Genomic DNA, 115,416 nt, shown 5'->3' with positions numbered 1-115,416 from the left:
CAAAAATTACAATTCTAAACTGTAAAATTTGCAGTAATATACTGTTTTATAACAGACTTTTACTGTGAAATTTACAGCGATAAACTGTAAAATTAGCAGTAATATACTGCTTTTTAATAGAACTGCCCTGTAAAACTTACAGTATCAAACTGTAAAATTAGCAGTAATATACTGCTTTTTAATAGAACTGCCCTGTAAAACTTACAGTATCAAACTGTAAAATTAGCAGTAATATACTGCTTTTTAATAGAACTGCCCTGTAAAACTTACAGTATCAAACTGTAAAATCAGCAGTAATATACTGTTTTAGGAATGACTTGACCTGTAAATTTAACAGAGATAATATGTAAAATTAACAGTTATATACTGTTTTGTAACGGAATTGCGCTGCAAAATTAACAGTATCAAACTGTAAAGTTCGCAGTATTATGCTGCGGAATCAACTGAATTGTGCCATAAAAGCAGTTACTGCTTACATGCCGGTATACTTAGCACGGCAGTATTACTGCCGTGCTAAGCGCAAAAGTCGTATCTGCAGCTGAGGTCAAACCGAAAAACTACTATTTAAAGTTTTACTCCTCCATGTATTTGATCCAGATTTCACTTTTTTAGCTTTTTTTAAAAAATAGTTCCAGTTCACAAATGACAATAAAACATTGCATAGGGGTAAAACATGTTATAAAGAACCACCTCGTGACAATAACTCAATTTTGACAAAAAGTGTAGATACCACTTTTGTGCTTAGCACGGCAGAGTAGTAGTATACGGTTTTATAAATGATTTGTACAGTAAAATTAACAGCAGTAAACCATAAAATGAAGTTATCAATTTTTATGCAAAAGGGTTTTTTCACCCTATCGTTTCTTTTCATAGCCGAAATCACTGCTTTTACAGCTGAAGAACAATATCGAAAAGTAAAGCAATTGAGTCAGTATGTACGTTGTATAAATCAGCCTACATACGAAATCTGTTCCTTTTCTTAAGTTTTTCAACAACAAAAATAATGTTTTAGGCTATGAAAAGCGACAAATAAAGAAATATAAAACACTTTTACATAAAAATAGTTAACTGCTGCTAAATATATGTTTTATTGATATTAATTTCCTTTTACACAAAATAAATCAATGCCCCATCTCAATATTTTATAAACACATGTTAAAGAAGAAAAAGTGGTGCATTTTCATTTCTACAAAAAACTTTCAGCTCTATTGCAGACTTAAAAATTTACAAATTGAAGGAATTTGCAAAATATGGTCTGAAGCTTTATTTTAAGAAGTTATAGCTTTTTCATAATACAAAACTTTTTGATCCATGGAGGTAGTAAAAATGAGAAAGGTTTTTTATATATAACTGAAAATACTAAAATCGTATCTTCACTAAAAGTAATTTTTTCACTTCCAGCATTATTGTAATGCTAAAATGTGCAGCATAACGTGAGAAATGTTTTGCAATATGCAATCCATTAAACCTTTAAGTTTATTTTAACTTGATGCATGCAATTATATGCATTTATTTTTCTTTTATGGTAAAACAGAATATTTTCATGGTTTTCTTCTTTTTTTAATGTTATAAGTTGCATTTGGATCTACTTTATTTGAGAAATACTAGTAACAAACTAATTTTATTTCACACCATATGTGCAATATACAGCATTTAGACTGCACAGAATGGTTTTTATTCTAAACTGATTATTATAGATTAGATAATACTTTATCCTATTAACCTTTTAAAATTTACATAGATGAAAACTATAAATATGTGACGATTTAAAATTCCAGAGTTCTTAAACAGAAACAATTTTTCACTCGGTATAATAAAATCTGCAGGTTTATGAGTACCAGTATTAAAGTTAAAAATTGGTTTTACTACTCCAAAAATTATATAACTTTATATTATGTTATACTGTTTTCATGAGAAAAAATAAAACATTCACACCATTAAAAATTGCCAAATTATTTTATTTCGTATACATCACCTATAAATATCGATTAGTAGTTTTTACAGTGAAATTGCAGAAATTCATTTAAAACCGAAATCTAATTTTTTCAAGGCCAATATTTTTACATTACAAACTTGATTCTTCTTTGTGACATCTTTGCCGACTTAGGTGCCATCATTAGGCCTTATATCATGAAAGCATCTGTCAAAATAAAAATTGTTAGAATCTCATAAAACTTGTGGACACCAAAAAACATTCATGGAAAAATCAAATTACGTAGGTATAAAAATACGCCCTAAAATAATTAAAATTATGACTCTGAATGATCTGAAATTAAGATTGCCTTGGGAGTTGCTTTTATCTTGAAACCGCTTAACATATACCTAAATTGTAATTGAATCGTTTATTTCAGGAACCAGTTAAGCGCTAAATATGTTGTTTTAAGGAGAAAAAAAACTGCTGTGCAGCAATTTGGAAACTACGCAATTGAAACGGTGGTTTATTAGTGTCTAATTGAAATAGACCTAATCTGAATACTTTACATAAGAACTCAAAAAAGAAAAAAGAAAGAACATAATCTTACATTTTATCTTCCATGTCAAGAAATGCACTTATACTGGTTTCTGAAATACAATTTAAAAAAATCCTTCTAACTTTCGGTAGTTTTGAAGGATTTTGTAATACATAGGAGACCGTTGATTAAGAGTAATATTTATTTTTTTCGATCGGATAACTGAAGTGATTGGTGATCGGGAGAATATATATCTTAAGGATAATAAATTTTGAAACTAGTTTCTTCTTATAATAGGCTCCAGATTATTGGATTGCAATATGTTTACTTCAAAGCAATAATTAGGATGCGGTAGAGAATTATTTTTTTGAAAATGGAGCAAGGTCGACGTTTAGGACAACCAATTGGGAAATATTGAGGTATTCATTTAAAATAATGAATACTGCATCTAGCCTCTTTTAGCCCCCCCCCCCCCCTCCCCGAGTTGCTATAGTAGCACTGAAAACCGTAGATATTTTTTCTTTATTTTTCTTTAACTCATATTCCATCCCAACACTTGTTAACAGCTCGAGCTATGTTCAACTGATACCAGCTTCATATTCTTTTTCTTCGACAGCTGCCCATTATTAGAAATCTGAATATGAAACAATGTGTGATGTAAAATAATTTAGATTTCTGTACTTAATATGAAATATTTAACTTGTAATTTTTTAAAATATTTTTTTTCATATATTTTATTCCACAATTGTGTTATTATATTGTTTAAATTAAATTTTTTGGAGCTTTTTTTCTAAGTACTAAGGAACTGCATAAAAAAATCATTTGAGTTGAAATAAAATAATACCGTAAGAGCATTCTATCTTATATCTGTCTTAATATGTAAGCATAATTTAAGATGTTTCATTTATATTTAATGTCTTTTAAAATGTGGACGCCCCCCCCCCCCCCCCGTTTTGAACAGCTATCGATATCCCCATTTAATCCGCCAGCGGCTTTTTTTTTGCTAAGTGCTACTTCTTTTGATAGGATTTAGACAATTTATCTTTAAGTTTTTCAGAATTTACCTGAAACTCGGAAGAAACAATTCTATATTCCCAAAATCAAGATGACTTAGTTAAAGTCAATTCAGTAAAAAATGAAATTCGATCAGAAAAATTGAAAGTTTTTAACAAAAGAATAAATCGACAAACATGTCAAGAAATAGATTAAATCTGATACTGCCAGTTCTAATCATTAAGAAATTGTAAGTCCACATTTGGCCCGCCGTCCTTGCTGTAAACAATGCTACCCTTCTTGGAAATGCTTGCCAGAAGACCGCACCTCTTTTAACTGTAAATTTAAATATGCTCACATTTGCAAAATAACTACTTTTTATTTACATTACAATAAAAATAATCTATAATTTTGTTTGATATGTGTCACAAGTCTGAATATACGAAGAAAGTTTCATACGCTGTAATACATCGTACTTTTAGCATGCTGTTTTGGTTCCTTCGATTTTAATAACATGTAAAAACAAAGAATCAGTGTTTCAAAATTTACTGGAAAATTTTTAAAAAAAAATGAAAGAAATGTACGTCTAATTTAGCTCTAGCAACAGAAATTTCTGTATTCCGGTGATTCTTGAAGTGATAATATTCAACTACCCGTAAAATCTAATATTAAATTACAAATTAAAAAAATTCAGCCTTAAATGAATTGTATGACCGATCACATTTCAATCAAAACAAAATACAATTTAGTTTATCTTGTTCCAATATATAGTTCTTGATTGTAACATAGAACCTGGCAACGGGCCACAAAAATCAGCTTCAGGGGACCAATACGGCACGCAGAATGTAGGATAGGCTTCAGTGGCTAAGAACGCTCTAAAACTCAAAAGCATTGGTGATTACAAATTACATCCGAAAACACAAAAATATAAATGAAAAGACATACTTAAAAACTTCCGTTTTCCGTTGCCGGCATTCATATCACAAAGTGAATCATAGCAACATCGTTCAGATTAGAGGCTTCTTTGAAATTCCAAGCGGAACACAAATGCGAACTGCCATCTTGATAAAGACTGCCATTCTCTGGTCACAACTTACATAGTTCTTTACATTTGCACACCACTAAACTAAAATAAATGATATTGCATTAGTGAATAAATTTCAATGAAGTAAGTTCAGGCGGCTAGAATGAAATTTATAGTTTAAATTTTTCCGAAATACCAAACCGCAACCATATCACCGGGCATAAATTCAAAATGAAATCAACTACAATTTTTTTTTCCGTGCGCTGGAGTGACAGGAACAAAATATTTGCTAGCAAATACCCCCCTTCTTGGCAAGCCAGCACACGCAAAAAATGAAATACTACAAGAAATGAATAAAAAATATATTATAGGCTATCCGATTGTGTGCACAAATTATAGCTTAAACATAATGGAATAATTGAAACATTTCAGAAAAAAAAATGTAGAAAAATATGTCATTGCAATTCAAGCTTTACGTAAATTTTCCCTACAGAAGGTTTTGTGAAACAATCAGCTAAATTATTTTTTACTTTCTCAACAAATTTTATTTCAAATTCATTTTTGTCAACCGAATTCCTTAGGAAATGGTACCCCACATTAATCTGCTTAGTTCTACAATTCTCTATTGCAGAACTGGAAAAATCGATCGCAACTAGATTGATTAATAGTACTCTGCACTGTGGCAATCTAAAATTCTGAACTCTTTTTGTGGCCAATTAATTCATTTAAAAATTTTTTGATCCACATAACTTCCATAGATTGTTCACTAATTGAAATATACTCCGCTTCCATCGTTGACAGTGCTACGCATTTTTGTTTGAATGTACACCATATTATTCGTACCCTATCCAAAAACACTTCAAGCGCCACCCCCCCCCCCCCCCCGGCATTGGAATCCGGTCGTCGTGATTTGAGGCGTAATCTGTATCAGAATAACAATGATTTATTCAATTTACAGACAAAATTTAGATTTCAGGGATCGTCAAACCCTTCGGTTGTCTCACAAATCTCCTCCTTTAAATCCGCATTGCAAACATCTGCTTGGAAATGGACCCAATGTAGCTTCTACACAAAAATTGAAAAGAAAGCCTCAACCAAAGGAAAAGAAATTACTGGAGAGAACACTTGAGAAAAGTACCCCCCCCCCCCCCCCCCCATAGCTGGTAGTTACCTAAAATTACCAGTCAGGCCCTGAAGCGCATTATTTCGTTCTTCTCATCTGTTCTGTTTGCGTTTTGCCAATCTTCACTTTCTGGCGTTCTCAAACTTTGTTTCAAATTTGAAAGAATTACATCTTCGGAAATGTTAGCTTCTAGCCTACTTGAATTATCCCCCCTATCTTCATCAGAATCTGATACTTTTCTTGAATTATCATCACAAGTGTAATCAAAATATTTTGGGTCATATTCAATGTTATTTTCAGAACAATAAACCTCGACTTCGCGATTCGGACTTTAGAACCGTCGTGTCACTTTATACTTTGCCTTGGTATTTCTTTAACCCATTTAATTCTCACAAACATGCTATTTTATGATTTTCAGGATATTCATCTTCTACTTCAGATTTACTCAGAAGTGAAATAAAACTATATCTCTGTTTCCCGTTCCTGTTTTTTCCCCCGCCCAGAATTTATTTTCATCGAATTAAACATTCAGAGTTTCTGTCACTTCGCTATTTTCGGGATCCCAAATTCTATAAACCTTTCGTATGAAACGCATATCCTACCCATGACTACCTGTTTAGCTTTCATATCCAATTTGTTTATTTTCTGTTTTGGAATTAAAATGTACGAAATACAGCCAAAAAACACGAGAGTGTTTAATAGATGGCTTTCTTCCCTCAAATAGCTCAAAAAAGGTTTTTGGTTTTTCTTTTTAAAACCGCTCTAGTCCGTAAGTAGTGGAAGCAACTAGCTGCTTCGGCTCAAAACTGCTTAAGCAAACCCGATTTATTTGAAAGTGTCCTAATTCCATTCATTAATGTTGAGTTATAGTGTTCTATGACGCTACTTTGTTAACTGGAGGATTTGTTGTATTTTCCGATTCTTATGCTTTGGTCGCTAAGGTAAATATCAAACCGGGAGTTCAGAATTTCCTTTCCGTAATCGGATCTTTCCCGCAAATCTCTCTGTTCTTTTTTTTTTTTTGAAACCTGACAAAATATTCGAAAACCTCACTTTTTTGAAAAATTGTCTATTATTGTGAAAATAATCCCCCTCCCCCTAAAGAACTCAACTGCTAAGGAACCCATCGTATTTAAATGCAAAAGATCTTACCCGGCTTTGGCTTGAATCTCCGTTACAGGTTTAAAACGAAATTCCCCGATTTTTCCATTTTACACGGATAACACTCTGAACATATTTTTACTTTTTATATGGAGTGAAAGACAGTGAAGTACAGAATCACACTTTTCAGTATTTATAATATAGTTTTTTTCTTCAGAATAAACACGTTGACGCCAAACTTTAAGACTCAAAGGGTTCTTAAAGTTAAAATGTAAGGAAACTGACGAGTTCAAGGTTACAAGAGTTTCAAATTCTACTGTAGTTCTCGAGAATCTACTTTTCTGAATGATCATGTTCTTCATGCTCATTCAGAAAAGTAGATGATGTCAAACTATGACAAACAATGCATAATAATGTAAATTTTCTACTTTAAATTGAAAAACTGTAATTTTTGACGAGAACGCAACACTGCCAGATCAGAAATGAAAAGCTGAAAGTTATAAAATATAGCCAGGCACGGCCTGAACTGAAATATATTGGAAGGCGTATAATCTCAATTTGTCGAACGGAACTAACATACTTGCCGATTAATAAAATACTGGTGCATGCACACATTAAGTTACGCAGAATTAAGTACAATATCTAATAAATTTTGGACATTCGAGAATTCAAAAATTGCAACATTACAATTGTCCCCAAATTTGCCGAATCGCCAGACAGAATTTTCCCAATATGGCAATTTTGGGGAGGTCATAGAGACTTCCCGTGACCACCCATCGAGTGCCTTTGAATCTAGTTTCTAAAATTATTTTTAGGTTCACAAGTTTCAATGATACAAGTGCATTTTTCCTGAAGTAAAACTTTAATTTCCTACTAACGCAAATATAAAACTTTTAAAACACAAGGGTTTCGTGTTTGCATCTAAAAATGCTTATTTTTATTAGTTTTTTTTTTTTTTTTTTTTTTTTTTTTTTTTTTTTTGAGTGCTTCATTGATGATTTTTTTAATTATTGTTATTTTAGTTTTGTTTGATAAGTATGAAAACTGGCTCGAGATTTCAGAGAATTTTGAGTCGTTCAGACATCAGAGTATTGTATTTCCAGAGGGGCAAATTCTTCAACAAAAAATATCAGTAAACTTGATACTGTTTGCATGTCTCTCGGTTACGTTGTTATTTTATTTATTTACATTTTATTCATCGAATTATGTACAGGATATAAAAGCTACTTACGCTATAGCGTAAAGTTTATCAGTAAATTATTTAAATGCAAACTGTTAAAGAATTTAAAACTGAACATAAGAGAGAAAAAGAAAAAAAAAGAAAGAAGTCAATCGCGATACGCTAAAAATTTACTAGAAAACATAAGAATTTAAATTTTAAGTACTCACATCCTATATAACACAAAATATAATTGTAAACAAAGTCTAAAACTATCATACGTGCAGTAAAATATTCAAGATCACAACAACTACTCGGACTTTTGCTATAAAGCATTCGCTACAACTTAGCAACTAAAAGAAACTGCAAAGTCAACATCAACGAATATTGGAATACGAATTATGATTTCAAAATACACACTATTATTTTACATACATTATCGATGATAAAGAAAACTACATTTTGAGGGAAAAGGAATGAATAATATAACTATTACTTACCTTTAACTTGAATTACATCTGATCAGTCCTGTCTCAGCACACCCCCGAAAAATTACTAACATGGCTATCGATACCTCGAATTCATTCGTTTATCTTCCCGTATGAAAGGAAACACCTTTTGCGCATCGTTTTGCGCAATTTAAAACAGTTTTACAGTTTTTCTCTGTTATTTAGCAAAGCAGTATTAAACTGTAGGAAAATACAGTATATTACTTTAAAAACAACAATTATTTTTTGCAGTGTGCAGGATCTCTTGAACGTAACGTTGGCCGGTCAAAGCACCGTTAATGAACACTAGAGGTGATTTTGCATCATATGCAATTGCGCCCCACACCATGACACCAGGTCTCGTGGACGTATGACGCTGTACAATAAACCGTAAATCTTGGCGCTGACCACGCTGCCTCCACACGCGGATTCTATTGTCGTCTCCACCAAGACAGAAGCGGGACTCGTCAGTGAAGACTACGCGATACCATTCGACGCTCCATGTCCGTCTTGTACGGCACCATTCCAATCTTTTCCGACGATGCAATGCTGTTAATGGCAGTCGTCGTAACGGTCTACGTGAGCGCAGTCCCACGTCGTGCAGCCGTCGGCAAATGGTGTGACCACTTATTGGCTGATTGATGGAAGGTCCCACAGCCCGTTGGATGTCTGCAACTGTGCTGGTTGGATCGTTACGAGCTTGCCTTACGAGCCTCCCGTCCTCCCTCGGTACGGTTTGTCTCGGCCTCCCTGAGCCTGGTTGACGCTGATATGTGCCTTGTTGAGTCCACTGCCGCCAAATGCGTGCAACAGTAACATCAGTGTAACCAACGTGCTGTGCTATCCGTCGAAATGACCATCCAGCTTCTCGGAGGCCAATTATGCGACCCCTTTCGAACACTCCTGGTTGCGTAAATTGCTTGCGAACTTTATTTCGAGGCATAATCCAATGTTAAACGACGTAACTAACAAATCAGATTGAGTTAAATTAAAATTGCTGCTCTACTGGACGCCCTTATATAGCTGGTCTTGCGCTGTGCTTAGGGCCACCCTGCGCGCGTTGCATGCGCAACCCTAACCTGGAAATTTAATCATTTGCATATCTTAGGCAGAAGAACCATCCCTCCAAATTTCATTCACATCGGTCCACACCTTCCTGGTGCAACTTTTTTTTTGTCTTAGAGTGTATATTTCATCAAAAAGTAATAATTTTAAAAGGAATCGGACAAATTGTTGTCTAAAGAAATCATACATACGTTTGTGATTTCTCGAGCAACAAAATTGTGTTCATTACCATTTTAAATTGCTATTTATAATGAAATACATGAGCAGTGGCGGAGCTAGGATGGGGCGGAGGGGGCGGTCCGCCCCAGGCGGCACTTTTCGAGGGGCGGAGCCCTTTGCCCTTTGATGCCCATTAGCCCTTTTGATGTGGAAACAATAAACATATTTTTCAAATAAGGAAATTATGGTTTTAATATGTGTTACTGCAAGCAAAAAGAAAATCTTTGAATTGTAAGACGGTTGTGTCACTACCAGATTAAAATTACATTTATACAATATTTTCTGCATTTTTTTTCAAAAACATTCAAAAGTCTTTCTTAATAGCATATCAGTACAATTCCTTGTTTTTTCTGAGGGGGTGGCTGTGGACAGTCATGGAGCCAATGTTTTTTAGACTGTAGAAGTAAACTCCAAGAGGAGCGGAATAATGAAGTTTTTCTATTTTCGTTAAAAGAAAGAGTTAACACTGTATTTTATGAGAGTTTCTCGAAAACCTCCTAGTGAAACAAAAACTTTTTTTTTTAACATTAAGAAAATGGTGACAAGAATAAGAAAGGGAGGCGGAGGTGAAAAATGGTACACGAAACAATTTATTGGGGCTTCTCTCAAGGGTGGCTTTATATGTTGAATGGGTTACTTACATTTCTCATTCATTACAAGAGCTCTCTATTTCAAAAGTAGTATAAGGGACTTGTGTTTTCTTGCTTTTGAGAGGAGAAAATCTATCCGACAACTTTGGATCACATGTTAGTCATTTCCTTATGGAAAGTAAGCGAATTTCATTTTGCAACATTTGGTTTGGTTCCTCAACTTGGCCAAGCATAGTCAAAAATTGTTTCTCAGCGAATTCAGTTTATAATAATTCCGGTTGAGAACCTCGCTCACCTCCACTCTGTAGTCTAACAGCGTTAAAGATAGCTTCAAAATGTTGCTAGGAGGGAGAGCTCTTAAGTCTTTCACCTCTTTTCCTGATATCACCAAAGATAGCTTAGAAACACGGTTTTAGACCTCAATGTTTAAAAATTTCTGGGTAGAACCCTGAAACCTGTCTTTTCCTCTAACGTAGCAAACACAGCCAAAAAGTACATGTTTAGGACTTTAATTCTGAAACATTTCCTGCAGATAACTCATACCCTCTCTTCTATAATCTCAACATATAGCCTAAAATTACCTTTTGAAAACTTCGATGCTTCAATATCAATTTTGCAAACAGCATTTGAACTTTGACTATGCTTTATCTCCTAACGTGATCAAAGAAAGGTTAAAATACGTTTTTAGAACTGTAATTTTGAAATTTTTTCGAGAAAGATGCCTTAAACTGCCCCTCCCCCCACCCTCTAACGTCTCCAAAGACTAAAACTGCGTTTTGGAAACTTCAATTTTGAAAAAATTCCGAGGAAGGAAAGCCGAATTTCTCAGACCATTTCCTAACGTCCCCAAAGTCGGGCGTCAATTACTGAAATTTTCCATGAAAGATCCGTCTGGCTTCACAACATTTTTGGTGCCATTAGGTTTTAGCGAACCCTTTAACGTCACCAAAGATAGCCTAGAACTGCGTTGTTGAGACTTTGGTGCTGAACAATTTTCAAAGAAAGAAGCCGAACCTTTCCCATTCCTGTAAATCACCAAAGATACCCTTAAAATTGATTTCAATTTTAAAGAATTCAGTAAGAAACCTCAGCGCCCCTCCCTCCCCTAACGCTTACAACAACTGCCTTAGAATACAAATGCAACTGCGTTACCAAAGATAGCCTAAAATTGTATATTTCAGATCTGAAAAATTTCGAATTGAGTATCCGACCATTCCCGATTTTCTTAACCTCTTCACAGTAGTAGTAAGTCTTCAAAGTAGCCTAAGCTACATCTTAAAACTTTGATTTCGGAATATTTAATGTCGGTGCCCACAGATCCCTTAACGTCAACAAAGAAACACTAAAAGAGACTTTAGTTTTGAAAAAAAATCGGAAGCAAACCCTCAACCCGTCCTTTCCCTTCACTTTACCGAAAACTGCCTACTTTTTTTTTTTTTTTTTTTTTGCGTAAATTTAGCAATTTTCTCCAAGTGTGGGCCAGCCCCTCTCTTCTTTATTTTCTTTTGTAAGTATGTAGAAAATGATTACGTCTTTTTTTTTCTTTAGTTAAGTTTCTAGTTTTAATTTAAACACCCTTGACAGTTTAATGTTATTGCACAAAGAAAAGGTGGCAAATTCAGAACCGCCCGGGCGGCAAACACTGCAACTATGACACTGTTATGAGGCGTCACGTGAGGGACAAAATGAACGTTTTCCGTGGAATGGTCCTCCATCATTTTATTCTTTTTTTAATTAAAAAAAACTCCATCATCAGAAATGTACTATATTTTTTAATCTCCAAAATCGTCGAGAATTCAGAGTGCAGTAGACCCCCGTGTTACGCGGGTTTCTTTTACGCTGATTTTATTATACGCGGTTTAAGATTTGACACCTTTATTTTATTTTACGCGGATCAGTTTTGATTTTACGCGAATGCAAACAGATTAACTTTTCATATCTTTCATAATCTAAACTCCTGAAGTTGCAGATAACACGTAATAAAATGTATTTTGGAGTGCTAATAAGCGATCTTAGGCGACCGGAGACATTTTTTGCGATTGATTCCAGAGCTGTTTCCAAAAGTAAAGTTATTAAACTCACACAATGCAGAGCTCACTAGAAGAAGAACTTTAAGAAGTGACAAAAGAAAACGAAAGCAACGAGAATACCTGCATCGATGACACATAACCAAAAGTTTTCACCCTGAGAATTTTGAGCCATTTCTTGGGACAATAAAAATGAACTTTCCGATTTGTTAGTGAAGGAAGATCCCGTCATGGAAATGATGGAAGTGATCATGGAAGCGTTAATGCCCCACAACACAAAGAACTATATAGAAAAATAATTAATGGCTACCAAAAGAATATCTCTACCAGCTCTTTTTTTATAAACAGTAAGTTAATTCATGTTTTCTGTATGCATGTTGTGCATATGTATCAGAATAAATACACCTTAAACTTATTATAAATATTTATCTATCACTACCAATGAAGTCCCCCCCCCCATCTATGGAACCTAATTCCTATTTTAACAGTACTATGAAGTCTTAATTTACGCGGCATTTTTGTGACGCGTAATTCCGACATAAAACGAGCGACTACTGCAGTGTAAAAAATAAACAGATAAAAATATTTTATCTTTTACGCTTGCGTTGTCTTGCATAAGCAGCAGAAAGGGGCTTCGGAAGTGAGGGTGCTGGGAGTGTTCAACGCCACTGTAGTTTCAGTCAAATTTTATTTTTAAATTTTCAATAAAAACAATGTTTTCACGAATCAGTGAATTCCGAAATGCTCAAGCAGAAAGCAAGCGCTCCATTTTAAAACACATAGACGTTCTTTCATTTCGGTAGGATCTTGTGGTGTTATTTTCGACTCATGATACTTCCTTTTTGAGACTATAAAGCACCTTAAGTAACCAAGAGATGTAACTGAACTCAGAAAAATTTCTTATTTGGCAATTTTGTCTGACGATTTGCGAATTTTGAGACAATTTTTTGCTTTTTAAAAATATCTTACGTCACTTTTCTTAATGTTTAGGTATGTGTGCAACGTTTATCCTCCCTGTACAAATCCACAGTTTTCGACGGATCTCAGCCAAAGTTGGTAGAGAAGTACTTATGCACCTGAGAAGGGTCATAGGAGAGGGTTTCGAACACTAAGACTTTAAAATTGTGTTCAAAAGTTGAAATTTGAAACACAAATCACAGGGGGGGATTCAGTTTTTGCTACTTAATCACTCCCAACGATTCAGATTTTAAGCTTAAAATTTAAGTTAAAATCTAAGCTTCTGAAATCATTTAATGAGATACAAAAAATAACAGTAAAAAATAGTTGATCGTTTATTCCTAAGTCTAAAGAGCATTCTAATGCATTTTATGCACTTAATCTTCAAAGTTTATTTTTGAGAAGTAAAGAAATAAAGAATAATTTTAGCGAAAACCGTAAACGAATCAACCAAATTTTTATAATCTTTTTTTTTTTAATAATCATTTGAAATTTCAAGCCCTAAACTATAATGGCGTCTATCTCCTTCGGAAGACGTTTGGGACCCTTTGTTTTATTTAATATTGTTTGTCTTTTACCACCCTTTAAAGTTTGGCCCAAGACTTTAGGTTCAGCCTGTATAAAAAAAATTCATACACAAACTAATTTTTTTGAGCAATCACGATTGCTAATTGCTTTCACTTGACCGTCTTTGGTGTTTGGTTCCTTTTTCAACCCCACCGTCCTCTGCAGGCGCGACTGTCCCCCGGTAGCTGCTTCTCCTGGTCATTGGTGGTCATGTCCTACACACACTCATACACATACACACTCACACACATATACACTCACTCACATACAGTCACACACACGCGCGCTTTTACACACATACACGCCAACGTGCATTCAAACAGGTCTACGCACCCACACAAGCCTACACATACACATACACAACTATACACACATAACCGCCCAAGAGGAGGGGCAGGCTTGGGGGGACAGGAGCCGTTTCTGGAAACAATAACTCCAATGAGTAGGATCCTGTCGCAGCTCGTGATTGCGAAAAACATAATTTGAATTCAGAATTTGAGAATTCAAATTAATTATTTTTTACTTCTTCTTTTTTTTTTTTTTTTCTCTCTCAATTTTTTTAATAACCCAAACTGTTGGTTTATAATCAAGGAATCTAGCTCATTCTCACTCGTATCATAGTTTTGAAAAACTTCGATACTTAATTATAATATTAATAATTGCTACTAATAAATATAAAATTAATTTTGCTCCAAAATGAAATTTGGGAGAAACTTTGAAATTTTGCTTTTTTACAAACATTCCATCGCTAGCTCTCCATACTTTAATTTCTGCCAACTCGATGTCCTCATAGCCACTAAAATTTGCTGTCTGAATGTTCATTGCTAATTGTTGCAACTTCATAGCTTTGTGGTGTAATAACATGCCACCTTTTCAGTCGTCTTCGACGAGTTTTAGTGCGAAAACCTCTGCATTAAATAAATAATCAGCAGCTAAATAAACAACTCATTATAATGAAAGAGTGCATCTGTCAGAACGTGGAAAAATGTCTCGAATCTTCTACGCATGCAGGAAAGGAGTTTTGTAATGAGAGAGAAAGCGTTTCATATATATAGAACATGATTTTACGGACCTTAATTCTTCAAAATTGCAGCCGGCGATTTTCTGGATTGAGGAATATAGCAGAACTTCGTTTATTCAGCCCTCGTTGATCCGGAACGTAGGCAAATCCGGAACAAATTTCTTACTTATAAAAGAAGTTTTACGCTCACAAAAATACAATTTAAAATTTTAAGCAGTCCACCGCTTAAAACCTAAAAAGTATATAAAAGCCCAATGAGGCATATTAATAGAATCGTCTGAAAAAAAAAACTTTTTTTTCTAATTCCGACGATTGGGAAGTGCAAAACACGTGCAACTGGTAATTTCACATGAAAAAACTTTTGAAATTTTTTGGGTAATTTCTTGATCTCCACCAATTGCTCCGAAGTTTCGATCAAATGCTGATTTTTGTTTTTAGCAAAAATTTTTTAAATTTCTATTTTCGATTATGGGTATTGCGGGAAAAATGCCATTGGTGGCACTAAACTCCCATAAAAAAAATTGGGGTTGGGGGAGGTATTACATTTTCTTTCTTTGCAACAAATGCGCAGAAGGTGTGGCAAATTTCTGTTTTTTTACGTTTTTAATAAATTTTGTCAAAATGTTAAAATTTTGTTTTCACCGTATTTTTCCGAAATTGTGTGTGTCACAAATGATGCATTTTTAGATGCCTGGTGAGTTATAAACTAACTACTAGTTATTGCACATAAATTTTAATATTTGAAGCAGGCTATTAGAAAACCGGTTGAAGCTCCGTTTGTTTTGCGTTCAAAACCATAAGTAACCCAGAACTCACCCCTAATCACTGGTAAATCTGTTTGAATAACAACAAAGTTACTTCTTCTTAACTAATAACAGTCGGATGAAACGATACTCCCGTAAGAACAGAAGAAAAAAAAAAAGAAAAAAAGGTGTCATTGCCAGTGTTATAATAATAATAATAATAATAATAATAATAATAATAATAATAATAATAATAATAATAATAATAATAATAATAATAGAAATATAACCGCAACATTTGATGCGCATTTTTCATACAAACGAGCACCCAAACTGACACCTGATGAACAAGAAACTACTGCTCCTAAGGACATTCGGGCTAGGGTTGGCCATTTTGCGGCAAAATGGTATATTTCCCGGCGACAGTGGCAAGAACTGGAAAAAACCTGATCAAAACCGGCAAAACTAGGAAAATTGGCTAGACTTCAAGAAATGTACTAAAAACAGTACTCTCTCTCTCACTGTTTTTTTTTTTTTTTTTTTTAAACGTTTTGTTCACAATTGTTTTCATTTGTTTACTACTTGTTGAAAACAAAATAATTTCAACTTATTTTATCGTTTCTTCGATGCCACGTGTTCTTGCGCAATGTTTGCGTTTTGCTGCAATCGTGCAGCAATCTTTTAGCATACGCTTCAGTGTTGCCAGATGGTCAAACCCAGATTTCCCCAATTCCCTTCCAACTTTTCCCCAAAAAGCGATGTTTTCTATCAAAATTCCCCAAATTCAAAAATTATTTTTCCACTAATATTTTCATAAAATAAATCGACTTCCTCTGATATTTTTGTCTCTTGAAAAAAAAAAAAAATTTCCCCAAATAACATAATTTTCTTATAAAATTCCCCAACTTTTTTTGTCTTCTTTATCTTTATCTTTTTTTTTCTTTACTAATAATAAAGCTGAAAGTCTCTCTGTCCGGATCTCTGTGACGCGCATAGCAGCTAGACCGTTCGACCGATTTTCATGAAATTTGGCAAAGAATTAGTTGGTAGCTTGGGGTTGTGCACCTTTAAGCGATTTTTCGAAAATTCGATTTTGTTCTTTTTTTATTCCAATTTTTAACGTGGGCAAGCCAATTGGCGAGAAATTCATCATGCATTATTTGTTAATATACAGAGGAATCAAAATAACTTTTAATTTTCTACTCCCTACTAGCAAAATTTCTTGCATCAACCTTGACAGATCTTGATATTATACTGAGGCGTCAATATTGACATGTTTCATACTGCATAAAGCTTGCATAAAGATTAAAAAGCAATATTACAATAACAACACGTATGCAACATTGCATTCATCTTAAAGTATCAATATTGATATTACCTTACAATAACAACATTGCATACATGTTGACGCCGTCAAGATGATATTGATTTCATGCTATCGCCGTCAAGGTAATTAGTACACAATAGAACAGGTGGACCTTCGTTGATACTTGCGCATGCGCACAGTTCTTTCTACCCAGCGTCCCTCGCATTGCTGGCACATCTTTCTCCTTCGACCTTCGATTTAGTCGGTTCAGAGGAGCTGCACGTGGCGCTGCATTTCTTTAAGCTTCGTTAAGTTGGTTGCTTAGTTATTAGTTTGGAATAGTATTGTTTTAGGAATAACTTATGAATGACTGATAAATGCATTTGTTTATTAATATAGTATTAAACAAGTCATATCGCAGGCGATGAGCGATCAATGTTAGAAATGGCCGAAAATAGCTTTTTTCGTCCCTAGACTATGAAACAAAGGACATGAAGCCCAGAATTTCGTATTATCACTCCAATCTCATGAGTAAGATTAATTTTATTCAACGGTTATTTATGTTATTCTTTAAGATAAATTCATGTGTTTTGTCCATGGGATATTTTCAATGCTGACATCCATTAAATGTGTTATAAAAACTTCCGCAATTATTCCTAACTAGGCATTTTATGTCTTTATAATACAATTAGCAGCATGAATTTAAAAAATAAGTCAAGTATTACGCAAAACGAAGAAACTTTCATTTTTTAAATTAAATTGCGAGTACTATTAATACCTTTATATGAATTTCCGATCAGATGTCAGTTTTAAGAAAATATTCTTAGGCTAGAAAACTATCTTGAAGAATAACAGAAATAATTAAAGAATGAAATTTAATTCCCGAGTTTAAAGTGAAAATAATACAAATAAATAAATAGATAAAGCACCTTGCACACGTGCTGATTTCATACTGTCATGTCAATGTATCCTGACATTTTCCTGTCATATCAATACGTATGCAAGATTACAAAAGCAAGATCATCTTGCCTAGACCTTGATTTCATGCTGTCATGACAACATCTTGATATTATCCTGTCATATCAATACGTATGCAATGTTACAAAAGCAGCCTATCTTGATATTTTCCTGATATTATGCTGCATACACCTTGTCAGTCAATATTGTGGCAGCCTGCTGACAGCATAAATGGAGTAACATAACAACATTGAGGCAACATTAATGCAAGATGATTTTTCTTGCATGTCAACCTTTATGCAATACTGAGGCAAGATATTTTGCTTACGGGAAAAGCCGTGCGGGTGCCACTAGTCATAAATACAAGTGCCTGACCGAGAGATAAGAAATAACCGAATATTTTTTTTCTTCTCGCATTTGCTACCGTATGTACATTTAAACTATGATTTTTGTATATATTTATCCAAGAACATTCTTCATCACACTTATTTTTGCCGGTTTCTCGTATCAACTAGTTACTCATGCAGAATCATTAATGTGAATTCCGTAGCATAATATTCCACATAATGCGAAATGCAAATTCCATAAAGTTGAGCAAAGCTAAGCCAACACTGTTAGATACAAACAATATCACTACCAGATGTCAAAACGCGAATTTAAATACAAAAAAAAAGAAATTTCCCGAGGTTTTTTTTTTCCCCCCAAGTTTTCCCCAAGAAAACAAATTTTCCCCAAAGAATTCCCCTCAAAACCCGTTTTTCCAAAATTTCCCCAGAGAACACCAAATTTTCCCAAAATCGAGAAATTTCCCCCAATCTGGTAACATTGATACGCTTTACTTCCTTTTAACCCCCGACACACAAAGGAAGGGGGGTTATAAGTTTGACGTGTCTGTGTATCTGTCTGTGGCACTCTAGCGCCTAAACGGATGGACCGATTTTGAAAAACTTTGTTTTGTTCGAAAGGAGAGTTGATCAAGAGTGTTCTTAGCTAGGTTGCATCTTTGGATGACATTAATTAACGAATATATTAAATAAAAACCTCTAAAAGGTTTTTCGCGATTTTTACAGTGAAAAGCTAAGTGAAGTGGTTGCTTGGTGAGCAAAAAGCTTCCCGCCTAACAAGATAAACAATTTAAAGGATCTATCCGTATTTCTGAGAAGTTGAAGGTGGGAGGAGGTTCTAATGGAAGTAGGTGTGATGAAAGAGGAGAAGAGGGAGGATGATAGTTTGGCAGATACTTAGCGAGTAAACTAGATATCATAACTTTTAAAGGCTGAGGGTTTTGGGGTTTAGAATGTGTGTGTGAAGGCCTTCTTTTTTGTGCGGAAAAGTTAAAGGGTTTCTTGGCGGGGAAATTTTTACAACACGGTTGTTTTTGATGAGATATCACATCTTCTTGCATTGATATTATTACTTAGTCTGTATTTTTAAAACTGAGAACTTCAAGTCAGAAAATATTCAACTGAAACAACGCTGTTTTGTGATTTTAAGGAACAATAATGGCAAGCCTAATTTTACTTCAAGTTATTTTCTGATCATTAAGATTCCTATCAAATATTCCAATTTTAACTATTGCACAATGTTGACAGGCCTACAAAACACAAAAATTCACTATGGCCGGATTTTTAAAACCAACGATTGATTTTTTATGAATTTTTTAAAGAGCGATGCGCAAAAAAGAGGTGTGGCCTAAAACGTCAGCAGCTGACGTCATTTCCCTGTTCCGATCAGAGCTCCATTTCCATGCCGTGTTGCGCCTACCAAGAGGTGAATAGCACTGTCTTTTTCAGCCTTTTTAAAGCCTTTAACCAGCATTTTTTCCATCATGGAGCTAGGATTCACGAAAGGTCAATCCAATAACCTTCCTCAAGTAAAGTCATTCATGGTGTTTGACTTTTTTCGAAAGGACGAGAGATTTAATGTCCTAGAACAGCGGTTCCCAACCGGTGGTTCGCGAACCCCTGGGGGTTCGCGAGAGGTTTTCAGGGGGTTCGCGAAAAAAATATTGTAATGGCAGAGTTTTAACATGCCTGTTTCGGATGTTCAAGTGGTTTCAGGCAAATTTTGTTCCTTTTTTATTCATTTGTCTCTCGCACATTCGATACTCTTAACATGAAAATATTTGCATACTTCCTGACACATTTTACATTTAAATGGTTTACTCTGTCATTGCAAAGTGCCAGTTTTAGCGCTTCCATTGACAATGATAGCCCTGAAGTCATGCTGAAAAAACTCTTTTTGTGAATACAGTGTCCTCAGATGAAAGAATTTGAAAGCTTTCGTCTCTTCACAAGCTTTTGACAGAAAAGTTTGATTAAACTTGATAAAAACATTACATGGAGCACATACGAGTGTCTAAAATATTTTGTTGTTTGGTTTCTTTACCATTTGAGTCCGACGAAGAGCTATGGCTCTTCTTTTGTGTTGAGTCAAAAATGCATAGAAGTGAGATTACGCTGTTGTTAGTTGCTATTATTTTCACACTACATCGACTAGAATTTACTTCGAGCTTTATTGTCGAAAATGGGAAAGAATGGCTAGCAATCCAAGAATACCACGGGAAGTATGAAAAATTAATTACTATAGAAAATTTTCGTGGTTGAAATTTTGGCAGTGTGAGGTTTACCCAGTAAAAAAAATCAACGGAATTTAACCATGCAACTTAATTTGCGCTATATGTAAATAAGGAATTTATGAAATTTGTGTAGAAAATTTCTCTTGTAGTAAGTGAGCTTAAAACTATTTGTCTTGGTAAAAATTATGTAAGAATTGGAGTAAATGCGTATATTGGAAATAGACGCTTCTATTATTTTTTAATATACGCCGTTTATTCACGCAGTATATCTTTATCAAACAGTTAGGCTCGTAGTCCTTTTCAAGAAGACTTAGACCTAGAGATCTGTCTCATTTTATTTTAAGAAAAAAAGTTCATTTAGTTAATCTGAGAGTTCCCTGAAAGGTATTTTAAAGATCATTCTTTAATTGATTTCTGATTTAGTTGTTGGAGATAAATGTATCCTAGATCAGAAAAATGTCAGTCAAACTTTATTTTTGAGCCTCTTTGTTCCACAAATATCCCATTTTCAAAATTTTTTCATAGTCGATGGAAGCTCAAAACAGAATAATCACTGTGTTTATTTTTCGGTGAATTTGTTTTGTATTCATTTTTTAGCAATCATTTTAGTTCGTAGCAATATTTGTAATTCTATATTTTGCAATTGTGTTTTCATTCTTGTTATGAATTACGGAGCAGCATCAAAGTAAAAAAAATCTCCCAATATTATTGTCAATGCGTGTGTGTGTGCGCGCGCACGCGTCCCCCCCCCCCCCTCGTTTGTTATTTATTACCTAGTACCCAAGGGATTCGCCAACTTCTTTCGGAGTTTGGAAGGGGTTCGCAAGGGGGAAAAGGTTGGGAACCGCTGTCCTAGAAGAACAGGGAATGAAACAACAAAAATTCACCATTGTTATTCTTTAAAATTGTACGTACATATCCGTCTATGTTTGCAGTTCATATTATTCGCATTAGTTTCCCTTATCAAGATTGATCATTTCCATTTGTGTGTCGATGGTTTTTTTATCTGAATATATAAATTACAATGTAAGAGCGCTATTCCAGTTCTTACTTGGCGGCTTTTAATGAGGCGCGCATTTTGTAACAACCCTACTGCAAGTGATTCCAGTACTACGTTTTAGAGCAGTTTTTGCATGAAAATTTTTCGCTTTGTTGGCAATAAAAGTTGATCTGCTTTTTTTTTTTTGTGGAAAATTGTTTTAAATCCATTAATACATGTTAATTATCCTTGAGGTTTTGTGCAACTTAGCAAAAAAAGGAAAAATATATTTTTTTGCTCTTTTGATAAAAATAATAAATTTGAAAATGGTGTTCATTTCATAAAATAAGTACCTTTTTGCATGTGAGAAAGGTCTTGTATATATAGAAACGCTTCTGGTGATAAACTGAAAATGTATTTTTAAATTATCAATTTGTAATAGTTAAAATTTGAAGATAGTTTGAATGTTAAAAAGAAAGTATTAATAGTTTTTGCATTGTTATTAAAATGAAAATAGTAATGCATCTATTACTTTCTATTTAAGTTTATTGTGCAGGGTTTAAATTCCTTTGTTTACTTGCATTTTTTTAAAAATATCTCATATGCTTATTAAACATTTATTTATGAACAGTTGTGAACATATATTTCAAACTGTATTTCTCACTTGACATAGTTTTTAATTAAAATGAAGTGCAAATTTTCATTTTCAAATTTTAATTAATAAACACACTTGAAAACACTTCTTTCGAAGATCCTGCTGGGACGGAACAATAACAAATCGCTTGTGAGGAGTTTTTTTAGATGTAGATACGCATCCTGGAATGAAGCAATACTTGTAATTGATTCTAATAGCCGTGACAAAGAAAATCAAATTAAAAACAATCGCAGAATGCATTAAACCCTACAGACAGCAAAGGATTTTCACTAGCCTTTTATGCGCGCTGCTGTTAGAAGGCTCTTGTTTTCCCGCGCCTTCCCCCAAAGTCCGCGCCTTCGCCAAGCACTTCTTTGTCCTAGCCAACCCCGCCGCCTCGCAGCGCGGCAGTGACGTCAGTCAAAGGACTTACAAGCAAATGACGTCACTCGCGCGTGAACTTTAAAAAATTATTTAAAAAAAAAGTATTAGTCGTATCGTAAAATTTTTTTCGCAGATGATGTTCATGTATGTTACTCTATCATATAAAAATAAAATTAGAAAATCGAATACTTCCCTATTGGGCCGTTTAAATTTTATTGCAATGCTTGTATCTTCTCTGTTGCAAAGAAAACTTCTTGGATAATAAAATACTATTCTTTAAATTATATTGTTTTCGAATAATTTACAACTGCGTAATGAATTCTATTAGTTTCTTTATTTTTACGCGTTATTCAACATTTTCATGAAGGTTTTTTAAAATGTTTTACAGCTTTAGGGTTATTTTAATCTAGCTTTCACTTTTTATTTAATGACTTTTTCTTAATTCGTGGATTATCTTACGTTTTATGGAATAATTTTAATTGTTTGGTGATTTATCTTTCTTTTGATGGAAGTCTTTGTCTTGTTTAATACCTAGTTTTGTTTAAAAAGCTCATTAAAAAGACAAAATAACGCATTATCACCAAGCAAAAAAAAAAAAAAACTAAGCCATTAAATATTTTAAATTTGAATGTGTCAGAAGATCTATACAACTGTATTCGACGACAAATCGCGGATATCCCAAACTTGCCACAGTGACTACGCATGATGTGCGCGGACTTAGCTCATTAAAAGTCTTGCTTAAATTAACTGCAAAAATTTTGTCTGTTAAACGCGCAAAACACGGATATCCACATGTATTTCATATACTATTTTCAATTTATAATGTGTTATGTTTGTGAAAATGCATCAATTTAGAAAACAAACAAACCAATTAAAAAAGTGCTATTTTTCGCATTCAATTATAAAGTTGGATGTTTCATATAATATGTCACGCAAAATATTCTAATGGTTTAACCCAGTTTCGCGCCGACATTTAAAACTTCTTCCCCCCTTAAATATATCAAAACTGAAAAACAGGGGGAAGGAACTTTCGTATCGGCGAAACTTGGGGGGGGGGGGGGGAACATTCTAATCTCATTCATTAATTTGTTTCTCTGCTTAAATATAAACAAATAACATGGAATCTTAGAATGCACAGAATAGAACAGAAAGCCCAATGAGCTAGTTGCAAGTGTTGGATCTGTTTTAGTCTTGATTGAATTTCATTTCCTAAGACAACTATTAAATAGCTGTTAGATCTGTTCTAACCTTGCAATTGCAGTTAGAGATTAACAAACCCTGTGAACTGAGAATAAGTACATAAAAATTTAGGGGAAATTAGTGATTTTCAAACTTTAAGTACTCCGGCTCATGATGTCCCTGGGAGTTGAATTTTTGTATATGTACTAGTGATGTTCCGGATATCCGAGGGAAAATAAAGATCTGTATCCGTATCCGTTACTTTTTTGATGGATCTTAAACGGATCATTTCTATTCTAAACAGTTTTAAATACTTGAATAAAAGACTCTTAAATACCATTTAAATTAGGTTTTATTCCCTATTTGAATTACAAGGTATCATTTCAGAACCCAATTTGTCCCCCCCCCCCCCGTTGCAAAAAAGAAGGGGAAATAAGTTTTAAAAGTGTGTATCAGTGTCTTTTTGTGGCATTGTAGCTCCTAAACAGATGAACTGATTTTGATAGTTCATTTTTCGTTCAAAGGTCAACGCTGCATTTATGCTGAAATAAAATGCGAAAAATTATTTCTAGCCTGTCCAGTAGCAGCTTGACACTCTTGCTCCTGTATCCTACATCTATACAGTAAGCAAGAAATAATTTTTCACATTCCAGCTAAGCATTAACGCAGCGCTGGCCCATTCCTTCCAACTCTCCCTTAATTTTAAGGGAGGTTTCTTTAAAGAGTAAATCATAGTCTTGATTATATTTTTGCCGCAGTTGACATTTTTTGAAGAAACTGCCATTATTCTGACGGGAATACCTTCCATAACAAATTTTACACTTGGATAGTTGAATTGGGTTCAAAAAAAAATTGAGATCCGTATCCATATAGGGGATCTTGACACTAATGATCCATATCCCTATCCGCGGATCTACTTTTTTAAATATCCGGCACATCACTAATATGTACTCAATAGTCCCCCAAGAATATACACAAAAAATCATTATCATAGCTCTCCGGGGACTGTGACAGAACCCCAGGAAAGTACAATTTGGGGGGTAAAAACGAGGGGGAGGGGGGGGGCCAAATGGCGCATCAGTAGGGCACAAGGAATGTGTGTGTGAAATTTCATCTTGAGCCCTGTCAAAGAAAGCGAAAACTTTTTTGAACAGCGATTTTCTAACTTAAATTCCTCCTCCCCCTGATGGTCCAGGGGATTATATTTTGGTTTATGTTGGCAGGGGCCACTAGAGATTGAGTATACCAAAAATCAACTCCTGGGTTCTTCATAATGCTGAAATACAGAGGGGTGAAAAACCCAGAAAACCCCAACTTGTTCTGTCTTGTAAACTGTACTTAGTCGCGTTTATTTGCTTTCGTCTTTCTTGGCGGTGGATTTGCTTTTGTTGGCTGCTGAAGTTTGGTTTCCTTGGCGGCCGGGATGCTCCCGCGTCCCATGATAAGTGTGGAGTAAAATGCGTACATTGAAAAATAATAGAAGCTCCTATTTTTAAATACAGTCGAGTCCCGACTTACGCGAGGGATGCGTTCCAAGACCCCTCGCGTAAGTCGAAATTTCGCATTGTAGAAAAGGGTATGTGTAAAAACTTTTATAAACGGACCCAATTATTTTAGACACTTGTAAACACTCCCTCAACTGTTAAAAACCATTTCTTAACTTTTTACATTGCTGTTTCTTACATAAAAAACTGAATGTTTACTTATATTTTTTTTTTAAACCGTTTCATTCAACATAAAATACTGCTACGATGCACAAAATCAATGATCAATGGGAAAGAAAGACATAAATTAAACCAGCATACGGTACCTACAATATACAGTAAGAAAAGCAAATGCACTATCGTTGTACTGTACAATAGATCCAGTAATGATATTTGTAACTTTAAAAAGTGAAGATGATAATTATTTATCTGTGTGATCAAACCGTTATACTTATTTTTGAATACAGTTGCTTCACTAGTTCTTTTATAACATTTCCATTAATGGCAATACCCTCTGTCCTGGTTTTTTTAATTCAAAATACAAGAGTAGGTTCCCTTTTAATAAATTTTTGCATTTTACTAAGATATTACTCGATGGACTTTTATGGATTTCCTTTTCTTGACTTTTAATTGCACGTATGGAAGATTCCCTCATTCGTGCTGCCTGTGCATTTGAGAAAGATCTATTCACAAAGAGAAAAATTATAGTAGCCAATAACAAAGTCAATACTTACACAGCACGATCCCCCTCCGAAAATTTGCGCGTTGCCGATGAGGAATTCGCGTTAGGCCTAAAATTCTTTACTGGGGAAAAAATCGCGTTATAGCCATTTTGCGTAAGTCGGATCGCGTTGTAGCGGGAGTCGACTGTATACGCATTTAGTCAACTTTTTACTCAAAGCTAATTTTTAACAAAACAAATTATTTTTAAGCTTACTTACTACAAGCGAAATTTTCTACACAAATTTCATAAATTCCTTCTTTACATATAGCGCAAGTAGACTTGCATGGTTAAATTCCGTTGATTTTTTTTTTTTTTTTTTTTTACTGTGTAAACCTCACACTGCCAAACTTTCACTCACAGAAATTTTCTAAAGTATTTAATTTTTCATACTTCCTGTGGTATTTTTCGGTTGCTAGACAATCATTCTCTCTATCGACAATAAAGCTGGAAGTAAATTGTAGTCTATGTAGTGTGATAGTTATAGCAAGAAGCAACAGTGCAATCTCACTTCTATGAATTTTTGACTCAACACAAGAGAAGAGCGAAAGCTCTTCGTCGCACTCAAATGGTTAAAGAAACTAAACAACAAAATATTAAGAGATATATGCTCCGAGAAATTTTTTCATCAAGTTTAATCAATCTTTCAAACAAAAGCTTCTGAGGAAACGAACGCTTTCAAATTCTTTCATCTGAAGACATTGCATTCATAAGTAGAGTGTTTTCAGCATGGCTTCATGGCTATCATTCTCAATGAAAGCACGAAAACCGGCGCTTTGGAATAACAGACTAATTTCTTTAAACGTAAAATGCTTCAGCAAGTATGCAAATATTTTCATGCTAAAAGTATCGATTGTGCAAGAGATAAACGAAAAAAACCCAGCAAAATTACTTGAAATCGCTTGAACATGAGACATCATCAGAAACAGGCATGTTAAAACTCCGCCGTTACAATATTTTTTTCACGAACCCCCTGAAAACCTCTCGCGAACCACTGGTTGAAAACCGCTGGACTATTCTAAGTGATAACTGAAAAAAAAAAAAAAAAACACCACCAAAGCAATGTATTATTATTGCCAAAGTTAAACTTGGTAAAAGTAAAAATAGTTACATTCCACCGAAAGTAGATAATTTCCATTTTTACCGCTTTGGCAAAAAGGTATTTTTGCCGGGACGGTTTTTTTCACCTATGGTAAAAACGTCCCAACCCTAATTCTTGCCCAATCAAAATCAAGCTGGTGAATGAGAAAACCTACTTATGCAACAGTTCTAAGCTGCACAAGTAAACAGGGTTATATGACAGGAGTATGTTCTTTATTTCTGTTGACCATATGTTATATATATGGACAGCAGAAAGGGAAAATACTAAAAATTTCTGCAACAGACAGGGTTGCCAACCTTGGAGAAACAGTTTGATGAGCATCTGTGGTGAATTTGAGGAGCATTTTGAAATTTTGCGGAGGAGCTCGGTATTTTGCATAAAATTCAATGAAACAACTAAAACCACTTCTCTAAAATTGTTTTTGTGCTTTGATAACCATTTTAAGCACTAGCAGAAAAATAAAAAACAGCTTTAAACACTGTCATGCTTGAAAACACTCGGCCGGGAAATGTGGAGCAAAATAACACTTTTGCGGAGCTGCAGAGTTTCGCTATTTTTGAGGAGCAACTCCGCAAAATGTGGAGCAGTTGGCAACCCTGCACAGATTAAAAATGCATGCTTGAAAGTTGTGTTGTTTGAACTGGACTGCACCCTTCAGACTTTCAAGACAGCATACCATGGCATGTTAAATAGTCCAGATGGCTCACAGCTGCATACAAAACTTTGCACTTTAATAGCTTGAAACCTAAAGAAGCCCTAAGATATCTTGCACTCTCACTGTTTGTAATATGACTTGATTTGTCCATATGATTCGCAAACTGCAGTCTATGCTAAAGGGATCTAAATAAATAATATGACCATCCTGAAAATTAACAACAGTGCACATGCACAGAATTGGAAACTGATAAAACCCACAATATCAAAGTATTTTGAAAATTCAGGGTTCGAAAATATCTGATACTTTCATATATATCGGATATTTTGATATATATCCGATATTTTCAATTAGCACAAACTAAAATCTTCAAAATAGTAAATGCATCATCAAATCACTATTTTGTTATATTATAATTACAATATGTAGACTTAAAATTAAAAATTCTTTCATTATTTATATCATTTATATCTAAAATTTCATTTTGCATTTCTATCAATTTTAATGGATTTAATTTAGCATTAGCTGTTTTACTCATTTTTCTTCTGTTAGCTACTTTTACAGTTATATGACTCAGAAATAAATAATATAAATTAGTCAGTTGCACAGTCATTAGACATTTTCATTTTTTCTGGCCGTTGTGTAATAACTAATTCAGCACATTTTATATGAATAAAAATTGTTATATTACTAATAATTTTATTAATATAAAATACAAGTAAAAAAGGAATATTATATTACTTTGTTATATTAATGATGTAATATACATCATAAAAATATAGTACATAACTTTTTGGTTATTTTTAATAAAAAATGAACAATATTACTACGATTAATACGCTTTTTTATATTGAAAATACCATAGTTGAAAAAATAAATATCAAAATATCATGATACTTTCAAAATAAATATCGGAAATATATCGTGATATGTATAGACTGATATATATCGGCGAACCCTGTGAAAATTAACTCAAAAAATATGCTGCAATCAAAGAAGAAATAAGTTTCAACTAATTTGAGAGCTTAAGGTTTGAAAACAAAAATTCAGGGTTACAAAAAACTACCATCAGATCGATTGAGTTCTCAACCAATGTCAGCGAACCTCCAATCACGAGTGCCTTTTGTCATAAGGAACTGAAATCAAGTTTCTGAAATGATTTCAGAATCTCTTGCCTGCTTTTCAAGTCCTATGCCTACTCTGAATAGAAATGGACATAAAGAAATAAAGGCTTTTATAGCACAAAGGCTGCAAAGGAAGTAAAGGCGCTGAAATGCCAAAATTCAACTCAAAAAAGGCTTTTTGTTGCGAAATACCTGTTGGAAGACCTGGCAGAAGGTTTCTGTACCTCTTCTTTGGCGAGCTTGGGCTGTTTTAGCTTATTTTTGAACGCAAACAGAGCCTGCACAAAGTTTTAATTTTAAGCTGCAATAGTCAATTTATAACACAACATGCTTCGACAAATGCATTATGTGTGACCAAATATATAATTATTTCAAATAAATATGGCGAAAACAGTGTTTTAACGTTTAGACAAAATTTATTAAAAACGTTAAAAGGACAGGACATTGCTAAAACTTCTACGCATTTGTGGCAAAGGAACGAATTATACCACACACCTCAAACTTCTTATGGGAATTTAGTGCCACTAATGGCACCATCCCTGCACTAAATATCATCAAAAATAGAATGCTTTTTTTACTAATTTTGCTTAAATTTAAAAAAACATTTGATTGAAACTACAACGCAATTGAGGCAAATCAAATTTAAGAGTCAACATCAGGTTATAAATCCATTTAATAACCTAGTTCTATTAAGGTAAAATTTTGAAAATGTTTCTAACAATAGCAGCACATAAATATGGCATTTGGTAAAGCTATGTGCATAGTTTAACAATTGGCTTAAAATTTCAAAACAATTCTTTACGTCTTCATGTTTATCATTATGAAATTATCTCTACCAATAAGTTCAGTAAATTGATATTAAGCGGTCCCAAAAACCAACAAAAGCAAGGGAGGGGGGGGGGGAATCTAATGGGAACTTAATAACGAACATTTTACGAGGGTAACCTTTTACTTTTTGTGTTTCTCCGAGAAATTATTTCTGCCTTCTATCAATAGAACTTAACGCTAAAAATGCAACTTGATTTATATTTTTAACTTTGTCTGGAACATGTAACAAAAAATAATAAAAATTAACACACAAAACTCAATAAATATAACAACAATTTAATTTAAAAATAAAAATATATTGTACAAAATAAATATCATTGATCCACATCAGGCAAATGATTTGCATAAAACTGCTGTATGATCAACACCACAGCTCACTTTAACCACTTCAGCTGGAACAGCCACCTACATATCATCAAAATAACCACAGTTAATATGGAATTATTCTAAAATACACGGATTATAATGCTTGGCTAATTCCGTGTAACTATATACCAAAAGTGAATTTAAAAAACATTTTTTACGGAGTTCATATTTTGAACATATTTTTCTGTTATAAGGATATCTGAAGTTATTAAATTTTGTATTTAGTAACAATTTTGAAGTTATTTAGTGGGAATACTACTGTTTCAAAATGGCTGCTGTGTTTGGTTGCTTATTTTTGATCCATTTTGAATAGCTGATACAAAAGGCAAGTTAATTTTTTTTTTTTTTTTTTTTTTGAGATTTTTGAGCATGAATTATTGAAATATCCTATCTATACTATTATAAATGCAGTTTTTAAAAGATAATTTTAATTCAATTATGGCTTAGCATGCATATGAAATTACACGTTTTAGCTTGTAGTGTAAGTCACGAAAAAGTACTAAAGTTTGCCTAAATTTTGTAAATTAAATTAGATTTTCAAAATTTTCAAATTTCTCTTTCTCTATCCTATCCCCCTCCTTATAACCACAAGTTTAAGTTTAATACAAGAAATATTTTCCTTGAATTTTAATCATCTCAGTTTTGTAGTGTAAGTAACAATGTAATTAAGTCACAATGTAGTGTAAGTCACTGCCACTTTTTTGTTGTTTAAAGCAATTTTGCTACCAAAATTGTGATGTTTGCTCTTTTTTTTTTTTCTTGTAGATGGCAGAAACAGCAACCGAAGGGAAAAAAGAACAAAGAAGATTAAAAGCAAGTGGAAATTTTCAAGCTTTTAAAGATAATGAATCACAAAAATCAAAAGAATTGACACAGAGAAAAGAAGAAAACAATGACCATTGAAAAGAAATATTTTTAAAAAGAAAAGAAAAGAGGGGGGGGAGGACATTGTATAGAGCAATGAAAGCTTTAAAAGTTGTTACCAGTGAAGCAAATAAGTCTTTTGGATTATCCTAGAAAAGCATTTAAAAGTGCAAGTTAATTTGGAAAAGTCATTGCTAAAGTTAAGAGAAGCTTGGACTAAAGAACAAATGAAAGCAAAGCTCTTAAATAGCTCACCAGTTAGTACCAGACACTTTGTCATCACCACCTCCTCAACAATCAAGAGTCACAAAAATAAGTGAAGAAATAAAAGTGTAAATGTTTTTTTTTTTAAAAAAAGATAACATAACCTATTAAGAACTTGGAGTAAAAGATTCAGTAACCATCAGACATAAAGATGGCAAGAACGCAAAAGTACAGAAAATATATCTATTCATGACTCTAGGAGAAAAATATGCAAGTTTCAAAAATGAAAAATGCTGATGTCAACATTGGTCTGTCTAAATTTTGTGAACTGGGATCAATTCATGTTTTCTTACGTAATGAAACACCACCTAAGTTATGCTTATGTATTTACCATTAGTCCCATTTGCCCGAAAAAAGGTTGTTAATCATTTCACTGCACAAATTGTCAGGAAAGAAAATGTCTGCAATAGAAAGAGGTTTATTTTTCATTTGGCCTGAGAAGGAAGACGTTTCAGGTATTGATTTGGATGAAGACATAATAACTGTACTTGAACTCGATTTTGATCGTCAATTTCACTATACTTTTCCTAATTTTTTTTTTTTTAATATGTGACAGGTGAGTTTCATTTAGTTTCATTTTAACTGAACATTTTATGTATAATGTAGTGTAAGTCACATTACAGTGGTAGTGTAAGTCACGCAGAATAATATTCATTAAAAAAAAACTATACAATCTAGAATATTTTTGTTTTTACCAGTTGATATTCAAAACCTTAGCTATAAAACTGCAATAATAAATAAAAAATTTGACAACGTATGAGGAAGAAAATGTAAGTTGAAATGATAGCCAAGTAACAACTTCCTTTCCAGTAGTGTAAGTCAGAATGGCAATTTAATTTGTAAATATTAAAGTAAAATGTATGAACAAACTTTATGCCCTGCTAAAAAATTTCGATATGTCTAGGCATAAATAGGCCAAAGGCATAAATAATATTTTTTTAAATGTTACTTTTTTTTTTTTAGTGTTTGAAAATTTTTCAAATGTAGTGTAAATCATGCCTGGAAATATTTAAGTTTTGGTTTAAAATCAAATTGAAAGAGTTAATGAAAAAAATTCCAGCTCTGCTTTGTGTTTTCCACATAAACTTTAGCATTCTATAGGACTTTTTTTCTAAGTGAACAGAATATTTACTGAAATCCAAGGCTGACGAGAGACTTGGGGTTTGTTCACATGCCGCTATGACTTAACTGGTTGGAAGTCATTCTAATAGCTTGTAGATCCATCCATTGATCGCAATTTTAGCTGGTTGATTGAACCCCATGACATTTTTGGCCAGTAATATTTTTCACCTGTGCGTTATTCATCTGCCCTAGTAAACGGGGATCAACTGAAAGCTTTCAATGAAGCATTGGTTGCTGAACAACCGATGAATAACCGCTGACGTCAATAGCTGTCATGTGATCAACCGACCAGTAGCAGTATACGAACAAAGCCCATGTCTGCCTAAGTCAAAAATAAGGGGCCTGGACAGGGGAGCCCACCTACGCCCATACTGCGCTAATGAAATGTTTAGGGAGAGTTGTTTTAAGGCATGTTTTTCTTTTTTGGGGGGGGGGGCTTTCGATTTGGGAGGTCCTTGTGGTTTGAGGGAATGTGCCCTTGCACTTAGGGGGGTGGGCACCCTTGGGCCTGGACATAGCAAGATAACAGAAACACACCCATGAATGGATATATTTTGCTGCAGATATGTGCATTGCCCTATAATCGCTAATTATAATATCAATATTAAGCATCGGTTATCTTTAAAATTTGCAGATAAACTAATGAAAAAAGTTCATATCTTGCTTTTATGGATACATGATTGAAAGCAAAAGGTACTATTTTACTACAAATGTTATCTACTCACTGTATATTGTTTTCATACTTGCAGAATGTTTAGAATTGTGTAAGAGGAAAGTTTATATTTTTAACTGCCCTGGGAAGACCCGGCTTGGAATAGGAGCAGTATAATCTTTATGGGGGGGGGGGAGGAGTCAGTGACTAAATAGACCTTGGCTCTCAGTGACCCTGCTTAATTCTTAGGATTTTTTAAGGTTTTAAGTCTTGTAAAAGCTTTGAATATGTAACAAGCATTATAGAACAATATTTAATGAGCAAATTTGAAAAATTGGTTTTGTGCTTTTTTTAGTATTTTTTGCAAGCTTAGCCTGCTTTATGCTACTGTTCCTTAAAAAACTCATTTTATCCAAAGAAGATTTAATGGCTGGTAAGATATTCTGCCACCAGTAGGGTTACTGTATTAAATGATGCTTAAATACTGATCTGAAAGGATCGAAATATTTTTACAATTTATAGAGCTCATTAGATTTTCTAGGAATCTTCTGGTCTCATAAAAATTATATCAGCTTGTTGTATGCAAAATTAATTGCATAAACAATACCTACCTTTAAAGGAAAAAACTGATCTGTTTCTCTTCCTAACCCTAAACAATTGGAACGATTTTTCCCCCACATGTATAAGTGTCCTTGACCTGCAGGAAAGAAATTGAAAAGATATTCAGCAATAAAATTGTTATAAAGCTTTTTTAAAGGGGATAGTTCAATCATGAAAAAATAATCCTATTTAACAGTAAATGCAAGGTATTTTACAATTCTTTAAAGCAAGAGTAGTAAAATTGGTTGCAGTAGATTTTGCAAATGCATTAGAAGGTTTTTATTTCATTTTTCTCAGTTTATTTATTTTTTAATTTTATTTATTTCTTTATTTTATTTTTATTATTATTATTCAATCATTTATTTTTTGAAGTGCAATTTTGATTTAGTTTTTGAAAAAAAAATTTGTAATGGATTTGATTGCAGTCCCCCCAACAATAAAAATGCTATATATGGTTTTGCAATAAATGGGCCTGATTACACTTAATTGCTTAAATCAATTGCTTTAAGTTCTTATGTACCAGTTAATTCATGTCTCCATTCACAGTGTCCAGTTCAGTCTCAGCAGGCATGATATTAAACAATACATTCCCTCACATAAAAGCAACTTTGAGATTTTTGCATTAAAGAACAATTGAAAAACAACTATTAAGTATTACTTGAGTAAATGAGGAATACGAGGTGTGGCTAGAAAAAAACCGAACTGATGCTATAAAAAAATTTTATTTTCCATTATTTACAATTTGATGTTATCTCCTTCAATGTACTCTCCTCCTCGGTCTATACACCGCTCCATACGAATTTTCCACTATTCATAGCAATGCTGCAGATCATTTTCGGTAAGTCCATACATTACTTCTGTCGCTTTTTCTTTTACTGCTTCAACACTCTCAAATCTAGTTCCTTTCAAAGCTGACTTGACTTTAGGGAAAAGAAAAAAATCACAGGGGGCCTAGGATGTCAGAACAAATCATTCTTCGGCGTTCCTTCTGTTCAATTGTGAGACACTTTGGAACCATTTTTGCACACACTTTGTTCATGTTGAAACTTTCATGAAGAATCTGCCTAACACTTTCCTTTTCAATTCCTGTCAACTCAGACATTGCTCTGATTGTTAAACGGCGATCTTCTCGAACGAGTTTACCGATTTTTTCAATGTTTGCATCAGTTTTTGCTGACAATGGTCTGCCAGTGCGAGCGTCATCACTTGTGTCTTCGCGGCCATCTTTAAATCGTTTAAACCACTCAAACACTTGTGTTCGTGATAAACAATCATCGCCGTAAACTTGTTGCAACATTACAAACGTTTCACTTGCAGATTTTCCAAGTTTGAAAAGAAATTTGATGTTAACACGCTGTTCTTTCTGTACACTCAACATTTTTCCGACGCACAGACAAAACGTCAACTACTTAGAACAGACGCCACGGGCAGACTGAGTGCAGGAGGCAGATGAAACTTGAGCAGTAGGCGGAGCAAGAGTCACGTGACAGGCCAGGCGACTTTCAGCCTTATTGCATTCGTTTTATTGTTTCACCTGTGCTAGTTCGGTTTTTTTCTAGCCGCACCTCGTATAATGTTTCTTTTAATAGCATTCTAATCTAAACTCTTTTTGCCTACTTTAGATTTTCCAACTGCAAGAGAATGAATGTTTGCAAGCTCCATTACAGTTATTAGAGATCTGCTGAGAAATGTGTCCATTGTTTATGAGTTTTCATTTTTTTCTTCTTTTCTTTTTTATGATGAGGCACATAATTTTGTAAAATTTCTTAGTCTTAATTTTAAAAAAAAATGAATGAATGAACACAAAGAGTCAAGTATTGGTTCATAATAAAATGTCAATATATATAGATATACATATATATATTTTTTAATGTCATAAAAGAAATGGATAGAAATGATTTTCAAGCTACGAAGTAGAGATAATTTTGTGAAGGTTCACTTTTATGTAATCTACACTTTGCACAAATGATTTATTTTAATTATTTTAATACTCTTGATTTGGAATGAAAGAAAAGTTATTCTCAATGATAGCTTAAAAACTACTGAATTCCAGGCGCAAAAAGTTACAATTATAAATATACATATACTATAAAATTCACATTAATGCTAAACGACTAATCCTTTTTTACACATCAGAAAAAATTGCTCAGGTTTTAAAATTCAAACTTATTTACATCATGTTTGTGCATCATTGCCTTTTTCCACTACTCAAGTTTCAAGGGTATATGAAAAAAACATACTAGTTACGGCAGCAAAGTGACTTAAACCACAGGCTATCTGTTGCAATCTAACATCAGGATTGAACTCGTTTACTCCAAATAAAGGAAGTGGAAGAAGTGTGGGCACAAAGGAAGAAGCTACATTTGGCCCCTGTCCCAGAATTCCATAGCCCCAGACATAGATTGCACCTTGTTCTATGAAAAATTTAAAACACTCCATTTTAAGGATGAAGAAATGGCATTTATAGTTGCAACCACAATAAAGTAAAATATTTCCTTAAAATAAAATGGATGTATATAAAATTACCATTTAAAACAGCACACATTGTTCCACCAGAAGCAATTTGCTTGACTTTGCCAACACTTCCTAAATTCAGATGCTTGGAAATGTTAATCTGTGAAAATAGTTAATGAATTTGGTCATTTAACGATGCAGATTAATTCAAAATATAAAACTAAAGCCTTAATTTTTCAACACACTTGCTGTTTATCTGTTGCCAAATTTAGCTGCTTGTATTCGGAATTACCCCAGCCAAACACATCACCTTTATCTAGAATGAAAGCAGAAAAAGTTCAGTTCAAAAACTTTTCATAAAAAAACGTTTTATCTGAATAAATATTGAATATTTTTTATCTATCTATCAACTACTTGTTTATTTTGCTATTAAAGCACTTAATTATCTACAAATGCATTATGTAAAACAAAAATTAAACAAGGTAAACAAATTATTTTCTTTATATTATCAAACTAAAATCATAAAATGTAGTAGAACTAGCAATTAATTTAAATAAATTGTTGGATTAGTACCATCAAAATAAATAATAACTGAATATCTATGCATTAACCGTTCTCCCTCATATTAAAGTGAGATAAAGGTGTGTGCAAAAATTTACATCACACCTCAATAATACGCAAGAAACAATTTGAAAAATCAATCAACTTGAAAGCAAACCCAAAATAATATGAAATTTTAACTGCGAAAATCCAACTTAAACAGTAAATAAAAAAAACAAAATTGAAAAACAATAATGATGCTACTTCAAAAGATAGAACTTCTAAACTAGAAACATCCTGAACATATTTGATTTGCTAACAGATTTAAAAAAAGATGGAAGATGTGTGACGTTTAGATATTTGTGGAGGACTTATTATTTCTGCATATTCAGTCGAATTTGCATGTAATTTTTCTTTATCCTGAAAAGTTTAGCCACCGAGTGAGTGGCAACAGCAAAAACATTTATTTATAAGCGAGTCGCTTATTTGCTAGATTCTGTCTCCTACTTGCATTCCTGCTGGTTGCAGGATGTACGACGTCTATGTTTTTAAATTGTAAATAAAAGAATTTTATTTTATATCCAAGCATTCCTCATATGTTCTCATGTTCGCGGTCAATCGACCTCGCGACAGTGGTGACCCGGACGTGATTTGAACACGCAACCTTCGGATCTGGAGTCAGACAACCAACGTGAGTGATTTTACATTTTGTTTGTCTTGGTTACTAGTAGTAAAATGACTGAATCCAAAGTAGAGATTAGCGTTGATAGGATTGGCATGAAAATGCCTATTTTTTCACCTGTGAATGTGAAACTGTATTTTGCTCAATTAGAAGCAAATTTTTCGATAGCAAATATAACGATTAAGGAAACGAAATATAGCCATTTAATTACTTCTATTGATTCTGAATATTTAACTTATGTTTCGGAAATAGTTTATTCGCCGCCAGCAGAAAATCCGTACACTAAGTTAAAAGAAAAATTAATTGAACAGTTTGAGCATTCTGAAAATAAGAAAATTAAAACCTTGTTACAAGACTTAACTCTAGGGGATAAAAAACCTTCACAGCTTTTGCATGATATGCGGGAATTAAGTAACCATAAACTAAATGATAGTTTTTTGAAAAATTTATGGTTAAGTCACCTTTCTTCAAATATGCAGGCTATTCTCGCAATTAGTGCTGAACGTTTATTGCAGTTAGCTCTTATGGCTGATAAAATTTCTGAGCTAGTGACTCTTCCGTCAGTATCGGTAGTTATAACCAGAAAAAAAACAAGTAAGGCTGTCAGTTGATGCGGCGTCAACCGTACAGAAATATTTAAATCGCCAACTTTTCATAAATGACGTAAATACATGTTCAAGTTTTCTAATTGATACGGGTAGTGATGTCAGCTGCGTGCCTCGATTTCATTTTAAAAGTCATAAAGTAAGCAATCTTGTTCTTTCCGCTGCGAATAACACAAATATTAAGACTTATGGCACAAAATTGCTAGCGGTAGATTTTGGGTTACGAAGGAAATTCACATGGCATTTTATAGTTGCAGATGTCAGTAAACCGATAATTGGTGCTGATTTTTTGGAAAACTATGGTCTAATTGTTGACATTAAACGAAAATCTCTTATTGACCCACTTACATCACTAACCTCAAATGGTCGTACTTTAAAATCTTCGATACCGGCAATAAAAACTATTTCTGGGAGTTCTAAATTTCATAAATTGTTGAATGAATTTAAAATTATTACTCAGCCCTCCGCAGGGTTGCAAAGTGAAATAAAGCATAATACATTGCATTATATTCAAACAACTGGTCCCCCGGTGTAAGCACGAGCGCGTCGTTTACACCCAGTTCAACTAAAAATTGCGCAAAAGGAATTTGAGTACATGCTAGAGCGCGGCATTTGCAGACCTTCTCGTAGCAATTGGTCCAGCCCTCTACATATGGTTCCAAAACAGTCCGGGGACTGGCGTCCAACTGGGGATTATAGGCTGTTGAATAAAATAACGCGTCAGGATTGATACCTTGTTCCGTATTTAAAAGATTTTGCACAACAACTTCATGGTGCGTACCACCATATCCCGGTAAATCCGGAAGACGTATGCAAAACTGCTATTATAACTCCTTTCGGATTGTTTGAATTTCCGTACATGAATTTCGGATTATCGGGGGCCAGTCAGACATTTATGCGATTTATGCACGAAGTGGTGTGTGGCCTTAATTTCTGCTTTGTATATTTGGATGATGTTTTGGTGGCTAGTGCAGATCAAAAAGAACATGAAAAACTCCTCAGAATTCTTTTTCAACGCTTCAAAGATTACGGTATTAAAATTAATGTTGCAAAATGTGTATTTGGGGTATCACAGGTAGATTTTCTTGGGCATTCAATAAATGAATCTGGTTTCAAACCTTTGCCGGATCGCGTCAAAGCAATTTCAGAATTTAAATTGCCAAAAACAGTAAAGAGTTTACGAGAAGGGATAATTGGATCGCTTCTTCTGATCCCAGCGTCACGACGTGGTATTCCTAGCTTTTTCATCCCTAAGGATTTGGACTCGTTTACCCACGTCTTTTTGCGACATGACGCTGTGCGACGACCTCTGCAGCCGCAGTATGATGGACCTTTCCTAGTGGTGAAACGGATGGTCAAGGACTTTGTAATATCTGTGAAAGGTTCGGCTAAGACTGTTTCTATCGACAGGTTAAAGCCGGCATATTTACTTAACCAGGATTTGTGCCCAGATATTTCAACTCCGACCCCTGTTCCAGTGACGACGCGTTCTGGACGACAAGTTCGCTTTCCGGATAGATTCGTCTCTCCCTGACTGTTCGAGACTCAGAGGGGAGTATTGTGGAGGACTTATTATTTTTGCATATTCAGTCGAATTTGCATGTAATTTTACTTTATCTTGAAAAGTTTAGCCACCGAGTGAGTGGCAACAGCAAAAACATTTATTTATAAGCGAGTCGCTTATTTGCTAGATTCTGTCTCCTACTTGCATTCCTGCTGGTTGCAGGATGTACGACGTCTGTGTTTTTAAATTGTAAATAAAAGAATTTCATTTTATATCCAAGCATTCCTCATATGTTCTCATGTTCGCGGTCAATCGACCTCGCGACATATCATAAAAATGGGTAAATAAAAATAAATGAAAGCTACTTTGAAAATAAAAATAAAAAAGGTTTTTGAAAAGCCAAACAATCCTGCAAGGACAAATAACATGATATGCACCAGGCAGAAACAAATCATGGAAAGAAGAAATAGAAAGTTACTTATAGATACAAAGAGAAACTTTAAACTTATGAAAAAGATAAAGAATTTAAATTGAAAACAATAGAAAAATTGCTTTCAATGAAAATGGAGCATAATATTGAGGACATATGCCTCTAAAGTAAATTTTACAAAAAATGGGTTCTAAATTTATATTTGTCTTTTCAAGTATATTAACTAACTTAAACTTTTGAGAGACATTCGTGATAGGAACACTAGCAGTATAATGCATATACAGTCATACCTCCTTAAGGGGACACCCTGATTTTAGAGACATTTTTTCTGGTGCCAGTGCTTCTGAATTAAGACATCCATCTATATTTGCCTCTGGTTAAGGTACAGTTGGTTTAAGGGATAGTCACAAAGGAAAATTATCAAAGTGAAAAAGATAAATCAATAAGAAATATTGTATTTACAGCAACTCAAGGTTCACTTTTCATCAAAAAAATTAAGTGGTTAAACATTACGATGTGCGATGTGTAGAATATATTATAAAGTTCCAGATGAAATTTACATGCATGCTTTTCCTCTCAGCATTTATTTTAAGTTGGCTCAATGCCTTGTACAGCCTATGACCAGCTTTGTACAGAAAACTTGAAAAGTGAATATTAATTGTAATTTACATTGCATTGCATTGCAAATTACGCAACATAAAACAGATAAATATGAGGAATTACTTAAAAACAATTTCTGTATGTTACAAAACCTCGCCATTGCAAAATTTTTAATTAAATGTGAACTATTCAAAGAATAAACTTTGAAATTTGAATAATTATAAATTTTTTTAGCATATGTAAAAACATTCAGTATTTAATCTTTAGTGTTTCTCATTTCTTACAAAATATTACTGAGTTAATGCATTGTATTCATATATCTCTGAAGACGAGACAACACAGTCCCTCGTGTCCCATTTGTCGGGGCAACTCCCCGACATCTAAATCAGATGAACCGTGAAAATGGTAAGTGCAGGGGACTTCGTGGTGTCAAGTCAAGAATGGAACAACTCCATTCAAGGGATAAAATGTCCAGTCCCTTTAGTGTACCTTATTAGTTTCAGATTTTTGAAAATAATGTACCTTGTGAAAATACCCTTACCAGAAACAGCTAATACACAATCAGCTGAACAAGACAGTTGTACAATTCTTTCACCTTCAATATCACCCTTTACTAATGCAGGTTTAAACTGGTTATTATAATGTCCCAAACCTGGAAAGTAAATTTCAGAATTATTTAGCAAACTACAGTAAACAGTGATAATAATGGTACATACCAGATGCAGAAAAGGATTGTTTTATTTTGAATGTTACCCATTACTTTAAAAAGAGATAAAATTTTGCTTGAACAGTGATTTCCAGTCAATAGTTATAAAGATATTTCAGCACTGAGGACATTTGAGCCTTAGATGAGCTTGATTTCTTACAGACTTAATCAGGGGCATGCACAAGGGGAGGGGGGTAGAAGGGACACCTGTTGGCCTCGATCCGAATATGAGGAGGGTCTGATATTTCTTAAATAATTGGTGAAGTACATGTAGGGACGTAGGGATAAATAATATGGAGGTGGGCCTTAAAAGTCATTTGTGACGGGCCCCAAAATTTCTGTGCTTGCCCCAGGACATAATAAACTAATTGCAATTATTTTTTATTATTATTATCCGTTGGCACTCCTCTTGATTTAGCAGCAGAGAGAAGCAATTGTGGATTCATATGCCATTTTTACTTTTATATGCATAGTACATAATTTATTAACTTTTTGAGCACTCCAGTTTTAGTGCCTTACGATTCCAATTTACTGGACTATACTGGTTTCATGCCAAATCAAACTCATTACATACCATCAAATTAAAATATATTTATGAGTTCATCAAAGTATTTAAAATGCTAATTTCCCTGAAACTCATACCTGTCTGTCCATCCGCACTCCAACCAAAGCTATATACTTCTCCATTTTCTGTTAAGAGCAATGTATGATCTTGTCCACATACAACCTATACATTGAAGCAATCAAAGCAAAAAGATGAATTAGACTCAGCTTAAAGAAAAAATAATACTTAAAAATATATACATATGCGTGCAAAGATACTTTTTATGTCGCTACAAGAGTACAGTGACCGCCTCTTACGTGAATCACGTTGTTTGTTCGGAACAGTTTTGATTCCGTAAAGCGGCTAGTTTAATAAAGCTGGATTATATTGTTTTTAACAATTTGATTTATTAAAGCGGTTGATTCAATTAACTGTTGTCCACTGTATTAACTAATTGAAAATTAGAAATCCAAACAAAGTTTTAGTCAAGCATATTTTTACTTCATATTTTTAATTTAACATTGTGTGAAAATGAGGAAAGGGAAAACTTAATTATTGCATTTAAATGTTTTTGTTTTGTTTTTTAAATTCAAATTGTCAAAAATTTTAATTGTTAAAATCAAAATAGCACAAAATCTTTTCTCTTCCTGCCAGCTAGCATTTCATCCTTAGAATTTTTTTCTGTTTTTGGAATTGATCACTATTATAACAGAAGTAACTAACAAATATTTTTAAAATTTTCAATAAAAATTTGTTTTCATGAAATCATGGGGAAATCATTCAAGCTATGATAAATGAGAAAAGAAAATAAGTAAAGACTTAAATTGTAAATATATTATAGACACACACATTTTGAGGTAGAAGAAATACAGGAAAAACTCAAGGACAGGAAAAATTAAATCCACTTGGGAAGGGTGGCAACTTTTATTTAAATACAAAACTCATGATTTGGTAAAAATTGATATTTGCAAAAAAAAGGGGGGGGGAGGCAATCTGTAGTAGGACATAGCAGAAGAATAATCTTTGCATAGTAGTAAGCAAACACACTAGCTTCTGGATGCTAAACAGCTGTTGTGATGGTGCAATAAGACTGCTTTTTAGCATCTTTTGCAATTATGAAGGAACATAGTCAGTTGATTTATGCTCAATTACTCTTATGACATGTATTAAAATTTTAGATTTTCCTAAGGACAGCTTAAAATAAACTATAACTAAGTATAATAATATGCTTTACCTCCCTGATATCATTAGATACATCTTCTATTTTATGTATTTTTATGTGGTCATCATTTTCAGAATGCATAGCAGCAGGAACTCCACACTGGCCATAGCTATTGTTACCTAAACTGAAAACTAGAAAACATTGAAATATAAATTCCTTTGCATTATGAGCTCTTAATAACTAAAAGAAATCAACAAATTAAGGACCTGCAAGCAGGGCCTGATTAAGATATTGGGTGGTGGGGAGATCTAGGCCAAAAACATTTTTGGAATTCATATTTTTGTGATACGAATCCCAAAGTGACCTTTTATTAGGCTTTTTAATTATTTTTTTATTTAAAATTATTTTTTATGACACTATAATATCCTACAAATGCAAAATTTTTCATTATGAAAATAAAGGATGCTCAAATTGGACAAATGAATAACAAAGTATGTCAAATGCATTAAAAACAATTTTGTATTCACCTATAATTTTATAGTCTCTGACACATGCTTAATTATGAACATCATTACACTAGAAGACCAAATGTGCTGTAAATCCTGAATTTATGAATTTAAAATCAGTTCTTGTTTTAAAAAAATAATAACAAATATTTTGCACTCTATAAAAGTTTAAAAATAAATATTTTGTACAATGTTTAACATCAGATAATTATTTAGAATATTTTAAAGGTTATATAATATATTACATTCTAATATTTAAGGAATTTTTTATTAAAACTTACTACTAACACTAAAAATCACATTTTCTAAAAATTACCCAATTTAAGTATTATTATTTATTTCTTTTATTTTAATAAGATATTTATCTATTTTTTTCTTTTTCAAAGAATTTCATAATTACCTACCACCTTCTTTATCTGTAACTACAACAGTATGAGCTCTTCCACAACCTACTTTAACAGCTTTTGTCTTTTGATTTCGAAGAGGTAATGCAATAGGAACTGGTTCAGCTACAACTTGAAGTGGTTTATCTAAAAAATAAAAATACTGCATATATGTAATTGGTTCAAGGTACTTTTTTACATAGGCATATTTGCATACTGTATAACTTTGGTTTAATGATGCCCGATTTAACGATTGCCTCAGTTTAATAATACATTTCACTGGTTTGAATTTAACTGCATTGAATGTCTATGCTCCCCGAATTAATGATATACTTGATTTAACAATATACTTGATTTAATGATAACTTTTTCCAGTCCCCTGACATTTGTTAATTTAAGATTATACTGTATATCTATCTGATTTAGTGAATTAACATGGCAATTAGTCAATTTATGCAAACCACATGGTCCGGAATGACGTTATATTCGCCCTTTAAGTAGGTTGAATGTCGTTTTTGATTTTAAGACGATGTTAACCATTCCTGACGTTGCTATCTTTACATATTTTGTTGTCACTGATTCACCATGACAGTTATGTTAAACATTATCTATAGAGTGTATATATTATTAAATAAAATTATTTATTTTAACAAATAATTTGTGAATATCTTGAAAAACAAATTTAATTATACTTGAATGCCTTGAGAAAATCTTGACTAATATAAGTTCACAAAATTTGGAATACTGGAAATTTCATCTTTACAGTTTCTTTTTTTTTAAATAGTTTTGAGTAGCATTTAATAAAAAACACAATCATAATTTTCTATGGCAACCAAAAAAGATCTATGATACAAATAATAAAAATTTGGAAAAGAGCCAAACATTTATTTAAAAAACTCACTTTTTCTTCTGCATTGATATCCTATTTGGAAATCACTATTTAAGCCTGTACCAAACAGTGTGAAATCATTTTCTTCATTTGAAGCAGCAAAAACAGTAAATCCATAACCACAAGACACATCTACAACCTAAGAATCAAAAGAATAAGATGTAACTATCACTTTTAAACTTATCATAGACATGGTTGCTTTTTTGTTTACCTTATGCAAAAAAAAAGTCCAGGGTGCTTGCAGAAATTGGATAAAATGAAAATCCACCGATTTTCCATAAGTTTGATACATACAATTATTATTATAATGTAATAGAATTATTACACAGTTTGATTACATTATTTACTGAAAATGCAATGCTGTTAAATTTATCATTGAGTCAAAACATAATGACTGTACATTAGAGATGAGACGGGTTCGGGCTCTAGAACCGAAAATAGGTTTCGGGCTCGGGGGCGGGCTCGGACTCAAGCAAAGATATTCAATCGTCAATCTCCAAACAAATTCACAGAAAATAAACATTTTCCTACTATGAGAAAATGAAAGGAACACTAAAACCAGCTCAATCATTGTGAAAATCCCCCCCCCCCTAAAAAAAAGAACGCTTACTGATAGTGTTTTTTTGCAATTACTATTGCAATATGTCATAGAGTAATGCATTTGGAGTGGAGCATTTTGAGAAAATTTAGAAACTTCTACTAATGAAGAACACAGGGGCAGCATTTCACCATTTCATTTGGGGGGGTCGAATTTCTTAAATATGTATAACCCCAAAGCGTAACCAAATACACATTAGCTAACAAGAAATTGTCATAAAATCGGTTTAGTATGAATAAAATTAGTGTTTAGAAACAATTAAAATTTTGATTCATTGACTAAAAAGTTATCATACAAAATATCTCGCTACTAAAGTTTTTATACCTTTTGGAAAAGTTATAATGCATGATTTTTGGAATTCAGAAGAGCAGGGAATCGTGTTATTAATCTATAGTGCCCAATGTCGTGCTGTTTTGCCAGTTTAGCTAAATGGAAAAGAATATTTTTTCCCCTTTGTGCTTCGAAAATATTTCTCTAACCTCCTGAGACATAAAAAAATCTTTCTCTACTAGCTGAGCTGATTAGAATAGTTAAAAAATAATTGAAGTAACACAAAGTTATGTATGAAAACACTTATCATATCTTGCTCTTCAAAATCACCCAGGCTACTTCAAAAACTGTGAGGGGCTTAAACTTTTCATCATTGAATAATTTAGTCATGTCGGCGCTCTCAGCTTCAATGAGATATCGTCTGCCTCCAGCTCTGTTATTCACTATTGCAGACTCATGAGTTCATAACAAGGACGAAACTGCAGTCTCTGGATGTGAAAACCATTCTGTCGGTATACTGCTTGTAATTTTTCTTGCCTCGTGCTAAAAATTTTACTCACAGTTGAAATATTTTATTTTTCGTTTTCAAAATCTACTCCAAATAACCATAATCCCAGGCAACCATACAGAAAAATAATTATCATCAAATCTTGTGTTAATTTCATTCAAAACTGAATCTATTACTTCATACAAAATATTCAAAAATCAATGTTTGACTTCACATCATCATGTGGATTTTTTTTTTTTTTTTTACGCCTCTTTAAAATTGGCTCGGAGGAAGAATTTTTAGAATTTTTTTGAAAAATTTCACGATTGATTGAAATATACATCTATGAAAAATCTATTTTCAGTTTCAATTGTAGATTGAACTGTGGTAGTATGGTGCACAGGTCAGTTGTAGATTGAACTGTGGTTTGAATAGTCGAGTAGCGGATTGAAGATATAGATTTTGAAAGAGTAAAGCATTTTTCAAAAACCTTTTCCCGATGCAAACAAATTTTATAAAAATTTAAACGAAGTCATACATGCTAAAAGCATGAGCTTTTTCACCCTGGAAAGAATCGTTTTTCAATAATTCTTCCAGTCGTCAAATCACTGCTTTGAAGTTATAGAGAAATGTTTTTATCATTTTAACTCTTGAAGATTATCTTGTGTCACTCCGCGATTGCATAATTATAGAGCCCCATAAAAGGTATTTGGTTGATATGTCTTTTTTTATTCAAAAATCACATGCATTTTTAAGAAGTTTCTATGAAAGCATTATAATGTATTGAGCAGCTGAAACGTGTTTCTAGCAGAAGAAAGCGATGAACACTCATTAAATAAATAATACACTTAAAAAATGAGCGTAAAAGTGAATGTAAAATATCAAGGAATTTTCTTGTGAAAACCTTGCAGCCACACCACTTTGCACAGCCTCTCCGTTGTTACACTGGGCACACAAGTATGAAATATTTGGCCTAAATGAGGAAATGTCTTCTTTAGTTAAAATTAACCATCAGTTTTCTATGTTCTGAAAAAGCCGAAAATACTTCATGAATTTCTAAGTCATCATCCAAGTAAGGAAAAACCCTTTTTCTAGTCTAAGAATGTGTCAAGTTTCATCAAATAGTTGCTGAGAACCAGTGAGCTTTCCTTTGATGAACATCGATTTCCGACTTACATAAATTGAATTCACCCATTTTCTATCATTCTGCTCAAAAAATTTGGGGGTGCGACCGCCCCCTCTTGACCCCCCCTACTTGCCACCCCTGGAAGAACATTTGACTTAACATATTTCATTAAGAGAGAGATCATGTCAGACTGTAGAAGGCTCGGTTTTTGATACAAGACAGTTTCCTTCGGGCTCGGGCTGGCTCAGATTTTGGTCCGAGACAATATCATCCGGGCTCGGTTACAAATTTTCGGGCTCGGGCGGGCCCGAGAGTAGCCCGAGCAGTAGAACTCATCTCTACTGTACATGACATGGCACTTTGAAGTCTGAAGCACCTACCATTTACACGGTTTATCTGTTTTATATATCCAGGCTTCAAACAAACAAATGGGACTACAGGGATAAAATGAATGAACAGTGGAGGATAAAATATCCGCACAACTTGAGAGAAGTTTATGTGCAGATTGAAGGATTTCGTGAATTTCAGGCCACATAGAAATTAACTGTAGGCTATAATCTTAAAATTGGAAGAATAAAAAACAACTATTCAAACAGCAAAATATTCCTTATTTCATCATTCGTTGTGCATTAATTTTGCATAAACTAAAAATATGACTGATAGAAAAATTGAGGTACAGCTTGGCTGAGCCCTATTTAAAAAACAATAACATGTTTTTACTTCCTTTTACAAAAAAAGAAGTATTGCATTCGCGAAAAAATTTTCACTCGAAAATCGACCTTAATTTCCATTTTGCTCACTCCCGAATAAATGTTGAGTTTTTTTCGACCCGACCACACATGCATATGTACCTAAGAACGTATAGACCCCAGAATATCCATTTTGACCATTCCTGAGTTAATTACGAGTTTTCTCGTGAACTCTGTATGTACGTATGTATGTACGTATATATGTCGCATAAAACTCAAGGTATGTCCTAAAAAGTTGAAATTTGGTACGTGGATTCCTAGTGGGGTCTAGTTGTAGGCCTCCCCTTTTGGTTGCATTTGGGTGTTTCTAAAAGGGTCTTTTGCACCTTTTGGGGGGGGGGGGCGAATAATTGTTAATTTCAATACAAACTCAAGTGGTGTTATAATTTGGCAGACATTTGGCAATATATCGCCAGTCTTTTGGTTGGCAAGTTTTGTCGCCAACTTGGGCACTGTTGGTGATATTTAGAGAATTTATTGAATCACATTAAAATTGCCACTAATAGGGAAACAAATTAAATTGGTGTAAAAGGAAGTCATGTGATGCACACATCAGCTCGTATATATGGAAAAAAGCAAAAAAAAAAAAACCTTCTGTTCATGGTAAACATAATTAATAAAAAATTTGAAAAAAAAACCACATCACCTTATGGAAATCGGCAAATGGCAATCTCCAAGGTGCTCTCATACTTTTCAGAGGTGTTTGATGACGACCCGGTAGGATAAAATTTGAATTTCCAAGAGCACCGTACATCGTATTTCCCCACATATAAATCCTTTTACTTCTTTTGGTATTTTTAGAGGCATACTGAAAAATTGGCATTTTCATAACGTCTTCATCACTTTGGAGCCTTTTTTTTGCATACTTCCTAATGTGAAGAAGCAATTGTTTCTTAAGAAGAAAATGCCTTTCACAAGACAGCTGCAGACAGCTTTGCCACTTGAACATGTTTTCGGACAATAAGTACTTGAAGAAATTAATGAAAGGAATAAGGTATCTAAACAAAGAAAAGAAACAACTGAAATGCAAATATCAATGAAGCAAACATACCATACATAAAATTTATAGTTAGCACTAAAACATGAATTTTATTGAATGAGTAAAGCAATGCTATGACATGTTTCAAGAATTTGCTTATTAGTCAAATGAACTTTAATTTTTCTAGCACAGGCAATCAGGGTTCGCCGATATATATCATGATATATATCCAATATTTATTCTGAAAATATGATGTTTTGATATTTTCGATATTTATTTTCAAACTATGATATTTGCAGTATAAAAGGTATATGTATTTATCATATTAATTAATTATTAAAAATAATCAAAATGTAATATACTGTATGCATATATGTAGGCTTGCCAGACGTTCGGTTTGACTGGGACAGTCAGTTTTTAGGCAAAATTCCGGTGTCCCAGCCCATTTACTTCAGGTTCCGCAAAAGGATAAATTTGATTAGATAACCAAAAAAAAAAGTCTAAAAATAATTAACTGTGATGGATTTATTTTGGATAATTACTTTGTTATTTGAAACATAGATTTGTAAAATTAATACCGAATCAACTTGTGAGGATTTTTACAACTACATTAAAACCAAAAAAAGACTTCAAAAAAAGTCCTAGTGAATGAAAAATAGTACATGTAAATATTGTTCAAGTTTTTATTCCTCACATTCAAAGTATTTCTTCTTACTAAAGTAATTAATAAATATTAACATGTAAATATTATTCATCATTACCCCTGGTTTAGGCTCATAATTAGTATTTATTCATAGCATTGAGTACAAACTACTCTCTAAAACAAGCAAAAAACCAAATAGGGGTGTGTTCCCTTCAGGGGTGTTTGTGATCCGAAATTTCCAAAAATGTTGGGCTGACAACACATTTTAAAGCAGAAAAATTATTTTAAAAAACTTACTAAAAATGTTTATTTTCAATAACTTTTGTTTACATACTTAAAAAGTTTTTACAAGGTGTGTGTGTGGGGGGGGGGGGGGGGGTTGAGATTCCTCATTAGTTTCTGAAAATTTCACTGTCTTCAGAAAATTTTACTCAAGTCCACTGTAACTCCTGGTTTCCTTTTGAATACTTGGAAAGGGGGAGGGGGGGTATTCCGGTGTCTTAGTTGAGCATTTCAGAAATCTGGCAAGCCTATGTATATGGCATAATAAGGTGGTCACAAAAAATCGATTTTCGAATTTCTTCCGCAGCACCCGCCTTAAAATGTGCCAATGAACTAGAAAACATGATTTTCAAAGTTTTAACTTAAACCGATTATATTAACATGTGCTGCAGAAGAGGCTAAAGTTACGAAAAACAGTGATTTTTAGCAAAAAATTGTATGTTTTCCTCTTAAAAACCAAAACTTTTCATCCTAGAAACTTTGTTGTGGTCTCATTTTATAGGAAATTCTATTTTTGTGATATCTTATCTATTCATTTAAGCAAAATTTACAGAATGGTACTTGGCATTTTTCAGGTCAAGACACGGAAGATACCATCAATAAGAAATTTTCATGCAAAGACCTAAAAGCCTTACAATATTCAAAACCACTTATTTGCTCTTTGTTGATTTCAATTTATTCATTAAAAAGGTTTAATTCGCAGGTACTTTAAAAGTTAAATAAAAAAAATTGTTGACTTAAAAAAGGAACTAAGCAGTTCAGAAGAGAAAGCAAAGAGTTAAAATTACAAAAAAAAAAAAACAATCTAATGCATTTTATTACTTACTGTTAAATTATACATCATTATATTACTTTTCATTGACATGTTAAAGTGGGAATGGCTTCGATATGGTAGGTTTTGATGAATGTGGAAAATGTGTCCACATTTAGACATAACTTGTAATAGAAACTGTCGTTAATTAGAAATTAGTTTTACACCTCTTTCGGCTGTGTCATTTGACAACCTTTAATATGTTTACTATCTTTTTATCTTTAATATAATATTGGTTTTCACACTATTCATCAAGATCAGTATTTAAAAACTTTGTATCCATTTCGAATCTCTTCAAAAAGTTGAGTCTCTTAAAAAGTTTGAGGAGAAATGAAAAAGTCTATTTTTTTGTCCATTAAACTAAGCTTCTTTCAGATTGAGCTGTGCTTTTGTATCCCTATCATCACAATCATCTTCATTATCTCCTACTTTGGATTCTAATTTTGCAGCCTTCTTTGTTTTGATCGTTTTCTTTTCCTAAAGTAACATCAAAAAAGGGAAATGCGATCTTCTCTGAGTTCAGAGACCACAGATGGTTAATTATTTTAGGTAGTTCTGTGCCTACATCATCTTCATAAATACTCTTGCATTGAACCAAAGATTTTACTAATTGTGGATCTTGGTTGGGGACCAAAGCTGTATTGCGGACAATAAATCATACTTTTCGGTAAGTATCGGTGATAAACACAACCAAATATATTCATTGCTTTTTATCTCTAAACTGATTAAGGAAAACTGATCCCGGGAAAAAATTTTTTTAAAGAGTATATGAGGCAGTGAAAAGCAAAGGAATGTAATTAACAAAATTTAAATTTTGGAGATAATCGGGGACCTCTCCTCTGCTTAGGGGCAAGAGATAGTACTAGTCGCTCTGGTAGAGACTGTTATAGCATGATTTAGAAAAAAAAGTTCAATGAAAGCCTACTTAGGATCTGCACGTTAAACGCGTTTTATAAGGAATTTAAAAAAGCTCATTTACATCCCTTTGCTTCTCACTGCCTCATATAGCCTTTGCCCCCCAAGATAGATATCTTGGGTGACAAATAGCGCCAGGTACTCGAAAAGTAACGTTGTTTGGAGAAAGACTCCCTAAATAAGTTAAGCACCGTTGAATGAATTTTTTGTAGTCATCCCTAGGCTGCTACTAGTTTTATTTCTCAAAAAGAAAGCTTGAAATTTCACCTGGATTGCTCATTTTATTTTTAATATTTTAATCTTATATACTTGCTTTGAATTGCTTCTTATCTATACCATTCATCCCGTAATTCTTGAAAAATATCTAGCTGAGGACCAGAGGACTGGACGTACCTATTTTGCAAATCAAAATTCCTTTTAAACCAATTTCCAAGATGCAGTAGCGACATGCTAAATACAAAAGACTTTTCTGTATTGTTTTGTGCTGACCACCGAGGAGGAAAGCAACGTTACATATTTAGGGCCTCTACAGCTAATTTCATAAGTTTTACATGCAGTTGCTTGTTTTAGCTTTGAGTTAAAGAGATAGATATATAATAACTATAGTTCAGTGAAATCCTGTTATAACGAACACAAATGGTACCAGAAATTTTGTTCGTTGCAACAAGGTTTTAGTATGGAATTCAAGCAACGTAATGGAAATCAAATCGGGGCTGAAAATTTCTTTCGTTGAAACGGATATTTCATTGTAACCGGATTTCAGGGTATATATTTCTGATAATATTGCTGTTTTTGCTTTGATAACTTAACATTACAAGGGGGTTACAAGCATTAACTAAAAGAACTAATACAATTTATATTTTAATGACTGATTCTTTTTTAGCGATTTTGAAGAGATTAGCTATGACCTGACTTGAAAAATCCTGAACAATATTCAATCAGTTTTTAAAAGAGTTTAGCTGAAATTAGACTTAAAGAGAATAAAATTCCCCATAAAATGATAACAGAACGAAGTTTCGAGAATGAATAGCTTTTGTTTTACAGCTTAAAACCTACAATTTTTTGCTAAAAATTGTTATTTTTTGCAACTTTAGTATCTTTGCGGAATGTGTTAATATCATTGAAATGATTTGAAACTTTACAAATCTACCTTCCAGTCTATTGGCATGTTTTAAGGGAGTGCCTCAAAAGATTAGTTGAAAAACCATTTTCTACCATATACGTAGTGGTATATATGGTACCCTAATGGTATATTATATCATTAATATATTAAAAATAACATGTTTCTTTTTATTTTATATTTATGAAAGTATTAGTAACGTAGGAATTTTAATACAGATTTAAAATACCCAGTCTAAAATTTTGTCAGATGGATAGAAAATGTCTTGTGGCTGTGAACTGACTAATGCATGTTTTTTTGTTTCTAAATTACATAATTTTGTAAGCGTAGCTTACAAAAGAAAAATAAGTGTTGCTGCTAATATTTTCTTAAGTAACTCAATTAATATAAATAAAAGTTTAAAGGGGTATTCTAGTCTGGAAATTCAAAACAATAGATTTTTTTTCTCATCATATTCTCAAAATTTAGACCTTTAAGAATAAGTCTCTCAGAGGATTTATAGAAATTCGAATTGCTTTCAGAGTTATAGTTAATTTTGTTAAGATAAAGAAAAAGTCAGCAAATGAGATCAATAGCGTGACAAACTCTCCAAGGTACGAGTTTCCAAAGCTTCAAAAAAAGGCAGAACTGTTCTTATGGCTGAAAGACCTTCCAAAAATGTAGCTTTTGAGGTACTTGAAGAAAAACTGTATAAGGCAGGGATGGCTGTTCAAAAAAAATATAAGTATTTTCAGCCTCGCTTAATCGGGAAACGGATAAACAAATATCCCGCTTATACGAATAAAACCTCCCAGAATGGAAAATTTCCCCAAAGACGCAATGTTAAAGATCCCCGCTTAATCAAATAATTTCCCCAGATAATTGAATAATATTGATCAGCTTTCGTAAATATTTTTGCTGAGAAAATGTTTGAATAAATTAGAAATAAATGAAGTAAGAACAATTGTCGACTTAAAAATATAAAATAATATTTTTTGCCGACAACGGGCAAGAAAAATAACATTCATAGTCCATATAAATGTTTCCAATATTCTATCAAATTTCTTTTGACTTTGTCATTACCAAAAAAAAGGGGGGGGGGGGGAGGGGGGAATTTAATGAAATCGAAAATTAACTTAAATAACGCAAAGAAATATACACATTTTAGCTGATAATAAAATGATAAATATTAAATGTACACGGTAGACAAGGAGGGGAAAAATAGCGTCAAAAATATGTTTCTGAAAGACCTTGATCAAGTACTAAAAAAAAGGTAGGTACCATAACAGAGTTCAAAACTCAAGTTGGAAGTTACTTTTTGTATTTTTAATTTGTACTTGCAATGTACATACAAATTATTAAACTATTTTGATGTTTATTTAACTTATTTCAAAAACTTTTTGCCAATAACATTAATTATTTTCTTTGTATAGCTATTGATGTATTATTACGTTTTAAGAGAAATGTTGTCAATTTAGAAAGGTATAGAAAATTTCCTCGTTTAATCAAATACCCTGCTTAATCGAATAAAATTAATTGGAAACGAAGATAATCGATTAAGCAGAGCCGACAGTATAGCATACCATTAAAACACTCAGACTTCCGAAACAAGACTGCAAACTTTAAACACATTTTTCTCAAAACCACTTTCATCAATATATCTCAAGTTCTAATGTACCAATTTATTTGAAATTTGGCAGACTTTCTTAATATACTATCAAAATTGTCTCCACATAGGGTTTTCTGTATTTTTGATTTTTTACTATTTTTTAAAAATTACCAAAGTTAAAAAAGGGAGCTAAAAATGACTTTAAAAAAAAAAAATTCAAAAAGATGCCATTTTGTGCAAAAAAAAAAAATTGTCTCCCAAATTGGCTATTTCCAGACAATTCTACATCCTTGATTAAAAATAATAAACCTTAATTTCATGTTGCAGATCACCAGAAGGATTGGAATCTTGTCAACCAGTAGACATCTTTTTTTTTCTGAGTGCCCAGTTTGCCGGCCTCTACTATTCAGTTTTGAATTATTTTTCCCACTATTATACATTTTTATACTTCTGAAGCATCAATAATAAATACAGATATAGGTGTTTTTAAATCTTGTTTTCATATTTTAATTTTGCATGATATTTAATACTTGTATAATACTCTGATGGTTTTTCTGAGAACGCACAAAAATATGTAATCGGTTTTGCAGAACACATGAATATAATCATCAATTACCCAATACAGCAGTCAGTATCAATCCTAGTTATGTAACATTTTATTTTTAAACATTAACTATAACATTTCAAATTTTCCTAAAAATCAGTCATACTTTATAAGTACTGTTTAACCTACATAAAATGTACATTTATATTAATGAAAGAAAATTCGATTTTTTGTCTACATATCACTCGTTTGGAGAAAGACTGCCAAAATACAAAATTTTTCACTTCGTTTTATTTTTCACTTAAAGGCTCTCAAATGACTTAATCTTCTAAGGAAAATAAAAACAGATTTTTTGCTCTAATATTAACTACGGGAGCGATCAGAAAACTTACTTAATGCAAATTGCCTGCAAACTCTTCTCCTGAAAATATTTTTTGTGGTACTCTTTTTCTAAATGAGCAATATTATAATAATAATGTAAGAAAATAAATAACTGCTTTGAGGATTTAGTTACTACCTAAAGAGATTGAAAAGATTGGATTATAGATCGAAATATTGGATATTTTTGAAAATATCATATTTTCAAACCCTGCACAGGCCAATAAAGTCAACAAAATAACAAAACAGATGCTAAACGAGATATCCTGACTAGGAACCAGGAACTCAGAAATCACAGAAATATTTTTCATACAAAAACTGTTACTGCCAATCAAATATGCTTGGTGAGATTTGCAGCAGTGAAACGGAAAAAATACCAAACTTAGCAAATAAATTAAATATTACCTAATGAATCTAGCAGGCTAGCATTCTCTTTAGAACTATGCGAGTGCCGGATCTAGGGAAGAGCAAGCTGGGACTCATAGCTAGAAAATATATTTGCTGTAGATATGTGCATTGCCTAATCATTGTAAATTCATACCAATATTAAAGATTGATTATGTTCAAAACATTAAAATAATGAAAAAAGTTAACCTATTGCTTTCATGGATAGATGATTGAATGCGAAAGTCATTATCTTAGTAAAAATTTTGCCTACCCACTGTTACTTGATTTTCATACCTGCAGATAGTTTTGAGTTGTGTGCACGGATACTCAATACTTTTATCTTACTATGCCGGGGCCCTTGCACCGACTTCTTGGGGGCAGTAAGTGCTACCCTATTTCTGTGGAGGAGGCGGGGGAAGGGGTGTATTGAAACTCCACAGTGGACATAAAAATTTGCAGGAAGATGGGCAAGGGCAGCAGTTTCAAGTTTTTGCTCCATAGATCCAGCACTCAAGTAAAACAGACCCAAAAATTTATACTTCAGTTATAATCTTGAAATCAAGATATGGAAAGAATTCAACTATTGAGATGCTTGTCAGGTTTTTGTTGACAAATCTTCTGATGCCACAGATTATAAGATAAATGCATTTCAGAATTGCTGATATTGTCAGAATGAAGCGATTATTGGCGACCGAACTAATTGCCCATACATACCCCCCCCCCCCCTCATCCGCCAAACATTGTTGCGCGTCCACATCTTTGTTTATGTTGAAAATAAATTATTTCTAATTTAATCCTACACTAAAGCACTGAATACAGCCATAATCTTTAAAGGAATACATCAGAAAATATAGCAAATTGCATCGGTGAAAATTCGGTTTAAAATATCCAAAACAAAATTTAAACTGCAATCTTGTTTTAAACTATAATCCGTTTTAAAGGCACATGCAATAACTTATTACATAACGCAGAAAGTTAAAACATAGCACAATATTCTAAACAATTTGGAAAAACGGAAACTACTTTAAAACAACAATATACATACTTTGTGATCTAATTATTTTAACAAACTCATTTTGTCCTGGAAGTTAGATTAAGCATTAAATACTTTATTTTCAAGCGGCACCAAGCACACCGCGGTTTTGTTTTGCCAGAAAAGAAAAGACAGTTGCCAGCTTATTAAACCAAAATCTTCATTTTACGCTAGGAGGAAAGAACTGGGTTGCGTTCGACGAACATAACCCTTTAGAGAGTCCCTAGGGACAACCGAAAGAACTATTTGAAACACTTTTATGAAGTTCCAGCTATCTGCCAACTACAGGAAGAAATGATCTCTTACGAAGAAGCATCATTTATTCATAAAAGAGCAATTTTGCCTGAACTTATTTCTGACTTATTATGAAGGAACAACCTTTAATACTGATAGAAGTGGCAACATGATTTTTATGTTTGTTTGTTTGGTTTCTGGGTTTCGGTCTCGTGTTTTTGATTTAGTCTGTTGGGGCAAAATCCAAGTTGTACAGCGACGGCCTGAATAATTCTATAAAAGAAAGAAAGAAAGTATTGTGATTACCCCATGTAATGAAGTGACGTGAGATAATCTTGCTGAGAAAGTACATTATTTATTTTCAGAACTAATATTTCAATTGAATACTTAACAGAGAACAGCTGATAAAACATTCTTATGTGATTAGTTCCTTTATAATCCATTTAATTATGTGATATATTACCCATTCGAAATCGCAAAAATTTGATGAACATCCTGTGAAGTAAAAGTTTATAATCATGTGGTTTGAAGAAAAAAAGAACAAAGGGGAGAAATCCTTGAAAGAAATAGTTGAAGATGCTCCGAAAACTTTGAGTAAAGAATATCTTCAGACTCTTAACTCTGCTTTGTTTTACAATATTTTGGAACCGTAAGTATGGAAATTTGTGTGTAAAGTGTGCATGCAAGTTCAGTACCAGTAGTTGGAAAAAATGTTTTGGGGTAATTTTCTCTTAACTGCTAAATTCTTGTCCTTGCTCCAAAAATAACAAATTAACTTGTTTAGAAATAAAACTGACTACAGAATGCTTTAACATAATGTTTTTATGTTTGTAAAACAAACTATCTATTATTATTATGCATTTAAATAATTTATTACATTATTAATATCATTCTCCTATGTGTCCCTACCTCCCCCTTAATGCAAAATTAGCTCTAAAGATTCAAGAAGCCCTGAATATTTGTAAAGAAATTGTTGTTTAACCTATTAACAGCTGTTATGCAATGTTGTAAAAGAGAAAAATAAAGTTTTTCAAAGGTTTGCACTATACAGAAAAAAAATTTAAATAAATGTCCTTTGATTTTTTGTCATTCCCCTGTCGAAGAATGGAACGAATGTATCTCACATCTGGTATTAGTTGTATTAGCCCGTAATTTAGTCTTTGAATTGTGGTTATCGAAATAATCTTTATTGGTTCTTTTTGCAAAAATACACAGAGTCAAGTATAATTGGATGATCTCAAGTTACATTTTGTTAAGTATTTTTAATGACTGTCATTACCCTGTCTCTGATAATTAATTTAATTTTTTAATAATCACTTAATGTGTGATTGTTTCTTGTTTGTATAGAGTTTTCCACCTTACTTTAGTGACATTGATTTTTGTTGTTTGTAGTTATGACAATAAGTTATTTTTAATTTTTGTCATTCCCCTGTCACATGTAAGGAAAACAAATGTCCACAATAACTACTTATTGTCATTCCCCTGTTACAGTGAATGTCATTACTTGCGCTGTCCAAATTGAGCAGTTTAGGGAAAATGACCCTTTGGAGATTTCACCTTGGGTGGTTTGAAACCAAGTTATATTACATTTGCATTATTTTTATGATAAAGAGCCAGTGTCCCCCTGTTCCCAATTACAATATTATAAGTTTAAAAATTATGCTTTGATTAAAAATTTATCAATATTTAGATAATTGGTGCGACCGTGTAACCTGTTTGATTGTTTGCATGTTAGGGAAGCTCTCTGACTTTTTCGGGGGGGGGGGGGGGGGAATTACTTCAATCAACAGGCATGAGATTTTATAGCAAAAGGTGTTTCTTGTCAGAAACTTTTATAATTAATTTCGCAGTGACCAATGATCTTTTTCAAGGAGGAGAAAAATTAATTTACAATGCCTTTCCTTGGTTCTTTAGAAATATAAACTTGTATTCATTGAATAAATTTCCGCGAAAACAATCAGTTGGGTTCGAGTAGTGTGGTCATTTGGTATTTAATTTTTTTGCAAATTTTAAAGAAGGGATCCAAGAAATTTCAATCTAAATACCGACATCTATTCTGCATGAATTGTTTTTCTAACTTGTTTCCATCTTCTTAAATTTAATCATAATTTCCTGATGTGTGTTTTTTTTTTTCATTGATGCCTAATATTTTGTGGTATGATTTGTTCATTAATCCTACTAATTATTTTATAAGATTCAAATTTTTGTTAAGAGTAGTACACTTGAAATGAATGATGTTTGATTTAAAGTATTTGCTTTTAATTTTCAGCGACATTGATATTGAACCAATCATAAGCTCACTTTTATTAATTATCATTGATGAAAACTCACATATTTCTCTCCGTCATTCTGCTGTTGTTGTTTTGCAAAAGTTATCTCCTATCAAAAACTTGGCAGAAATTCTGACTCCAAGCTTTGGTGAGATATTACTGAATGCTCTTCCTGTTCTTCTAAAGCAGGTAATTTTTTCTACATTAGTTTCTATAATTTATTTAACTATTAAATTAATAGTTAAAATTAGAGGTGGGAAGCAACTTAGGCCACTTTGCTGAAATTTCAGTCTTACAAACTATTCCCCACCCATCTGCTACGTGGGTGGCCTGGAAATTGAAATGGTCAGAGAAAAACTAGAAATTTTGGGGGAAAAGTTTTATTTCTGAAGGGGTTTATGTTCACTCATTAAGAACTGAAACTCTGGAAATTTCTATCTCAAAATTATGTATTTGGAATATGCTGTTCAGCTCGAAAGCAGAAAACTTCTAACCTTAACTGCACAGCAATTCTTTTCAAATGTGTGGGAAAAACTAAGGATGCACCAGTTAATTGGCCTCTTTGCTAATTATTTATAATAAGCCTAATTTTGCCAATGAATTGGCAGAAAAAATACTTTTTCAAAATGAATTTTTTTAAGCATAAACATTAACGAGAAACTATGGTGAATACATTTATGAACAATAAATAAATGTAATTTGCTTCAAACATTATTTTAGAACTGCAGTATAAAAGTATACAGAGTAAAAGCAAATATAAAAATTGCATAAATAAAACTGAATGAAATTTTAAAGATCAATTTTCGCACAGCTGAAACTCACATGCTGCTGCAAAGAATAATTAAATTACAGGACATTTAAATTGGAATGCAAAAGTTATTTATCCCCCCCCCCCTTACACTTTTCATATTACCTGCCTTGCAGCTACTTTTTATTTTCATGTTATTAATGGTATTTCTATTTATCTTTTTAAGGACAGAAGTGTAACAGAAATAAATAAATGTGTATATGATCCCACTGGAACCTCTCCTTAACTCTTGTTTCATTTCTTTAACGAAATCAGGATCATTTTCTGAAGTCAACGATGATACCCTAACCCCAGCTTTTGGTGACCCAACTTGATTATTTTTTCAGTTACTTTGTTCTTCGTTACTATACATATGATTAAATCATACAACTTACTATTTAAATTATTAATTTTTGATTAAAATATATATATATATTTTTTTAAATTATTTGATGCAAAAAAACATACTTTTTTAATTTTTTTTTTTTTTTACAAACTATTGGATGAAGTAAATTTTTTTTAGTTTATTTATTTATTTATTTATTTATTTATTTTGAATAGATATATACAATGTTGCATCATGTTTCATGAAGCAATACTTTTTCTATTTGGAATAATGCTTTGAGATAACTTTATATATATATTTTTTCTGAATTAAAACTTAGATTAAACGGCTACTAATAATTTAAAAATAAATTTTAATAAAAAATGCTTCTAAATTTGCCTGCTGACCACAGACTGCCCCTAATATTTTTAAATTTTTATTTCTAGTTAACATTATGTGATTTATTAACATTAGAAAGAAGTTTGACTGGAAGAAATTGCATGAAATTTTGAAATTATTTTTGGAAAATTAGGGAAGAGGAGAAAAGTTGTCTCTCTAAAATAAACTGTTTACTATTTTTAGAGTCAAAAAAAAGTAAAGAAAAGAAAAAAAAGTGAGGGATAAATTGGTAGCATTAAAAATAATCATAATGATCATTAATCGGCCAAAGCCGATTAATCAGCTGATTATCAACAACTGATTAATCAGTAATCAGCCGATTTGCTTATCGGTGCATCCCTAGAAGAAACGCTTGTAATTTTCTAAAAATATCTTTTAACTAAGAATGTAATTTTGCAGAAATTCTGCAGATTTCTTAAAATTAGAAGTAAACCTAAAATTCTCTCAAACTTCACTTATTTGGTTGAATACTCTCGCAAAATGTTAAGTTTTATGGGAACTAATGTCATATACCCCACCCTTGGCGACTTTTTTCTGTTGGCGCCAAGAAAGCGTCGCCAAGAAAGGATGTATGACGACATATGTCATACATCGTTCTTAGCAATGCTTTTTTAGCGCCAACAGGAAAAATTCAGATAAAAAAACGTGATAAAAGCACTTCAGAAAACAATATATATAAAAACAACATAAAACCACAGCAAAAAAACATCACGAATATTTGCTTCAAAAATACCAGAAACTAGAAAGTTTTTGTACACAAAGAAAAATTACTAGTAGGTATTTAAAATGCTTAAATTAACAAATTATTATCACAGCTCACCAAAGAAATATGTACCAATAGAAATAAAAGCTATTTTCCAACATGCATTTTGTCGAACAAAAACAATTCTCATACTCCACTAAAAAATAGCAAAGTGATTCAATATGCGATGTTTAAAGTGAAAACATCCCCAAAATATAGCTATTTAAGCCAATAAAAAAAAACGCTTAGTTATTCAAATTTTGATGTATGAAAAGTAAAAATGTTTTGACAGAACATCCCAAACATAAACAATACAAAAATACCATACATTTATTTGCTATCCAAAAATGCTTTCAAAATACCTGCTAAAAATATTTACTACATTTTACATAAAATAACACTTACATATTTTTTATAAAATCGTAGAGTCAACTTATTTTCAGAAATTCGGTACCTAAAGGAGGCACGTTTACAGAATATGCTTGAATAGTTCTTGCCATCGATAAAAATTAACTTTTAGAATAAAATAACTACTTTTTTTGTAAAATAAATTTACATGCATTAAATATCAGGTTAAAAACTACAAGAAGCCTTTAAGATTTTGTAAAAACATAAAGAATTTCGACAGTGAAAGTTTTTGTTTTTAAATTCTAAAATAAAAACTTACGTTTTTGTTGTATAAATCCTCACACTCAGTCTGAAACCCAACATATGAAACAATGCGAATTACCAAGACAAACCCCAAGTTGAGTTTTACTCTTAAATTAACAGTCAACTTTAAAGAAACTGGCATTTTCTAATATTTATTCATCAAAACACAACTACTGAATCTAAACCAACACAAAATAAGCTTTCCTATGATAGTACGGTGCAAATAGACCAAAAAAAGGCCTAACCCCAACATCCAAAGTAAAAGTTTCCCTCCATCTCCAAATTGTTCTATATAGTCCACATATTGTTTGGTAAAAAGTTACACAGTTTTCAGCGTCGGGTTTTGGGGGGAGGGGGGTAAGAAGTTGGTAAATTAGAAGTTTTTATCAGTTTTTCCGAAATATTTAGATAACTATGGTGTTTAGCGCGAAAAGTGCAATATACAAAATAATCTACACTAAATTCCGAATAAAATGGTCCTAAACATTATTTTGTTAAGTGAGCGGTTGCAGAGTTACGGCAGGTGAAAAATAGACATTTTTCGTATTTTTTTAGATTTTTCGGAAAAAATATTCATTATCATTCAGAAAACTAATTTTTTGTATGAGGAGTGTTTTGTAATAGCAAATTGCGATTTATAGGGCCGGTGAAATGTTTGTGATAATCCCTTGAAAGAACGACAACCTCACCACCTACTCAAGGGGCTCTACTTTTAAGGGAAAAGTAGCATTCATGGACCGTGGCTATATAAATCTGCGGCACGGAGAAACACAAACTTTCCCTAGACAATGCCGTAATAAGAATGAATATATTTTAAACATACATGATTTTTTAAATCATAAAAAATCAAAACAATTATAATTTATAGTTATATCATTTTTAATGATAACATTTTTATAAGTGCAGCTTTTGAAGTTTTTTCTTTAGAAAATAGGCGTATTTGCCTGAATATTGCAACCATATTTTATTGTTGTATATTTTTGACGTTCGTAAACTGAGTTTAATACTAAAATTTAATTAAAATGTAGAACGTTAAATGCGACATATTGTGATGTAAAGTATTCACCAGTATTCAGTCCTCTTCAAGCATACCATCGTCCTCTTCTAAATCTTCGTCTATATTAGTGCCCTTGTTATTACTTCCTAGACCTGAGCAATTACTGAACATGCTTGAGCAGACTACTACTTCCGCATTCGCAGTCACGGAAGCATTCGGCTTTGTAAACGCGCACTATGAGGGAAAGTAATTCCAAGGGAGCTGCAGAACGCATTGTTGTAATTGGTCTCAGGTATTCACCAATCTTCTTCCACCCCCACTTCTTTTTTTCATCCAGCCGCTGCTGAATCTGGTGGTAGGTTCTGTATGAATGCTGCCCGGTTGCTGCTGAAGTGGGAGTAAGCCAACTTGTGTGAACAATGAATGTATGGGCTGCTTTGCAATAGCCTGCAAGTAACACTGGTAGCAAAAGCAATCTAGATCTTCAGTATTCTTTGCTCCAAACATCGCTTTGGGATCGTTAAAGCTTCGTACGAAGAGCGTTGTTGGCTTACACTTCCCTATACGATGAAATGTTTCCCTTCTTGTAGAAAGATGGTACATTGTCACATCCTGTGAAGGCGTATATTGCAAAGAGTATACACCCTTCATATCTCCAATGCTTCGCTGAATGTCCGAAACAGTGCACACCTTCTCCTGCTGATTGCCTTTCTTTGGTACCACCATTTTGAATTTGTTTTCTGACGGTGTGTGAACATTCAACAAGAATAGTAAGTCCATGTCATCACCGATCACTCAAGTTTCAACTCCATTCTTAGTTTTATCAATCGCTGTTAAAACTATTAATAAGTCAGTGTTACCCGATGCTTGATGAACTGTGCAACCGCCTCTTTGCAAGTACACTGTCAGGAGAGAAATAAGGCCCATTTTGTTTTTAGTGTTAGCTAGAAATTCACTTTGGTTGATAGTTACATCGATTGAGTCTTCAACTTTGACTTCAATGTTAGTGGTAGAACGTGATCTACGTAATTGTTCTTCATCTTTTGTGGTTTCTTGCTCGTATTCATCAAAAACAAATTGCTGGTCTGTAATGAGCAATTACGTAATTTATGTATTGCTCGCTAATCTGTCTGAAGGTAGCTGGGAAACGTCAGAAAACACGATGAAGAAGGTGATATTCATCAATGATGTAGGACACTTTTTTTAAATCTGGGGTGATCGATGATTCATTTGAATCTGGAACCAAAACAGACACCATTGAAGTTTTTGCTCCCATTCCTTATCAAGCCAGATTCGTCGAACAAGGATGGAGGATATTCACATAATTCAAATTAAAACACAGTCGAGCCCGCTTATTAGAATATCGGTTAAAAGAATATCCCGCTTAATATAATACATTTTCAATGTACCAAAGCGTTGTAATGTGTTATGTTTATCCCAGTTTTTGGAATACCCCGCTTATTAGAATATTTTTTCGTGGCGAAATGGCTATTCGCTTAAGCGGGTTCGACAGTATTTTGTAAAGTCTCTCACATTTTCTTACAGTGCACACCATCCGATGTGAGAGAGTATTAGGCAGGGGTGCACGTGGACTCAAGTAAACTTTTCTGAAGACTGTGAAATTTTCTGGAACTATAAGGAACCTCGACCCCTCCCTCCCCAGTAAAAACTCTTCAAATATGCATACAAAAATCATTTAAATCATTAATAAAAATTATTTTAAAAGTTTTTTCTTTTTTTAATTTTTCAGTTTTAAAATGTTTTGTCAACTCAAAATTTTCTGAAATTTCGGATCAAAAACACCTTTGGGTTCGCACATACAGTGGTATTTTTAATTGTCATAGACTTGGTTATAGAGGTTAGAGACTGAACAGTTAACTTTCTTTTCAAGTGTATCTCTGAATGTTTTGTTTTCAATCTTTTTTAAAGCTAGTAGTCTAACTTCAAGTGCGTTATCACAGTTCACGCAAATTGCAGAAAACCGATTCTCGTTCCCAGTATTTCTACGTTTCTAACCCTATGTGGTGCCTCTTAGTTTCTTTTAGACTAGAATACGGTTGTACAATATTACTTTTTAATAAAATTGTTCAGTTATTTTTGTTTACGTAGTAGTTAGAATTTCATTTTCCAAAAAATCTTAAAAATGAGAAAATTTTCTACTTTTACACCCGCCGTAACTCTGTAACCGTTCACTTAACAAAATAATGCTTAAGACCATTTTGTTCGTAATTTAGTGTAGATTATTTTGTATATTGCACTTTTTGCGCTAAACGCCATAGTTTTTTTAATATCTCCAAAAAACTGATAAAAACTACTAATTTACCAACTTCTTCCCGTCTCCCCCCAAAACCCGACGCTGAAAACGGTGTAACTTTTTACCAAACAATATGTGGACAGTATACAACAATTTGGAGTTGACGGGAAACTTTTACTTTGGATGTTGAGGTTCATGTCTAATTGCACTGTACTATGAGGTATATTGCACGAAAAAAACAAAGATCTATCCAATGTGGACAGCCTACTAGTAAACAAGTTTGAACAGATCTAAGATTGCCTTCGGGTTGCCAAACACAGGTTAGTTTAGCCAAGGGTACCATGCCTAAAAAGTTATCGCCTCATTGGTGAGAAAAATATTTCAATTTTGTGTAAAAAATTGGATGTCGCCAAATGGGGGGTATATCACATCTGTACCGTTTTATGTATCATTTGCAGAAACTTTAGATTTATTTCGAATTTTTTTGAAAATCTTTAGAATTTCTGCAAAATTATATATCTAGTAAGCAAATATTTGCAGAAATTCTACACATTTCTGCTGAAAATGTCATCTTTGACTGTCTGCTCCTGCTTTATGTCCCTTAAGCGCCCTGGAAGACCAATTTGTAAATGATAGGCTGTAAGGCAAAAATATTTCGTTCATGGTCATTGTGTAGCCATTTCTCGGAAGCACTATTGTTCCTGTGTTGTTATTCTGAGGGAAAACGCTACGTCTAATTTGATGAGATACTTAGAAGGACCATCATAGCAGTCAGAACTCATTGATGTTTGGAGGGACAGAGGTGGCACTTTTAGGTGATGAGAGTGAAGACGTAGTATGTGGTGGAATAAATGCCTTTGTGCATAAAAAATTACAATAAAAAATAACAAATTGCAGATTACTGCAGGCACGTGTTGCGCTTTACACCTTTTCCAATGCAAAAGAAATTAGGTTTATGGATGTAAAGAGATTTTTTCGGATGTCTTTTCAACACCTCCCCCCCCCCCCTCCTCCCCTTCAGACGCTCCCAAGCGAATGCTTCATTTCTCACAACAGGCAGCAATATAAAATGAGAGAAGCTGCAGGAGGGGTTAGCTTTTGAGTCAGCGCATGGGTCAGGGTTAAAGGAATTTTGTGATAAGGCCACTTTTAAGATGCAAAATTTTGTGAATAAGCCACTTTTAGGACGTGGAATTTTGTGAAAGGGGGTTTTACAATACGGAATTTTGTGATACGGCCCCTGTTTGGGTCTGGGTGGACCCCCGATACACAAATGTATTTTGACAACTAACGTCTTGCTGTTTTTTTGCTTACTTATTTTTTTATTTTTGCAAATCCTTTTTTGCTATGTTACAGAATCTTGAGGATGAAGGTGTAAAAGATTTAATAAAGAAATTAACATGGTAAGAGTTTATTTTTATAAACAATTAAGAATTTTTTCTCAATATCACATTCAGTAGCATGTGTAGTATATTTTTTGAAGCTCTCTTATAAAACATTAAACCTGTGGTTTTTATATTGCCTTGCGTACTTTGAAAATGTGTACTGTCAATTTTATTTATTTTGGCCTTTGAGAGTTACTATGACCAGGTTTGCGGAGTCGGAATGAAACTGACAGACTCTGACCCCGACTCCGACTGATGGATTTTTGAAACGCCCGACTCCGACTCCAAATTTTTTTTATTTTTTTTAATTGTATTTTTTCAACTCCCTCTCACTCTTCAGGGGAAGGGGGACAACCTCTAAACAAAGATTGAAATATTAATTCCTCTTTGTAACAATTTCGTATTTTTTTTTATTGTAAACCCAAGACGCATACAACGTTAGAAATTCAATTAAAAAATCAAATTTTCCAATAATTACGATTAAAAAGTGAGATGACTTAAAAATCCCTTTTAAAAAAATTGAAAAGGATTCTCTGTAATTTGCCCCCCTTTAATGTTTAACAAATAAATATTGATCAAATCGTGTGCTTTTAATTTTTGAAAGCTGTAACTTGAGAGAGAAAAAAAGCTTTTTTTCTAAATCCAAGTTCTTGAGAGAAGGTGGTTTGCCCCGGGTGTCACTCATCTGGTAGATGACACCCAAAGTTAATTTCAGAGTTTATAAAAAATGTAAATACTTTAATTCTGAAAATTTTCACAAATATACTTTAAATTATATTTCATCAATAAAATTTCAACGAAAATAGGGCACATATACGCCAGGAGCTAATTTTACACAAAATGCGACAGTATACAAATTTGTACAAATAGATTTTACCATACCTATATTTCTTCTTCGCTACATTTTTAATTTAAATTTTATTGGCTGCTTTAGAATTAACCTTAATATGAAGATTTTAAGATTGACTGCAATTATTGAGTGTTGTAATCAAGAAATCATTTACTTATTTTGTTCCATACTTTTTAGTGAGATCCAAGCTTATAGAAATAGTCTTAATAAAGAAAAAAAAAACACATTAGATAATTTCATTGGATCTTTTGGATTGGTGCTTTCGCACCAGAACTTCTTTGAATTTGCCGTTTACCCTCAAAAGTGTCCAACTGAGCTACGGGCCTCGACTTACTAAATTGTTATGTTCCTTTTACTATTTCATAACTGAGATTGAACAAAACACTATATTTCTATTTTTATTTGAAAGTGATTACTTGAAATTGTTAGGCAACAAAATCGTTTGCTGACAGTTGCTATTAGTTAAGTTAAAAAGCAAACAAACTAGGGGACGGCTACAGAAAGTTCGGTAAGCACTCAAGCTAGCTGCTTGCCATAATGGCAATTATTTTTTCATTAGTATCTTTTTATACATGTAATCGAAACAATTGGTAGTCAGTTTTTAAAAAATGCAAGGAGAATCAGTGAAAAGGAAAGAAAAAAATAAACCCGGAGTCGGAGTTTGCATGTTTTCTAACAACTCTGACTCCGACTCCTTTACCCCAAAATCAGTCCGACTCCGACTCCACAGCCCTGACCATGACCCAATGGAGGAAAAAAGATTGTGTCTACTGTATTAGACATAGAAGAGTGATTATCACTTATTCCTTTCAAGGACCCAATCAAGGAAGCACTGGGTTGACTTAATCATTACTGGTTATACTGATTGGCTTTTTGTTTGTAGGGTCAATGTTATCTGAAAAAAAGGACAAAGTTACCCCAGTTGACAGTACATACAGTGAAATGTTAACTGTTTTTCTGCCAGGAAAATGATCTGTGAACTTGAATACATTGGGTTCAAAATTATTTCCAATTGAAGCAATATTTCATAACTAATGTAGTAATGTGAAATTTTTGCTTGAAATTCAATACTAACAATGTTAGTCATTTAATAATTAATGATCAATAATTCAGTTTAAATAGTTACTCTATTTTATTACTTGTCACATACTTTCATACCTTATTCTTGAAGTACAGTTAAGAAAATTTGGAAAAACCATAAGAAAAGAGAAAAATAATATCAATAATTACCTCAAAATCCAGCTTCTTCACTATATCCCCTATTTAAATCTTTGTGCTTGTCAAGGTTTTAAACCCATATGCCATATTTAAGTTCTAAACATTGTTAGTATAATGATTACCACTATATCGTTGCCTCAGAGCAACAATAAGATATCTAATCCCTGAAATAACACTAAGATATCTTACTGTTGCTCTGAGGTGATGATATTATTTACATGTTTGAAACATTGAAAAGAGGTTTATTGTTCCATTGAATTTTTAGGGAATTCTGTAATGGAAGTTGGACAGCTGATCAAGCAAGAATTTTTTCTCCTTTTCTAACTAAGGTCATACAAGATCTCAATTCTCCATTAATGCAAGGTTTGTTAACCAAATAATTACTTTTTTTGGGTTTCAAGTCAGATAGCATATTATTTACAGTAATATTATAACAGCATATAAAAGTCAAAAAATTCTTTTTGCACTTTGTAAAATCCTGAAAATTTAGTTCTGATATAAAATAAGTTTATAAAATCATTTTACAGATGATCTGAGAAAAGTGTCATCTGTACTTTCTTCATCACTAATTATACCTTCTACAACATCTGCTACTAAAGCTTCTGGATTTAGAAAATCAACTAGTTCTCTATCGATAACTGAAATTGATGGAACAGACGCTCAAGATTTTTTCACAATTTTAAATTATGGTATGTTTTTTATTGTGTTCAATTATGTTCATGTGCAATTCTCTTTTTTAACTTTTGATTATGTACTAAATGTTAATATGCATATGTGATAGGAATTGCTCTTTTTTATTCCATAGTGATAACCAATCTTTTCATTACATATACATTCATTACAATCTTTTCATTTACTTATGTCACTCAACTTTTTTACATTTTTGTGATGATTTTTGTAAATTGCTTCTGGGCAATTCCATTGTGACGAGTGTGACATTCAGACATTACTCCTACTGGTTAAACCAACATTTTGAGCACTAAATCAGTTGACAAATACCAACAACGTATTTTAATAATGTTTAACTATGCATTTGCTTGAATAATTGAATTGAAGCAGAACTGCAGAACTTTTCAATTTTTTAAAGAAACGTTTAAAATCTTGTGACAGGTGTGACATTTTCGAGACAGAGTTTTCACCTGCACTCATATTTCTAGAAATTCTTGTGAATATTTTAATGTTTCATGACTATAGCACTTTTTTTCTGATAAAAATTCATCATAAATATCATAATACATGATATTTATGATGAATTTAAATTTGAACAATAATTTCTAACATCTTTGATTTGAACAATAATTTCTTAAAAATATAGCTTTGCCCAGGGGCTGACTGGGTCCTCCAAGAGGGTGTCAACCTTGACTCCCAAAGGGCGCACAGGTTCCAGGATGCAAAAAAAAAAAGGATGGTGTATAATGATGTAAATTATCGAGACTTGCTTCCTACATATTATTTTTATGAACATTTTTATTCGAAATTTCAGCACAAAGATCACAACAAAGTGGGTAAAAATACATCGGATGTCCCAAAATATGTTTTAAATAGAAGAAAAATTAAAATATAGAGAGAAAGAGTGATTCGGAATATTGTAAGATAGAGACACCAGCAGTTCAGAAATTCAAGGGCCCAGCTATTTAAATTTAAATAAAAAGGAAAAAACTATATTAGATATCACTGCTAAATATCACCTCAGGTCAAGGCCTCAAAAGTTTTTTTTTTTCGGGGGCTAAAAGCGTTTGTTTTTCAAACAGACAAAATTTTGAAATATCCATTATGGAAAAACTAAAACAGTTTTTGGAAAAGAAAAAGTAGATCAGGATGTTTTACAACAGATTTTTAAAAATAAAAAAAAGGATTTTGTACAAAGCAAAATAGAGGAAGGGAGGAGTTTGCTAAGTATATACCCATCTTTTTACATCACCAAATTTAGCCTAAAATTGAATTTTTATAGAAAAACTTCACAGAAGATTCTATGAACCCACTTCCAAGTATATCATCTTCAAAGATTATCCAAACTTGCTTTGTTGTAAAACATCAATTTCAAAAAGTTTCCAAGTGAGACTCAACGAACCACATCCCTTCCCACAGCGTCATCAAAGATAACTGCACATTTAGGACTTAAATATCCAAATTTTTCTGCGGGAGGGTGGGGTATAAACACTAATTCTCTCCCTAACACGATCGAAGAAAGCAATCAATTTTGTTTATAGGACTTCAACTCTAAACATTTGTGCAGGAGCTCCCTTGACGACCCCCCCCCCCTTATTCTGTTTACAATATTTTAAGGATGGTCTAAAATTTCAAACATTTTTAGGAGGAGATTCCCCAAACCCTATCCAGTCACCGAGCATTATATGTCCTACAAATGCATATTTAGAGTTTTCATTTCAAATTTTTTTTAAGGGTAAATATCTCTAAAACGCCTTCACATCATGTCAGATAGTCTAAAATTTTGTTTTTGGAATCTTAAATACGAAAACTTTCCTGGAGAGTGACCCAGATTTCAGCCTTCCTCCTTCCTTTTTGAAAATCGTCTAAGATTTTGTTTTTAGAATCTCAATTTTGAAATTCTTTCCTGAGAGTGCCCTCGATTGCAGCCCTTCTTCAACATTATTAAAATCGTCCAAAATTTTGTTTTTACGACTTCAATTTCGAAACAACTATGGAAGAGAGTTACCGAACCCTATTCCTTCTCGCTACGTCAGCAGAGATGGTTTACAATTGCGTATCTAAGTTTTCAATTTCAAAACCTTTCTGGGGAAGAACTGTTAAACCATATCAGGACGTCATAAAAGATGTCTTATAATTTTTTGGCTATTAGTTTTGAAAAGTTTCCTCGCTAGAGTCTCCAATCGCCCTGCATAAAAAAAAGGGTAAAAATTGTGCTGTAAGACCTCAATTTCAAAAAAATTTCAGAAGGGCTCCCCCAGCTCCCTCCATTTCCCAGTATCATTTGTAAAAGATCGTCCAAAATTTCGTTTTAAAAACTAATTCCTATGGGGGGAGGGGGGGAGTTCTCGAACTCATCCCTTTATTTAACATCATCAAACATAACATACCATAACATATGTAGGACTTCAGTTACAAAAACTTTCCTGGGCAAGTTCCGAATGCAATTACTTCCTGTTAAATAGCCTTAGATGATAACAGGAAATATCCAACGTTGTTTAGCACAAATAAACAGATTTCAGAATACACGTGTTTCGAGGTTTCAAGGAACCCCTTTTTCAATTCGAAGGTGTTAGCATCTAGATGTAAAGACACCCAGTAAAACACCCAGTAACCCCCAGTAAAGACACCCAGGCTTTTACTGGGTGTCTTTACATCTAGAAGCTAACACCTTTGAATTGAAAAAGGGGTTCCTTGAAACCTCGAAACACGTGTATTCTGAAATCTGTTTATTTGTGCTAAACAATGTTGGATATTTCCTGTTATTTCTCGGCACAAAGGTATTTATTTATTGCTTAGCCTTAGGTGGTTTAAAATTGCATTTCTAATGCTTCAATTTCAAAAAATTTCCGCCCCACCCCAAACCTCCTCTTTCAACATCATCAAAGGAAAACAAGAAAGAAACCATCCCTCATTTTGTCAAACAGGGGGGGGGGGAGCACGAAATCTTCAGCTGTCACTGGACACTACTACGCCTCTGGTAATGGTTGGGGGGGGGGTACAATTTCAATAGGAGTTCAGATACGTGAGGTGGGGTGTAATCTGTAAAATTTGCGTAGAGCATAAATAGCTGTTAATCCGGCCCTGTGAAACCCTAAAAACTCAGTTTTGAACTTCCTTTGGGGAATTCAGAAAAATCTGTCCCCCCCCCCCCCCCAAGTTGGAGTCTTAAAAACGCAGTTTTACGCTATCTAGGGGGATTCTTTTTCCTGATTTTTTAACCTCAAACTGGAGTTTTTATAGTGCAAATTTAGGTCATCTTTGAATGTAAAGGAATTTCAAATGTGTGCTCGGAGATTTTCGCCCAGAAAATTTTCAAAATTTGAAGTTTTAAAACTGAAATTTGAAACAATATTTGGTGACGTTCAGGTAATCTCACCCAGAATGGTTTGAAGTTAAAATCTTAATGTTGTGGAAATCTTTGATCAAGAAAGAAGTGCAGGGGCTGCCCCCCCTCCCCCCCACCCAATCGCCGTCACTGAATCCAATACAAGCTTTAAAAAAAGACTTCCAGTAAATGTTGAATGATTTCTAAATTTTATTAAAACATAAGTATTTTTCTTACACATTTGAAGTTGTTAACTTCTGATGTTGTAACTCATTCATATATTAACATTTCATTTCAGCTTCTACTATCAATGCTCAACAATTCCTATCCATACAAGTATTTTCCATGTTGAAATCATTTTTCTTCAACTCAAGTGATAGTAATTCCAAAGCATGTAAGTTTGCATTTATCATTTGAATAACATATGAGGCAGTGAGAAGCAAAGAAATGTAAGTGAGTGTTTTAATGTTTTGAGAAAAACGCATTTGAAGTTGCAATCAGAGCTATGGAGTCGGAAGGAAAATGGCCAACTCTCCGACTCCTGGATTTTTAAACGTCCAACTCCGACTCCGGCGTTTTAAATTTATTTATTTTATTTTCGTTTTTCGATTCGCCTCCCCCCAAATGGGAAGGGGGAAACCTCTAAAAAGAGTTTGAAAAATTAATTTCATGAAATTTTCACATTGTATTTCATTGTAAACCTAAGATGCATACAACATTAGAAATTCAGTTTGAATATTCAATTTTCTAATAGTTATGACTTTAAAAGTGAGATTACTTAAAAATCCCATTTAAATAAAAAATAATAAAAGTATTTATTTGCTCCCCTTTAATGTTTAACAAATATATAAACGTTGATCAAATCTTGTGCTTTCAATTTTTGAAAGCTGTAGCTTGAAAGAAAGAAAAGCTTTTTTGCAAAGTCAAAAAAACTCTCTGGGGGGGGGGAGATCCACCCCGAATGCCACCCCAAGTTAATTCAAGAGTTTATAAAAAATATAAATACTTTAAATTTGAAAAATTTCCTCGATGAATCTTAAACTATATTTCATCTATAAAATTCAAAAGTAAAAAGGCCCTTCCATAAAGGTATAATAAGTAGTCCCTTCAATTTTAAAGATTTATATATATATATGCCTCTTGCAAGTTATTATAATGCAAAGTAAGGATATCATAAAATTAAATAGATAACATTTTGGACTTTCACTAGACCTTCTATTCCCAACTGTTGTAAACTAAAATGACGAAATAAAGTGTTGTCTGTTATTTTTCATTTATCATTATTTCTTATTGTAGTTACAATTTTCATTATCTTATTTCTTGCTTCATTACATATAAAAACATTTCTTTTTTCTAGTAAAAAAACCACATTCATTTGTCGGTGGATTTGCATCTGAAGACTTAAGTCTTGTGGTCAGAGAATACTGCTTAAGAGTTATAGATCAAGTTGACAGAAGTAAGTATATTATGGTCACATTTTAATCCATATACTTAATTTTAGATTCATTAACCAGCATGAATTCTTGATTTAATGTACTGTCAAACTCGTTTATAAATATCGAACCCTGATTTAATGAGAATACGGGTTTAGTGAGGAAATTGAAGATTTAATTAGCATACTGTTAAATCTACAGGAGCATAACTCGCTTTTAACAAGAATTCCCCACTTAAAAGCAAGCAATATTTTTGTAATTTCAAAAATTTCTATCAACTTTTAACTTTGCTGATACTTTCTTAGAAAAATTCCTTTAACATTCTGAAGTCAAGTTTGATGAGTCATAGATCCTGAGCATAAATGATGACAGCCTTTTTTAAGCACTTTTATTATACTTTACCTGATTGTCACGGAGTAATCTGCGGCCTCCTAATTTGCTTATATCTCAGCAACTAGACCACTTACGAGACTTCGGGATTTCACTAAATGATTTTCTTAATCTTAAGGTAAAATTTAACGCTGAAAAATTGAAACTCTAAAATAAAATTATTATTTCGGTTAGAATGGAAAAAAGCAAGTTTCATATAATTTCCCCATTTAATGTTTAAATATGTAAACAATTGTTACAAATTTTGTTGCCTTGCAACAGCAATATTATTAGTAATCGTAATAAAAATTTTGAATCAAGGCTACTCTGGAGCAAGCATGAAATTCATTTACTATCATTGCACTCGTAGGATATTTGTCCTCAGCTATACCAGTAGTAAACAATGGGGATAAGTAAAGAGACATAGGATCTCTATCACGAGTAATTTGTATGTTTTGAAACATAAATTAGTTTTAGAAACCTTTAATATTTAAATGGTTTTAATTAAATTAGCACACAAATGAATCCTGGAGAGGAAGAAGGATTCGTTTTTAGTGCCAATTGCTTAAAATATTAGACACGTACAATAGGCTATTTTTTCTTTTAGTATGGAGTATTTCTTGAGAAAAATTAAGGTGAAGTTTTGTGATGCTAACATCATACTACTTCTGAAATACATTTACACTGAAAAGAATAAAATAAGATTTTTTAAAAAAATGCTAAGCACTTTTCATAATGCATTCAAAAGGACAAAATAACTTTTCTGGGGCAGAATGGACAGTTTAAGTATTCCTGTAGTTTTCAATTACTGCAGGAAAATTAACACTAGCAATGAAGAAAAGTGCAGCTCAAATCATTTGAAACCAAACTTTCTACGAAAAATATGCATGTTTCAGCATTTAAATGTATAAGATAATATAATAATAAGAAATTCTCTACCTGACTTGAGCCGCACTTTTCCTTGCTTGTGGAGTCATTTTCTTCGAGGAATTGAAATCTACAGGAAAACTTAAACTGTCCATTCTGCCCCAGAAAAGTTATTTTGTCCTTTTGAGTGCATTATGAAAAGTGCTTAGTATTTTTTTTTTTTTTTAAATCCGTTATTTTCTAATTTGTGGAGTGGAGAAGCATTTGAAAATTACATACCATTTGTTGATGCCAGTGTTATCTTTTCTGAGATATGCATTTGAGAATATTGTAGCCCAAAATCAAGCTGATGCAAAAAATACTAAAAGAGATAACAATAATGTTGGTTAAATGTTTTAAACAAATAAACCAACTTCCTTGGTATTTGCAAGAAAACAAAGCAAGTAAGTATGAATGAATTTTCGTGATTTTTTTTTTTTCTCACAAACTCATTTTTTTACTAGCACTCTGTTATAACAAGCAAAAATTTGTTCCTTTCACACTTGTTTGAGGTCACTTTGACTGTACTTCCTTAGTTATGCTCTGAACTCAGTTATAATGCTTTAGAGTTTGATCTAATCATTCGCTGTTTGAAATTTTTGAAAAACAGATAAAAAATCAGAAATCACTATTTTTAAGTGCTGATATGTAGTAAAAAGTGTAAGGCCTCAAGTTATATACACAAAACTTGGTGCATAATGTTTGTTATATGTTATCGTACAAAAAATTGGCTAGTTGATTTTGCTATAAAGATAGTTCTCATAATTTGAAAACTATTATGTTCTAAAGCCTAAAAGTTTGGCTTGGTATGATTGAGCAGCTAGAACTGCAACAAACTTAGTGTGTTCATGTTTTGAACTATAAATTATTTGTAAAATTTATCATCGTTGTTGTTTAATTTGTAACAATGATGCTTAGAAAATTGTCAAATTACCTTTATTTATTTTTAATTTGTTTTTTAGAGGGTCAGTCACCTAGTGTTGCAGAATTTCAAAAAGCAGTAAGTGTGAGATCTTTCTTTCCCCTTGTACATAGCATTGCATTTCTGATTACTGTCTACTGACAAGGGCAGGCTTTTGAAAATACACCTTGGTTGGAAATAATTTAATCATTTACTTAAATGTCTGTACAAAAATCAAATTCAGATAATTGTGATCTCCCACCTTACACCTTGCTCTAAGTATTGTGCAACTAGGGCATGTCAGTGCATTGTTAACTCTGAACTTCTGCTTTTAGTATGCTCATACCTGTCAACATAGAAGGAGGAAAAATAATGTGAGGAGATTAATGTGTAAAATTCTGAACACCTGGCATAGATAAATTTTGATTGTAAAATGGATTTTCCATACATAAGTACAGATTTCTTAATCTTTCGTGACTCTGCCCGGTCAGAATGCAAATGCATTAGTGTACGTAAATTTAAATTAAGGGTGCATTCCCACAAATATTTTTTCTCCTAATACTTTGTGTTTCAAATATCTTGTATAAAACAGATTCATCAGCATTTGTAATTTTATTATAATATCTATAATCTGTTGCAGTGCCTTGTTGAAACTATAGACCTTTTCAACACGATATGTTTAATGGACCCAGGAATAGTGCACACAATTTTCCCTGTTGTTCGCCGGATATATGATCAAGTGCAGTCTAATATTGGTTGGGAGCCAGTAGCTCAAGATGTTGCTATATTAACCAGTGCTATGCAGTTTATTATCAATCATGGTAAATTTTGGTATTTCTAAAGATTCTGGTTAATCAATATTTCATGTTCTACAAAATGTGTTTTTGTTTTTAACCCCTTCGGGACAGCAGCTCGCCGAAGCCAGCGCTCCCTCAGGACGGCAGCTGTTACACACGGACTGTGCGTACAGGCCGGAGCAATTTCTCCCGCTAAGCCTAATTCGCAGTTTCAGAAAGTACGCATTACATAACAATGCATAAAATGTACACTTCGCGTAGAAACGAAACCATTTTTTAATATATGATAAAATACGTATGTCATAATTTCAATCATAACAAAAAAACTAATGAACTATAAAAAAATACAAAATATATTGTTTTTTACTGTAACTACGATTATTAAAATTAGACAATATATTTTGCACAAAACGGGAAAAATATTTGCGCTTAATTTTTGTGAAATACTTGAAGAATATTGTAACAGTTCGTATTTTAAAGCCCCATGAAAAATTTCAAAGCACTGAGCAATGTGCATTGCGCATTTTACACTCATAGGTAGTGTTAAGTCTTTTATTCTGCTTCAAGCAAATGACACAATTCCGTCTAAATTCTTTGCCTTCTTTTTCAGCGTGTAATTTCAGAAAGTATCTACTGTATGAAGAACTAAAATAAAAATAATTTATAGTTGTTCTAATGTCGTCCGAAAGATCCATATATGGATCAGTCATAAATTTAGATATTTCCTCCTCATAAAGATGACGTGTTCACCATGGCTACACAAATGAATCTAAAAGTAAAACCCCTTTCTAGAATATCTCTTATGAAATCCCATTATAAATGGAATCGAAACTAGAAACATTCATTTCAAAAATGAGTATGCGTTTCCCTTTTCATTTGCTAGCACATGTTCATATTTTTTTTCACGAAATCCAATAAATCACAGACACTTGACGGACCCCATTCTGATGTCAGCAAGAGAAATACTAATGTTCTAGACCAATCATCTGGATGGAACATGGGTAAGTAACGCCATCTGATAGTAAACATTTCGTTCCGAAATCAAGCCGCATACTACCATCGCTCGGATTCTTGAGTAGCATATGGCGGAACGCAAATAAACGTGATTCGGACGGGACGAACAGCCACCACTGACGCAAACATGCATCGCTCCTCCCGAACGTGTTAACTGTAGAAAACATTTTATTGTGTTAATTCAAACATCTTTTGAGTTATCTTTACCTAATATTTATGGCTAAAAAAGTTCATCTTTCATATGCTTAGTAATTATGTTTCACATTTTCCCTTTAAAAACACTATTTTGTGCAATTTCAAGGATTTCTGCATCCCCCCCCCATTATGTAATGCTATTGACGTGCATTTTAATTTTCTTTGTAACATAACTTTATTAACATTCACTTGGTAATGTAACTCATTAGCATCAACATTCATGTTTTATTTTACTTATTTGTTCTATTGAAAAAGAAATTGAAAATTATTTTTGAATTTAAAACCATGTCAACATGTTTAAGGGATTTTTTTTTTTTTTTTGTATATATATTTTGTTTGGAGAATTTATTTCAGGTTAACCATTTCTTTTCAAGCTTATAGTTAATGCAAAAGTTTTTTTTTTTTTTTTTTTTGTTTACTTATAAGATTTCAGATATTAATATAGCTATGCTTTATAGTTCTCAGACTAAGTACAGACTGAGTTCTCATTTGCTACTCAAATTACAGTGAAATCTTGTTACAACAGTTACAATTCCAATACAGCAAAATTTCCGTTTCAACGAAATAAATTCTCAGTCCCGTTTTTATTAGTTACAGTTCTTGAATTCCTTTGCAACAAAATTCCTGTTACAGCGAACAAAGTTTGTGGTCCCTTGAAGTTTGTTGTAACGTGATTTCACTGTATAATGCGTACATTTTGGTATCAAATTTTCATGCAGTAACGTACAAATAATTGTATGTTATACTAGTATGTATATACAGGTAATTATCAAAATAATGGAAATACCTGAGAATAAAAGTGACATTTTTGAATGCGCTTTGTAAGTAATAAAGAATAAAATTAGCTATCTGTTTTTTTTTTTATAAGTAGCAATGTACATATTCTGGTACTATTTGGTGATTTAACGGAAGTTCTGGAAGTCTTGGATTTTTTTCAAGCACGTGAAATGTCGGACCTCTCAAATTTTTAATGAGGCCAAATTATTGGAGCGTACTTAGCTGAAGCAAGTGTAACTGAAACATTTCACCTTTTTGACACATCTAAAAGTACTGTATCTAAAGTCATGACAGCATACACACAGCGTGGTAAGACAAGCTCGGCAAAGCAGAATAGTGGGCAGAAAGAGAAGCTCAGTGAAATAAACCGACGGATATTGAAGTGGATTGTAATGTCTAAAAAGCGAACAATAGCAGCAAAAGTGGCCACAGAACTCAATCACCATATAGAGTGACCAGTGTGAGCGATTAAAGTCAGAAGGGCACCTTTATAAACAGAGCATTTAGGGCAGAGTAGCGACTCCCAAAAAAAAATTTCCGAGTGTTTCCATTATTTTGATAACTACCTGTACTAGTTTGTGACAAAATTTGTTTTGGATGTTTCATCTTAATTTTCTATTCAGACAGTTTTTTCGCACCTCTGTAACAAAACTGCCTGTATTTGTTGTTTAATTTTTTTCGAATTTTTCGCATTGCTCTAACAGCCTTACATATTCTACTCTTTGGTTATAATTTCTTTTTTAGGAAGTTCAATCATGCATAAGCCTGACAATCTGTATGTGTACCTCTTTTGTGATCTATTGAGTCAGTGCTACAAAGACAATTATGTTGCATTTGAAATCCTGTACTTAATGAAACAGAATCTTTCTCAGTTATGCTATCATAGTAGCGTTTTAGAAAAATACTTTCCAACATTTTTAAAGGTAAGATAATTTTATGCACGTTAATCTTAAATCATAGAATTTTTGCTAGATTAATAGGAAACTTTCAAAACTCGTTCCCCCCCCCCCCCCCCCCCAAAAAGGCTCTGTCAGCTGATTGAAATTTCAAAGTATATATTCAAAAGAAATATGTTACTGATACATGTTTCTAATTATTTTCATTCACATGTTTCTATTACTGTATTTCTATGTAATTGAAGGTATCAAAATAATGTAATTTTTTTGTAAAGCAATTGCCTAAGTTATTAAAGCCAACTTGTATTGGTACTTAATATTTAGGTCTTATAGATCCTTTAGAGTCAATCATTTAATGTTTATAAACTTGCATGTTGTTAAGGAAATTTTTAAAGAGAATGAAAAGGGTAAAGAAACAGATGAATCAATATTGCTCTAATCAAACATCATAGCATACCTATTTGTTTCCTTCCTAAAGGGCTATTATGATGATTTATTGAGTTCAAATCGACTCTGTAGTGCAAGAGTCATCCTGAAAGTAAATTAGCCATTACACAGACTTGAAACATATGGTGACATATAGCTCTCAAAACGTTATGCACATGTGTTTTCATTATGTGCTAGTTTGTAGTATGCACTCACATCCATTAACATTTGCTGTGATAGCTGAAAATGAGAACTCTTTTTTTCTTCTTCCTCCTGCCAAAGCTGACTTTAAATAAAGGTCTGCAGTAGTTTTTTTTAATGCCATTGTGCAATACTTAGGCGTTCAAAATTCATTGCCGATTCTGTATAGGCTTTGGATGCTTTGTCTGGAATAATGACTGCTCACACAAACATGATTCAGTGTGAAAATATATATTACAGAAATTTGCTGGCCAGTTTTACCATCAAGCTCAAAATTTCAAATCTTATTTTCATTTACATCAATCTTCCCTACAGTAGAACAATCGGCAAACAATTCATGTACTGCTTTTGAGTTGAATATGTTCCATTTCAAGTTTTTTATGTAAATGCCACTAGCTGCTTGCAAATTCCTAATTTCCTATGTTGAAATTAGTTAAAATTGAAGCTGTAGTAATTAAAAGTCAGAACAAGTGAATTGAAACTTGGGCGGACTAAGCCAAAAACAATTTGCATGAGTGACAAAAAAATGATTTTTTTTTTTAAAGTTAAACTGAGAAATTAATCTTTGGAACAGTCAATTACTTTTTAAGTGTTTTAAAATTTGTTATAGTTTGCTGTCTATGCTTTCTAGTTAACCTAAGATTTTATAAAATTTAGAATTATAAATTTATTTTTCCTTCTAAAATAAAATCTGATCTATGTTAAAATAATTTTTACTCAGCAATTGGAAATAAATGTATCATTTTTAGTTTATAGTAACATAAATGTGTGACAAAATGATGTGTACTGTTCAGAAAAAAGCTATGATTGAATTGTTTAAAAAAATCTTTAATTATTAAAGTGTGAAAAATGTATTAAAATATTTTAATATTTGGTATATAATGTTAAGACATAAAAAAGTTATTTATACCTTAAAATTACTTTTTCGTTTTTTATGAGCTTCAATAAATTGAAACTGCTATTGAAACTTTTGACAGGTTTTAGCATGGAGGCCAAATACATTTTTAGAAGATTTTATTGAATTGCTTCCTGCATTTATGTCACAACAAACTTCTCTTGAGGTAAGTAGGATAGATATCAGTTGATACTAATTCTGTACTATAATATGTTTTTGATTTCTTCAATTTGTTGCTAGTTTCCTAAATGCATAGGTGATTTAATTTTTATTGAAGCATGTCAGCTGAAGCCTACTTTTTATAGACAAAAGTTACAGAACGATTGTTCACTTATTTCTCGATAGCTTCTTTAAAACATGAATTTTCGAAAAAACAGATAAATGACATAGATGAAGCCAGAACTGCTCAGCAGTGGAAGATTCGACCATGGTTAAAAGACCAAAAAATTATGCTAAAACTAAATTAAAGATGTCCAGTTCCGAGAAAGCTAACATTGAGGAGAACATTGGGCTAAATGCACCATATGTGAAAAATGAATCTGCATACACATGCCGGACACATATGTAAGACTATTGATTTTTGCGGTGATACAGTGGAGAGTCATTATTGATAGCGTTTGGCTTCTAATGACCTAGACGAAACCCCAGTGTGTACATTTAGGTCTCGCTTCCAGTTATTTGCATTTGTTTTTCACACATTGTGTGTTTAGCCCAATGCATTCCTGAGTGTTAGCTTTTTCGGAACTGGACAGCTTTCATTTAGTTTTAGTATAACTTTTTGGTCTTTTGATCATAGGATGAAGCCTTCACTGCTGAGGAGTTCTGGCTTCATCTATGTCATTTACCTGTTTTGTAACCTTGTCTGCTTGTTGCTTATTGATATTTATACATATGTGTGTGTATTATATATATATATATATTAGGGTGGTCCTTATTTTTGAAGTTGCAAATATTTTACGCTACGCCCCCTCAATTTGTTCCATTATACAAATAAATGATCCCTGCAAAATTTTATGTCAATCCATGAATATTAACACGTGCCCCTAGGGCCCCCTTTTTGAGTTTCGAAGAAAAAATTGCGGATTTTCTCACTTTTATGTAAAAATAATTCTAACATTTTATATTTAAAGTAATTTTTGAACCTCAATAGGTGCTGCTACTTCCAGATCGACCATTCTCTCACCTTCATTCTGCAAAATTTAACATGTTACAGAGGGTACATGTACACCAATGGCCTTGGGTCAAGCGTAGCGCTCTTCTGCGCTTGTTCGAACCAAGCAGCAGGGGAACGTTTCTTCCCACCAAGATGGACACAAGAGATTCTAAAAGCCATTAATGAATGGTCTAGGCCATTAATGAATGATCTTTGACAGCAACAAATTGCCTCCTCCAGGCTTTGGGGGTGTTGATTTACAAAATTCCCTGTATATGTAATAGGTGTAGCAATTAGAGTCGCAAGGTTTCAATGCTATAAATATAAGTAATTGCAATTATATTTTAATTCCCTGTTCTTTAGTTATAAACATACCTAAATGCTTATGCAATTTTTAATTTTTAAAATATAAATTTCGAAAAATCCTTGATTACTCCTAACATAAAAATATACTGCATTTTCCATAGCTAAAATATAAATTTAAAAAAAATATCCAGATCAGAACAATTTAGAAATCTATACTTTAAATTAATTTTCTTCTACTTCAGTACATAATCCTTTATTATCATCAAATTCTTGCGATTCACAAGATTTAGAATCCGAGATGGGTATCTATTTTAACATGTTGAACTTTTGTTTTCTACAGCTGGTCTACCACAATGCAAAAAAACTTGACAACTATTGATATCTGCCCGTCTTTCAATCACTGTTAGAAAAATGCCATATTAGGGATAAAGATGTTGTTCATCTTATTTACAGCCTATGTAGATGCAGTAAATTTAAATCCAAATGACATAGTGATCAATGGATCCTTAAGAGAGCAAAAAAAAAAAAAAAAAAGCTTTGAGAGGTAAAATTAAATTTCATGAATGTAAATTTAGATTTTGTAGTTATTCACTGGGATACAAAGCTACATCCAGATGTAACTAGGAAAAGAATGCCGACAGGATTACCGTGATAGCTTCAGGTCCTAATATTGAACAGCTACACGGAATGTCTTAGATATTTCTTCAGTTGTATATGATATCCTGGATGATAGCTCTTTATTGCTAACTGTTCTAGCTGTAGTGTTCGATACAACGACTTGCAATACCAACCGTATAAATTGTGCATGCAATTTTTAGAGCAAAAACTGAACGGTGATATATGACATTTGGATTGCCATCATCACGCACTTGAAATTGTACTGCAGAGTATGTCCTTAAAGAAGTTCTTGCCTTTCTTAGTTCTAGATCAGATATTCAATTATTTAAGCACTTCAAAATTTTGTGGAAAGATCTCCATCATTCAGAACTTATAACATTTCAATCAAGTACACATACCACTTAAATTCCAAAAGACGAAGTTGATGACATATTATTGTTTGTAAAAAGCGGAATTAAGAAAGATTACAGAGAATTCTCATAACTTGTAATAATATTTCGTGGTGAATTTCCTCCTACAGGGATATGTTTTTTGGCAACTTGGAGCTTATCCCTGAGCCACATGGGTGGCAAAAAAAATTTTTGTTTGAAAACTTTTATATTTAGGAAACAATTTAAATTGACCTTATATGAAAAGAAAGCCCTTCAATGCTGTTTTACAATTAAATGCTGTATGAAGATATGGTTTTTCGCAGCAACCCAATCGAAGCTCACGCTTTTAGTTTTTCAGAATAGTAAAATATGTCTAAAAAACTAGCAGCTTGCAAAATGAGGACAAACATGCAGCTGAAGCAGTGATTGGAAAATTTATAAATCACTTACAGTATTTAAGGTATAAACTAGTAGCTTTGTCCTTATTGGATGAAGGAATTAACTTTGAAGATAGGAAAAGACTAGTCCAAAAAATGCTTGTGATAAGGAAGACGTGTCTGATGACTGTTTAACAAATTTCAGATAACAGTAGATGATTTGGAATACTTTCTTGGTAAGGATCTTCCTCTTTATAGAATCAATTACGAGTCAACAAAACTGTTTGATAAAATACAAATACTAAAAGATTTTTTTTTCTGTTTGATCCTGAATCACGGTAAAATGAAGGAAACTCTTTAAAGGGAAGAAAGATCATTAAAATATTGAAAATTGTGAATAATACAACTGAAAGAGGAGCACAATATTAATCAAAGAATTTCGCAACTAATTTACCCAATATTAGTCACAAAAGCAATTCATTTTACAGACCGTCCAAGACTGTCGGAAAAAACACACACTATCGAGATACATTGAGAAAAGCGTACGATTAAGGAAAATTTCTAAAGCATTATTTCATTTTTATTCAACGTAAAATCTTTCGATGATATAAAGTAATTATAAAGATTAATTTTAGTGCTACCTCACTGTAAAAATATTTTGCAAGCCTAGGAGAAACGATGTACTAAATCTGAAGTAAAAACTAGAAAATTTGTGGAAAAATTATCAAAAGTGTTAAAGTTCAACGGCCTAGGGGCATGTGTTATTATTTACCGATCAAGTTCAAATTTTGCACACGTTACTTTTTATTATAGTGTCACAAAACTAGGGGGCGTCACTTGTTGAATTCTGAAAAAAAAAATTTCTCATATAAATAAGGACCACCCTAATATATATATATGTGTGTGTGAGTATATGAATTGGATCTGGAATGCTCTTCCAATACCTGATATATATTGAAAATTATTTTACTTTTTTTCTTATTATGTTAATAGTAAATTACAAGTTGCTTGTTTTTCTTAGTTTTCATCTGCAAAAAGGTTTTATTGTCACAAAGAAATGATCTGTATTAGATAATGAAGATTATTAAGTTTTCATGGTTTTAAACAAATCTTTATAGCTGATGTATATTTCTTTACATTCTGTCAAACTACTAAAATTTTTACAAAGAATTCAATTAAAAGATGCAATATTATGTATGATTTTTTTGACCAGGTATTTCATATGTTGTTGGATCTGCCTTGTTTGACAGCCATTTTAATGTTAATTGATAGTAAATCAAGTGGTCTGGACTCAAGGATCACAAAGGATCCAACTTTATTGGAAGCTATGAAAACCCCCGAATTGTCCACAGCTGTTAAATATATGATAAGAAGAATTAGTGGCATGAGTGACTCCTGCAAAAAGTAACTATTGTTTTATTTATTTATTACTTCCTTTTACAAAAAAGGAAGTATTGTATTCGCAAAAAAAATGTGCACTCAAAAATCGGCCTTAATTTCCATTTTTCTCACCCCCCGAATGAATGTTGAGTTTCTTTTTCGACCCGACCACGTGTGGATATATTCCTAGGAATGTACAGACACCAGAAATATCCATTTTGACGACCCCCGAGTTAATTACAACTAATTTTCTCGTGACGTCCGTATGTACGTATGTATGTGTGTATGTGTGTATGTATCTCTCATAACTCAAAAACGGGAAGTCCTAGAAAGTTGAAATTTGGTAAGTGGACTCCTAGTGCGGTCTAGTTGTGCACCTTCACTTTTGGTTACATTCGGAGGTCTTTTGCCCCTTTTTGCGGGGGAAATCATTGTTAATTTCGATGTAAATTCAAGTTGTGTTGTAATTTGTTGGACACTTGGCGATATATCACCAGTGTTTTGGTCGCCAAGTTTTGTCGCCAACTTGGCGACAAATTTGGAGATTTTTTTCTTTTTTTTTTTAAATTTGGTTTCAGTTTGGCCACTGTTGGTGATATTTAGAGAGTAAACAATCACATTAAAATTGCCAATAATGGGGAAATGACATTAAATTGGAGTAAAAGGAAGTCATGTGATGCACACATCAGCTCGTTTTTTTCATATGTCATTCAGAAAAAAATGTATGTTTTTGTTTACTGCAATATTAAATTGAGTTTATACAGGGCAAAGGCATTCAGCCAACTATATGTTAAGTCGTTTTGTAAAAAAATATTATTTGTGTTTGTGTAAGATGCAGGGGGGGGGGGTCATATTTTCAAGTAACTACATTTAAACCGAGAAATTAAGGAAGCCAAGATAACTTTGTTTAAAATCTGCAGAATGCAGTGATATAGTAAGTAAAATAAATAAGCAATAATGTTAATATAAATTAAAACCAGAAAATACACAAACTATTGAATTTTAATAATAAACTACCAATACAGTAAATAAAAATTATAATAGCTGTTCCATACTCTTCTACAGCAAAAATCTTAAGTGCAAGTACCAAATCAACACTCTTCATGCAGAATTTCAGTCTTACGCACTGAAAAATTTATAAGCAGGCACTCTGTGAAGAGGCAGCTAAAATAATAAACTAGACTGAAAGTAGTACTAAATAAAAGAGTTAAATTGCAAGCAAAACTTTAGGATGGTGCCTTTGCGCTGAAAACTCTGAGTGCAAGTAGATAATGGAATGATAGCCATCACATGAAAATTGAAATAATAAGAAATATATTAGGGTTTTGTTCCATTTTGTCATTGTTAGAGACAGAGGTGTTACTAAATTTCCACTGTACTACTAATGTGCCATCCAACAAGGAAAATTTACTTACCAACTGAGTGCCAGTGATTTTATCCAACATTATAATATCTATTACTATCAGTACCCGCACAGCGATGCCCATCCTAAAAATTTAATGGAAGTCTGTTGAATAAAAAAAATTGACACCCTCTCCTCCTCGGATGTGAAATGATCATTTTTCTTTGTATAAAATGCGTACACACCTTTTCAAAAAAAGAAAAACCTATTAAAGTTCCTTTGGAATTTAAAACTTTTCTTCAAATCATTAAATTAGATTTACAGTTGCTTTAAAACTCTATTTAGCGAGTGAAGCAGTTTTTACTGCAATTTAAAATATTTTGCCAAATAAACAAAAAAAGACATCAAATAATATGTTTCAAATGTAAAAATAGTTCCGAAACTCAAAACTTGCCCAGCAACTGCGCTATCATAATCCATCTATCTAACAAAAAAAAAAAAAAAAACATGCAGTGGAACATTCAAAATTCATCTTCAGAAAAAAAAAAAGAAAATGCCGGACTGCTCAGCCCCTAACGCACCAAGCAACCACGCTACCGGAACCCAGCCCTTTTGCAAGTGAAGCGGATGATTTTTCTTTGGCAATAATAAATGTTTCGTCAAACAAGCAAGAAAGTATAAAACCACATTAACAGTAGCTTTCAAATCTTTATACGAGGGCCATCTGGAAAGTAGTACCCCTTTCCGCCGCATGAGGCACTCACGAAGTGAGTAGCCGCCGGTAAAGGTCAGACTGCTTCAGCGATTTGTCTGCCTTCTCTGTTGCAAGTTCCATGATGCTAGCATTGCCTGTGCTGTTTCTGTGGCCATTCATAATGCTTAAAAAAAAATTGAGATCGCCGCCAGTTGTGAGTGAGGGCTGTGATTACGGCGGGCAATACAAAACCGACGGAGAGGTCTATTGTCTGATGACGTCATTCTCCTCCATAACAATGCTAGTCCTCATGCAGCGGGAATAACACAACAACTTCTGCAGCAATTCAATTGGGAAATAGTCGACCATCCACCGTATAGTCCGGACTTGGCCCCTTCATATTTTTATCTCTTTGCAAAACTTAAAGAGTTTTTGACGGGAAAACGATTTGACAGCGATAAAGAACTTAAAGAAGGCGTGACTACGTATTTCAATTGGCTGGCAGCAGAGGAATATGACGCTGGAGTACAAAAACTCGTCACACGTTATGAAAAATGCTTAAATTTGCTTAGAGATTATGTGGAGAAGTAGTTTAAGGTATGCTCTTTTCAATAAAAATATTTACTTCTGTGTCTTTATTTTACAAACGGGTACTACTTTCCGGATGGCCCTAGTATATTAAGAGCTGCGTTGCCCAGCTTTGTCCGGTCTACCTTGAGAATAAAAATTGTGTCAAGTGACATATATTCAACAATCAGGCTTAAATAAAAGAAAAAAAACGCCGTGCAAAATTACCCTTCCAAACAATGAGGACAGATGTTAAAATATTTTTACGGAATTAAATTGCAAAAGATGGATTTAAAAGCGTAATCATGGAAACATGAAATAAAGTAAGTTTAAGAAATTAAATACAAAATAAGGAAATAAACAATGGATTCAAAAAGTGTAACCATGGAAACCGTCCATAATTAAGTTAGAGCAGTGAAACAAATTGTTTAGAACACGGAAAATTCTACCCTTTTCAATGATACATAATGTTAATATGTGCAAGTAGTTTTTCACTCCCATAATAATATCTATTATTATTATATGAAAGCTCGTAGTTGACGGACAAACGAATTACATATGTTTCCTTTCTAAAATTCTTTAATACTTTCTTGCACTGTTAACTTGAATTTTCTCAAAACAATTAGTTTAATTACATCATAATTGTTTAGATCTTTCTCAATTCTATATGTTAAAATGTTAAATGCTCTTTCTTCTAATAAATTCAATAAAAACTGCTTCAAACTTCTCAAGTACATTTTTAGAACTAAATGCTTTTTCCAATGAAGCAAAACAGAAATTCTCCTTTCTGGTTTACTTGGCACTAAAATTGTTTATGTTCTGGCACTTTTTACCAAAACATCAATTGATTCTTCAGTTGCATTTTCATTGTAGTCAAAAAAAGTCTCGGTATTACTTTGATCAACCTTTAATTGTGATAATTGTAATAATGTTTAAACTCTATTTAATTTAAGCATTTCTAGCTCAATTTCACTATACTGATCTGATTTTTAGTTTCTCTTCCCCTCTATCACTTCATCTATAATGTTTTTTTCCCCCTTGAATGAATTTGTTTTGTTTTAAACTCCTTAATTTAAGTCAACATTTTTCTCTCTTCTAGTACTGATAAACCTACCTCCTCAGCTACAAGCCTCAATCAATTTTTCTTGAATTTTGCTATTCCAACATCAACTCTTAAAATGAGAGTGCACTGAAGAACACAAAATTAATGCACAAACAAAATTTTCTTTAAGCTCATAGAAAGCAATATCAATGCCAACTGTTTAAGTGAATTAGTGTTTTACTCTGGAAGGTAAAAAAGCAATATATATATACATGAAATTTGCTTAAATTTATCATTAAACAATAAACTTCAACTCAAGCAATTATTTATTAACTCAAGTCTTGAAAGAATAATATTAGTCTCACCTATATGCAGATATCGCTTTCAGAACTAGACCAGAAACTCCTTACTCGAATAATTATTGATCCTTATGATTGCATAGCTACATAATTACTCCCACTAATAAAGTCTATGTTTTGGCTCGTAGATAGCTTTAATACACAAATAAATGGACTGCATTGGTTTTCTTATTTGTATTAACACAAGTTCATCATAATTCTTAAGCTTATAGTTGGGTCATTCCATACGAAATGAGCAAAATTCGCAAAAAAGTGGTGGCCGCATGGTAACAGATTTTTATGAAATTTGGTATACAGGTTCCTTTTATGCCTATATAAAAATATCTAAAATATTTTTGGTTAAAAATTTTTATTTGAATAGTTGCATGCGATTGAAAATTGGTCAAATTGAACAGCATTCTCATAAATGCTAAATGTTGCACTTTTGAAGGCTTGTATCTTATTAACTATTTAATGAAAACATAAAAGTTATATGTTGTTGCCATCTATGGAGTAGGATAATTAATCTGATATCAGTAAAATTTTCAAAGTTATTATAGTTAACTTTTAACAGAGTTTCAAAAACTGAAAATATTTCAATTTTCTCATAATTAAGCATTTTATTTTTTAATCTCAATCCTTAAGGAATGCATTAGCTTTGATGAAATTAATACCCAATAATGTGCTAAGTATCATAAAAGAAATACCTTACTTTTGAAGTTGTATTTTAACTCCTTTGTCTTCAAAATCAGTTTTAAACTTAGTGACATTTTGTAAAATGATGATTTTCCCCTTCACATACACACAAAAATTCAAATGAGGGAAAATTCAGACAACTTTAAAATTTTACAAGAATATAGAGCTGTGTTTCTACTATTTGCTTAAAGAAACTCGAAATTGGTTTTTGATTTCCAAACGTAAAATAAAATTCAGAAAAATACCTTTTTTTTTGTTTTACTCATTTCCAAGGGGGATAACTCACGTAGGGGACGGAAACACAAAATGAAATACGACAAAAACTAATCACTGGAACCATGTTAAAAAGAATATGCAACTGTTGCTGTGTGTTTGTGCACCCTTTATAGATTACAGCCCCTCAAAAATCGGAAAAATGATGAAAATGACATTTTTAGACCCCTATAAACCAAAAGGGGATGGAATTAAAAAGTAAAACTTCCTGGCCAATTGAATATTCCGTTCAAGTACTATACATGTTATACATATTGTTTTTTGTATTTGGTTTGTAAAAAAGATACAGGTCTTTGAAATTAAGCAATTTTGCTAGTCAATTCAAACACTAAAACAGAAATAAAAAATTCCATCCGAGGACTGCAGTTTCGTTCTTTTTAGCACTCATCAGCCCGGAATAGGAATCACATGAGCTGGTTTTTTCCTCCAGCTCATGTGATTCCTATTCCAGGCTGATGAGGGCTAAAAAGCACGAAACTGCAGTCCTTGGATGGAATACCTGAGCTGGTGGTGTATTTTAAGTATTTCTGCCTTAGCCCTGGCTTAGGGCGGTAACTTACTACAAAATGAATGAGTAGTTTATACTGTATGGAACCTGTATGGATTGACCCTTATGTGAAATTATGAGAAGTCAAAAAATTAGATAAACGACTAAATGGTGCAAAAACAAGTAAAACTAACATTTATTTCAATTAAAAAAAGTACATTTCAGACTGTACTTCATAAACATGCTTTTGAGAAAGTGAAATACGAAAGAAATGGTTAGTTTTGCATAACTTACAAAATAAAAAGAAGTAACTATTGAAATTTTACCTTAGTTCAAGTTACTCTAGTAACAAAAATACGCTGATACCAATGATTAAAATTTAGTAGCATCTAAAAGACACTTCAATATGTTACGTAAAAAAAATTGAGTAAATTTAGAGCATTCCCTCATCTTCAAAAAAACATCTGAAACAGAGGAAAAAATGAAATTTTTGGAAATTTTCGATTTTTTAAAGTACAACTTCGTCATTAAGAAATTCATAAACAGTTACTAAATTAGAGCAGATAGTTAGTTATAGATAGTTTTTCAATCTGAATCATTTTTACTGTTATTTTTTCATTAAAAGAGCTAGAAGAGTGATTTAAAATCTGAAGTAAATTGGCAAAATTTCAATCTTTGTTAATATCTCAGATTCAAAAAAAGATCCGAATAAATTTTACTTTGCTCTTTCTCAATAAAAATTTATTTATAGAATGCGGAAATATTTATTTCTTAAGTGTACGTTTATAACTTATGGAGTTATTGAGTCACAAACTGGTAGCAATGGACTCTGAAAATTTAGGCTTAGCATAAGCATCAATTTCTAATTTTAATAACAAAACATCAGTTTTTAAACTTCCATACTTTGCATTTCCTCATAGATATGTATGGTTTACCTATATAAAAATTTTCATTGAAATCTGTGACATGTCAGCTACAGCTGATTTGCTCATTTCACATGGAATGACCCAGTTGTGAATGACTTTTTATTTTACTATTTACTTCTAGCTGTTGAAAAGACTTTTTAATTGTTTATTTATTTATTTTTTTAGTGTCAATGTGCTACATCAAAATCTTAGTGTGCTGGCTTCCAATCATCGTGTTTTGTGCTGTGCAAAGGCAGTCATTCCTCTCCTAAAGTAAATGTGCAAAATAAATGTATATAGTGTTCTTGTAAAAAATTCAAATTGCTTCATTTGTTCTTCTTTTACTTACTCCTATGTTTCAGGCAGTATTTTGAAGTTCTGATGCAGTATGCTGATATGTCCACAGCAGTTCTACTAGTTCCATGTATTTTGGAGAGATTGACAGTCATTTATCCTGTTCCAAGATTTGACAAAGAAGTTCAGAGGTCTGAACTATTGTAAATTTTCTTCAAAAGTAGAGTTTTATGTCCTATATTTAAGCGCAAACTCAAGTTGTTATCCTCTATTTCAACAATTGATAACTTCTTTTTTTGTGTATGTGACATTATTTGTTGGTAATCAATGTTAGTAGAGCTCAATTCATCAAAAATTTTCAATTATTTGTACTTAAATTTTGATACACACAGTTTTTGATTATTTCTCTATGGTGAACAGACATCCCAAACTCAAGTTTTCAGGAAGAGAGAAAATTCTCAACTTACCAAAAGAAACTCTGTATGATAAAATATGAACACACATACAGTGGCTCCCAAAAGTCTTCGTACACCTTCGACTTTCAACGAAATAGGCCCCAATCCATTGGTTAGAATTAATATTTCAGAATAGGTATTTAATTATAAGATCTATGATCAGCTTTTAACAAAACTACATGAAAAGTTTTTAAAAAATATTAAAACTTAATTTTTTAAAAACTAAAAAGTGCCGTAAATTTTATCTCACAAAAGTCTTTATACACTTTATAAAATACGTGAAATACACCGCTAGCTCAGTCATTTCCAGCGAAGGACTGCAGTTTCGTGCTTATTAGCACTCATCAGCCCGGCATAGGAAAGTGACTGAGCTGGAGATGGAAAACCTCTTAAGGAAGCCAATGTCTATATATTATTGAATAATCTAACTTTTGATTAAATTATTAATTAGTAGAATATCATACAGTATTCATAACACCTTTTAAACGTCTGGGAATAGATTTCATTTTTTTTCTTTTTTTTTGCGTAATTTCTGAGTAAGTGTTCAACCACACTTCGAGTCTTACTGTTTCTAGCTCTATTTTCGTTTTAAGGGCCTATTTTCGTAATCTAGCCTCCAGATATCTCTTAATACGTTACATTAAATTAAAATCTGGAAATTGAGGGGGTATTTTCTAAACTTTAGGACAATTTTTGAGGCACTAGACGCAATAAGCACAATATTAAGGAATAAATAAACAAAAAATTAAAGCCAAATGACTTATAAGGGTCAACACAATGCAAAAATATTAATAAAACGGCATATGATAATTTTATTCATGAATTTATTCGAAAATATTTGAGTGTACGATGACTTTTGTGGCGTGTTATTTCTCTGTCTCTTCGTTTTCTGACCCATTTCAAAAAGAAGATCCGTCAATATTTTGAAACAATCAATGGGTTACATTTAGAATGACATAGGAATGACGTGAAAAAAAATATTTGACTTCATATTCGAATTCAGTTTCGAGTTATTTTGTTTTACTAAAAAATTTCAAAGTGTACGAACACTTTTGGGAGCCACTGTACCTATGTTATATGAAAAGAGGCATAGGTATCATTTTTTAAAAAAGGTGATACTGCATTCTGACCTTCATGTTCACTGAATCATGTGAAAGAAATTGTGGAAAAAAAGGATTTTTTGGAAGGTCGCAGCGACTTCCTGGGTGCCCTTGTTAGTGAATAGGTAATTGAAAATACAAATTTCATGTGAGAATACAAATACAGTTAAAAACCAGACTGAATAAATAAATCCCATCATTACTCCATACAAAAAAGTAGGTTTTCCTATTGCTAGAGATTACTGAGCCAATAAATCGTGTTAGAGGATTTTTTTTTCTTTTTATTTATTGTTTGTTGGTTAGCCATATCTGTTCCGTTTATCAGTTCATTTAACGTAAGACCGATGATTTGTGCAAGAACACAGCTTTATAAATACACCAAAACTTGTATGGCGGCAATTTACACTGCTTCCAGCAAAACATTCTAATATGATTGTAATCACTTTGTCCAAGATTCTTTACTATTAAGTGATCATTTTAATACATTGAAAAAAACACAATATCAGGAATGAGAATTTGAATAACTAATTACTCTTTTCTTGAAGCAGTGCCACCCTATAAGTCTAAAAAGCATTTCAAAAAAAAAAGTTTAAAGACTATGTCATAATCAAGGGTGCCCCTAAAGCCCTCTAAGAGCAAAGACGCCCCCCCCCCTTAAATTTTGCAAGGACCATCAAAAGCAAGAGCCCTCCCCCCCCCCCCCTTTACAAAGAGAAAAGTACCCCTAAAAACAACCCCCTAAAAATTTCAATGGCGCAGTTTGTGCCATGACCTCCCCCCTAGGTGGGCACCCCTGTCAAAATATTACTAACAAAATTTGATATAGTGTCCTTGGCAATTTTGATTAAAAGATTCAATGCATTGCATTAAGCTTTTGTAAGGGTCTTGATTATATGAATTTATTGTGTAGTAATCTCATTGTTCAGTCACACAACTTGTCAGTTTAGATAATGCACATGCTTTAACTTGAATATTCTTTTGAACAAAAATTGTTTATAAAATATTGTTATCTGTTTGTTTTATGCATACAGTAAAACCTGTAAAGTTGACCACCTTTGTAAGTTGACCACCTTTCTATCTTGACCACCTGTCTATCTTGACCACTAATGTACCCCAAATTTGGTTTAGAGTATTGTAAAAACCCTTTGAAAGTTGACCACTTGGTTTATTTTTTAAAACTTAATTTAGCAAATTATTTTATTTTATTATTACTTTTTTTTTTTTTTTTATAGCTTTCCAAGAATATTTTTGATGCCACTTTTATTCTCCAAACTTGTTTTTCTTTTGTTGTTCCATTTGAGATTATCTTTTGTACTCTCTGTTCAATGAAAACATGTGTCAGTAGAAAAGTACAAAGTATTTTTTTCCAGTTGCAATATTTTGTGGTAACACTGGAATTGTGCTAGAGTAAAAGTTACTTGTGTTGCAAGTATTTCTGGTGCAAGGGATTAAGAAACAGGATATGTTCATATTCAACTGCCTTTTAGAACTATGAGAGCCCAACTTGTTGATCTTTGTGTTATAGTTTTACATAAAATGGCTTCAAAAAGAAAGTTAGTTGAACTTGAGATTGATAAAAAGTATGAAATATTAAAATTAATTGAAAAGGGAGAAATCCAGAGAAAATTAGCTGACACATATGGAATTTCCAAAACTAGTGTCTAATAAGTGCACCAAACTTCAATAAGGAGTTATTTTGTTGAAAAGTAGATCATCATGGTTATAAATGTATTAAATGTATATGAGAAAAAAAGAAGTGAAAAATTTGTTATTTTTGATTAGCTATGAATTTTTAGGAACTATTAATATAAAATAACTTTTTATAAACAATGACTTTTTTTGGATCAATTTGCTGAAATTTTAAATTTATATGGACACATTATACGTCATTCTGGAAAAATAACCTCTAAAAATATTTGAATAACATTTTAAATTATTGTTTCAAAGTAATGTTAAACAATGAAAGTGAGTTGAACGGAAAGGTAAGTGTCAGTTAGTCAAAAAATGAATACATGGTGCAAGAAATGACAAAAAAAAAAAAAAAATCATTTCCCCCTTTATAAGTTGACCACCTGTCTAAGTTGACCACCGAAATACTGCACCGCAAGTGGTCAACTTACACAGGTTTCACTGTATTAAAAAATTTTAATTTATTAAAATATTTTATTTTGAGACAAACTTAATATCGCTCTTTTGCTAATTTTTACAATGTTATTCATTTTCTGTCTCTTGTACTTTTTTTTTTAGTGTTCTTGCTGAGTCAATTGTAAAAATATTTGAACTTCACCCTGAAACAGTTTTTCACAATCAAAAATGTATCCTTAATTACTTGAGTCACTTCAAGAATTATTTCACTGCTGAGAAATTTTTCATACACATGGTAAGATTTATTTTTTTTTAACTTTAACTAGAGTAGAAAATTTATGAATGAGTTTTGTTGTAAATGCAGTGAAATCCCATTACTACTAGCTTAAGGGACATGAAAATTTCTTGTTGTAACAGGAATTTTGTTGTAATGGATCAAGTAATTTAATGGCAATCAAATTGGTATTGAAAGTGCATTTCGTTGCAACAGATATTTTGTTGCATTGATATTCATTGTAACAGGATTTCACTGTCTTTATGAAAGCTTTTTTTCCCCTTTAAACAATTTTGGCAGTTACATTTATCTAACACGTTTAAACTATAACCTTAACTTGTAGGAAAAACTACTTTGGCATGTCTTTTGAATAACCAGTAAACATTTCGGCATTTTGTTTTAAATTTTACTTTATTTGTGAGTTTTTCCGTTTCAGTGAGGGTGTTTTAATTTGAATCTTGGGCAGAAAAAATTTGCTGTACCTAATTCGCAACAAAATCAAAAAAATTCTTGATTAACTCAAGACGAGCAACTTCTTAGTTTAAGATTATGTATTATTCATATTATTAAATTTTTGTTTCATTAATAGGTTTGGATAGTTGGGGAATATGTATCGAACGCTTATAGTAGTGTGTGTAGACCAGAAATCATTGCTATGTTTTTTGAAATTTTGGAGAGTACAGTTTATGAAGCTCTTTCTTATGTTCAAGAATCATCAAATAACCTGTTCCTGAAATTTTTGAGTGTGTCATCTACAACACTTGCAAAGGTAACTATTCATTTTTTGAGTTTTCCATTAAAAGTAATTTTTAAACTTTATCTGTTTTTCTTTACATCAAATCCTTGTAAAAAAATGAATGTACTAATTATTATACTTTAATATACCTTTTGTTATTTTATGAATATTTTCCCCTGGGTTATACATTTTTTTCATTAAAAAAATCGTTACAATGTAAGTAGTACTATTGTAAACCATTCTACAGTTCTAAGCCAGGAAAAAAAATCTTTCTTAGCACTGTTAAACCTGAAAATAAAGGAAATCAATGAAAAAAAAAGATCAAATAAATTCAGAACATAGCAAGGTGCTTACGACTTCACAAATAATTTGTAATTTCTTGAAAGTTTTACGGAATTAACTTTTATTTACAGCCTTGCATGCTAATGTTTCTATAGTTAAGGGTGTTGTTTTAAATCATTTTAATTCAAAGTAGAAATATAGATTACTAAACATTTTCCCCATTTCCCTCCTAAAAATTAAAATAATTGTAAAATGTCCCCCCCCCCAAGAAAGTAGATTGTTCTAAAGGTTTTCTAGAAAAAATTTCTTATGAATTCATGTATCAAAAAAAAAAAAAAAAGGAAAAGAAAAGAAAAAGCATCCAGCATTTATTTGAATTTTGACATCTTGAATTAAAATTTTGTTTTTTGCAATCATGAATTTCGAAAGGACATTACGTGTTGGGTTTCTTATTTCTACTAATAGAATAATAGAATGGAAATGGCCTAAAACTTTGCATCTATCATATTATGGTGGTGATTTACTAGAATAGAAATAGATATGAAAATTGCTCAAAAAATATTAAATTACAATATTATGTATTATAATTTCCCCTCATATACTGGCTGACACAAAAAGGGCAAAGTATACAAAAATGCAATAACCAAAGTCATTCAATATTACAATTCAATAATGTAAAAGTGAAAACTACACACAAAGTAAAAATAGTTAGTTTATTCTTACATTAAGGTAACTTCAAAAAAAATAAATAAATAAATAAATAAAATAAAAAAAAAATTCATTTCTCTTGCTAGTTGCTTTTTGAAAATAAAGCAGGAACGTAAAATATCTCCATCAATTTTTGGAGAAATATGATTCTCAAGCTTAACTTTAATTACAGAAAATTTAAAATGATTAAAAAAAATCCATTTTGTTCATTGACTAAAAAAAGTGAAAAAAAAAAAAAACTTCCTAGAAGAAAAAAGAAAACAATATTTTTACTATCTCAGTGCTTTTAAATTTAAAGAAAATTTTTGTCAAAAAATCAAATTTTGAAAAAGTTACAAAATTTTACTTTTTATACAGTCCCCCAGTCTTAGCAATGATATTTAGTAAAACATTCAGGATGCGCTAACATTTACAACTAAAAAAAAATCACTATTTTTGAAGATATTCTGACGTCAGCGAGTGAGCTCTTAAGGGCATGTATGCAAATTGACAAAGTGTGTTAATAGGTTTAAATTTATTTTTGGCCTTGTTATCAGGGGCAATATTAACGGTTGAAAAGACTTAGCAAGTGCTATTTATATGCTCAAAGTCTATTTATGGTTAAAGGAGAGGAGGTATTGAAGTGGTTTGTCGTTTTGTTTTCATAACATCTAATTTCCTTTCCCCGAATATCATTAAGTAAATGGGCATTTTTTTTTTAATTCAAATGAAATATTATTCTTTAAACAATTATATTCTTTCTTTTTTTTTGCTTAAAAAAATATTTTTTTTTTTAATGTCAGGATTTTTTGCGCAATCACGTGTTGATTGTTGTTCTCATTTGACCAAAGTTGATGTAGCTCTTATTTTTCGGACTGCTATGACGACGGTTGTTTTTAATATTTATTTAGGGAGTAAAATTTACGACGTTATAGTTACAAATCATCTGTGGTTTGATTTTATTCATTTTTTTTCCCAGGGCTTAACTCAAGCAGATGTTATTTAAAAAAAAAAAAAAAATGTTTCTGTGTGTAAAATTACGTTTTTTCAGAAAAAACACTTATATAGGTGAACTTAAACAGAAAAACCTCATCTTCATACAACATTTCGAGATTACTAATTCTCATCATTTAAGATTGATCAGAAATAAAAAAATACATGATGGTATACGCTGTAAATAATATGTGATAAGTGTACTGGTGTATATCGGACATAAAATCTTTATCTTTACTGCTGCATCCTAATCACCATTTTTTTTTTTTTTTTTTTTAATGGATAAGCCTAGTATTACTTAGTCTAGAAAGTTAACTCTTAATATTATGATGGGTGCAAATTTCTTAGTCATTTCTATTCCATTCCATTTGTGGAAACAAGAAACCCAACTTATAGGCTTTTGCAATTCATGATTGCGAAAAACATAATTTAAATTCAAGATTATTTAAACTCAATTGTTTTTAAAATCTTAAATTAAAATTATGTTCCTCACCACCACGAATTGCGATAGGACCTACTTGTTAAGTTTCTGTTCTACAAATGGAATGGGTCGGAAATGAGAAACAAATTCACACCCGTCAATTAATTTATGAAACACGGCAAGCAATCAAACCAGTTTTATAAAAGGATAAGGAAAATAAAACTAACGATAATATTTAAGTTAAAGAGCAGTCAAGTTAAGTTAAAGTCTAGCATTGTTTCAAAAAAAAAATTTATGTTGCAATGAAAGATTCAAGCCATCGCTTATATCGTCTGCACAACATTGTTTTTTTCTTTCTTGGCCGGAAACTTTCATTACAACCATTAAATGAAATACGTAGAAAGAAAAAAACTTTTTTTCAGCATTACAAAATTATCGTTTGTCCTCTGAAATACCATGACAAAAGTTCTAAATAATTCAAACCTTTACGGTTTTCCTTTGCTTTTAAATATAGTATTTTTTTCCTTTATCAGTACTCTGTAAATTTAAATACAGTGATAACCTTTTCCATAAATTGAGATACAAAATATGTTTTCCAATCAAATTCATGTGTGGAAATTAGATATTCTTGAAATAAATAAGATTAAAAAAAGTTTTTAATCATAAATATACCTTTGAGCTTATAAGTAGTACTTGCAGAGTCTTTTCAACCATTAGTATTGCCTCCTGATGACAAGAACCCAAAATAAATCTAAACCTATTAACACACTTTGTCAATTCGCATACGTACGTGCACTTAAGTTGTAAAGGTTAGTGCATCTGGAATGTTTTACTAAATATCATTGCTAGGACTGGGGGACTGCATAAAAGGTTAAATTTTGTAACTTTTTAAAAATTTGATTTTTTGACAAAAATTTCATGAATTTCGAGTGCTTGCCAATTTTAAGATTTTTTCAAAATGGAATTATATGCTTATCTCTAACGGTTTAGGAATTAGCTATTAGTCCACTTTAAGGGTGGACACCCTGTAAGTATAAAAAATAAAGTAATGTATAAAAAAATATAAGTATAAAAAATAAGTGTATAAAAAATAAGTGGCATAACAAGGTGCATATAAGGAGTAGTTACAGTTATGGAGTAGTATTTATCCAATCTAAATTTGATTTTTAAAAAAATCTACCTGACAAACAGTACTACTGCATATAAAACGAAAATTAACCTTGAATCAAAGATCATAGGCTTGTTTTTCAACCACTGCACAATTTATTTTGCTAAAATTACAGTGACAATATTTTCTTTCAGTTAGCTGCACGTAATCAAGACCAAGTTCCTAGAGCTGCCTTATGTTTGAGTAAAGTTCATCAACAGCTATCTTCTTTTGGCAATCAATATAAAAAGGAATGGAAAATTGTTATTGAAAGAGTAATGGAATTGATATCTATCTTGAACTCTCCGAGGTAAATAAAATTTTATCTAAAATATCTTATTGAGTGAATAAAGAGTTTTGTTTTATAAATTGTATATTAAAAAAAAAAATGCATTTGGCTGAAAGTTGAAAATTTGAACTTTGAAAACATTAAACTTACCTTGATTTGAAAAACAAACAGAAGATTTGTAAGCATTGCAAATGTCATTAATTCAAACTGTAGCACTTCTTTACTAGGTAAATTTCAGGAAAATGAATTAATAGTAATGTTACGTTTTAGACTGATTCAATGGATAATTTTTAAGTTTTAAGATTATGAGAACTGTGAAGCATTGACTATGTGAATGTTCAAATATTAAACAGCAGTTGTTTAATTTAAATAGTTATTACATCAATCCTTTTTCTTCCCATCTCTCCACCCGCTTTCTTTAAAAAATAAAAAAAAATCAGATAAAAACCATATGAATTTTGTAATGAGAAATTCCCAGCTTATGCATGAATGGAATTATTATGTTACTTTTTTTGTAACAATGAACTGGGTTTGTCAGTTATTATTCAACAGATATAGTTTCTCATTCATTTGGCTCATTTTATCTATTTAAATAATTGCTTTTCTCCAAGTTTAACAATTACAACCCCCCCCCTCCTCCTCCTTGCTCCTTTGCATGACGCCATTTTGAATTTGTATGTGTTGTATGCTCCATGTATTGCTCGGACTTCATTTTATCATAAAGCCGGAAATAGTCCAACGAGAGAGCTAGTTCTTTTTTCCTCTTAAAGTGCTTAATTAGAGCTTCAATTTGAGTGTTCATATGCCCAGCTCAATCATCCAATTCAAGTTCTAGACTTTTGCTAATTTATCAATAGGAAAATGACTTAGCATTGTCGTTTTCATTTGCATTGGAGCATCAAGGAGACCATATTATTGTCTATTTTGAGCAAATCATCAAAAGAATAGCATCAAAGGGAGCCTGAACTGCAGCTTCTTGAAGATATGAAGAATTACTGGACAACCCAAGGGAAATCCAAAACATTTTATATCAAAAAGGAATGTTGTCAACTTTGGTAAACGATTGCCCCATCATTGATTTCATCTCAAGATGCACTTCTTTCTTCAGTGATTCCCGACCATCGCCTTCAACGCTCTAGGAATCTCACGGAGTAAAAGAGTAAAAATTATGTATAATTCCATTTATTAAACTTCTTTCTCCGTTAAAAACTCAGCATTTTGTTTTGAACTTAAATTTAAATATCTTTAGAACTCCATATTGTTGGCGATACTGTTGCTTTATAATAAGTCTAGAGTGAAATAGCTCCTGCAATTACTAACTCTTCAATGCAAGGCACTTCTCACTATAACCGGAGCATACAGAACTTGCTCGCACACTGCTTGCAAACCTTAATTGGTATTCCTCCAACAGAACTTACTGTAAGGCAAAAAGTATGGATTTGGAAAATAGGAATAGAATCAGCAGAGATTATTCTAGATGGAACTGCTTATTCACCTTCAGATTTTGAAACTCCTGCACCTAAATGGTTTTCCAATTCACATTTACAAATTAAAGAATATCCAATCTCAACGAATTCCAATTCTGCAGATCTTTCATTTCATCGCCTATACACAGATGATTCTCGCACCGAGGGCCAGATTTGGAAGTGTGGAGGCGACTAATCAGGGTTCGAAAAGATCATCATATTTTCGAAAATATCGGATACTTTTGATATATATCCGAATATTTTAATATATATATGTATATATCTGATATTTTCAACACATAAAAGTTAGGATACTTTGTAAAAATTTTATTGTGGGGTCCCCTTTGTTGTGGAGGCCCCGGGGTAGTAGCCCCGCTTGCCCTCCCCTAAATCCAGCCCTGCTCGCGCCTCCACTGGTACAGCAGCATATGCTTATTTTGAGGGCAAAATTCTTTCATTGTCTTGGAGTATCCATCTTCATCCTAATAATAGTATTTTTCAAGCAGAATTATTTGCTATTCATCAAGCATTAAAATTCTCGAATTTACTTAACATTGATTCCATTAAAATTTTTATGGATAGTCGGTCTTCTCTCTCAGCAATTAAAAATCCTCTTCAAAGGAATAAAACAGTTTCTGATATCCAACAGTCATTATTAGGTAGTTCTTCTGTCTCAATTCATTGGGTAAAAGGGCATTCTGGAGACGTTGGCAACAATCTGGCTGATCGCTTAGCAAGAACTGCAGCTGACGACCCGCAATTTCCTTCATCATCTATTCCTCTTCCAAAACCTTCACTAATTTCATACATTAAAAAAAAAAACATTAGATGACTGGCAATTTAGGTGGAATGAAGCGGATACTGGACATAGAGTCTTCGAATTCTTCCCCAACGTTTGTTTTTCTTCCTGCATTAAAAGTTGGTTTGAGACAATTTTCCTTTCTTATTCTGCTAATTGCTGTTGTGAGGAATTAGCTTCTCCGGAACATTACATTTTCTTCTGTCCACTATTATTGCATTTGCATATCAGACGTAATCATAGTCTTTCACTCAATAAAAACATATTAATCGCCTTTTCACAACATCATACCCGCATCAGACTTAACTCGATTTTTAGTCTTTTGGCTAACGAAGGCTTCACATTTCAAGGCGTTGACTAATACACATATTTTTTCTATTTTCAATAGTTAATATCATTTAAATTTAGTTTTTTTTTTTTTTTCACTTTAGGGTCATTCTATGTCAAGTGATCCAAAATTTGGGAAAATTTTTCCCTCACCCTTTTGTATTTCTTTGAAATTTGGCTCATCGGTTGTACCCTTTGAGGTAATTAAAAGTCCAAATCTTTAGATTTTTATCTCTATTATTTTTTTATTTATGACACTTTGATTTTTCGAAAAACCCTCTTTTTTTCATGGATGCTTGAACATAAAATGGACGATAACTCAGCACCAAATATAGATAGGAAGATTTGGTAAAAAGCATTTTAAAGTACATTAGTTGCTGTTTAATAGGATATGCAACATGACTATTTTCAGAAAAATTTTAATTTTTAAAAAATAAAATTTAATTTTTAAATTTAAATTTCTCAGAAAAGGAATAATGAATTTTTTTTAAAAAATTTTAAAAAATTTGTGTATATTTTATCTTTATTTGTGCAAATTTTCAAGTTGGGATCTCAATGGGATCATATTTTTATGAATTTTTAAATAAAATTTGACTTATGAAATAATGACATTTTTCAGATTCTTACTAGTTAAATATGAGGTTCTCTTACTGGGGATGGTCTAGTAAGTAATAATTGATCATAACTATGCTTGAAATGAGCTGACATGAATTTGTAGATTAGTACCTCCCCCCCCCCCCCCCCCCCCCCCCCCGCCACACAATCACTTTTTGTCTTTTTTTTTTCAAAACTTTTCATAATGTAAAAATAAATAAATAAATAAATAACCAAAATAAATAGTAAACTTATTAAAAATTGGTAAATGTTCTTCTTTAAAATAAAAAAAGCCCCCCTCCCTCCCGGACCACCACTTTTATTATTTTTTTTCAAAACTATTTTCAAAACGTAAAAAATAAATAAATGAATAAAATAAAACAAAATGAATAGAAAACATATTAAAAGCTAGCAAATGTTCTTCTTTAAAGCAAGACGAAGTACATTACCCCCCCCCCCCCACTCATCCACACATACGATTAACACTATACAAGTATCACGCCTCACCTGATGTTGTTTTTTTTTTTTTTCAGACCAAGTGTTTCTTTTTCAATCCGAACTTCACAAAGTGTACTTGATTAATTCACTATCTGATAAGGAAAGTTATAGTTTGCCACAAGATCATAGCAAAATAGGAGTGTTTCCCCCGTGTTGTTTCATTCTTTTCACACTAAACTAAAAATAAATCTAAGTATCAGATCATATGTCTGTCACATAAAACTAAATGTCTTTCTACAACATTCGGAGTGCAACTGTTTTTTTCTTTTCTTTAATGCTAGCTTTGTTTTAATTTCAGTCGTAAAAGAGAGCAATGCAGCGAGATCTATTTATACATAAATTAAAAGCAGTTATAGGTCAAACAAATTTTGCTAGTTTGAGCATAACCTTTGCCCCCCGAAAACCGAGAGATAATCGGAATAGTAGGTAAAAAAGATACTAGTGTATACACAATAGCTAAAAAATATGAATTATACTCACACATACATTTACATTATAGCTAGAAACATTTCTACATTGCATCTACTAACATTGAATGTAAAAAAGTATAAATAAAAGCTAAAAGCGAACAATAACACTATCATCAGTTTAAAGGACATTTATTGACCGTTAAGAAATAAAATTGTGAAATGATCCGCAGATAATCCATCCGCCAATAATTGGGAGTTTACTGCATTTCTTTAAAACTCATGAACTTATGTTTTGTTCATTTCTTCAATCTTTCTTTATATTTTTTATAGTGTTGCTGCCATTGTTTTAAGCCCACCCAAAGACTTAGAAAATGGAAGGTATGTGAAAAGGTTTCTTTTAAATGGATACTTATTATATTTTTAAAAACTCTCTAACAGTTGTGTGTATTTAATAGTTTGTTTCATAGCAGAAATGTTAATTTTTTTCTCACAGCAAGCAAATTGGTATGAAATTTAGATAGGATCGGAGTTTACATTACTTTGTACAAAAAAAAAGCTTTGAGAGGTATAATTACAGTAAAACTTCTGTAACTCGACACACCGATAGCTCGACTACCCCGAAAACTCGACAATTACACTACTCAACTCCAAAAATGCATCCGGCTCAAAAATAGCTATTCCCGAACTATTTTGCCTCGCTAAACTCAAAAATCACCTTAAATGTTGAGATTTGTTCTGGTTTTCAAGACACAGAACCAACTAGGATAGTGAATTCTCATTAACTAGGGGGCTATCGCCCCCTGCTCGCTATCGCTCGCCAACCCCCGGAACTGCTTACGCAGTTCCCTGTGGATCGCTTCGCGATCCATGCTCGCTTCGCTCGCTCGCTGTATGCCAATACATTAGCCTAGCTAAAATTTTCCTTAAAAATTAAAGTTGGTAATTGCATTTAGGTCACCATCCATTTAACCAATATGAAAATTACGTTCATAATGTTAATTTGTCTGCTTTAGCCAGATTTTCGACAGTTTAACTTTGCTGTATGTAAGATGACTGCCTTGGCAATGTGCACAACTTTACCATTATAGATACAAAAGTGTCTGTCATTGCTTTGGAGAGATTGCACTTCTACCTGTTGGTCCGCGGAAGGTATTTTATTTCCCTTCTACCACCCATTGGAAAACCAATGAAGGCATTCCCCTATCCGCCACCTGGGGACGCGCCCTCTAGGGGTTACAGGCTCCCCCGAGGGATGTATTTACATTATTTACACTCTTATATATTTACATATTTACACTCTTATATATTCTAATCTGAGAAAACTTCCTCATATACACAAACAATTAAAAATGTCCCGTTTGGGAGCCACAACTGACACTGCTTCAAAAGATCTTGTTCTTGATAATGCCACATAGAGCTGGCCATGACTAAAAACAGGCTCAGAGAGCACCAAACATATTTTCTCAAACGTTTGTTATTCTGAATCCTTGCCACGTCACGAACAAAAAATGGTTTAACTAAAAACGCGAAAACTCGCCAAGGCTACTTTGCTTGCACAATACTAAAACTACTATAACCCTAAACAAATTTGGCGAAACCTTTCAGCTGAGAATAAAAGGAATAAAGTAAATTCTTTCTCGGTTATTCATTTTGAACTGAACTGTCGTACTGAAGCAGAGAATAGACGACGCTCAAAGCGCCTACGCGTTCAAAACAACATTGCCGATGAACATGATTGTGGAGCAATGTGTGAAGAATGCGAATTTTGTGGTGCTCTTTATTGGCAGAAAGAGCGTAATACTGCAAATAAATATACTAAATGTTGCCATGACGGAAAGGTGCGGTTACCGGCATTGTGTGACGCACCTGATCTGTTGAAGGAACTGCTGACTGAAAATTCCCCAGCCGCTAAAAATTATCGGCAGCGAATCAGAGAATACAACTCTGGAAATGGCTCGTCTTAAATTGGATTCAAGAACGGTTTCCTGCCTTCTTTGAGCTTTTCTTTGCTGATTAAGGTTGAAATGGGCCACAGCCCGACTCAAACTCATCTCAAAAAAAAAAAAAGTTCGTTGAGTATTCTGTGATTCAAGATTTCAAAACAACGTAGAAGTTTGTTTACATGATTTATCGGCGAAGTGTTGCCAACAGAGGTTTAGAAATTCACCCCTTCATTTGCCGGCACGTAAGAGAATTATATATATAGATGCTCTTTTTTCCATTCAAATAGACACTCTCCCCCCCCCCCCCCCCATGGGACTGACTGTCTTCTAAACTTCAACCTCAAGCTCAGATAGAAAATCTCACTACATGAAAACCGAAATGGACTTCAAGAAATTTAAATTCTGGAAAGAAAAATGCCCAAAATCGGCCTCTAGTAGATCCACCCATTTCTGCTTCCACCCATGCTCCTTCTTCTGGGAATAATGAAGAACTTCGTGAAAGCTGTGAACAAAGACAATTTTCCAATACCTTAGAGGGAAATTTCCAAGATATATTGCAGCTAAGGAGAGAATTTTTAACAGTCTTTCAAATACGCGCAATTATAAAAACCACTGTTTTTGAAAAATATATATATATATTGTGAGGGGAGAAAAAAAACACCCAGGAAGCCTTCAAGGGTGTATTACAAGTATTTTTAAGCAGCAGAAAAGACAAGAACTGAAAACAGTAGATCAAACTATCCCTGAGGAAGTTCTTTGACCAGTGGTGAATGATGTGTCTCTAAAACCCTATTTCAGGGCCGGATTTTGAAGTGTGGAAGCCCCGGGGCAACGAAGGAGTGGGGGCCCCTAATCAGGGTTCAGAAAGATTATCATATTTTCGAAAATATCCGATACTTTGATATATATCCTTGTATTTTGATATATATATGTATATATCCGATATTTTGGACACGTGGCAGTTAGGATATTTTGTAAAAATTTTACTGTGGGGGGCCCCTTTGTTGTGGAGACCCCGGGGCGGTTGCCCCGCATGCCCTTCCCTAAATCCGGCCCTGCCCTATTTTGTTCAATTCTTCCAGGATATTTTGTTTAGAAACTAAAGCTATGAGCAGTGAGCATGAGGAAAGGTTTCACCAAGATATTTTTATAATGGAACGTAGATATCGGGGTCGTTGGGCTGAGTTAATGCTCACCAAATGCTGCTGAACTATTACAAGAGATGGTCCTTCTTTGACGTACAAAAAGCATTCGAAACAAAAGAGTTTACAGGAATAAGTCAAAAGTAACCACTGCTTTCCGGAAAAAAAAGCATTGATTAATAATACAGGACCTATTTAATAACATTTATTGCACAGGATTTTTTTTTCCTTTTAAATATTACCTTCAAATCAATATGCGGTTGCTGTGCATCTCTCCAGTGGGCTTTTGTGTATCTTGAAAACGATAGGTAATAAAAAAATTCACTATCATATTCATGTTTCTCGACCCAAAATTAGTAGGAATTGACTATTTAAAACCAGGATGCAGACAAAAAGTTGTTCTTTTTTTTTTTTTTTTTTTTTTTGACTAGTGTTATTTTCCTTATGGTTGGCCCAAGACTAATTTCAGTTGGCAGAAACTTCGTGACACATATTTGCAGGAACCCCTATGAGTAGACTTCCAATTGCTATTCTAGTCCAATTTTCGCAACCAACATTCTTTCATATTGACCTTTTCTCAGAATTCTAGGCTGTGTTTTCTTGTTCAGTCAATCTTGGGGTGTCAAGTTATCGAGGTTCCACTGTATTCTATTATTTTTTTATCATGAAAAACAAATTTAAGTGCAAACTTGAACTACTCAATACATGAAAGAGCAGTTTTTATGAACGTATAGATCTTGAATGCATGTAACTTCTTTGTCTCTCCCCTTCCCCCTCCATTTAAGCTCTACTAGTAATGCAAAAATAGTTATAATCTGACAAGGTAATAAATGTAAAGTTAGATTTTTCTGTAATGTTTATTATAAGAATTGTTATTTAAAACCTTAAACTTCATTATACTAGTTGTCATTATCTCATAGATATATAATTTACAGAAACTTTGATAACTATAAGACCCTGTTTTTGAAAAATAATTAGTTTTGCTCAAAAACCTAGTTTTATACCTTAATTCAGTTTTTTCCCTAGTTTTAGGAAACCTTATTATATTTCAGAAAGTATATTCTTTAAAACAAATTTGTCTTTAAATTTGCATTTGTAGAAAGCTTATTTTTTTATTCATGCTCTTTTGGTTGTGATAAAATAAGAAATTAAACCTAAAATCAAAGAGAGTTCATTTCATACTCTCTCTTGAACATTTATTTTCATTTTACTTATTATTTACTCTTTTATTTTATAGATTACATAGAGATCCCACAGCACTGCCTTATATTTTAAGGACAATTACAGGAATTGTAACAGCTGACAGTTGAGTTATATGTTACTAGAAAATATGTACAGAACATCTATATTAAATATCTGTCTGAAATAAATATATTTTTGTGAAATGTGTTTTCTGGATTTTTTTACCCCCATTAAAAGTCTGGTTGTATTTTAATGTAGGCAACCTTGAGAGAGTGAGCTGAGGTCCTCACCACATGGCACCAAAGACGGATTTAAGTGCTTAGAGCAGCTTTTTCAAACTGTGTAAAGTTGCACTTTTAGGACTTTGACTTCAAAACTTTTTCGGAGAAGAGCCGCCAAACTATAGTGCCTAGAAAGAGTATTGTGCCGATCGCTGCTGTTTTCCCCGCGATTCTTGAAGACGAACTTTCGAAATTCGCTAGAGGGCAATGCGGTTAGGGAGCATGCTGTTTTTAACGGAGTTTACAGTAGTTGATGCAGGATTTAGTTATAATTCGGTTATGCGTTAATGTTGTTTTTTCGTATTTCATAAAAAAATTTATTAAAGAGTTCTAAAATATTTTAATGGATACATCAAAGTCGATTATTAAGAGAGAAAAAGCTACATCTTGTTTTATACCAGCGTGCAAAAGTGGGTTACAGATCAGGCAAAGAAAACCTTTCGCTTTTCAACGTTCCTGAAGATGAGGAGAAACTTAAGAAATGGAACTCTTTGATTTCTTCTAAAAACTTCAATGGTGTAGTCCAGTGGCGTATATATGTTTTTATTTTGGAGGGAGCCCATATAACCAAGATTAGCCTCCCCCCACCACTTTTTGTTTTTGAGGGGGGGGAGCAACCGTGCCTTGACCTTTTCATTTTTTTTTTTTTCGAGGTGTGGCTAGGACTTCATACTGTCACCCAGTGGCCCAACCAAAAAATAGTTTTAGGAGGGCACTCAAAATGTTCCGGCTTCTGATCGGTGGAAGAGGGGGAGGGTAAGGGGGTTCTCCCCAGAAATTTTTTGGATTTGTAGTACAAAGAACGCAGTTTTAGGTGGTCTCTGGCAAAGCTACGGGGGAAAATTCGGAATGCCTTCTGCGGAAATTTTTAGAAATTGAAATCTTACAAACGCTATTATAAGCTATATTTGTTGACGTTAGTGTACTGAAAGGAACGGGTCTTTTTGAAGTTGCCCCCGATGGCTTTTTTTAAAAAAATAGAGCGAAATCCATCACCCCTCCGCCTAATTTTTCGAAATTGAAGTTCTAAAAACACAGATTTAGACTAACTTCGATAATGTTACCGGCAGGGATGTTCTGGGACTCTCCCCAAAAATTATTTTGAAATTAAATTCCTAAAAACCACAGTTTTAAAGAGATATTCAGTAATATTAGGTGGAGGGATGTAAACGCTCTCCACCTTAAAAAAATTTCGAAATTAGTTTTTCCTTTTTCGATTTCATACGGGAGCAGTTGGACCCTCATATGAAATTTTTTCGTAATTGAAATCTTAAAAGCGTGGCTGTGGATCATGTTTAGTAACGTTAGGAGTTCAGCCGTTTTTCAAAATTGAATCTCCATAAAAGCAATCTTAAACGATTTTCGATGCTTTCAGAAGGCAAGGCGTTAGATAATTTGCCCGTTGGAAATTTTTCGACATTCAAGGCAAAACGAGGTTTGAGAAGCTCTTTAATGGTCTTAGTGGTTGGATGGGGCTTGCTAAGTATAGCATTTTGAATATTTCTTATTTTTAGACCGATAGGGAAAAAGGGGGGGGAAATGGGGTGGAGACCGGTAAAAGAAATAGGGGTACTTGAACGTAATTACCAGATCAATAGTCAGTACCTTTTGATTAAGGGGTAAACTCCCCCACACATTAAGGGGTAAACTCCCAGCTGGGCTGGCGCCCAGCACGGGGACCTTCCCCGGCGCAATAAGTACCAAGCGCGTCCGTAGTATGATACGACTATCGACCGCCGCACTCAGCCGTGCGGGGGGCCCGCTACGCGGACCCCCCGGGCGGTGGAACCTAAGGCCTACGGCTAAGAGGTGGGGTGCGTGCGGAGAAAAGTACCTTTTGATTATCTTTTATTTTAATGTTATTTTAAAAATCTATTCAGATTTTTTCCCAACATCAGGCAATTTTCGGAAAGGAGGAGTTCGAGAATCCTGCCGTGAAAGGTAAAACGCAATTTCAGGTCATCTTTGGAGTCGTTTAAACGTAAGGAATGGTTTTGGGAATCTTTCCTCAAAACTTTTCAAAATTTAAATCTTTAAAGGCACAATATCAGACTATTTTTGGTAGTAACCTTAGTTAAAGGGTGTTGGTTCGGAGACCCTCTTCCAGAATTGATTTGAAATTGATGTCCGAAAAAGGCCTAAATAAATGCGTTTTTAGGATATAAATTTCTATTGTTACTCAACCCAACTAAAACTTATTTTAAATTTCTTGCAGGGGACGAGAGTTAACAAGAGAAACAGTTTGGAGACCCTTCTTTTCAAACTGACTTGTTAAAATAGCTTCGCTTCCCCAAGACATGTTCTTTTCGTGAGTAAGGGGTACGGATCCCCTGACCCTTTCTGGTGACCTTTTCTGGTTCAACACCATTGTCTGGTGCTATCAAATGCAGGGTTCCCAAACTTTAACGATTCGCGGCACCCTTTGAAGAACTAAAATTTTCTCACGGCATCCTCATCTAGTTTTATGTACATTGTTACCAAGGGCACTTCGCGGCACCCCTCACCTCTTCCTGCGGCACCCAGTTCAGAAATCTCTGATCTAACGTATTATAACTATTATTACCACAATCATAGTTATTTATTCATTATTATTATTTTTTCTTTTTTGTAGCTAAAAGTTTAGAAATTATTTGTGAGCAACTAAAACCAAAACTAACTACCTTCATTATTTTTTTACAGATTTTGGAGGGGGCCCGGGCCCCTCCCTTATATACGCCCTTGTTGTAGTCTGCACCATACCCCACCCCCTCCTCGGCACCCCTGCGCAGCTAAGGGTAAATTGCTCTACTTGCTGGTTTATCGAGATGACCGATAGCTTTTCCTCTTGCAGATCTAAAAATGCAGATTTTGCTTTGGTGTGCCACCCCCCCCCCCCTGCAAGAACGACAGAGCACTCCCCTCTCCCCCCCAAATTTTATGAACCCCCAACGCACCCAAAAAAAAATTCTCCAATGACACTTAAATAGTTTTTAAACTCCTCTAAAAGTTTTGATGGTTTAATCTGCACCTCCCCCCCCCCCACGCCCTTTTGGCATCCCTGTTTAAGCTTTAGCTGCAGTTATTAAAATTACTGGAGCATTTACTTTCCGAGATGGCCGATTGATTTTGAAAATTGCTGATGGTTTCGCTATGGGTGCCCCCCCCCCCTCAGAGCCAACGCGCGACCCATCCCCAAGTTTTACAGAGCACCCCACTCCTCAGAAATGTTATCCCCTGAAAATGAGACTTTAATCTTTTTATAAAGCACTCTTTGCAAAATTTTTGAATGGCATAAACAAAGCCATAGCCCCCCCCCCCATTCTTATTTTTTTAGCAAAAAAAAAAAAAAAGAATTAAATTGCTGAAATGTTTACTTTTCGAGATGGCCGACTGATTTTCTATATAACAGAAACAAATATGCTGATAGTTGCTCTTTGGATGTTTCCCAAGAGTGATTGTGCAAATTTATTACCCTCCCCCCCCCTTTTACTTGGTGTCCCCCCAGCAGTGCTTTTTCCCGATAATGAGAGTAAAATCATTTTGAAACATCTTCTATAAAAAAATTCAATAGTGTTGTCTCCACCATGAGCCATCACCACGGCCCGGGCGGATAGCATCCCCTTTCACAATTTTACAGAGCACCCCCCCCCCCCCCCCCCCCCGAAAATGATTTCCCTAAAATTGAGACTGAAATTCTTTTAGAATGCCTTCGTTTGAAATTTTCGCTAGTTTAGTCTCCATCATGAGCCCTCCCCCACTACTTCTTCCCCGACGGCACCCTTGCTTTAGCTATTATCATTTGAATAAATTACTGCAATATTTATTCACCGAGTAGAATGCAGAAACTTTAGCAAGAGGTTCCCACGCCACCCTCATAATGAGACAAAATCCTTTGAAAACAACTTCTAAACTATTCTTTTTCTTTTTTTCTAAATCGTAAAATAAATTCTAAATTTACTTACTTCTCTATTTTATATCAAATTTTCAAATTCAGACAGCATATTTTAGCAAATGATATTTTAATTTGCTGTAATTATTCAGAAGCAGTTGTAATAAGGAAATAAGAGACACGCAGTTCTTCACAAAAATATTCTTTTGACAAATTTTACTATTCATTTTTTTTTTCTTTCCAGGAATGATGAAAGGTTACGCCAATTGCTGTAATGAAATATCTGACGAAATAAAGTAAAATACGAAACCATTATTACTAACAAACTTTGCTAAAGTTTCAGTAAATTATCTTTTGAAAAATTGCTTTAAAAGCTTATTAAAGAGCTTTTAAAGCATGTAATGTTTGTGCGGCTTCGAAAAGTAAACACCCCTGGCACATATAGAATTTGTTCGAGAATCTATCTTTTAGGTTGAAATAAGTTCAATCTGGAAAACGGGGCTTTTAAATTAGCATGTAATCGCCCATTTAAAACGAGCCTGATTGAGAAACATAGCGTGCTCCCTGGGCGCAGCGCCATCTGCATTTTCGCAGATCTGACCTCACTTTTTATCCGTCGATCGGCACACTACTCTTTTTAGGCACTATAGCCGAGCATCATTTTTTGAAGTTAATACAGCATTACAATTCAGCCTGCAATAACGTTTCTTATATTTAAATGGCGAATAATTTCCACAGATGGCCCCGAATCATTCCTACACAACTGGCCGTTAAAATTGCTATGCTACACTGAAAGGAAGCGACGTGCTAAACTCTTGAAATTTACAAGACAGGACGAAGATGCTGTGATATGCAAATTATTGGATTTTCAATGCATTCATGTAAAATATGTGGCACTGACGCCACTTATAATGCATTTAGTTTAATAAATTTGATAATAGGTTTCTCACACATAAACTGCATTAGAGTATTGTTTGCGTGCGAGAAAAAAAATTGCAATACCTCGCATATATATATATATATATATATATATATATATATATATATATATATATATATATATATATATATATATATATATATATATATATATATATATATATATATATATATATATATATATATATATATATATATATATATATATATATAAAGGACAAATGCTTAACAGTATGTTTTTGACTTTGACAGATGGAGGTTGGATCGTAGTACACTGGAAAGAAGAGATTCCATGGCTCGACCCCGCAATTTTTTTTAATTTGTAGTTTTAAAAATGCATTTTAGACAACTTATGGTAATTGAAAGAGAGATTCAAGGGCCCTTCCCCAGTTCTTTTTTTAAATTGTATTTTTTGAAATGCAATTGTTGATTATCCTCTATTATGCTACAAGGGGGGTTCGGGGCTTCTCCCCCGAAATTTTTCCAAATTATAGTTGCAAAAGCGTAGTTTTAAACTATCTTTGGTAATATTAGGGGAAAGAGGTATTCGGTATCAATCCCCGGGAATTTTTTTGAGACTGAAATCTTCAGAATATGATTATAAGACCATCTTTGGTAACGTTAAGGGGACCACAGTTGAAGCTCCAAAAACGTAAAATTTGGTTTACTTTCAATGATGTTAGGGGAAAATGTTTTCGGAAGCTCTCCTCCCGAAAATTTTCGAAATTTTAAGCCATGAAAACTGAACTAAAGACAATCTTTAATGATTTTGGCGAGACAGAGGAGGGGGGGGGGCAGAGAGTCATTCCTCCACAAATTTTGAAGTTAGCTTTAAAACGCAGGAATATCTTCGGTAATGTTAGTGGGAGGAGAGGTTTGGGGGCCCTTCTTCGGTAATTTTCGGGGGCACTTCGATGGAAATTTTTTTTTAATTGAATCCCTAAAAACGAAAGTTTAGACGATCTTTGGTGATATGGGAGGGAGGGGAGGGACCATCTTAAATTTTTCCGAGTTGAAGTGCGAAAAACAAAAATTTTCACAGCTTTTTTATAGTATGCAAGATTTTGAAATTTTCGGGGTGGAGGGGTCTGACCCCCCCCCCCCCCCTTTGGCTACGGCCTTGTTGAGTGTATACATAATTGAGCGTTTGGGGATGCTCTCTGGTGGAAGCTGTCAAAAACTGTTGAAAAAATTGCGCCCTAAAGGTTGACAGAAGACGGTGTATTTTTTCTCCATTTGGGCCAAAAAAGAACCCTATGGCCAAAGTAGCCTGCGTTTACGATCCATTTATTCGGAATATAACTTTTTGCAAAGATTTTTGTTACGTTTTTTAACGATAATATTTAAATGTAAAGACAAGTATTTTTTGTAATTATTATACATAATTTTTTTTAATTTTTGAAAAGTTAAACCGAAAACTATGAAAAATGATCTCAGAATTAACGTAAAATCTATGTTTAAAATTTTGTCTTATTAAAAGTTGTGTTGTGGTATC

General features: G+C 32.9%; 2 protein-coding genes across 2 annotated transcripts; one reads left to right on the top strand and one right to left on the bottom strand.

Annotated features, from left to right (window-relative positions):
- Positions 1 to 29,724: 29,724 nt before the first annotated feature.
- Positions 29,725 to 56,359, bottom strand: LOC129223720 (RCC1-like G exchanging factor-like protein). The gene is made up of 12 exons (XM_054858082.1): positions 56,254 to 56,359; positions 48,208 to 48,559; positions 44,344 to 44,470; positions 43,464 to 43,589; positions 42,626 to 42,744; positions 41,490 to 41,574; positions 40,683 to 40,793; positions 36,026 to 36,096; positions 35,853 to 35,940; positions 35,567 to 35,740; positions 33,338 to 33,423; positions 29,725 to 29,863 (listed from the first exon to the last, which is right to left on the bottom strand). The coding sequence occupies exons 2-12, from the start codon at positions 48,508 to 48,510 to the stop codon at positions 29,786 to 29,788; spliced, it is 1,368 nt and encodes a 455-aa protein (XP_054714057.1). The 5' UTR covers positions 48,511 to 48,559; positions 56,254 to 56,359; the 3' UTR covers positions 29,725 to 29,785.
- Positions 56,360 to 56,690: 331 nt separating this feature from the next.
- LOC129223704 (AP-5 complex subunit zeta-1-like) lies at positions 56,691 to 109,021 on the top strand. The gene is made up of 19 exons (XM_054858081.1): positions 56,691 to 57,124; positions 58,745 to 58,934; positions 66,257 to 66,303; positions 68,619 to 68,716; positions 68,881 to 69,042; positions 72,649 to 72,744; positions 73,708 to 73,806; positions 76,021 to 76,058; positions 76,600 to 76,780; positions 79,487 to 79,665; positions 81,243 to 81,326; positions 85,199 to 85,389; positions 91,896 to 91,982; positions 92,072 to 92,194; positions 95,806 to 95,938; positions 96,507 to 96,686; positions 100,339 to 100,493; positions 104,897 to 104,944; positions 108,889 to 109,021. The coding sequence occupies exons 1-19, from the start codon at positions 56,994 to 56,996 to the stop codon at positions 108,959 to 108,961; spliced, it is 2,295 nt and encodes a 764-aa protein (XP_054714056.1). The 5' UTR covers positions 56,691 to 56,993; the 3' UTR covers positions 108,962 to 109,021.
- Positions 109,022 to 115,416: the final 6,395 nt, after the last annotated feature.

The sequence above is a fragment of the Uloborus diversus genome, chromosome 1 (assembly GCF_026930045.1).
Source record: "Uloborus diversus isolate 005 chromosome 1, Udiv.v.3.1, whole genome shotgun sequence".
NCBI classification, from domain to species: Eukaryota; Metazoa; Arthropoda; class Arachnida; order Araneae; family Uloboridae; genus Uloborus; species Uloborus diversus.
This window is presented reverse-complemented; position numbering and strand designations above follow the sequence as displayed.

Bases quoted from the DNA above. Each gene is read 5' to 3' on its own strand.
- LOC129223720 (XM_054858082.1), bottom strand. From the start codon at position 48,510: ATGTTCAAGTGGCAAAGCTGTCTGCAGCTGTCTTGTGAAAGGCATTTT. The intron at 44,471-48,207 runs GTGATGTGGTTT...TTTGATTCTTAG, and splicing joins CATTTGCCGATTTCCATAAG to GTTGTAGATGTGTCTTGTGG. The intron at 41,575-42,625 runs GTAAAGCATATT...TTCAATGTATAG, and splicing joins TATCTAATGATATCAGGGAG to GTTGTATGTGGACAAGATCA.
- LOC129223704 (XM_054858081.1), top strand. From the start codon at position 56,994: ATGTGGTTTGAAGAAAAAAAGAACAAAGGGGAGAAATCCTTGAAAGAA. The intron at 76,059-76,599 runs GTAAGTGTGAGA...AATCTGTTGCAG, and splicing joins TTGCAGAATTTCAAAAAGCA to TGCCTTGTTGAAACTATAGA. The intron at 100,494-104,896 runs GTAAATAAAATT...TATTTTTTATAG, and splicing joins TCTATCTTGAACTCTCCGAG to TGTTGCTGCCATTGTTTTAA.